At 43.8% G+C, this 102089-nt stretch overlaps 1 protein-coding gene across 1 annotated transcript; it reads right to left on the bottom strand.

Annotated features, from left to right (window-relative positions):
- Positions 1-11840: 11840 nt before the first annotated feature.
- traf3 (TNF receptor-associated factor 3) lies at positions 11841-101865 on the bottom strand. The gene is made up of 11 exons (XM_086003021.1): positions 101191-101865; positions 38878-39159; positions 37137-37191; positions 36925-37029; positions 36343-36507; positions 33472-33549; positions 31971-32045; positions 31525-31617; positions 16225-16365; positions 14291-14483; positions 11841-13858 (listed from the first exon to the last, which is right to left on the bottom strand). The coding sequence occupies exons 2-11, from the start codon at positions 39138-39140 to the stop codon at positions 13287-13289; spliced, it is 1740 nt and encodes a 579-aa protein (XP_085859147.1). The 5' UTR covers positions 39141-39159; positions 101191-101865; the 3' UTR covers positions 11841-13286.
- Between the last annotated feature and the right edge of the window lie 224 nt (positions 101866-102089).

Below are 102089 nucleotides of genomic sequence, written 5' to 3'. Positions count from 1 at the left end.
GAACTGGACTGAGACTGTCCAAACTGATATTACATAGGATCTTTATAGCCAGTAGACAGAGGAGATTTGCATCCCATCAGTCTAGGCTGGATTCAAATCCACACCGGAGAGATGAAAGACCAGTCCCCAAGTGGCTGTTTCTCACACATGGCTCCAAACAATGATTGTTGGCAAGCTATTCAACTGTGGGGCCATAATAGCAAAGCCTGGTCCTGCCCTCACGTAAAAACACAAGCATGGATTTCCAGCAAGGGTCACTGGATAGTGAGCAATGCAACTATTCAGCTACTGAACCAGGAAATCGCAATCCTTTGGGTGAGTTCATGCGCTGCAGCTCCAAAACCTTTAACATTATCTGAAGCATGTAGACATTTGACACACTCTTTACTATTTTGATTCCTTCTATAATTAGGGCCCACTTTGCCTTTCACACGTCCTCCATCGGCCATTAGCAGGGGCCTAGTCCTTCACAATTTCCTCCTCAGTTTCCTTGCTGTGTTTCATCTCTCTATCAATCATCTTTACTCCAGTAAACCAGTTTACTTCTGTGGGTCTCTCATCATAGCTTAAGATAGCCATGACTCAATCATCTTTTCAGCTCTTGAACTTTACCCCATTTGATAAAGGCCTTTGGTAGGCTGCCCAGAAATTGCATAAGGGGTTATAAATGTGACTTTATCAGTGTTAAAATAATGTGCTATGACTTAGTAAATGTCCTCAAACTGTGTCTCTGTACTTGATGAGCCCTGCTATAATACCTTCACACATTGACTGGGTGTTTCCAATGATTGGTCAATGATCACACCAAAATCCCTTTTCCACATTTGCTAATGGACATCCACCATCGTATATCTATGTTCCATGTCTGCTATTCCAACATTCAACACATTACAATTAACCATTTTAAAATCCATCTGCCATTCCTTAACCCGTCCATTTACTTTGATTATCTGGCCACTGATACGCTTATCAATTACTTCATAAAAGGTGATGAGTCGAAGAAGAGATGATGAGTCGAAAGAAGAGATGAATAAGGCTTTTATTAGCTAAGAAGAGACCATGCTTCTTCGTGAGTGACTGAACAAGTCTGAACGAAACCCACAGTGGTGGGTGGAGTCAGCTGAGGCATGCCTCCATACACAGCGCCACCCAGAGGTGGCAATATACAATACAGTGGTTTACCACATTCACCCCTTGTTTAATGTGAAGTCCGGCGGGGTGAAGGGTACTACAAGTTAAGTCTATCAGGAGGCCTTGTCTGACGTCCTGATCATCGTGGTGGCGGCGGTGGTGTTGCAGCATCCGACGTCGGGTCTGGTGTCTGGGTGGTTGGCGAAGATTCCTGGGGCTTTGGCATGCCGTCTGCAGGGGTTGGGTTGGGAGGGGTGGTGGGGGATAACAGTGGTAAGGGGGATAACGGTGGTAAGGGGGATAACGGTGGTAATTCAGGGGTACCCGAGGGTGCGAGATCTCGTATGGAGACCGTGTCCTCCCGCCCGTCTGGGTATGTCACCCAGGCATACTGGGGGTTGGCGTGTAGGAGGTGCACCCGCTCGACCAGGGGGTCCGTTTTATGCGTCCTCACGTGCCTCCGCAGTAGGACGGGCCCAGGAGAAGTCAACCATGCCGGTAGCGAGGTTCCCGATGTAGACTGCCGGGGGAAAACGAACATTTTCTCATGAGGGGTCGCATTAGTGGCAGTACAAAGCAGTGACCGAATGGAGTGAAGCGCTGCAGGGAGGACCTCCTGCCAGCGGGAGGTCGGAAGGCCCTTAGATTTTAGTGCTAAGAGGACTGCCTTCCAAACCGTCGCGTTCTCCCTTTCCACCTGGCCGTTCCCCCGGGGGTTGTAACTGGTGGTCCTGCTCGTGGCGATACCTCTTGTTAGCAGGTACTGCCGAAGTTCGTCGCTCATGAACGATGAGCCCCTGTCGCTATGTATATAGCTGGGGAACCCGAACAGAGCGAAGATGTCATTCAGACACTTGATGACCGTGGTACTGGTCATGTCTGGGCAAGGGATGGCAAAGGGGAAACGGGAGTACTCATCAACTATGTTGAGGAAGTACACATTGCGGTCAGCGGAGGGGAGGGGCCCTTTAAAATCGACGCTCAGGCGTTCGAAGGGGCGGGTGGCCTTGATCAGGCTTGCTCTGTCCGGCCTATAGAAGTGCGGTTTGCACTCGGCGCAGATTTGGCAGCTCTTGGTCATGGTCCTGACCTCCTCGATGGAGTAGGGCAGGTTACGGGATTTGATAAAATGGAAAAACCTGGTGACCCCCGGGTGGCAGAGGTCATTGTGGAGGGACTGCAGCCTATCACTCTGCGCGTTGGCGCATGTACCACGTGATAGGGCATCTGGGGGCTCATTGAGTTTCCCTGGCCGATACAAGATATCATAATTGTAGGTGGAGAGTTCGATTCTCCACCTCAAGATCTTGTCGTTCTTGATTTTACCCCTCTGCTTATTATTAAACATAAAAGCTACTGAACGCTGGTCAGTGAGCAGGGTAAATCGTTTCCCGGCCAGGTAATGCCTCCAGTGACGCACCGCTTCTACAATAGCCTGGGCCTCCTTTTCGACGGAGGAGTGTCTCGTCTCGGGGCCCTGGAGGGTCCTTGAGAAAAAGGCCACGGGTCTGCCCGCCTGGTTAAGGGTCGCGGCTAGGGCGAAGTCGGAGGCATCGCTCTCCACTTGGAAGGGGATGGACTCATCCACCGCGTGCATTGCGGCCTTCGCGATATCGTTCTTGATAAGAGTGAAGGCTGCACACGCCTCTGGTGTCAGGGGGAAGGAGGTGGCTTTGATGAGGGGCCTGGCTTTGTCTGCATAGAGGGGCACCCACTGGGCGTAGTAGGAGAAAAACCCCAGGCATCTCTTCAGTGCTTTTTGGCAGTGGGGAAGGGGTAGCTCCATTAGGGGGCGCATTCTGTCGGGGTCGGGCCCGATGACTCCGTTGTCCACCACGCAGCCGAGGATGGCCAGGCGCTTGGTGTGAAACATACATTTTTCCTTATTGTACGTTAGGTTCAGCCGTTGGGCCGTACGGAGGAAATTTGCTAGATTAACGTCGTGGTCCTGCTGGTCGTGGCCGCAGATGGTGACGTTATCCAAATAGGGGAAGGTTGCCCGCAGCGCGTTCTGGTCAACCATTCGGTCCATCTCCCTTTGGAAGACCGAAACCCCGTTGGTGACGCCGAAGGGGACCCTAAGGAAGTGGTAGAGGCGGCCGTTTGCCTCGAAGGCAGTATACTGGCGGTCCTCATGGCGGATGGGCAGCTGGTGGTACGCTGACTTAAGGTCGATGGTGGAGAATACTTTGTATTGCGCAATCTGATTGACCATATCAGATATGCGAGGGAGGGGGTACGCGTCCAGCTGGGTGTACCGGTTTATGGTTTGGCTGTAGTCGATTACCATGCGGCGTTTTGCAGTGGTTTTAACGACTACAACCTGGGCTCGCCAGGGGCTAGTGCTACCTTCGATAATGCCCTCCTTCAAGAGCCGCTCCACCTCAGAGCTGATAAAAGCTCTGTCCCCGGCACTGTACCGCCTGCTTTTGGTAGCGATGGGTTTACAGTCGCGGGTGAGGTTAGCGAACAGGGGAGGGGGGGGGACTTTTAATGTGGAAAGGCTGCAGGTGGTTTGCAGCGGGCGATTTAAAAGTTGTTGGTTGCAGACTGTGAGTGGGGGGGAGGGGTCCACCGTATGCTAGTGTGACACTCTTAAGGTGGCACTGAAAATCCAACCCTAGCAGGACGGCAGCGCAAAGACGGGGCAGGACTAGCAGTTTAAATTTTTGATATTCAGTGCCCCCTACTGACAGGGTCACCACACAGTAGCCGCTGATGTCCATTGACTGGGACTTGGACGCCATAGAAATGCGATGGTGCGTTGGCAGAATCGTGAGGGAGTGGCTACGTACCGTGTCGGGGTGGACGAAACTCTCTGTGCTCCCGCTGTCGATCAGGCAACTGGTGGCGCGGCCGTTTACCGCGATATCCATCATGGAGCTGGATAGATGGTGAGGGTGGCCTTGATCCAGCGTCACGGAGGCCAGTATGTGGCTTAGTGAGTCACTATAGTCATCCGCCGAGACGGTGGTCGGTTCCGGTGACGAAATGGCGGTTGAGTGCGTTGGATACGATGGCGGCGGATGCCATGCGGCCGGGGGTACACAAAATGGCGGATAAGATGGCTGCTCCCACGGCCCGCACGCTGCGCTGCTGGCTGGCTTCCCCTTGCAGGCGTTAGCGTAATGGCCTTTCTTCCCGCAGCCCGAGCAGGTAGCTGTCTTAGCTGGGCAGTGCGCTCTGGGATGTTTTAACTGGCCACAGAAATAGCATTTTTGGGCCTGGTTACTGGGCATCGAAGCAGTTCTTACCGGAGGCTGCTGTCTCGGTTGGGTCGCTGCAGCGGTTGGTGCCGGGGGCGGCGGTCCCGTGTCCCACGGTTTCGATTGCCATGTCTCGGCGCCGTTACGGGGGTATGCCTCGAGGTTTCGGTGGGCCTCCTCTAACGAGAGCGCAAGGGCAATGGCCGTCTTCAGGTCGGGTTCCTTGCTTTCTAGCAGTCTCTGCCGGGTGTGGTTTGACTGGAGGCCCCTGACGAAGGCATCACAGGCGAGTCCCTGCGCGTGCTCCACAGCCGTTACCGCTTTACAATCGCAGTCTCTGCAGAGTGCCAGTAGCGCCCGTGCAAATGCCCCTACCGATTCTCCCGGTTGCTGCCTGCGGGATCCCAAGAGGTGTCGGGCGTAAATTGTGTTCACTGGGCGCGTATATTGCCCTTTTAGTAGCTCGAGGGCCGCCACGTACGTATTAGAGTCCCGGATTAGCATATATACTTGATGGCTCACCTGGGCGGTCAAAATTTTCAGTTTGTGATCCTCCTCTGTAACCTGTGAGATTGCGAGGAAGGATTCAAAGCAGCTCAGCCAGTGTTCAAACTTGGCTGATGCACCCACATCTTGAGGGTCGAGGTCCAGGCGTGGTGGTCTGAGGGCTCTCAGCAATGTCTGCTGTATCCGTTGCTGTTGTTGCTCCTCAGGTGTCGCCATTTAACTTTTAGCTAATAAAATTGATACGCTTATCAATTACTTCATAAAAGGTGATGAGTCGAAGAAGAGATGATGAGTCGAAAGAAGAGATGAATAAGGCTTTTATTAGCTAAGAAGAGACCATGCTTCTTCGTGAGTGACTGAACAAGTCTGAACGAAACCCACACAGTGGTGGGTGGAGTCAGCTGAGGCATGCCTCCATACACAGCGCCACCCAGAGGTGGCAATATACAATACAGTGGTTTACCACAGCCACATAACTTAGTGTTATCAAATGTAATAATATTATTATGCACTCTATAAAATTTATGAATAGTGTAAACAGAAAATACAGCCTTACCCGTGACTTTATGCCCGACAGACAGTCTGTCAACAGAGGTTGGGGGGGAGGTGGTGGAAGCTGGGTATTTCCAGTCTACATTGGGGAACTGATCACATGCCTATTATGATTCCTACATTTATGGAGCTCCTAAAATATTAATCAGAGCCTCATTTATGTCCTTAAGAATTCTAGAATGTATTATATCTGGTCCATGCCAATGAGAGTTACAAAAGTCAGCCACAGTCTACAAGTAAATTATTTTTAAAAGTTGCATATCGTAACAATATTTAAGTTTTATTAAATTACATTAGAGTTACTAATTCTATAAGGCCCATAGAGAAAATATTTCTATAATATGTAAATATGTTACATATTATCTGGGTCTTTATATGACTTTGAATTTAATTTATTAATGATGTTTGTGTCACTCGCTGAATGTTTCAGTGATTCACTGTACTCTTCAAAGTCACTGTGGAGAATGTAAATCCTCCACACTGTGAGTTGGTCACATTTGCAATAACACTGAGTGGATGGCAGTCAAATCTGCTGAAACATCCAAGAAGATTCCAGTCAAAAATTGCAGGTGAACAGAACTATGGCTGATGAAATTCAAAACAGGTAAGTGCAAGGTGTTACATATTGGAAAAAAAAACATGAGGACATACTTACTGAATAAGGTCAAACTAACTGGGAGAGACTGAAAGAGAACTGGCAAGGACAGTGGACTCAATGCTTACCAGATCCCGCTGTGGAGGCTGGGTCATTGAATATATTTAAGGTGGAGATAGACAGATTTTTGAACTATAGGGGAGTCCAGGGTGATGGGGAGTGGGCAGGAAAGTGGAGTTGAGGCCAAGACCAGATCAGCCATGATCGCACTGAATGGCGGAGCAGGCTCGAGGGGCCAAATGGCCTACTCCTGCTCCTATTTCTTATGTTCTTACATTGGTGTACAGTAGTCAGTTTCTTAGCAAATTATAAAAATATTTAAAAGCTTTTAAAAAGGTGCCTATTGGTGCCCTTGCCGTAAAAAAAAAAGCCTAATTTTAAGAGCCTCTTCGAAGGCCCACAAATGGGCGCAATTAGCAGAAACTCATCATGGTGATTAATTTGATCTGGGGGTGTGGCCAGTTTTGTGGGTTGGGCCGGCTATCAGCGCGATGCTTTTTTTAAACCAGCGCAAAAGATCACAGAAACTCTATTTGCGCTGAACGTTGTTTGTGCTTGAAATTCCTCTGTCTTTTGCACAGGTTTTGGTGAATTGTGCTACCTAGCTGAAACTCCAGGCCAATATGTTTAGGAGGCAATAGCTAGCAGACTTCACATTCAGAATTTTGACAAATGCAGAAAAATCTTTAATGACTCAATTCTGATTCAATTCTGGATGGGTAGCAAGAGGCCGTAGCCTCCACCCAGCATTTCCCAAAAAACAAGGCTTCTAATTCAGAACAAAGTAGAGGATCAAATCTATATCCTCCCACCCTGTGGCACTGTGTGCTAGTGCTCAAAAGCGCAGCACCATCCTGTCTAATATCCTGGAAACCTCAGCCATTTTAACTGTCCCTAAACCTCCTTAAACTGCGAGAATGAAGTGCCTGGGCTGCACACTGGATTACAAGATTGCTCGGTAACACCTAGTAGTTTCAAATTCTATTATTGCTAACCTTATTATTCCTCAGAAATCAGCTTTTTATCGTAATGCCTGGAGTAATTACACATGATTATTAATCCGTCAAATAGGAACATCAGCTACATAGATCACACGGAGTTTACAGCATCCACCAGCAAAACAGAATAAAAGCACTTATGACTCCACTGTACATCTTTTCTAAAAAAAACTGGATCCACAATAGAATTTTTACTATGTCTATCATCTCAGCATTCAGGACAGTTATAAACTCGCAGAACTTGTGATGAACCCCGATTGAGAATACTGCTTGGTTCGCAGTCGATAGTGCCTAATATTTCTTTTGCAATCTCAATTAGTGATATCGGTGAAAATATCAATCATCGTTCAGACAAAGTCTGCTAATCTGATAATGGGGGCATTGCTGTTTGTAAAAAGAAAAGGAATACCAAGAGGACACAGATTCTGACATTTTGATGTAAAGCCACTTTATTCCAAAATAGCTCAACAACATGTAACATTTTAAAATTTGATTAATTATTTTTCTGCTTCTGGATTTGAACATAATAGAACTGTGTACCAGAGTTCTGTTTATCTGCATTTATTTCACTTCTGGCAAACACTTTGAAATTAATTTTACGTGGGTTTTAAAAATGATTACGGTGTACTTATGCCCTCTCTGAGCTCAGCTTGTCCATGAGACCCACCTCCTGCTCCCTCGACCCTATTCCCACTAAACTGCTTATCACTCAACTTCCCTTCCTGGCCCCCATGTAAGCTGATATTGTTAACTGTTCTCTCTCCTCAGGTACTGTCACCCCCTCCTTCAAATCTGCTGTCATCCCCTCTCCCTGAAAAAAGAACAACCCTGGCCCACTCGTCCTTGCAAACTACCACCCCATCTCCAACCTCCCTTTCCTCTCCAAAGTTCTTGAACGTGTTGTCACCTCCCAAATCCGTGCCCATCTTTCCCAGAACTCCATGTTTGAATCCCTCCAATCAGGTTTCCACCCTGCCATAGTACCGAAACAGCTCTTATCAAAGTCACAAATGACAACCTATGTGATTGCGACAATGGTAAATTATCCCTCCTCATCCTTCTCGACCTGAATGCAGCCTTTGAAATGGTTGACCACACCATCCTCCTCCAGTTGTCCAGCTGGGTGGGGCTGCACTCGCCTGCTTCCATTCTGATCTATCCAGTTGTAACCAGAGAATCACCTGCAACGCCTTCTCTTCCCGCTCCCGGAACCGTTACCTCTGGTGTCCCCCAAGGATCAATCCATGGCCCCTTCCTTTTTCTCATCTACATGCTGCCCCTCGGCGACATCATCCGATAACACAGCGTCAGTTTCCACGTATGCTGACGACACCCAGCTCTACCTCACCACCACTTCTCTCAACCCCTCCACCAGACTGCTTGTCTGTCATCCAATTCTGGATGAGCAGAAATTTTCTCCAAATATTGGGAAGGCCAAAGCTATTGTCTTCGGTCCCTGCCACAAATTCCGCTCCCTAGCCAACGACTCCCTGGTAACTGTTTGAGGCTGAATCAGACTGTTCGCAACTTTATCGTATTTGACCCCGAAATGACCCCCCAGCCACACCACCTATTTGCACTTCAATAACATCGGCCGACTCCACCTCTGCCTCAGCTCATCTGCTGCTGAAACCTTCATCCATGCCTTTGTTACCTCTGGAGTTGACTATTCCAATGCTCTCCTGGCCAGCCTCCCATCTTCCACTCTCCATAAAAAAGAAAAACATGCATTTATATAGTGCCTTTCACGACCTCAGGATGTCCCAAAGCCAATTAAGTACTTTTGAAAGTAGTCACTGTTGTAACATAGGAAACACTGCAGCCAATTTGCACACAGCAAGCTCCCACGAACAGCAATATGATAATGACCAGATAATCTGTTTTTAGTGATAATGGTTAAGGGATAAATATTGGCCAGGACACCAGGGATGACTCCCTTGCTCTTCTTCGAAATAGTGCTGTGGGATCTTTTACGTCCACCTGAGGGAGCAGACGGGGCCTCAGTTTAATGCCTCATCTGAAAGACGGCACCTCCAACAGTGCAGCACTCCCTCACTAGTGCACTGGAGTGTCAGCCTAGATTTTGTGCTCAAGTCTCTGGAGTGGGGCTTGAAGCCACAACCTTCTGACTCAGAGGCAAGGATGCTACCCACTGAGCCACGGCTGACATGGAATAAACTTAAGGTCATCCAAAACTCTGCTGCCTGTATCCTAACTCACACCAAGTCCTGCTCACCCATCAGCCCTGTGCTCATTGACCTACATTGGCTCCCGGTTAAGCAACGCCTCGATATTAAAATTTGCATGCTCCTATCTCTGTAACCACCTCCAGCCCTACAACCCTCCAAGATCTCTGCGCTTCTCCAATTCTGACCTCTTCTGCATCCCTGATTTTAAATGCTCCACCATTGCCGCCCGTGCCTTCAGCTGCCTGGGCCCTAAGCTCTGGAATTCCCTCCCTAAACCTCTCTGCCTCTCTTTCCTCCTTGAAGACACTCCTTAAAACCTACCTCTTTTTTGCCCTAATATCTCCTTATGTGGCTCGGTGCCAATTTTGTTTGATAACGCGCCTGGGAAGGGCCTTGGGATGTTTTACTACGTTAAAAGGTGCTAAATATAATTAGTAGTTGTTGTAATGCTTACAAGAGACAATGGATGACATTTATTATTTTTAGATGATTGGTTACTTTTGAGGTATGACTGTATTTATTGAAATGACATTTCTTCAGAAATGATAAAACCTTTCAGTTCTCAAACAGTTGTTGTCTCAAAGCCACCGGTGGTGACAGAGGAGGTCAAAGAAACCAAGATTTCAACAAACAGACAGGGAAAGAAGGTCTTACAAAAATGTAACATCACTGGTGCCTTCCAGTGTGAATAATAATTAAAAAATCAACACACACACACCCAGCCAATAAACTTGCTAGTCATTAAATAATATAATTTTCTATAAAATGAAAACGAAAGTTGAGGTTACATTAGTTATAAGGTAAACATTGCAATGATCTGAACAATCGAACAAAATAATTTATTGAACTGGTTTGAAATGATTGTGGTGTCAACGCAATATCCAGGGGGTACATTGCAGTGACAGTAGTGACACTCTGGGTCATCATGACACTTTCACTGTTTCGCCAGCTCATTCTTTACAAGGTTCTTTTGGTTTCTTGTTTAGCTTGAATTCTAGGATCCCAGCATTCATTTCCAGCTCCCTACACTTCCAGTGCTAAATCCCAGCTCCTTACACTTCCAGTGCTAAATCCCAGCACTAAATCCCAGCTCCCTACACTTCCAGCGCTAAATCCCAGCTCCCTACACTTCCAGCGCTAAATCCCAGCTCCCTACACTTCCAGCACTAGGTCCGCCTTTCTTGCTCTGGCAGCAGATTCGTAAACCCAGTTTTTCATGGCTTGTACACCAGTGACAAAGTCACAGCTCGGTGGTAGATTTGCAATAAACAAGGCAGTAATTTGGTACAGTGGTATTCTGGATCAAACAAGTCCCCATTTTTGGATGCTTATGTAAAGCGAGATTGAAAGCAACACAATTGCAAGTAGGAGTAAATCCAATCTTCCGAAAGACGGCACCTCCGACAGTGCAGCACTCCCTCAGTACTGCACTGGAGTGTCAGCCTAGATTTTCAATCATTGGACTGGAATGATACCTGCAGACTTCATGGCCAACCCTCATTTCAAGAGCCATCCCAATAATTAAATTAATGGATTAAAAAAAAAACTTCTCTCCTCACTTGAAGTTAATGATTCATGCTGACTATGGGTCCACATATGCTCCTAGCCCTTACTCAAGCGGCCATTCTTTATGAAGCCTGTGCAGCGAGACTCAACAAGCTAATTGACCATGGAAGGCTTCAGACCCTGAAGGTAAGCATGCAGGTGCAGCAGGCGGTTAAGAAGGCAAATGGTATGTTGGCCTTCGTAGCGAGAGGGTTTGAGTACAGGAACAAGGATGTCTTGCTGCAGCTGTACAGGGCCTTGGTGAGACCACATCTTGAGTATTGTGTGCAGTTTTGGTCACCTTATCTGAGGAAGGATGTTCTTGCCATGGAGGGACTGCAGCGAAGATTCACCAGGCTGATACCTGGGATGGCAGGAATGACATATGAGGAGAGATTGGGTCGATTGGGCTTATACTCGCTAGAGTTTAGAAGAATGAGAGGGGATCTCATTGAAACTTATAAAATTCTAACAGGACTAGACAGACTAGATGCAGGAAGGATGTTCCCGATGGTCGGGGAGTCCAGAACCAGGGGTCACAGTCTAAGGATAAGGGGTAAGCCATTTAGGACAGAAATTAGGAGGAATTTCTTCACCCAGAGAGTGGTGAACCTGTGGAATTCTCTACCACAGAAGGCAGTAGAGGCCAATTCATTAAATATATTCAAGAAGGAGTTGGATATATTTCTTAAGGCTAAAGGGATCAAGGGATATGGAGAGAAGGCAGGAACGGGGTACTGAATTTGGATGATCAGCCATGATCTCATTGAATGGCGGAGCAGGCTCGAGGGGCCAAATGGCCTACTCCTGCTCCTATCTTCAATGTTTCTATGACCCAAGTGCATTCACATTAGTACTTTCCAGCAGGAATCACTGGATAAATGATCTTGAGTGGAAGCTGTGGCTAATTCCTTTACCTTTCCAGGCTGGAGACACTGAAGCCAACTGTTGTGCACTGCTAATCAGATAGTTCAGCACAGACCAGGGATTGACCCAGGAACCTTCCCCGTTTGAAGGCTTAATACCACATTACGGAGTGCATTTACCAATCCAGCCATCAGGGGAATCAATTGTATTTATTTGAGAATATAGCATGGCCTGAGTCACATGCCACTATGGCAGGACAGAGGAGAATGGACAAAATACATCTTTAGTTATACATTTGGAAACAACTGAATTCAAGTTGAATGTGCACTCCCTACTCAAATGGTTCTACTTCTGTACAAACTAGACAAGGCCACTGTGAAGGGCTGATTACTGACAATTCTCCTTGAAAATGGACTTCATGGTCAGGTGGCCTTGCCATTCCAGTCACACCATAAATGTGATCCTAACTTGTACTACGTGTCATCACACCATTTGGATATGTTTCAATATTTTTCTATATACTGTCACACATGTCTCCTTTTAGGAGGAAGGAGACTACCCTGGCCATGCATCTCCCCACGAGAGTTTTCTGCTGTAAGGGGTGAATGAAGGAATTATCCTGCCTGTGGATTTCTTCATGGAGATCTTTCTGTTCCTGGGACAAGGGAGACTACATTGATAACTGATTGACTTACTAAAAGGGGCAAACCAGATATGATTATTTTCTTCGGGTGAAATTTGCTGATACCAAACTACATGATAAATTATATCATTGTCTTTCACTGCAACATCCAGTTAGTATCACATTCACCCTAGAATTACTGAGAATCTGATCTGGTTATCCTCCAAGGTTCTTTGTTCAGAATAAGCACACCAAGAAATGATGATGTCATCACTCCACGAACTTGAACTAAATATTTTCTTATTTTTCATTCAATCCGAAGCCTTTTTTAAATGACTATCTTACTTCTAGAAAGGAATACATGAAACTGGAGGAACCTGTTTGACTCAATCTCATCTTGCAACCAGGCTTCCCTCGCTGTCACTCCTCCCCCTAAAGCAACAGCAGCTCAACTAATTGGAACTGGAGAAATGACTGGGGAATTTTGCAGACAATGACCTGGAGTCACACTGTTGCAACTCTGGAGATTCCCTATACCATAACTCATATCTGAACCCAACTCACTTGAAGCTAGACAAAAGAAAGAATGTAAAGCACATTTTGGTCACATTGTTGTAGCACAGAGTACCCAGATTGTAATGCTAACAAAAAAACATGCTAGTGTTTTTCATGATTCCAGCTGCAACTCCCCTTATGGGTTTGATTATAGACAGTCAATGCTGTCAGTCGTCATTTCAGAACAGCATGTATTTAAGAACACTCCTGATGTACCCCACAGAATGAGCAATTACCACCAAATATTGGTGTTATAAGGTTATCGGTGTCATTCCAGTACAATCTCTTTCGTTGTGAGAGGCAAAGTCCTTGGCCTTCAGATGGTCAGGTGAACCGCTCAAGCCCTCAGTGACCAGCTGGGAGGAATGTCCTGCTGTTGAAAATCAACGACGCTGTACTCCACTGGTGCAGACCCTGTTCTGCAATTTTTATTCCCCTCATGGTTAACACATTAATGGGTCATGGGTCTGGCAAGTCTGAGGTATCAACAACTACTTTAATGAAGATAGTGTCATCTTTAATATATGTCCCACTTTCCAAGACAGTCTGTGCAACAAAGAGCGGGCAGCCTGAAGCAATATTCATCTCTCCCACTGGCTGCTTAAAACTACTGCTGTTGGGATCTGGTTTAAAGGCATCACCTAAATGGCGATTCGTCGGTCCTTGGTCTAACAGCATCAATGTTACTTTCTGTTTAAAGGGCCACGGCAACAGTGCATCATACTCTCCCCGCATAACAACAAAAAACAGCGATAAGTGAGTTCCTTTGCCCATACCATCTCCATTGAGGTAAACTCGTGCACACATCTTGTAGCCAAAATATCCTGTGTAAAATGGCTGGCTATACAAGGACAATGTTTTTCCGCTAACAGCCTCCTGTTTTCGGCGTGTGTAATCTCGGATCTTCCAAATCAGTCTTCCATTGTAGCTTGCTGTTTCTAGCACTTGAAAACGTAGGTCCATATCTGCTAGCCGCACATCGTGGACACTGAGTAGACCGTCGTGCCTCTTTACTTGGTTATCTATTGCAGCTGCAAGAAGAAAATATTTTAAGATTTAAAGCTTTTATTTGAGCTAAGCAATTTTGCAGCAGTATGATCTATTTACTTCATAACTTGTTTACATTCATGATTCTAATAAAAAGAATAGGCTCCTTACTGTGCTATACAACATGCACAATATTTTGGGACCAGATTATAAAATAATAGCTCGTTCAAGATCAGGGAGACAGATCAAAAAAGTGTTTTTATTTAAAAAGCTACTGTAAGGAAACCATTGCCATGGCAATATCTAGCCTTTAAACAAATAAATTTGTAACAATTTTAATTATAGTGCATAACTCCTCTAAACATTGGCCCTAGGCTGTGAACTCTCCATTATTTGCGCTGCTTCTATATTTCAGCAACAGGTTTAGACAACAGGTGACATTAGCTAATGGAATGGAACAATGGTTCTCCACTCACTCATGCTAGCCGCTCCTGTGCCTGTCCCAGCAGTTCTGCCAGTCAGTTCCAGCTGTCTCATTCGGGTTTGGAGCTGGTCGACAGATTCTTTCACAGTTTTCACTTCTCGAACAGTCTCCTCCTGTTTCTGGTATGCCTGTTGTGATGCTTGATCAATATTCATCAGTTTATCTGTCTGACTAGCTAACATTTTCTACAAAAAGACAAACAAAAAACAAATTAAATGCCATAATTTGACAATATGAAGGATGTGTTTTTTTTTTTTGCGTTGAACAGGAAGACTCGGCATTCCAGTTAACCGAAAATCGACATCATTGAGGATTAGCTCCAAACTTGAAGATAGAGGAGGCAAAGTAATGTTCCCTGGTACATTTCCAATATTTGGGAAAGGAGGGGAGTTCACCAAGAAAATTGAGGAGGCAAAAGTGCCTGGTAGCATGGTGGGAGAACAAAATGCTACCTTCATGAATAACTGGGAGACCATTCATTATAAAACAGGACTGGTGCAGGAGAGAAGGGATACCCTTAAACCAAATAGGGACAAAGAGAAAATACAACAGAAAATGCTGGAAAAACTCAGCAGGCCAGGCAACATCCGTGGAGAGAGAAATAGAGTCAACGTTTCAGGTCGAAACCCTTCATCAGGACGTTTCGACCTGAAACATTGACACTATTTCTCTCTCCATGGATGTTGCCTGGCCTGCTGAGTTTTTCCAGCATTTTCTGTTGTTATTTCGGATTTCCAGCATCCACAGTATTTTGCTATCGTACTAGGGACAAAGAGAATTGTGAAGAACATTTGGGCAGCAACAGAAAATCATTTAAACTAGATAGATGGGGACGAGAGCAGGGAGGAAACTGGATTCCAGACAAGACAGATCATAGGCAGTCAACAGGTGACGACTATGGACACACACACACACTGAAGGCTGTTGCGGCAGTAGGGAACATCCGAAACATGGTTGAATCCAGAGGCTGGAAATTAATAAGGTGTGTAGAATGGTTAGGAAATGTAAAGTGATTAAATGAAGATGGCGTATCCCTGTATGTCAGGGACTCCCGGGAGGTAAATGAAGTTGATCTTGTGGGAGATAGAAAACTACAAACTGAACTACACTGGTTAGTCCCCTCTATTGCAAAAAAGTTGCAAGCTAACACTATGAGTATGCTTTAAACCATAGGTCAATACAAGGAGGAAGACAATTTAATATTTGAAGAGATAGGAAGGGTATGAGAGAACGGGAAAGTTATTTTAATGGAAATTTTCAATCAACCTTGTGTAAACTGGGAAAACCCCAAGTAGTTTAGAGCCAGAGTTGGTAAATGTAAAGTATGACTGCTTTTAAAACCAATATATCAAGGATGCCATGAAAGACGATGCTCATCTTGATCTGGTATTCATAAAAGACCCAGAAATTGTACACAAAACTGAAGTTAAGTCATAATGCCTCGGGGTACAGCAACCACAGGATAAAGTTTAACATGATCTGAAAGTCAGAAATACCCAAGACCAGGAGCCAGGTACATAAAATTTAGAAATTCAGTAAAATTAGGGAGCAGCTAAAGCAAATAGACAGGGGGAAGTTGTTCAACCATTAACAGACAATGGAACACCTTTTGAGGTATAATGCTGAGCATGCAGGATAAATACATTCCCAAAATTAATAAGCTCAGATGAAACAAACGCGACCCTAAATGATTTAACAAACAAATTAAATGTGGAAAAAATTAAAGTGAAACAAATTAAAGAGGAAAAATGGCCTGTAAAAATCCTGCAGGAAGGAAAGAGAAGGGGCTCACCGGAGCAAATACAAGTAAATGTAGAAAGACATAAGAAGGTGATCAAAGGGCAGAGAGAGACCTGGAAGAAGCATAGCAGCTGAGGCCAAGCATAAAAGTTTTTTTTTTTTGTTTTTTTTTTTAATTGTTCTTACCTGCATGTGTCCGAGCCGACTTTCATTCTTACTTGCAAGCTGTGCAAATTTATTTTGTTCTTTCTCCAAGTGGCTTATCTGAGCTGACATAATATCAACAGTTTTACACTTTTCCTGCAATTTGTTCTGAAGCTCGAAAACCTGTAAAAAGACAAAAAAATGCTGTTCCTAAGGAGTCTCTTGTAAATCAGCAAGCAATATTTATCTCTTCATAAGAGAAGATGGATTTATGCCCAATACTGAACATCAAGATTCATACTTTTAACATTTTGCTGAGATTAATAAATCAATCATTTATGTGAAGTCAATATACACTTCAGCTTTATCTATTTCCCCCCTCATCTGGCATTTACTCCACTGGGAGAGTAGGATGACCTGGGCCTTAGGCTTCTCTATAGACACCATGATCATCTGATGGGAGCTGGCACTGTTTCAGACAGGTTTTCCTTTTTGAAAGCATTCTGATGTCACCAAGTTCGCAATTCTCTCTCGGGAGATAAACACTCATAACTTGGTGATGAGGGGAACAGATGCTGGCTGGGATTTAACTGGGAGTCCAATACTCTCCTGGAGCTAATGAGGCACCTGAATTTTCGTACCTTAAGAATAATCTTGATCGAAATGTGTTGATCTACTTGTCTGATACCTGGGACACTGTATCCAATCAACCCATGTCTTTATACAACAAATGAATGTTAAAAAAATGAAATTACACTCCAATCTGCCAAAAACCAAGCAGTGATTCAAATCTTCTCCACAAAACATATTTGAATCCCAGCTAAGTTAGAAGTAGCAATGTGTGACACACACTTTACAGTTTAATTTAGTCCAGCTCAATATTGAGTATAAAACAGAGTTAGAGGCCAATCATTTAGATAAAGTATAATGCTTCACAAAAGGACAATTCAATATCACCAGTGAACATTAATGCTCTCTCACATAATGAAGGAATCCCAGTTTAGATTTAAGATGAATAAGAAAGGGTGGATCATAAGCTTTTTCTTTAGCCCTCAGATGTCTAGACTTAGGAAGAGTGTAGCTCACAGCTGGAACAATGCCCAGAAACATCCTAATGAGAACTGAGAACTTTGAACATCCTTTGGGTTTTTGGTTTGAACATGACAATCAGCACAGTCAAAGCAGATCAAAGACCCAACAGCACAGCAACAGAAACAACTTCTCCTCGTCATAGTTACAGCTACCAAAACAGAGGGTTATTAACTTACCAATAGAATATCATTTGAGGTTGCCCTATCATATCACAAAACCACTGACTGTGTTTCTAATTAAATTAAATTAAAAGGAAAGTAAATTGGATAAAGACTGACAGAGATCAAAAGATTGGAATTTCTGTATATTGGAAGGAATGTGCATGGAAAAAAACAGCAAGATATGCATCAACAGAATTTTTTTTGACACATCTAATGACAGTCAATGACAAAATAGAGAAAAGCCATTTTTGTTCTGAATTTCCAGTCTAAATACTGCAGAATTATCATTAATGGCTTCCACACAAATTTTGACAAGAGAACTGAAAGATTGTCTCCAACTCTTTCCTACTAAATATGTCTGAACACAGGAAGGAGGAATTTATATTTATGATCTCAATACATTTTAACGCGCTTCACAATTAAGTACTTCTTTTGACAGCTAGTCACTGTTGCAATGCAATAAGACGTGGCAGCTAATTATCGCACAACAAGATTCCACAAATGGCAATGAGATTAATGACCAATTAATCTGTTTTTGGTAGTGTTGGTTGAGGGGTGAATCTTGACCAGGAGAATACCACTGCTCTTCTTCGAATAGTGCCGTGGACTCTTTTACGATATATATAACAATTTACACTGTAAACCTTTGAGGCAGAAGGTTGTCTGAAGTCCCACTCCAGAGACTTGAGGATATAATCTAGGCTGACACTTCGGTGCAGAACTGAGAGAGTGCTGAACTGTAAGAGGTGCTGACTTTTGCATGAGGCGTTAAACCAGATGGACGTAAAAGATCCCATGGCACTGTTCGAAAAGTAGGGGAGTTGGTCCCGGTGTCCTGGTCAATGTTTATCCCTCAACCAACATCACTAAAAAACAGATTATCTGGTCATTATCACATTGCTGTTTGTGGAACTGTGCTGTGCACAAATTGGCTGCTGCATTTCCTTACATTACAACAGTAACGACATTACATTCAATGAAGTATTTTTGAAAAAAGAGCTGTGGGACATCCTGAGGTTGTGAAAGGAGCTCTATAAATGCAAGTCTTGCTTTTGTTCTTGCTTTGTATCTGAGCAGGCAGACGGGGCCTCGATTTAATATCTCATCCAAAAGACGGCACCTCTGACACTGCAACCTGCTAGAGGTGCCAGCCTGCTCTCTGCTCAAGTCTGTGGAATGGGGCTTGAACCCACGACCTCCGACTCTGAGGGGAGTGCGCTACCATTCAGCCAATGCCGAGATTTTAAAACAGGAGGAAAATGTGACTAATTTCTGAAAATTCCACGTTTTCCACGGAAACGGAGAATAAAGGATCCTACAAAAAAATGCATCTATGCCACTGCCCTAAAAATAAAAAGAAACAGATTGTGCATCTTTGTGGGCTCAGTCAAAACATTTGGATTGTGAATTCTGAATAGAAGCATTATTAAAATAGATTCACAATCAAACACTGGGCAGCTTCTTGTAGCTTAACCACCACAAAGGTTCCAATCAAAACCCATCACTGATTTGAGATAAGAATCTGAACTTTACATAAAACAATACCCAGGTGATGTTAACACACCTATTGAAATGTGGATTTTTAAAATGTCCAATGCATTTAGGGCTTCTTAGTGCAGATTAGACTTGGAAACATTTCTTTTGCAACCTTGTAAAATCAAAGGAGCCTTCATTCAGAGTCAGGGGTTATCTTTTACCAATGTGATAAAGGTGATAAACTTGCAAATGTTGGTTGGTTTTCCCCCAAAACTTTCTTCCAAACAAAGCAAGAAATAGCTCATTAAAAGCATTTTGCCTTTACTGATTAAAACTCCCAGATCCAGTCATGCTGTGCAAACCTGCTTTCAAATCTCAGACACCGAGGAATGTATCCTAGTTCCAAATTCTCTAGAAAAATCGATACTGAACAACCCACCTAACCACATAAAGCACCGTGTTCATTATATAGCAAAGGAGGCCACATTTTCTCCAAAGATTATCATTGCTTGAATGGTAAAAGCCCTTTTTAGTGAGGTGCACGAAGCATCCAAGATTTAACGGCACAGCCTCTTCAACATGGTGTCAGCATATTTTTAGCATTATTATGGCAAAAATGTGTGCAGTCCCATTTTTGCTACGATATTAGAATTTCTAGCAGGGATAAGTACAGTAGAACCTTGCACGTAAACCATTCCTCCAACCTGACCACTGCGCGATGTCCCATCAATGAGAAACACATTTGGTCACACTGGCTCATCCATCCCAGTATTCAAGAAGTTAACCATTTCTTTTGGGACCCAAACCAAATATACGCATTTTTAATCCTTTAAATCATCAGCTTACCACAACTTGCATTAATTTACATTGGAACAGCCGTCTCCCATTATTCCATTGACTCTTAAAATGCCAGGAGGAGTTGCCCACAATGGCTAAACCCCAGCACTCAAGTGTAGGATAAGAAAAACAAATCACTTTTACACTGGTGCTTGGTTTAGTTTGTGATTCTGCCATCAGTAAGAACAGATATAGCAGTATAAACATGGAGAGTCGGTGCACGGCCCTTGGTCTCCCACAGTCCCAATTAAAACAAACACCAAGTTCTATTGCACAGTGAATTAGTGCTTCTTCGGTGCACACATCATAGTCTGGGGTACACAAAAAATCTCAAATGGTGCCCTAGCAATGCCTTTAAGCTGCTTTTATCAGTAATGCCAACCCCATCATCTCATAAATCAGGAGGCAAACTCTTAAAAATTATTAGATTTGGTAAGAAAACATGAGTTGCTATTATTTGGTTTATAAACCTCATTAGTGGCTTTATTTAATCTCTAACAGGTCACAGCTCTTTACAAAAGCTATATTACTGCATCTGAAAATGCTTTACAAAAAACTTTTAAAAAATCCTACCTGTTATCACTAGCCATCGCGAGTTGGGGTAAATTTTAATTAAAAATCACATGTCTTGCAAATAATGAGAGAGATTTGTCATTACTGGGATTTGTAGAATGCAGTGAGGGGTGTGGGGTATATCAGCATGTGTTACAGTGAGGGGTGTGGAGTATATCAGAGAGTGTTACAGTGAAGGGTGTGGGGATGTGGGGTATATCAGAGTGTGTTACAGTGAGGGGTGTGGGGTATATCAGCATGTGTTACAGTGAGGGGTGCGGGGGTGTGGGGTATATCAGAGTGTGTTACAGTGAGGGGTGTGGGGATGTGGGGTATATCAGAGAGTGTTACAGTGAAGGGTGTGGGGTATATCAGAGTGTTACAGTGAGGGGTATGGGATACATCAGTGTTATACAACGAGTGGTGTGGGGTATATCAGAGAGAGTGTTATACACTCTCTGATACACACTCTCTAATATACCCCACACTGTAACACACGCCGATATACCCCACACCCCTCACTGTAACACACGGATAGAGCCCACAACCCTCACTGTATACCCCCACAGCCTTTCTGTAGTAGTACTGGTCATTACTCAGATGTAGATCTCCAGCCCAGGCAAGGGATACAATGAGGAAAACAGCGCAGAATTCCCTTTAATGGAAACTGAATAAACTCTGAGGCTGGGTGGCTGTGTGTGTGATTCTCTGAAACACAGTGTTAGGGAAAGGGTCTGTTCCCCTTCACTTAGCCAGGGACAATGAGCTGAAGCTGGCTTCTCAGCTTCTATTGATAAGTGAGGTAAATGAAAATTGAAAGCTGTAATTCTGCATCAAACAGAAAGTTGGGTTAATGTTTCAGGTGTGAGCCTTCATCAGAACATAACCAGATCTCTTTCCTCAGACCCTTTCTCTTTTGGGTCCACTTATAATCACCAGTGCTTTTTAAAAAACAACTCTACTTGGACCACTGCTGTCATATGTAATCTACCCTCTCTATCACGTGTAGGGTCATTGATTTACGGGGACCAAATAAAAACTCTTTCTTAAGGGGGATTCCGGAATTATTACTGGAGTTTGGGGATCACCTTTCTGCCAGCGTTTTGGGGATTGTTATCCCATGGTCCCATCCATTTTTTCCATGAAAATCACAAGTTCTTGTAGCCACAGGCTGTCAAATTAGTTCTCTTGATCTCTCTTCAACAGCATCTCCTCAATCTAGGTCATATCTGTACTGGAGGTTAGTTTTACGCCATCCTGGATATAATCTGAACTTCTGACAAAGGGTCACAACTGAAATATTAACCACTCTTCCTGATGCTGATTAACCAATTGGAAATTCCAGCATTTTCTGCTTTTACTTTTAATATGATTTGTCCAGTGTGAGGATTCTCACTGACAGAACCCAACTGAACCTCAAATCTGCTAGAGAGAATATACATGAGTTGCAGATAGTTTTCTACAGTTCTGAACCTGCTCAATGGTTTACAACTACTGGACCAAGTGTTTTATTAAAGAGATGCCAATTCCATCAGCTTTAGTACCCCAGGAAAACCCAAATTAGAGGCTGGGATGCCAGCTTAGTTCCCAGACAGTCTGAAATCCCAGCCTCTGTTGATTTCATTGGTGTTGCTCTGGGAAGAATGGTGGACTTCTCTATCAGTGATGCTACAGTGAAACTTAGCAGTGAGGAACACAGCCGAGGGCAGGAGGCAACTATTCAAAAGGTACAGGTTGCACCACAACAGGACTGGGACCAATGTCCTCGCGGGGAGGTTCACTAGTGTGGTTGGGGAGGGTTTAAACTAAATTGGCAGGGGGGTGGGCACCAGCATATAGAAGTAGAAAAGAGGAATAAGGTGCATAAAGCAGGGAGTGTCTTGGATAGTACAAGAGAATGAAGTAGTACCATATTAGATAGGAGCAGACTAAGAAGGACTGCGAGGAATACAAAGACAGGTTTGGAATGCATGTTTGTAAACGCACAAAGTGTGGTGAATAAGATTGGTGAGCTACAAGCCGTGTGGGAATATGATGTAGTGTCAATAATGGAAACGTGGCTTAAAAATGGTGAGGACTAAGTGCTTAATATTCACGGATACAAGGTGCTCAGAAAAGATAGAGAAGGAAAAAAGGGAAGTGGGGTGGCAGTACTGCTTAGGGAAGACACTGTAGTGTTGGAAAGAGGATGTCCTTGACGGGGCAAGGACAGAATTCATTTGGTTAGAGTTGAGAAGCAAAAAGGGTATGATCATGCTATTGGGGGTCCTCCAAATAGTGAGACAGAGATAGAGGAGCAAATCTGCAGGGAAATCACAGAAATGTGCAAGAACTATAGAGTGGTGATATTGGGGTACTTTAATTACCCAAATATCAATTGGGATAATGTTAGAGTAAAGGGAAAGGAGGGGGAGGAATTTCTGAAATGTGTTCAGGAGAACTTCCTTGACCAGTATGTTCTCGGCCCAACTAGGAAGGATCTGGTGCTGGGGAATGAGGTCAACCAAGTGTCTGTGGGAGAACACCTGGTTAAGAGTGATCATCATATCATAAGGATTATATTAGTAATGGAGAAGAGCAAGGAACAATCTAAAATAGAACTTCTAAATTGGAAGAGGGCTAACTTCAATGGGATGAGAGGGGATCTAGCCAGGGTAAAATGGAACCAAAGATTGACAGGACAAAATGTAATGGAACAATGGGTGATCGTTAAGGAGTAGATGTTTCAGGTACAAGGTAGGTACATTCCAACAAGAGGGAAAGGTAGGGGAACCAAAGGCAGGGCTCCTTGGATGATGAGGGAGATAGAGAATATGATGAAACAAAAAAAAAAAGCAGGTAGGTGATGCATGTCAGGTGAATTCTTCAAGTGAGAATTAGGCCAAATACAATAAGTGAAGAGGAAAATATGAGAATAGAATGGCAGTTAACATAAAAGACAACCCAAAAGTCTTCTACCAGCATGTAAATAGGAAGCGGGTAGTAAGAGGCGGGGTGGGGCCTATTAGGGACAAAGAAGGTGATCTATGCTTAGAGGCGCAGGGCAAGGCTAGAATACTTAATGAGTACTTTATATCACTGTTTATGAAGGAAGAGGACGCTGACAAAATAGAATCGGAGATGGTAGAGGTACTGGATGGGGTGAAAATTGATAGGCAGGATGTGCCGGAAAGGCTGGATATGCTTAGAGTGGATAAGTCACCTGGTCCGGATGGTTTGCATCCCAGGTCGCTAAGGGAAGTGGGGGTGGAGATAGTGGAAGGGCTTGCCATAATCTTCCAATCTTCCCTAGATACAGGGGAGGTGCCAGAGGATTGGAAAGTGGCAAATGTGACACTCTTGTTCAAGAAAGGGTGTAAGGACAATCCTAGTAACTACAGGCCGGTCAGTTTAACATCAGTGGTGGGTAAGGTTTTAGAAAAAATAATAAGGGAAAAAATTAACAGGTACTTGGAGAGGTTTAAGTTAATTAAGGAGAGGCAGCACGGAATTGTAAAAGGCAGATCGTGTTTGGCTAAGCTAATTGAATTTTTTGATGAAGTAACAGAGATGGTTGATGAAGGGAATGCAGTGGATGTTGTCTACATGGATTTTAAGAAAGTGTTTGACAAAGTACCACATAGAAGGCTGGTTAACAAAATTGAGGCTCATAGAATAGAAGGGTCAGTGTCGGCTTGGATAAGAAATTGGCTTCAGGACAGAAAACAGCGAGTCATGGTAAATGGTTGTTTTCAGACTGGAGGATGGTAGACAGTGGTGTTCCCCAAGGGTCAGCGCTAAGACCATTGCTTTTTTTGATATATAAATGATTTGGATATTGGAATACAGAATAGAATTTCAAAATTTGCCAATGATACGAAACTTGGGGGTGTGGCAAACAGTGAGGATGATACCAATCAACTGCAACAGGACATAGATAGGCTAGCAGAATGGGCTGACAAGTGGCAGATGGAATTTAATACAGAGAAGTGTGAGGTGATGCATTTTAACAGAAGGTATAGGGAGAGGCAATATACACTTAATGACACAGTTCTAAAGAGTGTACAGGGACAGAGGGATCTGGAGGTTCATAGATCTTTGAAGGTCACAGGTCATATTGAGAGCATAGTTAGCAAAGCATATGGGATCTTGGGCTTCATAAATAGAGGTATTGAGTACAAAAGCAAGGAAGATATGCTGAACCTTTATAAAGCTCTGGTTATACCACAACTAGAGTACAGTATTATGTCCAGTTCTGGTCACCACACTTTAGGAAGGATGTGAAGGTCCTTGAGAGGGTGCGGAGAAGATTTACCAGAATGGTTCCAAGGATGAGGGATTTTAGCTACAAGGTTAGGTTGGAGAAGCTGGAGTTGTTCTCCTTGGAGCAAAGGAGGTTGAGGGGAGATTTGATAGAGGTGTACAAGATTATGACGGGTTTGGATAAGGCTGTTCCCATTAACTGATGGTACAAAGACTAGGGGACACAGATTTAAGGTTTTGGGCAAGAGATACAAGGGGGATGTGAGGGGAAACTTTTTTATGCAGCAAGTGGTAATGACCTGGAACTCGCTGCCGACGAGGGTGGTGGAAGCGGAGACGATCAATGATTTCAGAAGGAAATTGGATAGGCACTTGAGGGAAATAAACTTGCAGGGCTACAGGGAGAGCGGGGGAATGGGACTGACTGGATTGCTCTACAGAGAGCCGGCACTGACTCGATGGGCCGAATGGCCTCCTTCTGTGCCGTTATGGCTCTATGATTGTAGTATGAGGCAGGTTGGTATAAAATTTAGGCTTTTTGGATCATTATTACAGTCCCCACCACTTATAGTGGGTGCATTCCTTGTGAACGTTATTTGCCCGCTATACACGATGGCCGCTATAAAGGGGTAAGCTTTCTCCAATTTCCCGAGTTCACACTGGCACGGTTCTCCGATTCAAATGACTGATGAAGCCATGTGGCTAGAATCTTCTACTTCTCTTTTGAAAGGTTAGAGACCAGTAGGATAGTAACTAGAAAAACAGGCTTGTAAAACAAAACAGAGTTAAAGAAAGAGGGAAAGGAGAATGGGGATATTAAAAGATTGAATTAAGGTAAGCAAGTAAAATACAATAAAGTTAATGCAGTGAATGACAAATAAAGGCCAAGCCAGAGCTGGGTTGGATTTAAATTCCAGTCTCAGAAGCTGAAGTACCAGATGTGCTCCAAGGTCAAGTATAGCAGATGCTCAGCAGCAGCCTCTGCTGCCGTCTACATTTAAAAGGATTTTGGATTAGTGAATCTACAAATCCTAGAAATTGCCATTAGTATAAAGCACTAGTGGTGGTGGTAATATTATTGTGGAATAGCCTCTTAATTTGAAGATGGTTTGTCTTATCAAGTAAGCGCAGCTGTTTCTGCCTGAAATAAACAGCACGCAAGACGTCATAACCGACAACTTTTAAATTGACGTTGATGCAAATGGATAATTTGCCCGATATAAGCAACTGCCCATTTTAAATGTGGGCATTTTAACTGGTGGAGACTGTATTAACAAGATGTGGAACACCCTGTTCCCAACTAGCTGGTTCAGCAGTTCAGCTCCCAGGTCACTCAAACTCATTTGACTTTACGGACTTTAAATCAGGCCACTAGATGGTGCATCGAGCAGGTGCAACACGTTCTACTGTATTTGTACAATAAAGAGAATTTTAACAACTCCTTGTGTCCAGTGACCGAGTGGCAAGTACAGAGAAAATGCTCCACCCAAAGCAGTGCCTAAAATTTCACAACTCCAAACAATCAGCCAATCTCGGGTAAATTTTAATATGAACTTTTTATTTTATTATGTCACTTCTTAAATTAATTTCATTCGGTACAAGGTTTTCAATATTAAACTGGGTTAACATTAGCATGCAGAGCCTCTGCAGAAGTACTCGATTTATAATCACCCAATGGGGGAAGGGGAGAGAAGCGGGGGCAACAAGGTAACTGAGCAGCTCGTTTTGGTATTTTTTTTTTAATAATGGCTTTTTCCAAGTAATTACAATCTTCCCAGATCTTATGCAACAAGAAGGCAACAGAATGTCCTGGGATTTCCAGTGCATTAAACAGTACCGCAGAATGAGAAATCGGAAGACAATAAACACTGGATATGTGTTTGACAGAGTCAGGGTACCTATGATAGCGGGAAGCTTTTTTTAAAAAAAAGAAATCATTTGCTTTAAATCTTTCAAGCATAGCAGGAAACAAAAGTTTGTTTTTAGAAATGTTGTTTCTAAAGCTGAAAGTGAAACGGAACAGGTTTAACATACCTGTAGTATTGGCTAATTATTGCAAAATATATTGCTTAAACAGACAATGAGCTACCATCAAATATTCCACGGACTATTGAGAGGGTAGCTCATTGATTGTTTAACCTGTCAGAAAGTGCAGAGCAGGCTGGAAATACATATACACGCACACATTTCAAACAAGGGTCACTGGATAGTGACCAGGAATGCAAACGCTGTCCTGGATTTCTCCTCCCTAACCCAATTGTAGTGACACCACCACTATCCTGGAAGAAATCAGCTAACAGGACAGACCAGGGACCAAACTTGGGGTCTTTCTGAGCCACGAGGAAACGGTGTAGTTTTCCCCCCAATGTTCTGGGGGCATAATAATAGCGCGCAGCCTGAGATAATTCCAATATGGATAGAACTTTAATTATACGTTGGATATTTAAATGACACAGACTATTGGAAAAGCGAGAGTCACAATGAGATGTGGGATCAAACAACACCGCCTATCAGTGAAGAGTTCCATTGTAACGGCACCTTTCTTCAGAGATTGATTTTGTTGAAACTACTGCAAGTGGGATCTGAACATTGGTCCAGTTGTTTGTTCCAAGGAAAGCTTTCCCACTGCTCATTATTTGAAACCAGTGTCATAGAGTCATAGAAGTCATAGAGTTTTACAGCACAGAAAGAGGCCCTTCGGCCCATCGTGTCCGCGCCGCCCATCCACCCCTGTCCAGTCTAATCCCATTTTCCAGCATTTGGTCCATAGCCTTGTATGCAATGGCATTTCAAGTGCTCATCCAAATGCTTCTTGAATGTTGTGAGGGTTCCTGCCTCTACCACCCTTTCAGGCAGTGAGTTCCAGATTCCAACCACCCTCTGGGTGAAAAAGTTCCTCCTCAAATCCCCTCTAAATCTCCTGCCCCTTACCCTGAATCTATGCCCCCTTGTTATTGACCCCCCTACTAAGGGGAAAAGTTCCTCTTTATCTACCCTATCTATGCCCCTCATCATTTTGTACACCTCAATCAGGTCCCCCCTCAGCCTTCTTTGCTCTAAGGAAAACAACCCCAGCCTGTTTAGTCTTTCTTCATAGCTGAGGCGCTCCATCCCAGGTAACATCCTGGTGAATCTTCTCTGCACCCTCTCCAAAGCAATCACATCCTTCCTATAGTGAGGCGACCAGAACTGCACACAGTACTCCAGCTGTGGCCTCACCAGCGTTTTGTACAGCTCCATCATAACCTCCCTGCTCTTATATTCTATGCCTCGGCTAATGAAGGCAAGTATCCCATATGCCTTTTTAACCACCTTATCTACCTGTTCCGCTGCCTTCAGAGATCTATGTACATGTACACCAAGGTCCCTCTGACCCTCTGTACTTCCTAGGGTCCTACCACTCATTGTGTATTCCCTTGCCTTATTTGTCCATCCAAAATGCATCACCTCGCACTTTTCAGGGTTAAATTCCATTTGCCACTTTTCCGCCCATCTGACCAACCCGTTTATATCGTCCTGTAGCCTGAGGCTTTCCTCCTCGCAATTTACCACCCCACCAATTTTCGTGTCATCTGCGAACTTACTGATCATACCTTTTACATTCTCATCCAAATCATTTATGTCGTAATGTGTCTTTAGTACAGGTGTCAATCTTTGTTTCTAAGGGATAATCAAGACACGCAACAGGTTCACAAAACTTGTGGCAGCCATTTTGCTAGGCTGGCTAAAAAGAGAGAGTAATCCTGCAGATCTCAGCCTCAGCCCTTCTCTCTCCACCCTCCTCGCATCAGTTAGCTGAAGTCTCGTGTCTGCCATCACACACAACACTTAAGTAAGTGATCAGGTGTGCACAAACACTATTCAGTTTCTGCACCATGACAAGCACACCCTTAAAAAGAAACATTGCCATTGATTTAAAAACAAACACTTTGATGGGTTAAACAAATTCAGAGTTTAAAAAAAAATTGTTCCTGGGATGTGGGTGTCACTGGCAAGGCCAGCATTTATTGCCCATCCCTAGTTGCCCTTAAGAAGGTGGTGGTGAGATGCTTTCTTGAACCGCTGCAGTCCGTATGGTGAAGGTACTCCCACAGTGCTGTTAGGGAGGGAGTTCCAGGATTTTGACCCAGCGACGATGAAGGATCGGCGATATACTTCCAAGTCAGGATGGTGTGTGACTTGGAGGTGGTGGTGTTCCCATGCGCCTGCTGCCCTTGTCCTTCTAGGTGGTAGAGGTCACGGGTTTGGGAGGTGCTCCTGAAGAAGCCTTGGCGAGTTGCTGCAGTGCATCTTGTAGATGGTACACACTGCAGCTACGGTACACTGGTGGTGGAGGGAGTGAATGTTTAAGGTGGTCGATGGGGTGCCAATCAAGTGGGCTGCTTTGTTCTGGATGGTGTCGAGCTTCTTGAGTGCTGGAGCTGCACTCATCCAGGCAAGTGGAGAGTATTCCATCACACTCCTTACTTGCGCCTTGTAGATGGTGGAAAGGCTTTGGGGAGTCAGGAGGTGAGACACTCGCCGCAGAATATCTAGCCTCTGACCTGCTTTTGTTGCCACAGTATTTATATGGCTGGTCAATGGTGATCCCAGGATGTTAATGGTGTGGGATTCGGCGACGGTAATGCCGTTGAATGTCAAGGGGCGGTGGTTAGACTCTCGATTGTTGGAGATAGTTATTGCCTGGCACTTGTGTGGCACGAATGTTACCTGTCACTTATCAGCCCAAGCCAGAATGTCGTCCAGGTCTTGTTGCATGCGGGCATGGACTGCGTCATTATCTGAGGAGTTGCGAATGGCACTGAACACTGTGCAGTCATCAGCGAACATCCCCATTTCTGACCTTATGTTGGAGGGGAGGTCATTGATGAAGCAGCTGAAGATGGTTGGGCCTAGGACACTGCCCTGAGGAACTCCTGCAGCGGTGCCCCGGGGCTGAGATGATTGACCTCCAACCATCTTCCTTTGTGCTAGGTATGACTCCAGCCAGTGGAGTGTTTTCACCGATTCCCATTGACTTCAGTTTTACTAAGGCTCCTTGATGCCACACTTGGTCAAATGCTGTCTTGATGTCAAGGGCAGTCACTCTCACCTCACCTCTGGAATTCAGCTCCTTTGTCCATGTTTGGACCAAGGCTGTAATGAGGTCTGGAGCCAAGTGGCCCTGGCGGAACCCAAACTGGGCATCAGTGAGCAGGTTATTGGTGAGTGAGTGCCACTTGAAAGCACTGTCGACAACACCTTCCATCACTTTGCTGATGATTGAGAGTAGACTGATGGGCCGGTAATTGGCAGGATTGGATTTGTCCTGCTTTTTGTGGACAGGACATACCTGGGCAGTTTTCCACATTGTCGGATAGATGCCAGTGTTGTAGCTGTACTGGAACAGCTTGGCTAGAGGTGCAGCTAGTTCTGGAGCACAAGTCTTTAGCACGATAGCTGGGATGTCATCAGGGCCCATAGCCTTTGCTGTATCCAGTGCGCTCAGCCGTTTCTTGCTATCACGTGGAGTGAATCGAATTGGCTGAAGAATGGCTTTTGTGATGGTGGGGACCTCAGGAGGAGGCCGATATGGATCATCTACTCGGCACAAGATGGTTGCAAGCACTTCAGCCTTGTTTTTTGCACTCACGTGCTGGGCTCCCCCATCATTGAGGATGGGGATATTCATAGAGCCTTCTCCTCCCGTTAGTTGTTTAATGGTCCACCACCATTCATGACTGGATGTGGCAGGACTGCAGAGCTTTGATTTAATCCGTTGATTGTGGGATCGCTTATCCCTGTCTATAGCATGTTGTTTCTGCTTTTTAGTATGCATGTAGTCCTGTGTTGCAACTTCCCCAGGTTGGCACCTCATTCTTAGGTATGCCTGGTGCTGCTCCTTGCATGCTCTTCTACACTCCTTATTGAACCAGGGTTGGTCCCCTGGTGGAGTGAGGGATATGCCGGGCCATGAAGTTACAGATTGTGGTGGAATACAATTCTGCTGCTGATGATGATGGCCCACAGCGCCACATGGATGCCCAATTTTGAGCTGCTAGATCTGTTCTGAATCTATCCCATTTAGCACGGTGGTAGTGCCACACAACACGATAGAGGGTGTCCTCTGTGAAGACGGGACTTCTTCGCCACAAGGACTGTGCAGTGGTCACTGCTACCAAATCAGTCATGGACAGATGCATCTGCGACAGGTAGATTGGCGAGGACGAGATCAAGTAGGTTTTTCCCTCATATTGGTTATTTCACCACCAGCCTCAGGCTCAGTCTGGCAGCTATGTCATTCAGGACATGGCCAGCTCGGTCAGTAGTGTTGCTACACTCTTGGTGATGGACATTGAAGTCGCAGGACAAGAGTACATTCTGTGCCCTTGCTACTCTCAGTGCTTCCAAGTGGTGTTCAACATGGAGGAGTACTGATTCATCAGCTGAGGGAGGGCGGTAGGTGGTAATCAGCAGGAGGTTTCCTTGCCCATGCTTGACCTGAAGCCGTGAAACTTCATGGGGTCCGGAGTCAATGTTGAGGACTCCCAGGGCCACACCCTCCCCACTGTATATCACTCTGCCGCCACCTCTGGTGGGTCTGTCCTGCTGGTGTGACAGGACCTACCCAGGGATGGCGATGGAGGAGTTCGGGACATTGGGTGAAAGGTATGATTCTGTGAGTATGACTATGTCAGGCTGTTGCTTGACTAGTCTGTGGGACAGCTCTCCCAAATTTGGCACAAGTCCCCAGATGTTGGTGAGGAGGACTTTGCAGGGTCGACTGGGCTGGGAGTGCTGTTGTCGTGTCCGTAGCCGGTGCCGAGGTCAATGCAGTTTTATTCTTATTATTTCTTGTAGCGGTTTGTTACAACTGAGTGGCTTGCTAGGCCATTTCAGAGTGCAGTTAAGAGTCAACCACATTGCAGTGAGTCTGGAGTCACATATAGGCCAGACCAGTTTAGGACAGCAGATTTCCTTCCCTTAAGACCACTCTAATTACCGTATTTGCGAGATCTCCATTCTTCATCAGCACACAGTTCAAATGTTGAGCCATAGCATCAACTTCATGCACTTTAAGTTCCTGGTTGGTTCCCTACAACAGCAAAACAAGAAAATTCAGTGGCAGCTTGCAGAGAAAGAATTGGAAAAAGACCAGAAATGTAAACTCACAGCAATGTTCAACTACACGCAGTCAGCAAACAGAATTAGCTCATGGTTAAATGTACTGTGCGAGTTCATAAAAGTGTTCCTTTCATTTTACATGTTACATTGTTAAGACTAGAATACCCACAGTGGAATGAAAAGATAGACATGTTTTATTTCCTCCGTATCTCCATTTGTGCCAAAATCTACCCCCAGAATTTTAGTGCTATTATCAAGATTTTTCTTTTTACTGTTTATCGTAATGCATTAATAGGAATAAAAATAATACGGTTTTGTACTAACTTGGAAGTTACATCCATACTGGGAGAAAGGGCAGGACATGACCACATTGAGACACTGTAACTGATGGCTGCTTAACTAGAGAGAGAGAGAAAACAAAGAGTATTTTTATTATATGCTTTGTAATGGTGAGCAGCTCAATCATGCACTTTTATAGACGGGTAGCCTCCAGGTAAGTGGAAGGCTATTCATAATACCAGGCAGGAAATGAAAATGACAGACACAGAATGCAGCTTACAGTGGAAACCTGTCAAAATATTAAACATGGTGATACTCAGCCTCTGAGGTACGTTTTAACTCACTGAATACATTGTAAAACTTTGTAGAAGATTTTGTTTTATTTAAAGATCTAAATTCTAATGCTAAAGTTGGCAATTTTGATTTTGAGTTCTGATGAAGGGTCATCGACATGAAACGTTAACTCGGTTTCTCTCTCCACAGATGCTGCCTGGCCTGCTGAGGTGTTTTCCACCAGTTTGTTTATATTTGAGATTTCCAGCATCCTAAAGTAAACATGCAACTCAGAGACTGAGTGCCACCATGTTTAATACTTGGACATGAAATCTATTTGTATCTCTGAAGAGAGTGGATTTTCTTCATATGCTGCATTTTGTGTCATCAGTGACACCATCTTAGAGATCTATACTGGAAAACTTAGTTTAAAAGCAAAACAAAAAACTCTCTCTGTAGGCATCAGGTGATGGAATTGTCCTTTCCCAACAAGAATGATTGTAAAATCATAAACCTTAAATAGAAAGCCCTCAAGTCACCCGAGTAAACCCCATAACCATAGTAAACAATAAAAAAGAAAGATGACTTCTGCCTGATCTGGCCACAATTGGAAGATTTCCTCCGTATGTTGTGTGTAATTAAATCATAAACCCATCTTCATAAACAGGTTTGCAATTTTAAAAATTCTTTGCAATATTATTCCATAATGAGGAACACAACATTTTTTAATTCAACGGGTGAAAGGGCACAAGTGTGATATAGACCTTTCAGAAACTCTCACTATCTGAAGTAAGTACTCATTCAAGCACAGTAAAGACATTTTATTGCCTATGATGTCTTTTAGCAATCAAGCTCAGACAGCCTCCTGCTTGAGCACAGACAAATCACCATCTCAATAATTCAGCTTTCATTCAGGAAGGGCAGTAGGGTGATGACAGACCGTGGTCATCTTACAGCTCGGATTAGGATGCGCACAACTCGGCCGATCCTACAAATGAAGGCAGATTCTAGGGCTTAGAACAGACCTCCATTGTATGAGTGGCAATTTACAGTCACAAACTGCTCTTCCCTCTTGTTTTCAATCAAAAGGGGCTTCTCGCTTGCTCTTTCATTCGAAGGGATGAGTTCTACGCGGTGATTTTCTTATGGCAGAACTAAACTTTGTTATATTTTGCAGTCAAAGTTCTTCCATACTAATTGAATCTGTAACCAGAAATGTCCAGCTATCAACTCTTAAAACTGTGCTGTAAGGAATTTAAAAACACCCACTTACCTCTCCCCTCAGAATACAGGTATTGCACTTATTAGGGCATGGGACTGGGAATGATGGACAGTCAAAGTCTTCATGTTTCTAGAAGAAGAAAGAGAAACCTTCAATTTCTTCAAATGCCCCCCTCAAAATAGTTTGCTGAAGTAGTTTAAAGACATTATCTGAATCAAAGATTGTGCGTTTGCCTTTTAATTTGCATCCATATGTTTACTTCCAGTCATGTACAGTTTTTATATGCTTTTTTTTAATGTAGCTATTTTCACTTAATTACAGAAACTACATGTAGAACTGCCCAGAGTGATGGCTGATTGAAGGCATTTGAACAGAAATGTTGAGTCTCAGTCACTTGCGTTATAAAACACAATCTATGCTGGTGCACCAGCCCCCAAGTAACTCACCCAAGTGGTCTCACTCTCTGATAAATTTCATCCCTGGCATTTCCTTGATGCTGACAGCTCTGATTATCACAAAGCGCAGTTAATTGAGGATGTGACTGGTTGAAAGGCATTAAAAAGATACGGTTTGACTCACTTTGTACAAAATCAACAAAAAACACCCTGTGGGCCACCAATTCTCTTTCGAGGCAGTAAAGGCTGCTTATCAAAAACTAACAGCTTCTCTTTGGTTATAGATTCACCCAAGCATTAGTTATTTGTGATTAAACTGTTGCTGTTTTGGATAACACCTCCCCCACCATTGGCTGGTTACAAAGACCTACAGCCAGACATGAAATAAAATGTCAAGTATTATTATGCAAGAGAAAAAAAACCACAGCGTTTGCCTGAAATCAGATGTGTTATTATAAAATTACTCAAACCTTTGCCGGATCTCAGTGGCCATCAATACTTTGCTACATTGTTAGCTCTGGGGTCCCCCAAGGATCTATCCTTGGCCCCCTCCTATTTCTCATCTACATGTTGCCCCTTGGTGACATCATCCGAAAACACAGCATCAGTTTCCACATGTACGCTGGCAACACCCAGCTCTACCTCAACATCACTTCTCTCAACCCCTCCATGGTCTCTAAATTGTCAGACTGCTTGTCCGACATCCAGTACTAGATGAGCAGAAATGTTCTCCAATTAAATAATGGGAAGATCGAAGCCATTGTTTTTGGTCCCCGCCACAAACTCCATTCCCTAGCCACTGACTCCATCCCTCTCCCTAACATCTGTCTGAGGCTGAACCACATTGTTCGCAACCTTGGTGTCATATGTGACCCTGAAATGAGCTTCCGACTGCATATCCGTGGAATAAACAAGACCGCCTATTTCCACCTCTGTAACATCGCCCATCTCCGCCCTGCCTCAGCTCATCTGCTGCTGAAACCCTCATCCATGCCTTTGTTACCTCTAGACTTGACTATTCCAATTTACCTCTGTCTGGCCTCCCACATTCTAACCTACGTAAACTTGAGGTCATCCAAAACTCAGTTGTTCGTGTCCTAACTCGCACCCAGTCCCATTCACCCATCACCCCTGTGCTCGCTGACCTACATTGGCTCCCGGTTAAGCAACGCCTTGATTTCAAAATTCTCACCCTTGTTTTCAAATCCCTCGATGGCCTCGCCCCTCCCCATCTCTGTAATCTCCTTCAGCCCCACAACCCACGGAGATATCTGCACTTCTCAAATTCTGCCCTCTTGAGCATCCCTGATTATAATCGCTCAACCATCGGTGGCCGTGCCTTCAGCTGCCTAGGCCCTAAGCTCTGGAACTCCCTCCCTAAACCTCTCTACCTTGCTTTCCTCCTTTAAGACGCTCCTTAAAACCTACCTCTTTGACCAAGCTTTTGGTCATCTGCCCTAATTACTTATGTGGCTCGGTGTCAATTTTATGTTCTATAACACTCCTGTGAACTGCCTTGGGACATTTTACTATGTTAAAGGCGCTATATAAATACAAGTTGTTGCTGTAGAAGAAAAAATAATTCACAACAGTTGAGGAAATTAAGGTTTTTTCTTCCCTTTCAATGGCTTTGGTCTTACCATATCACACATCATTTCCTGTGAAAGGAGCCAGACCTCCATCAATTCCACTTTTACCAGGTGCTAGGCAGTGTGTAAAAGCTGTGCTCTGATTTAAAAGGAGATGCTGGGCTCTTCTCGCCTTGTCACAACCAGAACTTGTATTTATATAGCGTCTTTATCGTAGTTAAACATCCTAAGCCGCTTCACAAGGTCAAGAAGTGGCCAGGTTGACCACCATCATAGGAGCACTCACCCTTACTGCATAGAGGACTGCTAAAAGGAACAACCAAGAACACAAATCATGGCACCAACTACAAAGGTGGGTAAAGAAAGACTTGCATTTATATAGTGCCTTTCACAACCACCGGATGTCCCAAAGCACTTTACAGTCAATGAAGTACTTTTTGGAATGTAGTCACTGTTGTAAAGTAGGAAACGTGGCAGCCAATTTACACACAGCAAGCTCCCACAAACAGCAATGTGATAATGACCAGATAATCTGTTTTAATGATGTTGATTGAGGGATAAATATTGACCAGGACACCGGGGATAACTCCCTTGCTCTTCTTCAACATAGTGTCATGGAATCTTTTGCGCCCACTTGAGAGCAGACGGAGCTTTGATTTAACATCTCATCTGAAAAACAGCACCTCCGACAGTGCAGCACTCCCTCAGTACTGTAGTGTCAGCCTAGATTTTTGTGCTCAAGTCTTTGGAGTGAAAACAGTGGTATGAATATGGCATGTAGTTTGCCTTAATAACACTGAATTGCTCCAATACTTTCAGCGCAATTCTAATTGTTCTTCAAAAACTTGAAAGATTACACATTATAAACATGACAGTGAACACTGCTAATGATATATGATGAAGAAACAGAAGAGCATGTATTTATTGCAGTGTCTTACCTTTAATTCTGCAATAGTGATTTCTTTCCTGCAGTATTTACAGGTTTGCTCCCGATATTTACAGCTTGAATTTAAATGGTCAGCTAAATCTTTCCTTTGCACCATTTCCGTGCATCCCCTGCGTGCACACCGGACTTCCTGATAAGGACATTCAAGTAAGTGACCCTATATGAGGAGAGAAAACAACTAAATAAATACTGACAGTGAGATTATTCCATCCAGACAATGTTCAAATGTAGCATAATTTTGATCAATAAGCATAGGACCTCACCTAGTCATCCAATCGGCAAGTCATGTGAATATTTTCTTAATTTTTATATACAATTCTCAGAATAAAATCACTAACAACCCAGTTATAAGGTCATAAAGTTCTAATATTGAGACTTTCGCATATATTCAAATGATAATCTTATACAAGTGATTGCAACAATTTATGAAGAGACAGATCCTTTAGAATTTTTCAACTCCCTAAATGAAAGCTTAATCATACCGTAGTCCATTGTTTATCTAAATATGCATCAAAATGGTTTGCAGTAATTGCTGAACATGCTCCAGTTAATGATGTTGGATCATATAATTTACCTCAAGTTTTCCTAGAGGTAGCTGTTTCTTGCAGCCATTTATCTCATTCCTACAGTAGACGTGAAGTGCGAGGACCTCTTTTTTACAGCACATATCCTTAAAAATCTTTGAAAATATAACAAATGACATGTCATGTCACATTATTAGTCCATATTAAGAATTAAAACAAAGCTTAAAAACACTGAATATGTACTATTTACTTTATTGCCTACCGTATTCTCAAATAAAAGCACACCATCATCAAGTGGGCAAACTGGTTTGGGACTCCTAGACACATAAAACATCAAATAAGAATGTAACCATAATAATTTAAATCCTAATGGTAAAGTAATAATGTTTTGGTTACATAACTCATATAAAAAGACACATTTCTCTTTTAGTTCTCTTGGTCTGGGTGCTATTCAAGTTATATTACCAGACACATTCATTTCTGGTTTTTAAATTGCATCTAAAATACATTGTGGGGGATTGCAGGGCAATAATTCCACATCTTCATTCCTAATGTCATCAACTCTAGGTTCCAGAGTTCATCCACCCCTACAGACTCTAAATCAGAGCCTCTTGTTTTCTATCACCATTTGTTTGTACTATATACTTCAAATTAGGTTATCACTCACATAAGCATGACTTCTATATTAACCTCCAAGAAATATGGCTTTGAATTAAATTACATCAGTATAAGACTTTCCAATCTGTATTTATTGATAAAAGTTATTGAAAACACTAGATATATTATTTCCAATAACAGAAGATATGCTTTTGTTCCAAATGGCTTATTTTCCCAACAGCCTTTTACAGCTGTTAGCACAATACAGGGTCGGCTGACCCAAAGGTAAACCTAGTTTTATGATGGCTATTCCAGGTGAAATTAGATTGTTACTATTAGTTCTAAAGCATAAGTCAATTATCAGTATTTCAATACAGGAAACTTTCGATTAACTGGCCCCTAAATAACCAGAACGCTCTATCCACCGGCAAAATTCAGGAGTCGGTTCAGGTAACTTTTTTTACTTTTAGTTACTTTTTTCACTCCATTTGTTGCTGTGCAAGGGTGTAGCTGAAGCTGTTGCTAAGCTACAGAGACGCTTGCAACTTGTGCCGATTGTTTTGAAGCTGTTGCTACAGGGTTTGTTGCTTTATACGGCGCTCTGAGCTCCGTATCTTTTACTATAGCGTTCGGTTATCCGGAATTGTTGATGAACCGGCAACACGTCGGTCCCGTCCATGCCGGATACCAGAAAGTTTCCTGTATTTGAAGACAGGCTGCACAATTGGCGACAAACACTCCTTGTTCAACTCAGGTATTTTGCTGTCACCATATCACACGATACAGGTAGACTATCCTTTATCCGAAAACCTCGGGACCAGCCGAGTTTCGGATAAAGGAGAATTTCGGATTTCGGAAGGTGGGTCGGCGGGGGTCCGCGGGGGGTCGTGCGCACGACTTACGCTGACGCTCAGCGTAAGTCAGTCGGGGTCGGCGGGGGTCGGGGCCGGCGGGGTCCGCGGGGGGGTCGGCGGTTGTCGGGGCTGGCGGGGTCGGCGGTTGTCGGAGCCGGCGGGGTCCGCGGGGGGGTCGGCGGTTGTCGGGGCCGGCGGGGTCCGCGGGGGGTCGTGCGCACGACTTACCCTTTAACCGAACTTCCGAAACCGGAACCCTCTAAAAACCGAAGGTTTTTTCGTTCGTACGCATGACTTACGCTGAACGAAAAAACCTTCGGTTTTTAGAGGGTTTCGGTTTTCGGAAGTCCGGATAAAGGGTAGTCTACCTGTAGTTTGTAAAATATTTGTAAATGATCTATTCAGATAAAACAAGCTGAAGAATGAATTTTTAAAAATCAAGATAGTCACTGCATCATCAGCAAACAAACCACCGTCGCAATACTCGAAGAAGAATCAGTTCAGTTTCACCAAAATTATACATCAGAATTTCTAATTAATAAATGATCTTACCCAAGAATTTTCCTTATACAGCTTTCACAGAATCTGTGGCCACACTCGGTCTGTTTGGGATTGCAGAGTGCAAGACGACAATGTTCACATTTGTACTTGTTTTCCAGTTTCAGCACAAACCTCTCCTTGAAGCCCCCATCCTCTGGTTCAATGCTGAGAGACGACAGCCTGCTGTCTGGAAGGCGGACCACATTTGCCTGCTGCACCAGGGACTCCAGGGAAAGTGGTGGTGCCGATGACTCTATGTTTCTTGCTGACGCCATGGCCGATGGCCGTCCAAATCTGTAAAGAAGCAGCTTTTAGTATGGAGTAATAATAGGCCAGCTCTCTAAGTGTATTGCATAAACTAACTCTGCACATTACCTAGTTCCTTACACCTTTGGGTAGCTCTTAGTTCAGGTAGTTAAGTAGTCGATATGTAAGCAAAAGGATTGAGTTTGAGTTAAGACTGTATCATTCAGATTCATTTGAGACAGTTGAGGGAAGCTTCTCTGTTCCCATCAGGAGAGGAGCAGAGCAGGAAAGAGTAATTTTTTTTTCTGGGGACATGGAATAAAAGGAAAAACATATGCTGTGCCTAGCTAACTCTTCTTGATTTAGGACTCCTTTCAAGCCGGTTAAAGAGTAGCAGTGATGCTGGTTATGAAGAATCACCCATCCCACCCTCTATGATAGAGGAGGTAGCGTAGCAGTGAGCAAAATGAAAGGAGTAAAAAAATCATCAAATTCTCAGGTTCAGTGAACTGATCTTAGCAAGGGTGGTAGTAGAAAACGATAATTGCCCTCATTACCCCTGGGTTAGGAAGGGGAAAATTAACCAGGGTTCCCTATCTTGCTCACGACACAGTAGCCCCAGATGGAAATTATATGAACGTGGACATCGAATTGGGTTGGGGTCAGATGTGGCTAACATTAAGTAGGTTGATGCACAAGCAACAACTCCCTAGGGGAGGCACTGGAGCATGACCAGCCCCTGTGGAATCACATCCCAGCATGAATTCAACCCAGAATAATGAGATTTTAAAAATATATAAGTTTACGTAACCTTACCCCAGGTGCTAATGGTGCAGGCGCACAGAACACAACAAATTTGCAACTCGCAGTCCGCCTGGGAGGAGGGGAGCCGGGAATGATGGCCAGAGGGTGAGCGGGAGAAGCAGGCCACCACACGTGGAGCCGAGCCGGCAACAGTGAGGAGGAGGCCGCGGTGACGAGGAGGACGGAGCGGCTGAGGGACATCGTGCTCCCACTGCCACTGGATGCCAAAGAATTGACTTTCTGAACATGGCGCTGTAAGAATAGCTGATGTGTCCCTACGGGGAGTAAGCATTCCATTGTACTAGTTACATATGGCAAATAAAATTGAATTGAATTGAAATGGTCACTGGATTCACAATCTTACTCCAACAAAATGTCTACTGTGAGAAGTGAAAATGTACAGTGTACAGACAGATTTCTTTTGCCCGAACCATCAATTCTTGTAGCCTCCTCTGAACTAAATTGTCAATTGAGTGCCAAATTATGGGTTATTTTGTGCTGTGGGTCCACGTCTACTGGGAATTGGGTTAACTCTGGTCAAACTCAATTCATATGAGATCTTTGCAGCCAGTAGAGAATGAAGATTTTTATTCCATTGGTCTGGATTTCAACTCAGGTCCAATCCAATCCCATTGCACCATGTTTGGGTGACTTAAACACCCCAAAGTGTATTATTTCTTATCTTGACCTATCAAAAGAAGTGTATGCAAAAAATAAAACATGTACCTAAGTCTCTTGTCCCAACAGCAGGGGGCGGGAAGCAGGAAGTTGTAAAATAAAGTTTGCAGAATAAATTAATCCTAAAGTCTAGAGGTCTTGCATAATAAAGGAAAGTGCAGATCCCTCTTTTGAATAAGAAGTCAAGCCAATTAAAGGAAAATGGTGATAAATCAACTTTCTATAGCTTTTCTATATACAGTGCTATAGGTATATTGCCGAAGGCAGAAAATTTGTTGTAGGTAAAACACTAAATACATCAACTCAGTCAGACATGAAGCATGCTGGCCCTGCATTACCAAGGCTTCTGCCACTAAAACACAGTCACTGAGCAATATAAATAAAACTGCTCATTGGAAGGTCATTATTGTAACAACAAAAGGCAAGAGTGAATATGAGAGCGAAAGCAGCTGTGTAAGAAACTGGAAAATCAAGGCCTAGTTCAAATGACAGTCTTGACCAGCTTTCAAGTATCTGCTGGAACTGGCTTTTCCTAGTTTTAGCCATATTACTGGGGGAAGCAAAACTCAAGCCTGAAAACAAGGTCCATTACTGCATTACTTAAGTGCCCTTTTTACTCCCACTATTGTTATTGACAATAGTCATGGGAATGTTGATGTTCTGGGAAGTTCTCTCAACCAAGGGGGCATGGGGGGGCGGTGGGGGGGGCAGAAAGAGAGGGGAGAGAACGAGGTGTTATTATTCTAAACAATTTGAACCTGCAGCAAAATGCAACAGAAGATGCTCAAGACTATTGTACTCAACTCTAAAATCTATATCAGCAATTAATAATAATTCTATTTTAATTTTAAAAAATAAGCATAAAAGAAAAAATATAGCATTGATGATCTTATATTTCGCTGCATATTTGTGACAAACACTGAACTGCGCTGCAAACTCATTTCATATTAAAAAGGAAACTTGCCCTTGTGCACGGAATATTGTAAGGGTTGGGGTAACTGAAACAAAGATGGACAATTTTAGGTGTTTCTCAAACTACAGATTTTCATCCAAATTTAGAGAAAGGACACTGATTTACAGTCAAATTACCAGCAGAAAGTTGGTCTCTTCAAAACGAAACACTGAAAATAGGTGCTAGGTATGATTTCCATGTCTCAATAGACAACACTGCAAATAAGATTCCAAGTACATTTTACTAAAGGTACCTGGCAAATGTGAAAATGTTTATTTTCAAGCCCTTTTTTAAAGCTTTTGGGCGCAGTGTTCCAGATATACCGATGGTGTTAGTTTATCACTGGAGGAGCGCTAAGGCCATTTTTTCTTTTTACTTAGATTTCCACTGATTCAGACTGAATTTGAATTCAAGTGCCAGAGGTGAAAAGACAGTCCACTAGCTTATTTCATCACCCATCCAACTCAAGTGAACTTCTACAGAATACCCTCCAACACAAAGGCTTATTTTCAGCTTCCAAATGATATGTGATATCTAAGCACCTTTAAGGGATCTCATATCAGTGAACATGCCAGCCCACAGATCATTTGCTTTATTCGTAATATTTTTTCAATAAATCAACTAGAATTATACAAGTTTATCATTTTCCAAAGAGCCCAAAACTTCAGTTTGTTGGTGTCTTCTGTTTATACAGTACAGTACACATCTCTACCAGCCATGTATTCCTTTTGCTCTCAGCTCGTTAGGTTTCTCTAATGAAAGAGAACTGCCTGACCCAAGAACTTGTACCACATCCAAAACCTACTAAACACTCTGTCTCACTGGCATGATGCCTTCTGGATTTTCACAAAGTTAAATACCAGGACACGATAAGGGATGCAAGAGGAAAGTCCCAAATCTCAAAATAAAAATCACACAACTGCAGAACAAATTTACCTTCCAACAGCACAGCCTCTAATCTTTTACACTATTTGTACATATCATACTCGTGTTTAACATAATTGATATGTATATCAAGGCTACAAAATGGAGAGCAGTAGCATATGATCAATAACGTGCAAGTTTCCTATTTCTCAATTCTTCAGTGCTTTGGAATGAATGAACTTTATTTACATCTCTTGCTTTTCTTGGTTTGTTGTTAATCTGGTTGGAATGATCAGCCATGGCTTGGCTGTACATGCCACACAAGTGGTACCAAGCAACTGAGCAAGTCTTCACTCTTTCACTTTCCCCTCAAATATGGTTTGCATATTCATTAGTTTTGTACCCTTTTCCATACATCATTTCTGCAAAGGGTACAGTCCTGCTAAGGCGATGGGAAATTCAACTCGCTTATTAACAGGAACTCTGCACATGGTGATCAGTAATGTTCTGCTTGGTTTAGATGCTTACTTTGAAACACTGTGGTCATGGATTCAATTCTCATTACCTCTTATTCCCATCATCTCCCCAGCAATGAGTTTTGCTTCTTCTCTATCCTCTGGTGCAGGGTAGATAGAACATGGCACATCCTACCCCGCAGCAAGACACAAAGTCTGTCACAAAGAAAGGACTCATATTTTCTTTCTTTACTTGTCCCATTACCATCTCTTTTTGTTTTGCATAATCATCCCTTTAACATTTAAGCAATCCTGCCTTCCACCCTATCAATCACAGACCTTTCCTTTTGTTCTTTCTTCCCCTCCACCCTTTCCCTGCCCCCATTCTTGCTTAAAACCTGTTACATCGCTATCTTTTTCCAGTTCTGAGAAAAGGTCATCGACCTGGAATGTTAACTCGGTTTCTCTCTCCACAGATGTTGCCTGATCTGTTGAGTATTTCCAGCATTTTCTGTTTTTATTACAAAGTAGTCTGTGGTTTGGCTTCACCAATGATTCATTTAGTTCGTGACCACTGGTGTGATACTGAGCCACGAGACAAGGAAGATTCCAGGATCAATCACCAGTCTGTTCGGAGTTAGCCAATTTAGTCAACACAACAGTGGGAAGCTACGACAGCAAAATACTGCAGATGCTGGAAATCCGAAATAACAACAGAAAATGCTGGAAAAACTCAGCAGGCCAGGCAACATCCGTGGAGAGAAAATATTCTCTCCACAGATGTTGCCTGGCCTGCTGAGTTTTTCCAGCATTTTCTGTTGTTATGTGGGAAGCTGCAACTGACCTCCACACTCCCAGGTTAGGAAGGTGGGCGGGGGGTGGGGGGCGGAGGGGAGAAAGAGAAAGTAGTCAGGGTTTCTACTTTGGATTGTTATCCAGTGATCCTTGTCACAATCTGTGTAGGCGTATGCTGGTTGAGGGCAGGAACGGGCTCAGCTGTGATGGAAACCATGCCAAGCCGCACTGTCCTGGCTCACACATGAACAAGAGTCACCTGGATCACAGGGTTTGCATGGAATTGCACTAGCATGAGTCACACAGTCCTTTCAGGAGGAGGATGGACAAACAGGAAAAGAAAAATGAAAAAGAAACTCAAATGGGAGGAGAACAAAAGCTTTCCTTATTATTGTAAGCTGCATTGATGTGGACTGTGATGTGCCTCAATGAATCCGAGACTCAATGTTAACGGAGCAAAGCAAGGCTTTTATTAACTCAGAAAGTAATACACAGTGGAGAAGTGTCTCTCATCCAGGGATCTGCTGTACTGCCTGTGAGACACGCTGGGGCCTGCTTAAGTAGGGGCCAGGTATGGGCGGAGCCCTACACACAATACAATACAGGTAAGGAAATGAAACTGAAACTAAACTCCCCTGCTTGTCACAGTCACAGGCACAATCAAACACAGAGAATACAGAGTGCCTGATGAATGGCATATTTCATCACATTCACCCCTTCTACAGATTTAGTCTGTTCGGGGGTTTGATAGTCCTCTGTGACCGACGTAGCTGTTGTGGTGCCGCGGGTGTCGGCTGGGTGTCCCCGGTGGCCTCCTGGGTCTCTGCCGGTGGCGCCGCCAGGGTTGTTGAAGGGGTAGTTGGTGGGGGCACCGTTGGTCGATGTTCTTCCGGGGGTGATGAAAGGATAGTGGGTGGGTAAGAGTTGCTGTGATCGTTGTTGCTGTTGTTGTCGTGGTTGTTGTCGTTACCGGCTGGGGCGACGTCTTTTATGGACACGGTGTCCTCCCTTCCGTCGGCGTGCCGGACATACGCATATTGGGGGTTGGCGTGGAGTAGGTGCACTGACTCCACGAGAGGGTCCGTCTTGTGGCCCCTCACATGCCTTCGTACAAATACCGGACCTGGGGTGGAGAGCCATGACGGCATGGATACGCCCGAGGTGGATTTCCGGGGAAAGACAAACATTCGTTCATGCGGCGTGGCATTAGTGGCAGTACACAATAGCGACCGTATCGAATGGAGCACATCTGGGAGGACTTCCTGCCAGCGGGAGATAGGGAGGCCCTTGGTCCTTAGAGCTAGAGTGACTGCTTTCCATACTGTCCCGTTCTCTCGCTCCACCTGGCCGTTACCCTGGGGGTTGTAGCTGGTGGTACGGCTCGTGGCGATCCCCCTGGACAGCATGTAGTGGCGTAGCTCTTCACTCATGAAGGACACCCCCCCTATCCGTATGGATGTAGCTCGGCATACCGAACAGGCAGAACAGGCTGTTGAGGCATTTAATGACCGTGGCGCTGGTCATGTCTGGGCAGGGGAAGGCGAATGGGAAACGGGAGTATTCGTCCACAATGTTCAGGAAGTAAACATTGCGGTCGACTGACGGGAGGGGGCCCTTGAAATCTAAGCTGAGCCGCTCAAAGGGCCGTGTAGCTTTGATTAAGTGGGCTCTATCTGGGCGGTAGAACCGAGGCTTGCACTCAGCGCAAGTGCGGCAGTTCCTGGTCAGAGACCAAACTTCCTCAATCGAGTAGGGTAAGTTGCGGGACTTTATGAAGTGGAACAGCCGTGTGACCCCTGGGTGGCAGAGGTCGTTGTGGAGGGTCTGTAGCCGATCCCCGGTGGCGCTGGCACACATCCCTCGTGAGAGGGCGTCGGGGGATTCGTTAAGGGCCCCTGGCCGGTAAATGATGTCATACTCGAAGGTGGAGAGCTCGATCCGCCACCTGAGAATCTTATCATTTTTAATCTTCCCCTTCTGTTTATTATTAAACATAAACGCTACCGACCGCAGGTCGGTAAGTAGGGTGAAGCATTTGCCGGCTAGGTAGTGGCACACTGCCTCCACGATGGCTTGGGCCTCCTTTTCCACGGAGGAGTGTCTGATCTCGGGCCCTTGGAGGGTCCTCGAGAAGAAAGCTACGGGCCGCCCCGCCTGGTTGAGGGTGGCCGCCAAGGCAAAGTCAGACGCATCACTTTCCACCTGAAAGGGAGTGTTCTCGTCCACTGCCTGTAGCGTGGCCCGCTCAATATCCCGCTTAATGCTTTTGAAGGCGGCATGGGCCTCAGCAGAGAGCGGAAAAGAGGATGCTTTCAAGAGGGGGCGGGCTTTGTCGGAGTAGTTGGGGACCCATTGGGCATAATAAGAAAATAACCCCAGGCACCTTTTTAGGGCTTTGGGAGTGTTGGGCAGGGGCAGCTCCCGTAGGGGGCGCAGTCGGTCGGGGTCTGGTCCGATTTCCCCATTCTCCACCACGCTGCCTAGTATGCAGAGGCGCGTGGTGTTGAAAACGCACTTGTCCTCGTTGTAAGTGAGGTTGAGTTTTTGTGCGGTTTTCAGGAACCTCTCGAGGTTCGAGTCGTGATCCTGCTGGTTGTGACCGCAGATGGTGACGTTGTCGAGGTAGGGGAAGGTTGCCTGCAAGTGGTGGTCATCGACCATGCGGTCCATCTCCCTCTGGAAGACCGAGACCCCATTCGCCACCCCAAAGGGGACTCTGAGGAATTGGTAGAGGCGTCTGTTCACCTCGAAGGCGGTGTACGGGCGGTCCTCTGGTCTGATAGGGAGCTGGTGGTACGCTGACTTGAGGTCGATGGTGGAGAACACCCGGTATTGGGCAATTTGGTTCACCATTTCTGATATGCGGGGTAGCAGGTAGGCATCTAGTTGGGTGTATATGTTGATCGTTTGGCTATAGTCGATCACCATCCATTTCTTCTCGCTACCCCTCACCACCACCACTTGGGCGCGCCACGGGCTGTTGCTGCGTTCAATAATGCGCTCTTTCAGGAGCCTGTCTACCTCGGTCGCGATAAACCGCCTGTCCTCCCAGCTGTACCTCCTGCTTTTGGTCGCTATTGGCCGGCATTTGGGAGTAAGGTTTGCGAATAGCGAAGGCGGCTTTACCTTCAGGGTAGCCAGACCGCACACTGTGAGGGGCGGCTGGGACCCACCGTAATTGAGCGTGATGCTTTGGTGGTGGCACTGGAAATCCAGGCCCAAGATCACGCTCGCACATAGACTCTTCATGATTAGTAATTTAAAATTATCGTATACAGTTCCGTTAACGGACAATTGTACCGCGCAGTAACCCATAATGGTCGATGTCTGGGTTTTATCAGCCATAGAGATGGTGCCCCGAGCAGGGACCACCGTTAGAGAGAGTTGTTGTGCTAGTTCAGGGTGGATAAAACTCTCCGTGCTTCCACTGTCAATTAAACATTTAACCCCGCACCCGTTTACCTCGATGTCCACCATTGATTTGGATAGCGGGTGCGGTCTGGTCTGGTCCACTGTGACCGATGCCACTGTAGGGCCCTGATCGAGACAAGATGGCGTCCACGCTGTCTGCTCACAAGATGGCGGACCCCACGAGGTCGGGCAAGATGGCGTCCAAGATGGCCGCTCCCACGGCACACACGCGGCGGTGGCGGGTTTTCCAGCGGGGTTCCCTCTGCACACCTTCCCGAAGTGCCCCTTCTTACTGCACTTAAAGCAGGTGGTGCCTTTCGCCGGGCACAGGTTTCTGGTGTGCTTCAGCTGCCCGCAGAAGTAGCAGTTGGGGCCCCGACGCGTCGCGGCTGTCGTAGGGCTTCTGGGGGGAGAGCGGGGCCCCGACGGTGTCGGGCTGCCGGGCGGGGAAGATGCCTTCCAAGATGGCGGCGCCCTTGGTGCACACGTGACGGCGTGGGCTGAAGAGTAGGCGTCCGAGTTTCTCTGGGCCACATCCAGGGATCGCGCTGTGTCCACAGCCTGTTTCAGGTCCAATCCCGTTTTTTCCAGTAGTCTCTGCCGGATGTAAGTGGAGCTGAGGCCTGTGATAAAGGCATCACGAACAAGCTCGTCAGTGTACACTGCGGCTTTTACATCTTGGCACTTGCAGTCTTTGCCAAGCGTTTTCAGGGTGACTAGGAACTCATCCAGCGATTCCCCAGGTCGCTGTGTGCGAGTAGCGAGCAGATGCCTAGCGTACACCTCGTTCGTAGGCTGCTGGTAATGCGCCTTTAGGATGTCGCAGGCGGCTGGGTACGTGTCGGTGTCTTGGATGAGGGGGTAAACCCGGTGGCTTACCCAATTCCGCAGGATTCCGAGTTTCATACTTTCAGCGTCCGTAGCGTCTGTGATGGCTGCGGAATTGTCCAGGAAGAATTCCATACACTTAAACCTGTGTCCGAATCGTGCCGATGCGTCCGAAGCATGCGGGTCCAAATCCAAACGTTCGGGTTTCAAGAGTTGATCCATTGCGTTGAAAATTGAGTTAATAAAATTGATGTGCCTCAATGAATCCGAGACTCAACGTTAACGGAGCAAAGCAAGGCTTTTATTAACTCGGAAAGTAATACACAGTGGAGAAGTGTCTCTCATCCAGAGATCTGCTGTACTGCCTGTGAGACACGCTGGGGCCTGCTTAAGTAGGGGCCAGGTATGGGCGGAGCCCTACACACAATACAATACAGGTAAGGAAATGAAACTGAAACTAAACTCCCCTGCTTGTCACAGTCACAGGCACAATCAAACACAGAGAATACAGAGTGCCTGATGAATGGCATATTTCATCACAGACTGCATCAATGTGAAGGCCTCGTGAGGAAAGTGTGGGGGTTGGGGGCAGGGGGGGGGGGACACATGGAAGAAATGGGAAATCCCCTTAGGGTGCTCTTACTGCACTAGCTGAGGTAGTTCAGAACTTTCTGTCCCAGGAGACTCTGACAAGTCATCATTTTGGTAACCTTTCCAGTAAATGCAGAAGTTATTTTGAAAAGATTTTTGCCCTCTTCACAAATGTGCAGCAACTACAGAACTGACAAGTTATGAACTGGATAATAATGACAAATAGTTCTGGCTTTTAAACATATTCTGAACAGAATATTAGCTCAAAGATAATGTTAAAAGAAATCTCTTGTGGTTCAAGGCACACTGCAGAGACTGGAGCACATAATCTAAACTGACGCTCCAGTGCAGTGCTGAGGGAGTGCTGTACTGTCAGAGGTGCCGTCTTGTGGATAAAATGTTAAACTGTCCTCTCAGATGGACATAAAAGATCCCGTGGCACTATTTGAAGAAGAGCAGGGGAGTTATCCCAGGTGTCCTGGCCAACATTTAGTCCTCAACCAACATCACTAAAACAGAATGTTTGATCATTTATTTCATTGCTGTTTATGAGACCTTGCCTCGCAAATTGACTTTTGTGTTTTTCTACATTACAACAGTGACTACACTTCAAAAGTACTTCACTGGCTACAAAGTGCTTTGGGAAGTCATGAAAGGTGCTATATAAATGCAAATATTTTCTTTGCTTTATAAAACAAGAAAATCTCCCATTCGCCTTTCTCTTCACTTGTTCACCTGGCTGTAATTCCATTTTGTGAAGGGACAATTTGTCTGGTTCATTTGATCAAAACCCACTCACAGAATCTTCCGCTCACTCAGCTTAACAACTAAACTGTCAGATTCATCAATAAAGCTTTTAAACAAAAATAATTATCTGTTACACATATCCTTTAGGATTTTCTGATAAAACCTTTAGAACAGGATTAAAAACAAATAGGCATCGGTGAATTCATCAAACACTAAAAACTAACACCATAGAGCTGCTGCTACAGGAAGCTTCTTGAGGATAAACATACAGAGATATTTTTCCTTGGGCTGCTAGGATGTCTTTACTGCCCCATGTTTGTATAAAATGGCATTACGAAGTACTAGACTTTCTTGTGCAACTTCTGTCTCACTGTAATTAAGTTTTTTTCCCCAAAACATCGGCATATTGGTTGAAAGTCCTGACTGGTCACGGCATCATTCTCATCAGTGTAATGTAGGGCTGTCAACACTGGTTGGACATATTTCGGAAACTGTCTTCACATGGCCTGGCCTCCCACCTTCAACCGCTTCGCCCCCCACACTCCTGCCATTGGCTACCCGACATGTCCATCCCTGCAGCACACCACTTTCCCACACCAATTGGAAAGCGAGCAGACTCTCTGCTGCCCGACTGATTCTATACGGTCAGTCAAAAAGCCTGATTTTCCATCTCTGATTGTTTTTATGCCCCACAGTCCTTGCTCGCAACAGTGATCAGAAGAGTAATTCTTTCATTCCTGGAGACGCCAAAACAATTCAGCAGGGTCGACAAGCCTAGTGTAATGAGAAGGATTTCAATAGGAAATGGGTTTTACATAGGAAGCAACATTGTTCCAGTGGCATTACTTTCCCCAAAATGTCCAGAATAGTGCTTTCATGACAAAGCACTGCAGGTTGTTATTCCAGTGATTACAAAGTTCAGCAAAGAAGGCATAACACAACAATGGAGAAAAGGGCATAAGCAAACATTGACTACACCAATTGTGTTTAGCTCCCTTTTAAAAATTTAAAAATGCATTTATGACCCTTATTTTCAAAGGCTCTCTAATGGCATTGCTAATTATAGCTGTTCATTTTAAGAGAGTCCTAGCATAGGACTGTGTTTTTGTAAAAACTGCTGCTACAAGTCCTTGAACTAGAGATGAGACACCAGCAAATATCTTGGCTATCTCTTCTGCTCCCTGGAACCAAGCATTCAAAATTTACACCTCCAATTTATAACTCCTGGAATAAAGAGCACCCTTCTGGATTGAAAGAATAGAAAAATCAACCAATCCATTACATGGACTGGTTGCATGCTAAAAGTATTGCAGACAAGCTGGCTCCTGTTCTATTTAAAATGTATTTGTCTACTGCAGTACTTATGCCTATCAGACTCGGGGAATCCCAGCTGGGAACCAGATCAAGTTACACTTGCTTTCCTGTAACCAATCCAGGTACTTTCACTACTGGAACTGCAGCTTCATACACCTAGGACAGTAAATACGTACACCCACCACTGAACCATCCCAGGAACAGCCTAGTGACTTCTATGTGCTTCACTGCGCAAGGGGGAAAATGTTAAATGCAGAGTCCAGGGATATCACTATTATTTGATGGGACTTGCTGTAAATAAAAACTACAAAATGCATTTATCAGCAACATTTATTTCCAGAAGCAACATTAGTAAAACAGCACAACACATGGAAAATAAAATTAAAAATACAGCAGATAAAACTAATGTCAACAACTTGCATTTATACAGCACCTTTAATGAAAAAAAAACCCATCCCAAGGTGCTTCACAGAGGCGTAAATCAGACAAAATGGATGCCAAGCCAAAAGCGATAGAGATATTAGGAGGAGCGTCCAAAAGCTTGGTCAAAGAGGTGGGTTCAAGGAGGGTCTTGAAGGAAGAAAGGCAGTTCGAGAGGTGGAGCAGCTCAGTGAGGGAATTCCACAGCATGGGGCCTAGAAAGCTGTAAATACGGCCACCCATGATAAGCAATAGGATGGGGAGATGCACAGGAGGCCCGAGTCAGGTAAACAAAGAGCTCTGGGGGAGTTGAAGGGCTGGAGAATGTTACAGAAATTGGGAGGGGCAAGGCCATGAAGGAATTTAAACACAAAGATGACAATTTTAAATTTGAGGCACTGGGGGACTGGGAGCCAAATGAAGATCAGCAAGAACAGGAGTGGTCAGTGAGCAAGACTTGATGTGGAATAGATACGGGCAGCAGAGCATGGATAATGGGAGGCTGGCCAGGAGAACATTGGAATAGTCGAGTCTGGAGGTGACAAAGGTATGGATGAGTGTTTCAGCAGCAGATGGGCTGAGGCAGGAGTGGAGCTGGGCGATGTTACAGAAGATTATATGGGGTTGGAAGCTAAGTTTGGGGTTGAATAGTACGCCAAGATTGTGAATAGTCCGGTTCAGCCTGAGTGAGTGGTCAAGGAGGGAGATGGAATTGGTGACAAGGGTATGGAGTTTCTCTCTCCTCCCTACCTCTTCAACCTCCTCCTGCCCCATGTCCCTGTTCGCATTCTCCACTTCCAACACTGCTTTACTGTGTTTCCATCCCTATGAGCAGCAGAGCCTTCAGACATCTCAGCCCCACCCTCTAGGGCCCTCTCCAAATCCCTCCTCACGTCATCATTTGCCATCTTTTAAAAGCCTCCTTATAACCTCTCTCTTCGACTATGCTTTTGGCCACCACCCCTAATTTCCTTCCGAATCCTGCTTGGGTCTGGCTTTGAACCTTGGGACATTTTGCTATGTTAAAGGTGCTATACAAGTACAACTGTCTAATTGATAAGTTTCCTGCATAAATCATAGCATTTTACAATGGGACAGGCAAAATTATTGTATCGCTAGTCAATGGTCTCTGAAAATTGAGTATTACGTGATGGAGCATAAAACCTCATAATTTGAACACATTTTTATGAAACAGATACTTCTCTAGTGCTAGACATTACAGTAAGTATAGATGAAGGCGACCACTTGACCCATCCACCTTATCCTTCTGCAAGAACCGGTGGTCTCTCCATTACTACATCTAACTGGCTCTTGAATGATTCCAAAGCTTTTGGCTCTACCTTTCCAAATATTGAATTGCTTAATAATGATGGAATACATTCATCCAAATCGGCGATATTCCTATTACAGCCCAGGTTGCTTATGGTCTGCCTTCCATTCACCTGTGGCCCTCACCAAGCTTGTATGCATATCTGAATTTCCATTTATGGTCTGCCCAGCTGTGGCATGCTGACTGAGCTGAGATTCTTTGCTGTTCACTCTCCTTGCTCTCCAGAAAAGGCATAATCCTGGAAGATGGGGCTATCTCCGTTTGCATGGAGCACCATAAAGCATGCTTGAGTGTGTATGGAATCAACAAGTAGTATCATTTGTAGATGTGGGGATTAATCATTTGTCTCCTCTGTGGTGCTGAATGTGTTGGGTCCTCTGACTCTTTGTAGAGAGTAAATATTGTGTTCTTGAATTGGATGACAACTTGCAATTTAAACTGTCTGTCAGGCAATTAGGTGACCCACATGAATAAGGTCAATTTAGTTTAAGAGAAATTCAAGTGGATCAATGTGCAATTGTAACACGAATACCAGCCAACAGTGGTGAACTTTGATGCATTATGTGGAACATAAACCTTTCAGCAACCCGCTTTATTTCAGTATACCCGAAATGATTGGAAATCTGGACCTTATTACTGTAACTCTGTAGTCTGGCTCTGAGGGGATTCCCCTCCCCCTTGTAATCTGGTAATTGTGAGAATAACCATGGCTGGCTGGTGCAGTGGAGGGTGAAGGGGCTATTTGTAGAGTACTTTGAGCAGGATTGAAAGTTACTTTTTTGCCAAATGAGCCAATTACTCCTGACTTGGAATTTTGTGGTTGGAGTTTCTGTTTTATTTGCCTTCCCCCTTAATATTTTCTGTCAGTCCCTAGTGCATTCTGATCTGTATTTACTAGGTTTACAATCAGTTTTAAATCAAACATGCCCCATCGATTTTTATGCCCACTATAGCTTTGTTCATTCTGATTTATTAGCATTTTATGTTTCTATGTCATGTCTTGCCTTTTTTCCCCAATTAGCCATTTAACCTAAAATCTATTTGCCTTTAATTTTTCAACAGGGGTTACTGGATAGTGATCAAGAACCTAAAACTAATTCAGCACAGACCAGGGATCCTGTGAGCTTTCTAGTCTATGCAGCTCAATTTGGAAAGTTGGACTGACAAGTGGAAAATGCCTTTTAATATGGACATACGAGGTTGGAGAAGAAACAGAGGCATCTAAACAGCTGGACTCAATCTTAACATAGAAACACAGAAGATAGGAGCAGAAGTAGGCCATTCGGCCCCTCGAGCCTGCTCCGCCATTCAATGCGATTATGGCTGATCATCCAAATTCAGTACCCGGTCCCTGCTTTCTCCCCATACCCCTTGATCCCTTTAGCCTTAAGAAATATATCCAACTCCTTCTTGAATATATTTAATGTATTGGCCTCCACCGCCCTCTGTGGTAGAGAATGCCACAGGTTCACCACTCTCTGGGTGAAGAAATTCCTCCTCATTTCTGTCCTAAATGGCCTATCCCTTATCCTTAGACTGTGACCCCTGGTTCTGGACTCCCTGACCATCGGGAACATCCTTCCTGCATCTAGTCTGTCCAGTCCTGTCAGAATTTTATAAGTTTCAATGCGATCCCCTCTCATTCTTCTAAACTCCAGCGAGTACAAGCCCAATCGACCCAATCTCTCCTCATATGTCATTCCTGCCATCCCAGGTATCAGCCTGGTGAATCTTCGCTGCACTCCTTCCATGGCAAGAACACCCTTCCTCAGATAAGGTGACCAAAACTGCATACAATACTCAAGATGTGGCCTCACCAAGGCCCTGTACAACTGCAGCAAGACATCCTTGCTCCTGTACTTGAATCCTCTCGCTATAAAGGCCAGCAAACCATTTGCCTTCTTAACCGCCTGCTGCACCTGCATGCTTACCTTCAGCGACTGGTGCACAAGGACACCCAGGTCTCGTTGCACTTCCCCTTCTCCCAATCTATTGCCATTCAGATAATAATCTGCCTTCCTGTTTTTGCCACCAAAGTGGATAACCTCACATTTATCCACGTTATATTGCATCTGCCATGCTTTTCCCAATCATCCAACCTGTCCAAATCATCCTGGAGTTTCTCGGCATCCTCCTCACAGCACACACGTCCACCCAGCTTTGTGTCGTCTGCAAATTTGGAGATATTACATCTAGTTCCCTCGTCTAGATCATTAATATATATTGTGAATAGCTGGGGTCCACGGACCGATATCTGCGGTACCCCACTAGTCACTGCCTGCCACTCAGAAAAAGACCCGTTTATTCCAACTCTTTGCTTTCTGTCTGCCAACCAGTTCTCTATCCAAGTCAATACCTTGCCCCCAATCCCATGTGCCTTAACTTTACACGCTAATCTCTTATGCGGGACCTTATCGAAAGCCTTCTGAAAGTCCAAATACACCACATCCACTGGTTCTCCCTCATCTATTTTACCAGTTACATCCTCAAAAAATTCTAGTAGTTTAGTCAAGCACGATTTACCTTTTGTAAATCCATGTTGACTTTGTCCGATCCTGTCACTGTTTTCCAAGTGCTCTGCTATTACATCTTTTATAATGGACTCTAGCATTTTCCCCACTACCGATGTCAGGCTTACCGGTCTGTAATTCCCCGTTTTCTCTCTACCACCTTTTTTGAATAGTGGGGTAACATTAGCTACCTTCCAATCCATGGGTACTGTTCCAGATTCCATCGAATAATGGAAGATGATCAGCAATGCATCTACTATTTCTAGGGCCACTTCCTTAAGTACCCTAGGATGTAGATTATCAGGCCCTGGGGATTTATCGGCCTTCAATCCCATCAATTTCCCTAACACCATTTCCCTACAAATACCGATTTCTTTCAGTTCCTCCCTTTCATCAGACCCTATGTTCCCCGACATCTCTGTGAGGTTATTTGTGTCCTCCTTTGTGAAGACAGAACCAAAATATGTATTTAATTGGTCTGCCATTTCTTTGTTCCCCATTATAAATTCCCCTGATTCTGACTGCAAGGGACCTACGCTTGACTTCACCAATCTTTTTCGCTTCACATATCTATAAAAGCTTTTACAGTCAGTTTTTATGTTCCCTGCAAGCTTACTCTCATTCTATTTTCCCTTTCTTAATTAATCCCTTTGTCCTCCTTTGTTGAATCCTAAACTGCTCCCAATCCTCAGGTTTACTGCTTTTTCTGGCCAATTTTTATGTCCTCTCCTTGGATCTTATGCCATCCCTAATTTCCCTCGTTAGCCACGTGACAAAGTGACAAAGAAGTCCATGAGATCCTTGCACTTGCTGTTAGAAGTGAGGGTCGAGGCGGCAGGGGAGATGGTTTTAAGGAGACAGTTGAAAGGTGGAGAAAAGAAGCTGAGGTTATCTTTGCTCTCCAGAATGGTCCTGCAGTAGTGATAGGTATTGGTCTGGGACAGCTGCAGATAGCGATTGGGGCCATATGAGGGGGGTCAACCGGGATGGGAGAGATTATGTTTTGGATGTAGAGGTAGGTGTTTTTGAGAATGGACTGGATGTGGGATTTGAAACATAGCTCAGAAGATCGAGGTTGAACACCGTCTGATTGAACTGAGCAGGCATTCAGGAAGGCTGGTGGGATCAGGGGCTAGGATGAGGAGCTTCTTGGAGTGGCCCGATTGTCACGCTCTGGTCTTTTATTACATAACTAGGGCCAATTTGCCTGGCTTTCTTATTGGATGTCAGTAGTTTAATGAAAATGGCTAAAAGTGATTGGAGAAGCCACAACCAACAGACTAAAGTACGTTGGAGACATTACTGACTTTTTGGATTAGATTCTCCTAAAGCTTCTGCCATGTGGAGCAGAATACTACAGCAGATGAGAGATTTGAGAAATTGAGGCTAGTATTTCAGACTCATTGCTTCACTCGAGAAATTAATATTAAACTTATGCACTGGGGAATTTATTTTGAAAGTCAACTTCATCCAACTCTATCAGCATATTTTTCTATTCCTGTCTCCCTCATGTACTTATCTAGCTTCCCCTTAAATGCATCACATCATACCACAGACTTATAGTCACTTGTGAATTTCTCACTTTCTGATCATCACCGTGTTTGGCTTCCTCAGCAACAGGAAATTTTAAAACAGAATTTTTATTCTTCTTTCAAGTAGCATTTCAACAACAGTTTCAAAATTCTTAGCAAGCTGAAGACAGTAACACTCAAGCAGATGTAGTGAATCTAAATGAATTCCAGTCAACAGTATGCCTGACTTGTACACCAGAGCACATTTTCCATTACAAATGGTAGCAAGATGCGTGCTTCCCTCTCCCTTCCCCTCATATGGTGCACATGCTAAGGATATTGTTGGTCACAAGGAAAAACTGGACATTTTCTATTTCAGTTAGATAATTTTTGTTGTTGCAATTTCACAGAAGAACAAAACCAGCAGTGCCACACCAGCTGGTGTTCACCTGGCCACTAACAGCAACTCAAGATATAATGGCATTATAACTGTAGTCTATATAATAATACACATGCACCGTCAAGGCACCCACATCTACAGTCACTGGGTGAAAATGCTACAATAACTCAAAATGCATGTAACAAGAGACAATGGGGCAGAAATTCCGTTCCCCATGGGTGTGTACGCGCTGTGTACTCACCCGTCGGGCCAACGGAAATGCCGGTTTTAGGCATGCACTGCGCATGCGCTGGAAACCGGCATTTCCGATCGGTCAAGAAAGCTCGACAGATCCTCTGGCTGCCCGGGAGAAGGACCTCTGCGGGTGGAGAGTTCCGTTTTTTGGAGACCCTCCGCCCGCAGAAAACAATTCCAATTCTTGCGCCTGGTAAAAGCAGGCGTAAGGCCTGCTTTTACCAGGACAAGAGTTGAAAAAAGTAAAAGAAAAATTTTCCACTGATTTATATTTTAAAAATACTTTAAAGAAAGTTAAGTTTATTTTTAGCCCCTTTAAAAACTTTAATAATTTTTTTCAAAAAATAAAATTTTGGTTTAAAATAATTTATTTTAATTTAAAGTCATTTAAAAAATGTGATTTAAAAATTATTTAATGTTTTCCTATGTTTTGGGGGTGATCTCTATTCATATATTTGACAGGTCTTCCTGTCAAATGTATGAAGGGAGATTCCCTTCTCTGATTGGCCCCCCATGGCTCACGTGATCCCAGGGACAGTGTGATCCGCCTGCGCCTCTGGGATACGTGGGCCTTGTGCACCAGCAGTTTGGAGAGGCCCAGCAATGAAACTCTGCACCTCCCGGGAGCCCTCCGGTCCAGGCGCAGATCTTTTCGGATCACAGCCCTCCGCCTGCGGGAGGCTTGCGATCGGAATTTCTGGGCCAATGGTACTTGTAGGTAGACACATTATAGTGCAAAAATAAAAAGCAGACAATGTGCACAGCCAGCACTCATCTGATTAGATACAGTAAAGCCCACTCCAGAGACAATTCGCTTAAGATCACGACAGCTTCCAAACAAAATCACTTCTACTCAGAGCAATGTAAAACACCCAAAAGGAGATGAACTCAAACAACAAATCATGTTTTGGATTACATTCGGCTATTTTGTGGTGCATTTATACTACATTTGTAGCACGTGCTTTGCCTTGACGCTGCAGTGATGGCATAAATGTAGTTTAAAATCAGTCAGTGGCTGAATTGACCCTGGAGGAGGGAGTCTCTCACAGTTCATGCCTTAACACCCGATTTATACTACAACAAAGGTTTAGCATTGGTGTGAAGCTGAAACCACTTCACACCAATGCTAAACTTGCAATGGAAACATACCCTCACATTGAATTCCAGGCCCTTTTTCCAATCTCATAGAAAGCTTGCTAAAAATAGCTAAGAGTTTAAATTTGCTTAGGAGTTGCAATTGACATTACTTTAACACTAGCACCAACATTTGCCAGCATAAGATTCATCCGGATAGGAAAATCCAAGCTAGTGATTTAATAAAACTAACATTGTAATGTCACTACAAATCTAATGAAAATGCTGCAATTTTCCCTGCATGAGTTAATGATATCTATTGGCAAAAAGGTGCTTTAATTATTAAGAATCAACTTTTGTGAAGGAAAAGAACATCACAGATCTACATGACTGTGGGCTGTTTCAACATCACTCCACCCTAGCACCATTGGAGTTGGTATAAACTCTTAAATGTACACAGCGAACAGTAGCTTTCTCATAGGAGACCCACTCAGTAAAAATTCCAAGACTGTGGCAGTCTTTCCAAGTAGAAATGTTACAGAAAATCCTCCCTTCCCTCAGTTACACTTTCCCTTCTACATTTGCACTTACATCGCTGATAAAAAAAAAACTGCTCACAAGAGCTCCACTGGGTGTGTACACTGTATACAGAGAAACAGTAGAACTGCACACTAAAACTAACTAGCAGATATTTAACCTACCCAGTATTCTTTTTACAATCAACGTACTGCTAATTGTCAAGCAGAGTTTTATTTTTATTTTTTTTAAAAGCTTGTCCTCACCTGAAAACACTGCCATGAAGATACTGCCTTTCCACAATTGAAACCAAGCGAAATAAAGCAATAAACAGAACTTAAGAGGAGAAATGTCATTTGGTTAGGGAGTTTCCTAGGTAGGATCAGTTCCTGGTAGAGCTGGGGACGGCCTGTGGTAAAACTCCCAGAAAAACTATTTGGGGAAAGTTCCCAGAGCAACAGAAGCTCTGTCTGCTGCAGTTTGAACTTTTACCCAAGAAGTGTTGTTCGGCATTTTATTAATTTACTTAAAGCTACAGTGCATTAACAAAAGCTCCATATGTTTAAAACAAATGGGGTGGCTAGTGTAGGGAGCTATTTGTTTTCAAAGCAATCCAAGACCTTTTCAACTGACGGACTGATTGGAATATTTTCCCCATAACATTTTCCAGCAGCATGATCCATTATTTCAGCAACTTCATAACTTATGATTTAAAAAAAGGTAAAAATACAGGCTAGAATTGCTTGCAATCCTAATCCTGATACTAACAAGGCAGTCGGTACAAATTTCGGAAGATCAATAAAAATGTTATAACGCAAGAACAAATGTTCAGCAAATGATCTGGGTATCAAATCGCTCAAGAGATTGGTTTAAATGATGGCATACAAGAGACGATTCTCCGACGGGGGTGTTCCTGGCGAGGAGTGGCGCTCGCAGGGAACACTGGTCGGGAAATCAAGGGTTATAGTGTCGCATATTCTGACTGTTAATTTAAATGGATTATTCCACATTAACAAAGTGATAGGATAATGTATTCACACACTTAATATGACCACATACTGTGCGCATGTTGACAAACCTAGAACAATACAGTACTGTAAAAAGCTATTGCAATGTACGAGAAATCTCTAGCTGCAAGTAACTTTCTCTTCAGTGGTATATAATTACACATGCTAGGTACCAAATCAATTCACTGACAAAAACCACCACTTCCCATACATGTCAGACGAACCAGTCAACTATTAGCACTTAAAAGTTTGCAAGAAAAACTCTGCTTTCCATTTACCTTGTAAAGGATGTACATTATTCGGCCTCCTGAGAATTATTGAAGTATTATTACTGTTTTGGTTTTTCCATGTACGTTAGTCCTTCATTAACCATTTTAGCTAACCTACTGAATGACAACTGCTCGTTTTGTGATTACTTACATTCATATTTTTTTTTGGAAATAATCCAAATGAGTGACGGTCCTAAAGAAGTTCCCATTTTGTCAAAGTGTACTACTGGAACTATTTCACTCATGATAACAAAAGAAAAACAACTATTTCACTCATGATGTTCTATGAATGCCCACCTCATTAAATTCATCACTGCTCAAATATGAACTTACGCAAACCATTACTGTTACAATATGGGCAATCTGCAGATATTTTTCTTCTGCTCACTTCAATAACCAAGTGCTCAATCTCTGTCATCCAAAATGCAACCTTGTGTGTAAATTAATCTAGGAATAGCAATACCAGTGAGGCATGCACTGGAAATCAACAGGGTACCACTTGCTCCCAATCTCTCTGGGCACATAACACTTTGATAGACCATACAACTCAACCCAAGATCTTGTGTTTATTACATAGTATTAAACAAATTTAGATGTGAGCCTTGGCTCAGTGATATCATTCTTGCCTCTTACTCAGAAGTTCATGGTTTTAAACCGAATTTCAGAGACTTCAGCACATAATCTCGGCCGACACTTTGAGTGCAGTACTGAGGGAGTGCTGCACTGTTGGAGGTGCCGTCTGTTAGATGAGATGCTAAACCAGGGTCCCATCTGCCCTCTCAGGTGAACGTAAAAGATCCCATTGCACTATTCGAAGAAGAGCAGGGTAATTCTCCTGGTGTTCTGGCCAACATTCATTCATCAACTAATATCACTAAAACAGATTATTTGGTCATTTAACTCATTGCTGTTTGTGGGACCTTGATGTGGGAAAATTAACTGCTGTGTTTCCCTACATTACAACAATGATGACACTTCAAAAAGTACTTAATTGTCTGTGAAGCACTTTGGGATGTTCTGAGGTCATGAAAGGTGCTATATAAATGCAAGTTCCTCTTTCTTCTTTAAAAGCAAGATTAACTCAGCAGATTCAGTACAGTAAAATACTTGATGTCACCAGTACCGTAAACTATTCAAAAGTCCCAATTCGCTGGTAGTTCTCTGTATTTTGGATCATGTAAGAGAAATGCTCTAAAAATTACCTGAAATGTGTCCTCAAAATTGAGTCAGTAGCCAGACTGAATGCTAGGAAATGAAAGGGCTAATGCTAATTTAAGGCTTTTACGAGTAAAACATTCCTTACCAGAGAAAGAAAACAAGCCTTCAAAACCACAGGTCTACAGACAGCTGGTTAAGGACATACAGATGTCCTTCCTTATCAGGACCGGTGTGCGAACCCTTTGTTACTTGAAAAGCTAGGGAATAAACCAGCGACCTGGCATGCCCAGGTGCCCATGTTTCATTGACTTGGACATCATCAAGGGTACCAACAGGGTAAGGAGAATATATAAGATACTGTTTTTGACACTAAAGCTCAGTCTTCAGTTCCTTGTTTAGTTCTAGTTCTTTTAGTAGTCTTTGTAATTGAGGGTGTAGGAGTTTTCGTCCAGTATATGTAGAAAGGTCTCACTGTAAACAAAACCAGAAAGTGCATCTGACAGAGAATGAGAAAGGTTACAGATGGCTGTATTAGCCAGATATACAACCTGATATTCCAGTCACTTAGATATAAAAGTTTCTCCGAGATCAAGGGAGGTGAGATTTAAGTCAGCTAGTCCAGATATAACTGCCAGTGTGGAAGATGAATTTAACCCCGGTGCAGAGGATCCAGGAGGAATGGATAGCATCTCTACAGACAGAGGTTATTCACTGTGACTTATTAGGAGGCTAACCCCATCCTCCTAGAGGAAGGAGAGGCAACCAGTTCATCCACGTCAGCTCATAAGGACAAGTTTGTATAAGTTCTGGGATCATTGTGAACTACAATAATATAGACTTTATTCAAGTCAAGTCAAAATACAAAAAGACATTAATAAACTGCAGAATAGGTTTGTAATTGGCAAATTAATTTAAATATAGATAAGTGTATAGAACATTGGTTAGACCACACTTGGAGTACTGTGCACAGTTCTGATCTCCATATTATAAAAAGGATACAGAGGCACTGCAGAGCATGCACAAAAGATTTACAAGGATGATACCAGAACTGAAAGGTTATACCCATCAGGAAAGATTGAACAGGCTGGAGCTCTTTTCTGTAAGAAAAAATACTGAGGGGTGACCTGATAGAGGTGTTCAAGATTATGAAAATGTTTGATAGGGTAGATGTAGAGAAGATGTTTCCACTTGTGGTAGAATCCAAAACTAGGGCAATAAATATAAGATAGAAACATAGAAAAATAGGAGCAGTAGGCCATTCGGCCCTTCGAGCCTGCTCCGCCATTCAATATGATCATGGCTGATCCTCTATCTCAATACCATATTCCCGCTCTCTCCTCATACCCCTTGATGCCTTTTGTGTCTAGAAATCTATCTATCTCCTTCTTAAGTATATTCAGTGACTTGGCCTCCACAGCCTTCTGTGGTAGAGAATTCCATAGTCACTAATAAATCCCATAGGGAATTCAAGAGAAACCTCTTTACCCAGAGAGTGGTTAGAATGTGGAACTCACTACCACAAGGAGCAGTTGAGGCAAATAGCATAGATGCATTTAAGGGGAGCTAGAAAAACATGAGGGAGAAGGGAATAGAAGGTTATGCTGATAGGGTTAGATGAAAAAGGGTGGGAGGAGGCTTGTGTGGAGCATAAACACCGCCATGGACCAGTTGGGCCAAATGGCCTGTTTCTGTGTTGTACATTCTAGGTAAATTTACGTAATAGACTGTCTTTCTAATGCCGTTAACGTGTTAGCTATCAAGGGAATCTAATTCTATATTAAACTAGTCAATTTATATCAAACTCAGACACTAATCTCAATTGTAAATTTATAATATGGAAGCAGTTAATGCTGAATTACTTTGACATACCTGAACTGTTTTTGTAATCTGTTTTTCTGTCAATTAACTCCATAGTCTCATAACGGCACAGAAGGAGGCCATTCGGCCCATCGAGTCCTTGCCGGCTCTCTGCAGAGCAATCCAGTCAGTCCCCCGCTCTATCCCCGTAGCCCTGCAAGTTTATTTCCCTCAAGTGCCTATCCAGTCTCCCCTTGAAAACATTGTGTGTGTCTGCTTCCACCACTTCCATCGGCAGCGAATTCCATGTCTTCACCACTTGCAGCGTAAAAAAGTTTTACCTCACATCCCTCCTGAATCTCTTGCCCAAAACCTTAAATCTGTGTCCCCCTAGTCCTTGTACCATCAACTAGTGGGAACAGCCTTTCCCCGTCTAGCCTATCCAAACCCATCATAATCTTGTACACCTCTATCATATCACCCCTCAACCTCCTTTGCTCTGATGAAAACAAATCCAGCTTCTCCAACCTGTCCTTGTAGCTAAGATCCACCAGTCCCTGGAACCATTCTGGTAAATCTCCTCTGCACTCTCTCAAGGGTCTTCACATCCTTCCTAAAGTTTGGTGACCAGAACTGGATGCAATACTCCAGTTGTGGCCTAACCAGCGCTTTATAAAGATTCAGCATAACATCTCTACTTTTGTATGCAATACCTCTATTTATGAAGCCCAAGATCCCATATGCTTTGCTAACCACTTTCTCAATATGTCCTGCCATCTTCAGGGACCTATGCACATTAACTCCCAGGTCCCTCTGTCCCTGATGATTTGCCAGGAGCTTACGTGTATTCTAATTGGAGGTTGGTAGAATACATTCTAATATAATCCGAACTGGTTGATGTAAGCCAGTTCGGTCAGCCAAATTTGGGCTTCATTCACTTTGAAGGATAAACTGGGTGGTAAATCCCAGATGGGTGAGAGCCCATAAAGATTTCCAAAGAAAGTGGAAAATTCTAAAGTTAAATCTCTCCCTCTTTCACACACACACACAAACACACATTTTTCCTCTTCTTTTCTTCCTTCCTCTTAGGAAGTCAGTGATACAAACTGAGCTACTGTAGCAAGGGCAATGGAAGCCCTCCTATATCTCGCCCATGTGCAACCTGGAAGGTGGGTGTTGCAAGCTACTCACTATAGCACAACCAAGCTCAATGCCGTCTTCATCCATCATCCATACCCTAAGCAGGGGCCACTAAGTATTGATTAGGAGTAGGAACCTTGCTGATTTTTCCTCTTCACGAAGCCAGGTCAGTTATGGAGCATCAATTTTTCCCCCAGCTGAAATCAGCTATCACAGTACAGACAAGATATCAAGCCTGGAGCCCCCACAGTTAAATGGCTCAGTACCTCCCTATGTGGTGCATTTATCCATCAAGCCACTGAGAGCCCAAGCAGATGTCCAACTGAAAGTAAATCTATAGAAACATAGAAGATAGGAGCAGGAGTAGGCCATTCAGCCCCTCAAGCCTGCTCCACCATTCAATGAGATCATGGCTGATCATCCAAATTCAGTACCCTGTTCCTGCCTTCTCTCCATATCCCTTGATCCCTTTAGCCTTAAGAAATATATCCAACTCCTTCTTGAATATATTTAATGAATTGGCCTCCACTGCCTTCTTTGGTAGAGAATTCCACAGGTTCACCACTCTCTGGGTGAAGAAATTCCTCCTCATCTCTGTCTTAAATGGCTTACCCCTTATCCTTAGACTGTGGCCCCTGGTTCTGGACTCCCCGACCATCAGGAACATCCTTCCAGCATCTAGTCTGTCTAGTCCTGTTAGAATTTTATAAGTTTCAATGAGATCCCCTCTCACATTCTTCTAAACTCCAGCGAGTACAAGCCCAATCGACCCAATCTCTCCTCATATGTCATTCCTGCCATCCCAGGTATCACTCCTTCCATGGTAAGAACATCCTTCCTCAGATAAGGTGACCAAAACTGCACACAATACTCAAGATGTGGTCTCACCAAGGCCCTGTACAACTGCAGCAAGACATCCTTGTTCCTGTACTCAAACCCTCTCGCTACGAAGGCCAACATACCATTTGCCTTCTTAACCGCCTGCTGCACCTGCATGCTTACTTTCAGCGACTGGTGCACAAGGACGCCCAGGTCTCGTTGCACTTCCCCTTCTCCCAATCTATTGCCATTCAGATAATAATCTGCCTTCCTGTTTTTGCCACCAAAGTGGATAACCTCGCATTTATCCACGTTATATTGCATCTGCCATGCTTTTGCCCAATCACCCAACCTGTCCAAATCATACTGGAGTTTCTCGGCATCCTCCTCACAGCACACACGCCCACCCAGCTTTGTGTTATCTGCAAACTTGGAGATATTACATCTAGTTCCCTCGTCCAGATCATTAATATATATTGTGAATAGCTGGGGTCCAAGGACCGATCCCTGCGGTACCCCACTAGTCACTGCCTGCCACTTGGAAAAAGAGCCGTTTATTCCAACTCTTTGCTTTCTGTCTGCCAACCAGTTCTCTATCCAAGTCAATACCTTGCCCCCAATCCCATGTGCCTTAATTTTACACGCTAATCTCTTATGCGGGTCCTTATCGAAAGCCTTTTGAAAGTCCAAATACACCACATCCACTGGTTCTCCCTTATCTATTTTACCAGTTACATCCTCAAAAAATTCCAGTAGATTAGTCAAGCACGATTTACCTTTTGTAAATCCATGTCGACTTTGTCCGATCCGGTCACTTTTTTCCAAGTGCTCTGCTATTACATCCTTTATAATGGACTCTAGCATTTTCCCAACTACCGATGTTAGGCTTACCGGTCTGTAATTCCCCGTTTTCTCTCTACCACCCTTTTTGAACAGTGGGGTAACATTATCTACCCGCCAATCCATGGGTACTGTTCCAGAGTCTATCGAATTTTGGAAGATGACCAGCAATGCATCTACTATTTCTAGGGCCACTTCCTTAAGTACCCTAGGATGTAGATTATCAGGCCCTGGGGATTTATCGGCCTTCAATCCCATCAATTTCCCTAACACCATTTCCCTACAAATACTGATTTCTATCAGTTCCTCCCTTTCATTAGACCCTATGTTCACCGACATCTTTGCGAGGTTATTTGTGTCCTCCTTTGTGGAGACAGAACCAAAGTATGTATTTAATTGGTCTGCCATTTCTTTGTTCCCCATTATAAATTCCCCTGGTTCTGACTGCAAGGGACCTACGCTTGACTTCACCAATCTTTTTCTCTTCACATATCTAGAAAAGCTTTAACAGTCAGTTTCTATGTTCCCTGAAAGCTTACTCTCATACTCTATTTTCCCCCTCTTAATTAATCCCTTTGTCCTCCTTTGTTGAATCCTAAACTGCTCCCAATCCTCAGGTTTGCTGCTTTTTCTGGCCAATTTATATGTCCTCTCCTTGGATCTTATGCTATCCCTAATTTCCCTTGTTAGCCACGGTTGAGTCACCTTTTTTGTTTTATTTTTATGCCAAACCGGGATGAACAAATTCTGTAGTTCATCCATGCGATCTTTGAATGTTTCCCATTGCCCATCCACCGTCAACCCTTTGAGTGACATTCCCCAATCAATCCTACCCAACTCGCACCTCATACCATCGTAGTCTCCTTTATTTAAATTCAGGACCCTAGTCTCCGAGTCAACTATTTCACTCTCCATCTTAATGAAGAATTCTATCATATTATGATCGCTCCGACCCAAGGGGCCTCGCACAACAAGATTGCTAATTAATCCTTTCTCATCACATAATATCCTGAAGATTCACTTGAAGGGCAATCTAAACAAAATGTTAAATTAGATCCATGAAACAAGATAGTAAATGTACTGCATTACATTCTGTACTATTTCTAATATTCCAGCATTGGTAGTGCTGCCAGTGCCTGTGGGGCGATACCTCAGTATAAATTACTGCCTTCAGGAGGAGTGGGTGGGGAAAAAAGTTGCATTTATACAGCATCTTATCAAGTCTCTCAAATATCCCAAAGTAGTTCAAATAGAATTGATTACTTTGGAGTGTCATGGCTATTGTCAATTGGGCTAAAAGGAGCAGTCACGTTCCACACAGCAAGATCCCACTAACAGCAATGAGATGGATGGACAGGTAATCTGTTTTAGTGGCTGAAGGAGGAATATTAGTTAGGGCACCAGGTGAAGTCTCTCTTCTTCTTTGAAAGTGCCATGAGACCACACGATAATTACAGATGAGGAAAGCCATTCGGCCCATCTTGGTTCATCCATCCAGAGAGAAACTAACACCATCGCCACCCCACCCCACTGTAGCATCCAATTGTTTCTTAAAGGATTCCAGGGTTTTTTGCTTTCATATAAAAAATTATTCACTCTGCGTGTGAAGAATAATCTCTAGACATCAGTCCTAAAAAAAACGTTCACTACTTTGAACCTATGTCCCCTACTTCTACAGTTTAATTTAAAGTAATATTCTGGGTTAACTCTAAAATCCCCTCTCCGACATCTCCTAACTAGGCTGAAAAGCTCAAGTTTCTCTAAAGAAAGAAAGACTTGCATTTATATAGCGCCATTCACAACCACCGGACGTCTCAAAGCGCTTTACAGCCAATTAAGTACTTTTTGAAGTGGAGTCACTGTTGTAATCTGGGAAACGCAGCAGCCAATTTGCGCACAGCAAGCTCCCACAAACAGTAATGTGATAATGACCAGATAATCTGTTTCTGTTATGTTGGTTGAGGGATAAATATTGGCCAGGACACCGGGGATAACACCCCTGCTCTTCTTCGAAATAGTGCCATGGGATCTTTTACGTCCACCTGAGAGAGCAGATGGGGCCTCGGTTTAACGTCTCATCCAAAAGACGGCACCTCCGACAGTGCAGCACTCCCTCAGTACTACACTGGAGTGACAGCCTAGCTTTATGTACTGCAAGTCCCTGGAGTGGGACTTGAACCCACAACCTTCTGACTCAGGCGAGTGCGACCAACTGAGCCACAGCTGACACTACGACACTAGTCTTTTCTTAGAACTCAGATCCGACCCTGAGCATCAGTCTAGTAGTTCTTCTTAGCACTGCCTCCAGCACTTGAGCATCTCTCTTGTTTTTTGGTGACCAGAACTGGACACAGTATTCAAGGTACAGTCTAACCACAGCTCTATAACATTGGATCATTACTTTTCTTACTTATATTCTACAGTTTTTGGCTACATCATTCAACATTCTATTGCTTTGTTGATTGGTGCTCTGCATCGGTTGGACTTGTTTATTGGTAAATCTATCTTGACTCTTGGGTCGCATTCAACTTCATTTTTAGCTATTTCAACGCCATTCATGGACCATGTGTGTCATCTATTTTTTCTTGCTACATATAGCACTACACACTTCCCTGCATTGAAAATCATCTTCCACCTGGGGTCCTGGCCAGTATTTATCCCTCAATCAACATAACAAAAAACAGATTATCTGGTCATTATCACATTGCTGCTTGCGGGAGCTTGCTGTGCGCAAATTAACTGCCGCATTTCCTACATTACAACAATGACTACGTTCCAAAATACGTCATTGGCTGTAAAGCGCTTTGAGATGTCCGGTGGTCGTGAAAGGCGCTATATAAATACAAGTCTTTCTTTCTTTCTATTCTACCTACTTGCAGATTTTCTGCAAATCAATCTGTAATTTCGGAGCTGCCTTTGCCAATTTCACTGCCCCTCCTAGTTTGGGGATCATCTGCAAATTGAACCACTTTGCACTGAATTTCTGAATCCAAGACATTTATGTAAGTTGGAAACAGGGAAGAAAAAATAACTTGCATTTATATAGCGTCATTCACATCCTCAGTATGTCCCAAAATGCTTCACAGCCACTGAAGTACTTTTGAAGTGTAGTTACTGTTATACTGTAGGCAAACACAGCAGCCAATTTGCTCACAGCAAAGTCCCACAGACAGCAATGAGATAAAATGACTAAATAATCTGTTTTAGTGATGTTAGTTGAGGGACAAATGTTGGCCAGGACACTGGGAGAAATCCCCTGTTCTTCTTCAAATAGTGCCATGGGATCTTTTACATCCACCTGAGAGGGCAGATGGGGCCTCGGTTTAATGGTTCATCCATCAGTACTGCATTGAGATATCAGCCTAGATTATGTGTTCAAGTGTGTCTTGAATCCACAACCTTCTGACTCCAAGGCAAGAGTGCTACCACAGAGCGAAACTGAAAGGGAATGGATAACTGAATTGCATGTGTAATTGATGTTTTTCTGTTTAAAGCTACTCAATATAAAAAGTCTGCTGCCTGGAAATGCAAGTACCCCCTCTTTTGTCTGTCATGTGCAATTAATATCTTCTTTATTCTGGGGCTCACCATTAAGGTTTACTCTGACTGCCACAAAAGCCTGCCCTCCCCATTACAAAAATCCTGACTCTAGCAGATAGAAAATCGGATTTAGAAAACTCCACCTTCAACAACACACTCACACAGCACCTACCTAAACATTCCTAACAGAAGTGGGCTTGTGTCTTGATCGTTTGTCAGCATGACACCTTTGAAACATAAAAATTAACCATTTGTATAAGTCTCAATTATTGTTCCAACCTCTTCAAAGTACGAACAGAAATACCTCAAGGGAAGAACACCAGGCAGTTCTTCTGTTAGGTGATGGAAAACATATTTGTTTGCTTTTGTAAAGGAAATTTTGTGCTCAAAAGGTTAAGGGGATGTGGCTGTTTTCAATGCAAAATGAATGACAATGTAGGTTTTACTAAAAACAAGATGAAGATTGTAAGGCTCTTAACTATTCTCCATCTATGGGAGACCACAACCTAATTGCTCTTTTGCCCTTAATGCAAATAGTAATTACTGCAACTGCAGAGTCTTTTAAACTCATAGAAAATGTAGTAACAGTTTTGTCTCATTATAAAATGCTTCAGTATAATTGCCAGTCAACAACAAAACTTTGTTGAAAGCAAGAAGTTAACTCATCCTATTCCTGCACCACAAAGCCCTTTACTGAAGCCTGTATCTATAATTAATAATTACATATTCCATTAGGTAAGAAAACTACTCTTGTGAAAAGATTATGTGCAAGAAATAAGTCCATTACTTCAGTTGTCACGGTATGCTTCTCAGCTCTAAACTGAAAAACACACAAATGCCAGTTTTAAAAATTTGTTCAGCAAAAAGTCAACCCACGTCTGTCGTGCATTTGAACAACATGCATAAAAGACCACAAATGCACACTTAAGCACACTATCAGGACTATCAGTTGGCAGCACAAAGCTAAGATGACAGTCATTTCAATGTACAGGAGCAGCCTTTATTTTTTGTCATACATAACCTGTAAGGTGAAATATTTCTTTACAGGTCTGCAGTTTTTAATCCCTCCATCTCCAAGTATCTGATTTCATTTGAGGGGAAGGCACTAGTCTACAAATAAAAGGTCACAGTGCCTTTTCACAATCAGTCACTCAAATGCTACCCTTAGACAGGACTTGCATAGTTGTTGCTTTCTGCCAAATTAAGACAGTTTGCGTCAATGAATGGTGTGGCTCAACAAGTTTGAGGGTCTCCAAACCCACTACATACATCAGCAGATCAGAGTTTCAGACAATGTTCAGATTACAGCTTTGTGACACAAGTGTCTTATGAAAGCACTTAAGTCTGACTTCTTAATACACAAAAATACTCTAGTTATACAATACCTGTACTAACATTAAACATATCCCATCTTAGTCCTTTCAGTATCAGAAACATGGATGCTACATGGGTTTGATAGGACTGCTGGAGTTGGGAGGAAGGGGGGTCGGGGGGGAGATGCACTGGCTGCCATATCTTGCAAAGTTGTAAACACATTTTATGTGAATGCATTTACAATGTCGCTATGTCCAATGACTAGAGCAATTCTTCCCCACCCCCCACAAAAATATATTTTTTATTTCCTATTGTTTGGACATCTTTTCCCGCATAGTTAAGAGAACTGCAACACCTAATAAAAAGAGTGACCCATAGTGTTGTGTATGTAATATGTGTGCTACTTTGAACCTATGGACAGGACTGCACTACTTGTTGGGCGTAGTGATACGCAGTACCACTCCTGGCCATAGGGGTATAAATAGTACTGTGGGTACTGATTCCCCTCAGTTCCCGCCTGTGGGCATGAAGTAAAGACCTATGTGCAGTCCCTACCTCCAACCAGTAAAGACCTGTTTGAGTTATACGTTTAAGTCTTTGTGTTAATTGTTCAATACAATACACATACTTAACACTGGCGACGAGTCAGGCTCTTACCCTGCGGCAGTTATTCCAGGCGGCTTCGTCCAAAGACAGGACGTTGAAGAGAGGTTTCAATCCTCAACACCCCACTCAAAACTGAAGGGCAGCAGAAATCCTGACAGCTTCCAGCGACTGGAAGTGACAGGCATTAGGACCCTGAAGCCTCCATCAGCTTGTGAACCGGAGTAAAGACAGGACTGGGGAAGAGAGAGAGGTAGGGCGATAGCGATCGGCAGATAAGGGCCGGGCCGCTTTGAAGTGAGGGGCGCAGCCGGGCCAGCGATCGGGACCAAAGATAAGAGCCGCACTCGGACTGAAAGGCGCGGCGGCTGCAGAAGCTCAAGGTGCGAGAGTCGCGGTGCACAGCGCGGGCTATCGATCGCGGCGAAGATAAGGGCCGCACTCGAGGGCTGAAGGGAGACGGCGTCGGGGGACGGGTGAAGACCGCCAAGCGCGGGAAAACCGCCATTTTGTGGGCGGAGGACGACGGCAAGAGCGGGAAGCCGCCATCTTTGATAACAAGTAAAGAAAATAAAATCTGAGAAATTGCAAATCTACAATGCCTAAACACGGGAATATTAGCACCTTTGATAGTGACCTCGAAGATTGGGCCATATATGTTGAAAGAGTAAAAAATTATTGTAAGGCCAATAAAATTCGTGACCAAGATAAAGCTCTAACATTATTAAATTTAATGGGTGCGAAGACGTACGGGCAATTGAAACACCTGTTATCACCAGATGAACCGGCGGATAAGACGTTCGATGAGATTGTTACTGTCCTGAAAGATCATCTAAACCCCACGCCGCTGATGCTAGCGGAACGATTTAAATTTTACGACAGAAGGCAGCTACAGCATGAAAGCAATGCTGAATATTTGCTGGAATTGCGTAAATTAGCGAAATATTGCCAGTTTGGAACGGGATTGACAGATGCACTACGAGACAAATTTGTGTGTGGTTTATTTAAACAGGATACACAAAAGCGACTGCTCGAGGAGAATGAGCTGACGCTTGAGAAGGCGGTCACTATGGCAGCAGCACACGAAGCCGCAGCGAGAGGCACGGCAGTAATGCAGCTACGGTCACCGGAGCTCAGTGCACACAAATTGGGTGTGAGTTCTGGCAAATGTTATCGTTGTGGAAAGACAACGCATGATCAGAACCAGTGTTGGTTTAAAAACCAAGAATGTAGAGCTTGTGGTAGGCTTGGACATATAGCTAGAGTATGCAGGTCAGCAAAGAAGACCAGCAACAAGAAGTCACCGCAAGGAAAATACGCAAAGGTACACAAGGTGACCGAACAGGAGTCCGATTCAGACGCTAGCTGTAATGAACTGGCTAGCTTAAGAGTACTCAACGCTGGTAAGGGTGCAGACCTCCAGACAATTTGGGTCACTCTTCAGATAGAAGGAGTCCAAGTAAAACTGGAATTGGACACTGGATCGGCATTGACGGTCATAAATAAGAAAGATTACGGAAAGTTATTCCAACATATTCCCCTACAGGATACGGGGATTATATTGAAAACATACACGGGGCAAAGAGTGTACCCCATCGGGAAAATAGAGGTTGCAGTGGCCCACAAGGGCGAAGACAGTCAAATAATGGACTTATATGTGATATCTGAAGGAGGTCCTCCACTACTAGGACGGGAGTGGATTAGGAAAATGAATATGGACTGGCATTTCCTACAAACAATAACGAGTGAGAACTCGGTGAAGATAGTCGGCCCAGACTCTGGAACGGATGATGGTAAGCCCAACTCAGGTGCAAAAGACAAAGTTTCAGCACAGAATTCCACTGAGCAACAACAACATAGTTTAACTGTGGATTCTGAGTCTGGCAAGTCTACTGATGTGCCCATTTCTGAGGGACACCGGGCTCGAACTCAACTCCATTTCAAACTACAACAGCAATTAGAACAAATGCTTCGCCGTTTTGAGCAAGAGTTGAATGCAACGAAAGAGTTCTTTGATATAGAGTTGGAGAATCTGGAAAGACAACAGAAGCAGCTGATGGAGAAAATGGAGCAGGAGCACACAAAACGTCTGATGTCAGAGGAGTTAACGGTCAGCCAACTCCTGCATATGCTGAAGGACAGGACTCTGAAATGGGAAAAACTAGAACATGAACTTCAATATTCAAACGAAAGGGGTTCGGAGCTCTCAAAGGTTATTGGAAGAGCTGAAGTGGCAACACAGACTGAGATGACTGCAACAGAGCAGCCCTTGGATGCCAAAAGTACGCTGACTCACGTCAACGTAGAACAACAGACCGCTGAAACAGCTGCTCCGGTAGAGGGATTGCATAGTCCGATCAATCAATCTCCAAAGGAAGTTGAAGTATTAAAATCACAAATGAGGTCACTAGTAAACGACTTGCTGAAAGCCCAGAAAAAGCTGGATGCAGAGGTACACATGAAGAAGTCTCTTCAGGAAAGATGTCTGGATTTGGAACAAGAGCTGGCTAACGTCCAGCTAGGTATGGAGGAAATAGACGACCCTCTCACTGGTCTAGCTCAGGACGACACCGAATATTACGATGTCCTGTCCTGCCCAGCTTGTAACTTCGACTCCCAAAGTGCAGAAATCATGGAGGAGCACCAAAAGTCTACGGAACATCGGGAGAAGCTGGCTCTACGACGGAAACAGGAGGAAGAGAAGGAGGAACTGCGCATGCAGCTGGCAGCTGTGGCAGCTGACAATGGAGCCCAGAGAGTCTCCAAGAAGCAGAAAAGGAAAAGTAAAAACAGAAGATATGACCCATCTGAACCATTATCACCTCTACCAGATCACACACGTGGTCCCTCCGAACGGAGCCAATTCAGTTCGGAAGTTCAAACTGTTAAATCCATGGAAGGACTATTGAATGAGTCACTCTAGCAACGTGAACCGACTACACCACAGAGATTGAATCTGTGAACTGTTTTCCGCAGAGACTGAATCTGTGATCTGTTTTTGACATGAAGTTATCTATGTATCTATGTTATTCTGTTATGTAAACCTGAAGTTATATATGTATATATGTTATTACGTTATGTTAAATGGGGAGATGACTGTAAAGCTAGGAAGGGAGGAATGTTGTGTATGTAATATGTGTGCTACTTTGAACCTATGGACAGGACTGCACTACTTGTTGGGCGTAGTGATACGCAGTACCACTCCTGGCCATAGGGGTATAAATAGTACTGTGGGTACTGATTCCCCTCAGTTCCCGCCTGTGGGCATGAAGTAAAGACCTATGTGCAGTCCCTACCTCCAACCAGTAAAGACCTGTTTGAGTTATACGTTTAAGTCTTTGTGTTAATTGTTCAATACAATACACATACTTAACACATAGTAGTTCCTGGATGATCACATAAATCTATGGTTGTGGCGGACTTGACAGAAATATTCGATGTGAATTGGCTCCTCCTGCCTAGTCTGCATACTGGAATTGATTAGCAAAGACAACCATTGGTTACAATGTGCTTTGCAGACACAAGAACAGAGTTTCTGCCAAATGGAATACACTTGATAATATCAGTCATGTGTGAAAATGCAAATTTGGAGAGCTTGTCTTTATAAATCATCATGCTGACCACAATAATTTCAGAAGTGTCTTACACTTCCAGGTGCAAGAACCAGTAACCCTAGCCAGCTCTAACTTAATTTGGAGAATACTGTGTAATGGGTGTGGACATGATTGAATCCTATTTCAAAATATTACACACTGAAACATTTTTTCAGCCATTTCATGACAGAATTCCTAAGCCTTTCAAAACTGAACAGACTATTTTGGTGCACAGAGATGTAGAAAATTAAAAATTTAGGTCACTTTGCAAACAAAGTGGAATTAAATGGAGATAAACAACTGAGCAGACAGCATTCAAAACTTAATGTTCAATCTGATCAATTTTGACTTCTATTAAGCTGCCTTAATTTCTTTGACACCAACTTCCATTACATGAATCATAGTCATTGTGTCTTTCAATTGTTGTATAATATTGTTGGCTTGCTGCATGTTAAAAGACTGCTATATTAAGTCCTCCCTCAGTTGTTCATACGCTCTGCTTTGCTTTGATTCTCACATAGCTGCTTAAGTGTCTTCCTGGCAGGAACATGGTTCATTGTAATGTTGGAGTGTAACTGTAGGTCAGCTAAACTCTACTGGAGTATCATCCCTGCTGCAGTCAAACTTGGGAATGATCCAAACCATTTGCCTAATGCAGATGATCAAGCCACCACAATGAGAGCCTTAAAAAAAGGGCTAACCTTTAAACTAGACCTTTTCTGACTAGCCTCCCATCCTCCATCTTCGAGAACATTCAACTCATCCAAAACTCTGTTGTCAGTATCGTTTTCCACGCCAAGTCCCACTCACCCATCAACCCAGGCCTCGCTGACCTCCTGGTCCCATTATGCCCAAAATGTAAAATTCCAATCCCTCCATGGCCTCATCCATCCAGCACTACAAACCTTTCCCCCCAACTCTCCATTATTCTGACTTCAGCCTCCTGTGTATTCCCTTTACTTTTGCTGCACCATTTGCACCCATGCTTTCAACCACCTAGACCTGATGCTCTGAAATTCTATCCCGAAAACCCTTTATCTCTCCAGCTCAGACTCCTTTTTTTAAGATCTCCCTTAAAACCTACCTTATTGACCAAGCTTTTGGTTACCGCCCCTAATATCTCGGAATCAATTCCACATCCCCCCTCCTCCCCCACCCCCACAACCCCTGTGAAGCACCTGGAGACATTTTGCTACATTAAAAAGGCACTAAATAAATGCACGTGTTTGATATGGACCAAAAGCTGGCTCTAGATTCTCATCGAAAAGATTAAAGCTGGGTACTGAAGATGGTTTCTTTATGAGGGCAGTTAAGGAGTTGGTAACAAATGAGAAAATCTCAAGAGTTTTATTGACATTGTTGGAGATGGCAACATTCTGCAAATCCTTCACCCTGCTTTCAATAAGCTGATCTTTGAAAAGTTCCCATAGATTCATCTTCCTACAGATAAGAACGATTGTAGATAAAAATCACTCCAGGCATGCAATCAATTAGCAAGTTGCACACCATTTTGGTGACAGTGACCATAATTCGGTGAGATTTAAGGTAGTCATGGAAAAGGACAAAGATGGACCGGAAATAAAGGTTCAAAATTTGGGGAAGGCCGATTTTAATATGATAAGGTAGGATCTGGCCAAAGTGGATTGGGATAAGCTACCTTTAGGAAAATCCACATCAGAGCAGTGGGAGTCTTTCAGAAAGGAAATAGAGAGTACAACGCCAACATGTTCCCATAAAGGTCAAAGGTGGGACCAACAAGCCCAAGGACCCTTGGATGTCAAGGGATATACAAGAATGGATTAGGAAAAAAAGGGAGGCTTTTTGGCAGATACAAAGGACTAAAACAGTGGAAGCCTTAGAGGAGTATAGAAAGTGCAGAGGGGTACTTAAAAAAGAAATTAGGAGGGCGAAGAGGGGGCATGAAAAAACACTGGCGGGCAAAATAAAGGAAAATCCCAAGGTGTTTTATAAGTATATTAAGGGCAAGAGGATAACCAGGGAAAGAGTAGGGCCCATTAGGGACCAAAGTGGCAATCTGTGTGTAGAGCCGGAAGATGTGGGTGAGGTTTTAAATGAATATTTTGCATCTGTGTTCACTATGGAGAAGGACGATGTAGGCATAGAAATCAGGCATGGGGATTGTGATATACTTGAACAAATTAGTATTGAGAGGGAGAAGGTATTAGCAGTTTTAGCGGGCTTAAAAGTGGAGAAATCCCCAGGCCCAGACGAGATGTATCCCAGGCTGCTGTGTGAGGCAAGGGAGGAGATTGCATGGGCTCTGACACAAATTTTCAGAACCCCTCTGGCCACAGGGGAGGTGCCAGAGGACTGGAGGACAGCTAACGTAGTACCATTATTGAAGAAGGGTAGTAGGGATAAACCAGGGAATTTCAGGCCAGTGAACCTAACATCTGTGGTAGGGAAATTATTGGAAAAAATTCTGAGGGACAGATTAGTCTCCACTTGGAGAGGCAAGAATTAATAAAGGATAGTCAGCATGGCTTTGTCAGGGGGAGATCATGTCTAACCAATTTGATTGAATTTTTTGAGGTGGTGACTAGGTGTGTGGATGAGGGTAGTGCAGTTGATGTAGTCTACATGGACTTCAGTAAGGCTTTTGACAATGTCCCGCATGGGAGACTGGTCAAGAAGGTAAGAGCCCATGGGATCCAGGGCAATTTGGCACATTGGATCCAAAATTGGCTTAGTGGCAGGAGGCAGAGCGTGATGGTCGAAGGTTGTTTTTGTGACTGGAATCCTGTGTCCAGTGGTGTACCACAGGGATCGGTGCTGGGTCCTTTGCTGTTTGTAGTGTACATTAATGATTTAGATATGAATGTAGGAGGTATGATCAGTAAGTCCGCAGATGACACGAAAATTGGTGGAGTGGTCAATAGCGAGGAGGGAAGCCACAGGCTACAGGACGATATAGACGGGTTGGTTAGATGGGCAGAACAGTGGCAAATGGAATTTAACCTGAAAAGTGTGAGGTGATGCATTTTGGGAGGACTAACAAGGCAAGGGAACAAACAATGAATGATAGGATGCTAGGGAGGACAGAGGATCAAAGGGACCTTAGTGTGCATGTACATAGATCCCTGAAGGCAGCAGGACAGGTAGATAAGGTGGTTAAAAAGGCATATGGGATACTTATATTCTATGCCTCGGCTAATGAAGGCAAGAGCAGGGAGGTTATGATGGAGATGTATAAAACGCTAGTTAGGCCACAGCTGGAATACTGTGAGCAGTTCTGGTCGCCACACTATAGGAAGGATGTGATTGCATTGGAGAGGGTGCAAAGGATGTTACCTGGGCCAGAGCGCTTCAGCTATGAAGAGAGACTGGACAGGCTGGGGTTGTTTTCCTTAGAGCAGAGAAGGCTGAGGGGGGACCTGATTGAGGTGTACAAAATTATGAGGGGCATAGATAGGGTAGATAGAAAGGAACTTTTCCCCTTAGTAGAGGGGTCAATAACCAGTGGGCATAGTTTCAAGGTAAGGGGCAGGAGGTTTAAGAGGGGATTTGAGGAAAAACTTTTTCACTCAGAGGGCAGTTGGAATCTGGAATTCACTGCCTGAAAGGGTGGTAGAGGCAGGAACCCTCACAAATTTCAAGAAGCATTTAGAGGAGTACTTGAAATGCCATAGCATACAAGGCTATGGACCAAGTGCTGGAAAATGGGATTAGAATAGATTGGGCTTGATGGCCGGCGCGGACACGATGGGCCGAAGGGCCTCTTTCTGTGCTGTATAAATCTATGACTCTATGACCATCAAAAAAGTAATCGGTTCTGGATTGCAAGTTACAAATTCTTGATCATAATTGTCCATTTGATCCAATATCCACTTACAGGCTGCTGCTCACCTGCTATTTCCTCGCTAGGGTCACTTCTATTGGAGCAGACCCAATCAAACCTCAGCTTCTATCCAATTACATTAGACATCCGCTCATTCTCGTAAAAAAATATTTACTTAATACAAGCGGAGACAACATGGTGTTATCCATTAGAAAACTAAGATCGCAACTGCTAATATCATAAGTTCTGTAACAAAATATTAAAATTTCAGTTAAAAAAAATTCTTCCTGCAGTGAAAATGATGAAAAACGAATTCTCAAAGTGAAGAATTTATGCTGTGCCTTCCAATTGGCAGTCCTATGATTTTACAGATGGAGTAACTTTCAAATTACACTGGAGATTGCCGAGTGACTAGCAGACAAGAATATTGTCTCAAGAGTTAAATTTGTTTTGCGTCATACCTACAAGTATTTGGAATACAGTGTTCTGACACAGTGTAATGGCTAGGGACTAATCCTATATAGTATAGGCAAAAGGCCAAACTGATATAATTACTTCTATGTATAGTGAACCCAGCATCGAGTAAAACAACATTACCCATGCCATTATTTAATGTCAGTTGATCAGTCTGATTAATAGACGGGCATGAATAAGCACCTTATTTCAACCTGGATCATACATTACTTCGCAGTTGCACAACTGGGTAGATTACTGATTTGAGTAGTTACGTCATCAAAATACTATCGTCTAAAGAATTCATTTTGTTTTGCTTCATACTTACAGGATAAGTATGTAGAAAGGGCATTGTCATAACATAATGGTTATGAACTAACCCTATATTGGTAAAAGGCCTGGCTTGCAGGTCTGGCTACATAACCAATGGCCGCCTTCCCACGTTCTACCCTACGTAAACTTGGAGGTCATCCAAAACTCTGCTGCCCGTGTCCTAACTCGCACCAAGTCCCATTCACCCATCACCCCTGTGCTCACTGACCTACACTGGCTCCCGATTAAGCAACGCCTTGATTTTTAAATTCTCATCCTTGTTTTCAAATCCCTCCATGGTCTCATCCCTCCGTATCTTTGTAATCTCTTCCAGCCCCACAACCCTCTGAGATATCAGTGCTCCTCTAATTCTGGCACCTTGTGCATCCCCGATTTCAATCGCTCCACCATTGAACATAAGAAATAGGAGCAGGAGTAGGCCATTCGGCCCCTCGAGTCTGCTCCACCATTGAATAAGATCATGGCTGATCTGTTCTTCGCCTCAACTCCACTTTCCTGCCTGTTCCCCATAACCCTCGACTCCCCTGTAGCTCAAATATCTGTCTATCTCCGCCTTGAATATATTCACTGTCTCAGCCTCCACAGCTCTCTGGGGTAGAGAATTCCAAAGATTCACGATGCTCTAAGAGAAGAAATTCCTCCTCATCTGTCTTAAATGGGCTATCCCTTATCCTGAAACTATGCCCCCTAGTTCTAAATAACCCCACTAGGGGAAACACCCTCTCAGCATCTTCCCTGTCAAGCCCCCTCAGAATCTTCTATGTTTCAATAAGATTACCTCTTATTCTTCTAAACTTCAATGAGTATAGGCCCAACCTGCTCAATCTTTCCTCATAAGACAACCCCTTCATCTCAGGAATCAACCTAGTGAACCTTCGCTGAACACCCTCCAATGCAAGTATATCCCTCCTTAAATAAGGTGACCAAAACTGTACGCAGTACTCCAGATGTGGTCTCACCAATGCCCTGTACAGTTGTAGCAAGACTTCCCTACTTTTATACTCCATCCCCCTAGCAATAAAGGCCAACATTCCATTTGCCTTCCTAATTACTTGCTGTACCTGCATGCTAACTTTTTGTGTTTCATGTATGAGGATATGCAGATCCTTCTGTACCGCAGCATTCTGTAGTCTCTATCCATTTAAATAATATTTTACTTTTCTATTTGTTACGTCCGTGTATAATCAGACACAGACTGCGGAGAACGGTACAAACGGTGTTTACTCAACGTGGCTCAGACTGCAACTGATCTGTACAGATTACTACTCAACGTTATATACAGGTGTGGTCACTGCCGGTACTACAGTATACATGAGCTGTAAAAAGTAGTTCACCCCCTTAAAAAGGTACATACATTACAATTCCTCCCCTTTTAGATTAACAGTACCATAACACTCATTTAACAATTAAATATCAAACTAATTACAATTAACACTTTTAACATGCAACATTAGCTGAAAATAGTCTATTTATAAATTCAGTCTTTGGGGAGGCTTCCTGATCCTTTCTGGATAGCGCCTTTCCCGAGTGTCTTGCTCTTGGTGCAGAGGCGATTCTGGCCCCCTGTCGTCAGTTGGTTCATCAGCTTCCGATGCTACTGTTTCTGGGGTAGATGCTACCTGTACGTCGGGTTCATCACCAGGTACGTATGGGCGAGGCATGGGGTTGACTTGTTCCTGTGACTCTAGGATCTGGTCAGCATGGCGTCTCACGATGCTCTCCCCAACGTCCACTGTGTACATTAGTGGGCCCTGCCGTGTGCATAGCGTTCCTGGCTGCCATTTTTCTGTTCGGTAGTCGCGGGCCAAGACTGGTTGCCCTACATTGAAGCTCCTTGTTGGCTTCTCATGGATGTGCTGGAATTGCTTACTCTCAACATTTGGTCTGAGCAAATCCAGGCGAGATCTTAACCTTCGGTTAAAGAACATCATGGCTGGGGCCTGGTTGGTGACTGCATGTGTCGCATTCCAGTAGGCGAACAGGAAATTGTCCACCTTGTGCTGCAGCGGAATGTTGTCATTGTACATAGCCTTTATTGCCTTCTTAAAGGTTTGTACGAACCTCTCAGCCAATCCATTTGTGGCTGGATGATACGGGGCGGATGTGTAATGCCTTACCCCATTCTTTTTCCAAGAACCTCCGGAACTCTTCGGACACAAACTGTGGTCCGTTGTCGGAGCAAATCTGTTCTGGCAAGCCATTCCTGGCAAAAATGGTCCGTAGGACTGCAATAGTTTTCTCTGTGGTGGTGGAGGACATTTTGATGACCTCAGGCCATTTCGAGTGCGCATCCACGGCTATTAAAAACATTGAGTCCATGAATGGACCAGCAAAATCAATATGCACCCGTTGCCATGGAGATGAGGGCCACTCCCATGGGTGTAGAGGGGCCTGTGGTGGTGCATTTTGGACTTTCTGGCATCCTGAGCAACTCTTAGTCAGGTCCTCGATTTGTTTATCGATTCCCGGCCACCACACATAAGCCCTGGCTAGGCTTTTCATTTTTACCCCTCCCAGATGACCCTCATGAAGCTCATTGAGCACTCTATCCCTTAACTTGGGTGGAATTACCACTCGGAATCCACACATCAAGGTCCCCCGGCACACTGACAGCTGTTCTCTCCTTGTCGAGAATGCTGGCAACAGTGAGTCGCCATGTGCTGGCCATCCCTTCACCGTCAAATCATATACCCGAGACAGTGTCGGGTCATTTCGGGTTTCCTTTTCGATACAAGCGTTAGTTACTGGTAGGTATTCAACTATAGTCGAATGGAATATTTCGACAGGATCCACTGCTGGTGCTTCCTCCGCAGTAGGCAGTGGCAGGCGTGATAGTCCATCAGCATTTCCATGCTGTTTCGTGCCCTTATATTCAATCTCCTAGTGGTGCGCCCCTAGAAAAAGTGACCATCTTTGTAGTCGTTGCGCAGTCATCACCGGAACGCCCTTCTTTGGATTAAAAATGGAGACAAGAGGCTGGTGATCAGTCAGCAAGGTGAATTTCTGCTCGTGCAGATAGTGATTGAACTTTTTCACTCCCCACACTAGGCTGAGGGCCTCCCTGTCAATCTGGGCGTAGTTACGCTCAGCTGAGGTTAGTGATCGTGACGCAAAGGCTATTGGCCTCTCTGAGCCGTCCGAGAATTTGTGCGACAGCACCGCTCCAATGCCGTAGGGTGATGCATCACATTACAACCCAGCATTACCAATTCGGTTGGCATGGGCCAATACCTCTTTCGATGTGATTAGTGTTTTGCTCTTCTGGAAAGTTCGTCTACATTCGTCACTCCACTTCCATGGCACCCCAGTTTGCAGTATGGTGTTCAGTGGGTGTAGTATTGTAGACAAATTTGGCAAGAACTTATGGTAGTAGTTTACCAGCCCGAGAACGACCTCAGTTGTGACACATTTTCCGGTGCTGGAGCCTTGACTACTGCCTCAATCTTCTCTGGGGACTTATGTAACCCCTCTTTATCGATAACGTGGCCACAATACGAGATCTGTTTTCTAAAAAACTCGCATTTGGGGCCTTTAGCTCGGAGCCCATATTCCTGCAATCTAGTGAGCACCTGCTCCAGGTTGGCAAGGTGATCACTGTCATTTTCGCCCGTGACCAGGATGTCGTCCAAATAACACTGGGTCCCTGGGGTCCCTTGCAGGACTTGTTCCATTGCCCTCTGCCAAATAGCCGGAGCTGATGCTACCCCGAATACCAGCCAGTTGTATTGGTAGAGACCTTCATGGGTGTTGATTGTGAGGTATTTTTTTAATGCTTCTTCTACCTCCATTTGCAGATATGCCTGGGCCAGATCAATCTTAGTGAAGCGTTTCCCTCCAGTTGCGAGGTGAAAATATCTTCAATCCGCGGAAGTGGATATTGTACGGTGTGAAGAACCGGGTTCACTGTTACCTTAAAGTCCCCACAGATGCGAACCTTCCTTGGTTCCCCAGGCGTGCTGCTCAACGACTTTTTCATCACAGGGACGATGGGTGTAGCCCACTCGCTCCAGTCTACCTTGGACAGTACACCTGAACGTTCCAGACTCTCCAGCTCTGCTTCGACAGCTGGGCGGATCGCATAAGGTACCGGTCTGGCCTTAAAACATTTTGGACTTGCGTTTTCTTCAATTTTAATCGTCGCTGTCATGCCTTTTAGTGTTCCCGAGTCCTTGCTGGAACACTTCTTTCGCATCAGTTAGGATCTTTGACAGTCGCCCAGGTGTGACGTCGTCATCCTTTTTGTCAGCCACAGTCAGTGCCTGTATGGAATGCCAATCCAGTTGTATTTTCCGGATCCATTCACGTCCCAGTAAAGGTGGTCCTCCATCTTGCAATACATACAGGTCTAGTTTTGGTGTTTCCTTACCGTTATATATAACGGTCACCCTTATTTTTCCTTTGGGGTAGACTTTTTGCCCCGTGTACGTCTTCAAAATAATTTTTGTGTCTCTCAAGGGTATGTGTGAGAATAGCCGCTCGTAGTCCCGTCAGTTTATGACTGTTAGGGCTGATCCTGTGTCCAATTCCATCTTTACCTGGATTCCTGCTATCTTGAGAGTGACCCAAATGGTTCGGGGATCCTCCGTTGTGATCACATTATGTAGTTTCAGACAACTCAGTTCCCTGCTTTCGGAGTCGTTATCACTCTTTTGTTTGTCTGAACTATTCTCCGTCATCTTATGTACCTTCTTGTACTTTTCTTTGGTAGGTTTCTTATTGCTGGTTTTCTTTCCCGACCTGCAGACTCGTGCTATGTGTCCTACTTTTCCACACTGTCTGCACACTTTGTCTTTGAACCAGCAATCATTCTGGTCGTGTGTTGTTCTGCCGCAGCGATAGCACTTCTCTGTTCCATAAGACATTTCGTTTGTGCCATATTCTTGCGGTCTCTGTTGTATCTCTGCAGCGCCCCGTGCTGCTGCTTCATATGATACCGCAATGCTGAAAGCCTTTTCCAGCGTAAGGTCCTTTTCAGATAAAAGCCGTTTCTGGGTTCCTTCACTTTGAAGCCCACACACAAACTTGTCCCTTAAGGTATCTGCCAGTCCCGCTCCAAACTGGCAGTGTTTCGATAGTTTGCGCAGTTCTGTCAAATAATCAGCATTGCTTTCATCCTTATGCTGGTTCCGTTTGTGAAACTTGAATCTTTCTGCTATCAGCAGCGGTGTGGGGTTTAAATGTTCCTTTAGTATCGTTACTATGTCTTCAAAACTCTTTTCCATTGGCTTCGTTGGGGTTACTAGATTTCGCAATAACCCATACGTCTTTGCACCCATTAAATTCAACAATACCGACGCTTTCTTGTCATCTGACACCCCATTTGCCTTGCAGTACACCTCTATTCGTTCGACATATGTAGTCCAATCTTCGACTTCATTGTCAAATGCGGTGATACTGCCACTCTTCGGCATTTTGGGTGTGGTTTACAATGGCGTCTCCCGCGCTTTCCTTCCTCCCCCGCTGCTGCCGGTTCTCGTGGCAATGGCGGCGCCCTGTAGGTTTCGCGCGCTTCTCCTGTGCTGCTGCCAACGCCGCTCTCGGCGGTCCTCGTGGCAATGGCGGCAGCCTGTAGGTTTCGCGCGCTTCTCTCTCCCTCTCTCCGACGCTGCTCGGCCCCTGAACATCGGCTGCGCCCTGTGCACTCTGCCCTCTCTCTCTCTCCCCCGTCGACGCTGCTCGGCCCTTTGCTGTGCCACTTGGTCGGGCTCTAGCCCGCCGCTGTCCGGGAAGGGTCTGCGCACTACCTGTTGCCAGCCCGTTTCGCTGGACCACCTCGACTGGAAAGCCAAGCCTGGCTCTCGATAGCCTCCCCCGCAATTCTCGAGTCTCTGCTGGATGACTGGGCCGTTGCCCGTGGTCGACGCTCGAGTCTCTGGCCTTGACCTCCAATCCACTGATCTCCAGGAACGAATCCCCGGGAGGTGATGCAGAGTTGCAGGTTGGTTCGAACCTGCCTCGTCGCCAATGTTACGTCCGTGTATAATCAGACACAGACTGCGGAGAATGGTACAAACGATGTTTACTCAACGTGGCTCAGACTGCAACTGATCTGTACAGATTACTACTCAACGTTATATACAGGTGTGGTCACTGCTGGTACTACAGTATACATGAGCTGTAAAAAGTAGTTCCCCCCCCTTAAAAAGGTACATACATTACACTATTCTTCCTACCAAAGTGGATAACCTCACATTTTCCCTCATTATATTCCATCTGGCAAATTTTTGCCCACTCACTTAACCTATCTATATCCCTTTGCAGACACTTTGGGGGGAATTTTATCAATGGGGGCGCGTTGGGGGTGGGACTGCTGCTTGTCGGGTTTCAGTCCCGCCCCCAACGACGTCCGGCCAACCCACACTATTTTCCCTAGAATGACCTTGTTAAGCCAGCCCTGCGGGCTTAGTAGGCCAATTAAGGGAAAGCTGGTGACAGAGAACGTCAGCATCAACGTTTCATCGGTCATACATTTTTGACAGATGAATTGTCATTGTTTGACAACTTTGAGAAGCTGTCAAACACTAACCATCTTTGTTCTTTGGCAAGTCATTGTACTCAGGACTCACCAAGCTTCTTTCCTGAGCAGAAATCAGATGGATGTTGCATCGGAGAATGCAGCAGCCATTCTGTCATCTCTGCCGTGGAGATGAGGAACCTTCAGATCCCCAACGGTTGAAGCCTGCAGGAAGAAATTAAGGTAAGGAAACTTTTTCTAACACTTTTCACTCACCTTCCATACTTACCTCTCCACACTTGCACCCATCACTCACCTGCACCCATCACTCACCTCCACAGTGCACTTTTCAAACCCTCTGACCCCCGCAGACCCACTGCTTGCCTCGTTGACCTTGGCGGGGTTTCCCCGACGTCGGGAAGCCCGCACTTGTGTTGGCAAAATGGGGATAAGCCTCTTAACTGCCTGTTAACAGGCAGTTAAGTGGCTGTAATCCTCTTCCCACCTTGAGGAGACGGGTCCCAGCACGAGTCGGGGACCCGCCTCCTGGGAAGATGGCACTGAGGTGGGTTGGGGCGGGTTCAGTACCTGCTCCCAGTTTCTGCCATTTTCCCTGCAGTCCCCCCTCCAAACCCGCCTCCCCAGGGCTGGCAAAATCACCCTCTTTGTGTCCTCCTCACAACTTGCTTTCCCACCTATCAGCAGCAAATCTGGCTACAGTACTCTCAGTCCCTTCATCCAAGTCATTAATATAGATTGTAAATAGTTGAGGCCTCAGCACTGATCCCTGTGGCACCCCGCTAGTTACAGTTTGCCAACCTGAAAATGACCCATTTATCCAGACTCTCTGTTTTCTGTTAGTTAGCCAATCCTCTGTCCATGCTCATATATTAACCCCAACACCATGAGCTCGTATCTTGTGCAGTAACCTTTTATGTGGCACCTTAGTAAATGCCTTTTGGAAATCCAAATACGCTTCATCTACTGGTTCCCCTTGATCCACCCTGCTAGTTACATCCTCAAAGAACTCTAATAAATTTATCAAACACGATTTCCCTTTCATAAAACCATGTTGACTCTGCTTGATTGTATTATGATTTTCTAAATGTCCTGTTACTACTCCCTTAATAATGGATTCCAGCATTTCCCAATGACAGATGTTAGGCTAACTGGCCTATAGTTTCCTGCTTTCTGTCTCCCTCCTTTCTTGAATAGAGGTGTTACATTTGCGGTTTTCCAATCCGCTGGGACCTTTCCAGAATCTAGGGAATTTTGGTAGATCACAACCAATGTATCCACTATCTCTGCAGCCAGGTCCAGGGGACTTGTCAGCCTTTAGTCCCATTAATCTGCCTAGTACATTTTCTGCAGTGATAGTGATTGTTTTAAGTTCCTTGACTTGCCTGGTCTTTGAGGGACTGACTGCCACTGCTTGGGGGCTACATGTGGCCTTAGGACTACAGGTTAGACACCTCTTCTCCCACTCCAGACTAATATTCCTAGGTAAGAAATGTTGAATTTCTAACATACAACCTGGATACTGGACTGAACGTTATGCTGTGTGCAGGTTCTAAACAAAGCTATTGGCAGAACTATTAACATTAGTGTTACAAGACACCCTGTACAAATATAACCACCAACAACCTCATTATGTTTGGTCATCAACATTAGTTCAGAGATCTTGTACAAAAAGAAACATCAAGTTGATTTAGGACCTTAAACCTACAATAGATCTATTATGAAATCAGAAATGAATAACTCAATCAGGATTGCTAATGGTTACCAGGAGGATACTAAACAATCAACTGCATCAGGCACTAATATGGAAAGCCAGCAGGGAGCTAAAGACCAAGGCAGTGTTTTCCAATAAAAGATCTCAACCAGAAGCATTAAATTGTTCAGATGAACTCAACATATAAATCTGGACCAGCAGAGTAATGCAGAACCTGAAGAACCAACTACATTTTCTCGCATTAGAACCACATATTGTCCTTAGCTGATAGATCATGAAAACATGCAAATTGCCTCAGGTAGCTGCCATACAAATAGTACCAAGCAAAACCCTCCAAATACTGGCTCCTGAGGTCACAAGATCACAGGTAGAACGCGCATTCATTTTTCTTGGTAGTTCGTGAGCAGCCAGGAGGCAACACAAAGACAAACATTTCTTCGCCCAATTTGCTAACCTCTGTTTAGTGATGAATTTAACAGGAAGTAAACAACTGTCTAAATCAGTTAACATTATTTGTTCTATTTAAAGCGAAAAGATTAAGCACCATGCACAACAATTAAATTTGTTTTCAAAAAAAGATTTCAGATGGATAAAACCTCAGCATTGTGACTTCCTGGAGATAAGTGACCCTCAAATACAATTTTTGGCATAAACAATGGATGGTGAGACCTTATCCATATGCCAAACAAGGCAACATGGACTGATCAGCCAAGCCCAACTAACTTAAGCTCATAGGACAACACTGGTTCGAATGATTATAACAATAATTTAGACAGAACAAGATTCAAATCCTAGGTAGGAGTTAGCTGGTGATCAAATACTTTGAACTTTCCATTCTCTTTCATGAACGTACAAATCATAGTGTCCTCTAACTGAATCATCTGTTGGAGGTAAGTTATAGATGAAGTTGAAGTGAAGCACTCAATTATGCAAGATCTGCAAATAAGACAAGATGACTGAGTATTATACCTTAAGCTGTTATTGTGATGGCTTTGATATCAACAGATGTTGCCCATTTCACACCATAAGCTTTCAGTTGAAATATTATAAAATGTTACTAGAGCTTCCACCAGAGGATGCAAACCTTATTTGTTTACGATGATTCAAAAGGCCACGCTGTTAAATAACAGCCTTGTGAGTAAAGTCATAACCTCATTGAGCCAATCTGCCGAGGATTTCACAAAACTAGTTGCCATAGTTTTCCCCTATTTTGACCAGTCATTTACAAGATCCAGACAGAGGAAAACCATAATCAAAGAGTTTCTTGCACTCTCTCGCCCTTCAAGTATCAAACATGTACCTCTCACATGATAGTGTGAGATAGCCATCATGTTATTTAGCTCACTTCCAAGAGCAATTTTTACCCATCTTCTTATGGAGATTAAATTAGTTTGGACGTTCTTGCCATGAGGATATTATTCCAGAGGAAGCGTCAACTCTAGTGTGTCCTTCTGATAAACATTGCACAAGCTCTGCAATCGCGGGATGCCAGTAGACAGTGCAGACATGTGTTGTGGCTGCCATGAAGTAGGAAGGACATGTGGCATTCAACATAGATCTTGAAGCCAGATTCCAACATTGATTGATGTTGTGATTGAGCTAAAAAGATCCATCTGAGATATGGTTTTAGGATGCTGCTCCTAGAAATGTCAGTATAGCAAGATGTCTTTCACTCCATTGTGGCTGTACTGCTGCCAGCTCCTCCACGGCTTCTATCTATGGCACCTAGATAAATACACACCACTAAAGATATTGAAAACTAAACAAAATCTTCACTTCTAAAAAAATGAACCAATACAGAAGATCATACAAGTCTTGCCTCTATGATCATAATTATAAGGCTGCACTAGTTACCAGAAGAACAGCAACTTTGCTGCTCTAGACTTACAAGTTGTTGGGTATTAATTACAGGCTTGTGGGGCATGAAGTAACCAGGAAGTTGTGTGGTTCTATAAAACTACATAACACTCAATTCAAATCACAAATCAAGACGTATTGGCTTAATAGTTAGTTAACAGAATTTTAAAAGAATCATTTGCAGTCATGAATGTTTTGATGTAAAGAATTTATCGATCATTCCAAACACTGAAATAGTGACCTTTTGAAGACTTCAACTACTAATGAGTTAAAGAAAGCTACTTGCGAAGTATTACTACAAAACTTTGTATAAATAAAATCAGAAATAAAATAAAAAGGACATTTAAATTATTTTCTTCTTCGTGTGGTCCAACTTATAAAGTTGTGGAACAACATGTCCTGACTTTTCCTATTCTAAGAACACCACAAAGTCAGAGCAGGAAGAGTCCATGGTCTGGAAATGCCCCAGAGTCTTGCCAGTTCTGCACTTACTTCAATACTGGAATAGCAAAGGTGAATGCCACACCATAAAAAGCTGCTTTCAGTTAGCTAATGAGTGGTTCCCCTAAACCAGAGTCATGTGAACTAATGTGCATACTTCTAGTATGCAGAAGTGAAGTAATCTCTATAAACAGGATACTGTACATTATGTCCTTTATCCCATCTTATTCCTGTCTTCAATTGAAATTGAGCAATTCCCATACTATTCCATTGGTTTGACCCTCTGTCCTCACATGCTAAACCACATTTTTTTTAATGGTTAGTACTCAGCATCACTTGCCAGGTTCACTGCTTAGCTCCACAAGCAGAAATACCTCTGGGCTATGGTACAGTATGCTCATCAACAGCTTTACTTGGTATCAGCTCAATTCCCTGCAGTTTGTGGTCAATATTAATTTCATCTATTCTTGGTGACAGGTAAGGAACTGTGGGCCCTTCAGCAAGTGTTCTGCAATATTAAACACACACAGTGACACCACTCTTACTCTTTTTGGAAGTTATTCCCCAGTTCTCAAATCCTCTGTGCCGCGACAAGCTTCCTCAACGGAAATTACAGACACGCAACCTGTTCACCGACTTCAGCGAATGTGACTTCTTCATCTAGCTACCAGGTGTTCAGAGTGTAATGCTGGTTAATATCCCCTTCTTCAATTTCCCTCCCTCTCACCAGTATAGTACCTCACCGCCACAGAGATCAGAAACTCATTGTGTGAAATAACACAAGGGAAATTCCTCAACCCATTCCCCAATGGTTTGATACTGCAACAACGCATTGCCACGCCAATCCCTGCTCACCTGAGCATACATGCTTACTTTTTGAGAGAAATCTTTTATGTAGTAGAATTGAGAAAAAAAAAGGGTAGAAAGTTATTCAAAATGGAGGTCGCTGTATTCCCAAACCGAAAAAAAGCAGAGATTGCGTCAGTTTAATCAAGGCTCGACAGAGATTGCAAGGCCAATGATATAAAGGGTAGCCAAGAAAACAGATTTGACACTTTACATAGAATTAAATATTTAATAAAAAATCCGCCTTTATAAATCTAACAAGCTGGTCTCTACCAGTCTCTTCTGCATATTCTCTCTCCGTCTTGCTGTAAAGCCATCCTGTTCTGCCCCTCCAAGATAACCTTTTGCTTTGCTCCTGATCCCATCTCCCTTCTTTGATGCCTGCACAAACTTGATGCCGATAGACTCTGAGCAGAGTTTCAAACCCCACACGCAGTTTATCACTAAGCCTGCCTACTTCCAAAATATCAATTACCCCCCTACCTCACCCTATTGCTGCTATTCGTCTGTATGCCACCTCCAGATTCAACATTTCCTACGCTTTCCTTGCCTGCCTCTCAAACTCCGCATTACATGAACTCCAACACATCCAGAACTCTGTCACTCACATCCTATCCCTCAAAGTTCCACTCACCTATCATTCCCATTAGTGGCAAAACCTTCCATCTTGCCCCCACAATCTAGAACTCTCCCTAAATCCATCCTTGCTTTCTCCTTCCCACCTCCAAAAGCATCCTTAATACCTACCTATTCGACCAAATGTTCAGTCCTCTTCCCATAATTCTCTTTCTACTTCTGCAAGGGACTGACTCCAAACGGTGGACATTTTGACATGTTACCAGCACTATATAAATTGTATGTTGCTGTAATTCCGTGGGCTTTCTTGTACCACAACCAGTTGTGCTCTTCACCACTGTCTTGCTACTTGATAAACACAAATGGTTCCTTAGACAAAGTGAGCACCTACAGAGTTGCGAGTATTATCTCAATCACTACCACTGTAATGAAATTACACCGATTGCTGCTGTCAGAGTTATGAAAGTGGCATTTAATAAAAACTACTCTCTATTTCAAAATGTTAGAAGTGACTGAAATACTGCAAAAATATTTCAAGCCAGTTTTAATTATGCAAATTATTTGAGATGGAACCAAACACAGTGCTAGAGTAATAAGCAGTTACATAGAAACATAGAAGATAGGAGGAGTAGGCCATTCGGCCCCTCGAGCCTGCTCTGCCATTCAATGCGATCATGGCTGATCATCCAAATTCAGTACCCGGTCGCTGCTTTCTCCCCATACCCCTTGATCCCTTTAGCCTTAAGAAATATATCCAACTCCTTCTTGAATATATTTAATGTATTGGCCTCTACTGCCTTCTGTGGTAGAGAATTCCACAGGTTCACCACTCTCTGGGTGAAGAAATTCCTCCTCATTTCTGTCCTAAATGGCCTACCACTTATCCTTAGACTGTGACCCCTGGTTCTGGACTCCCCGACCATCGGGAACATCCTTCCTGCATCTAGTCTGTCCAGTCCTGTCAGAATTTTATAAGTTTCAATGAGATCCCCTCTATTCTTCTAAACCCCAGCGAGTACAAGCCCAATCGACCCAATCTCTCCTCATACATCATTCCTGCCATCCCAGGTATCAGCCTGGTGAATCTTCGCTGAACTCCCTCCATGGCAAGAACATCCTTCCTCAGATAAGGCGACCAAAACTGCACACAATACTCAAGATGTGGTCTCACCAAGGCCCTGTACAACTGCAGCAAGACATCCTTGTCCCTGTACTCAAACCCTCTCGCTACGAAGGCCAACATGCCATTTGCCTTCTTAACCACCTGCTGCACCTGCATGCTTACCTTCAGTGACTGGTGCACAAGGACACCCAGGTCTCGTTGCACTTCCCCTTCTCCCAATCTATTGCCATTCAGATAATAATCTGCCTTCCTGTTTTTGCCACCAAAGTGGATAACCTCGCATTTATCCACGTTATATTGCATCTGCCATGCTTTTGCCCAATCACCCAACCTGTCCAAATCATCCTGGAGTTTCTCAGAATCCTCCTCACAGCACACACGCCCACCCAGCTTTGTGTCATCTGCAAATTTGGAGATATTACATTTGGTTCCCTTGTCTAGATCATTAATATATATTGTGAATAGCTGGGGCCCAAGGACCGATCCCTGCGGTACCCCACTAGTCATTGCTTGCCACTCGGAAAAAGACCCGTTTATTCCAACTCTTTGCTTTCTGTCTGCCAACCAGTTCTCTATCCAAGTCAATACCTTGCCCCCAATCCCATGTGCCTTAACTTTACACGCTAATCTCTTATGCGGGACCTTATCAAAAGCCTTCTGAAAGTCCAAATACACCACATCCACTGGTTCTCCCTTATCTATTTTACCAGTTACATCCTCAAAAAATTCCAGTAGATTAGTCAAGCACGATTTACCTTTTGTAAATCCATGTTGACTTTGTCTGATCCTGTCACTGTTTTCCAAGTGCTCTGCTATTACATCTTTTATAATGGACTCTAGCATTTTCCCCACTACCGATGTCAGGCTTACTGGTCTGTAATTCCCTGTTTTCTCTCTACCACCTTTTTTGAATAGTGGGGTAACATTAGCTACCCTCCAATCCATGGGTACTGTTCCAGATTCCATTGAATGCTGGAAGATGATCAGCAAAGCATCAACTATTTCTAGGGCCACTTCCTTAAGTACCCTAGGATGTAGATTATCAGGCCCTGGGGATTTATCGGCCTTCAATCCCATCAATTTCCCTAACACCATTTCCCTACAAATACTGATTTCTTTCAGTTCCTCCCTTTCATCAGACCCTATGTTCCCCAACATCTCTGGGAGGTTATGTGTCCTCCGTTGTGAAGACAGAACCAAAATATGTATTTAATTGGTCTGCCATTTTTGTTCCCCATTATAAATTCCCCTGATTCTGACTGCAAGGGACCTACGCTTGACTTCACCAATCTTTTTCTCTTCACACATATCTATAAAAGCTTTTACAGTCAGTATTTATGTTTCCAGCAAGCTTACTCTCATATTCTATTTTCCCTTTCTTAATTAATCCCTTTGTCCTCCTTTGTTAAATCCTAAACTGCTCCCAATCCTCAGGTTTACTGCTTTTTCTAGCCAATTTATATGTCCTCTCCTTGGATCTTATGTAATATATCATAGCCGCCGGTGCTATGGAAACCATCCCATTTACACTGTGGAGATATTCCATAGACCTGGCACATCCACAATTGTTTGAAAGTTGCAAATCTCAACTTGAAATTTCTGATGGCTGGAGAAAAAAAATTGTATTGCTGGCTTGCAGCCAGAAAACCTGGGATGGCTGTCGGTGTAGGGATCGGGTGCTAGGGTTTGGATGATCAGCCATGATCTCGTTGAATGGCGGAGCAGGCTCGAAGGGCCGAATGGCCTACTCCTGCTCCTATCTTCTATTTATGTTTCTATGAATGCAGGATTACTGGCCTGATACCATTCCATTGTATTGTTGTAACAAGCCTTAAAGCAATAATGTTCCAGAGTAGTATGACATAATTTTCATTTTTTTTCTTTCAAAAATGTCTTCTCTCTCCTCCTGAAGGCAATGACTCACAGATGTAGGCAGCCTCCTGTTACCTTACCCAATAATTATTATTCATCCGTGAGCCCAACTGGCGAGCATCATCAGGCTATTTTACCTTGCCGAGCATCACAGCTGTGCCTCATGGTGTTCTCACACACTTCCCAACAAGGATTACTGGATAATGAAGACGACTGGGAACCCCGTATGATTTTCTCCCATCCCCTTCCCAGTTGCTGAGGCCAACTGTGGCATCCCCATTGACACCACAGCCGAGACCAACTAATTCTGCACCGATTGGTTGTGCAACCTAGGACCTTCCTGACCTGTATGACTCGGTATCTACACACTGAGCCATTATCAGTTATCACCACTGTGCTGGGATCTTTCAATTTATGAGTGAATTGGAATGATGGAAAAAATAAAGCTCGAATTTCCAGTCACTATGTCACAATACCTCCTCCTTTCCCAATCCTGCTTAGAGGCCTTGAATCTAAGAACATGATCACTCTGCAAATATATATGGCACTGCACAAAAACATCAACATTTTGTTCTCCATTCTTCTTTAGTGTGCATTTCATATATTAATATCAATTAGGGTGCATTTTCTTTAAAAATAAAAGGTCAGTCATTTGGACTGTGACTTCCTGGGTAATACCCTCCTGCTAAAAATTACCGCAGTGCAGTCTAGCCAGAGTTCTGGTCGCCTGCACAAAACTCTTCAGAGCAGCATAATTATACATTTTAAATTCAATAACAGTCTGATAAAGTCTGATATCAATCTAGAAAAAAAAATTTCCTCCTGTTAAATTGCAGAGATAAACTACAATTTATAGTTTCCCAATCCAAAGTGTCTTCTACAAAGTGCTAACCAGCAGTGAAAAACAATTAGCAGCAATTTATCATAAGTTGCTCATATACTTCCCATGAAATTTGGTTGCTCTCATTTTTTCCCCGTTTTAATAAATACCTTGTAACAATTTACCTCTATGAGTTCAACCAATTTAAAAAGTCTCCCATTTCTTATCCTACCTGCACTTCAGTAAGGATTTAAAATAAGAATCTTCTCCACACTACTTTTGAAAAAATACCCTAGCCATTTCAGAAGGTTCCATGACCCTAGTTTCTTACAGAAATCAGTCTTAATAGTGCAGTGAGGGGTGGAGTGACCTTTTTAAACGGCTCGTCAAAGGGTTTGAAGGTCTGTCACAATATGACAATACTGTACGTCACAACAGAAACTATTTGTGCTCTTCAAATGTTTTCCAATGAATATTACACATTACTGAAAGAACAACAGAAAACCAAAGACCGTGGAAAGAGAGAGGAATGGAAAGCAGTGATAGAATGGCAAATTACACATCTGAAGACTCAGCTTTTTACAGTTAAATCTGAATATCTGTAGAAGTGTTTCTAAAATGATATATTACTGAGTGCATTTGTTTCCTTCCAATGTTCTCTCCTGAAGGTGGTGACTCATTTAAGATTATGGCTCCATAAGCATTGGCTACTGTTCAGCATCTCAGCTGAATGCAGTAGTTATGTTTGATCGGTGAGCCTAGAGAAGACTTTGCTAATATGGAAGGTATCACAGCCTGACCTTGCCCAACATCCACATACACATTCCACCAGGGGTCACTGGATAATGATCAAGAGCAAAATCCTTGGATGATTTTTTTTCTCCCCTCCCAAACTCTGTACCTCGGAGGCAAATTGTAATGCTTCTGCCATCACTGAAACTGTGATCAGATAATTCAGCACAGATGCAGTAATGAACCTGGGCACTTCTGGCATGCACAGCTCCAAACTGCTCCACATATAAATGTGTAGATTTGTGTACACGCAAAGTGTATATGTTCATACAATAAATATGAAACAGAGAGACCACATATGACACTGACCACAGGAAAGGTCCTATTATGTGCACACCTCAGGTTTGCAACCCAAGTCTTTTTATTTCATTCTGGCACAAAAGTGCTGCAACAATTGTATTGAAGCTGCATGGCCTAAAGCTGCCTTGAATATTGGTTACTGAAGTTTTGGCAATGATGAAACATATAAACATAGAAAAATAGGAGCAGGAGTAGGCCATTCAGCCCTTCAAGCCTGCTCCGCCATTCAATATGATCATGGCTGATCCTCTATCTCAATACCATATTCCTGCTCTCTCCCCATACCCCTTGATGCCTTTTGTGTCTAGAAATCTATCTATCTCCTTCTTAAATATATTCAGTGACTTGGCCTCCACAGCCTTCTGTGGTAGAGAATTCCACAGGTTCACCATCCTCTGAGTGAAGAAATTTCTCATCTCAGTCCTAAATGTTCTACCCCGTAACCTGAGACTGTTCTAAACCCCCCCACCCCCCAGCCAGGGGAAGCATCCTCCCTGCATCCAGTCTGTCAAGCCGTGTCAGAATTTTATACGTTTCAATGAGATCCCCTCCCATTCTTCTAAACTCTAGTGAATACAGGCCTAGCCGACCCAATCTCTCCTCATATGACAGTCCTGCCATTCCAGGAATCAATCTAGTGAATCTTCGCTGCACTCCCTCTATGGCAAGTATATCCTTTCTTAGGTAAGGAGACCAAAACTGCACACAGTACTCCAGGTGTGGTCTCACCAAGGCCCTGTATAACTGTAGTAAGACATCCTACTTATCCTCCTCCTTTCTTGCCAATTACACCCTTGACTCAGTGGTAACACTCTCACCTCCGAGTCAGAAGGTCGTGGATTCAAGTCCCACTCCAGAGATTTGAGCCCATAACCTAGGTTGACACTTCAGTGCAATACTGAGGGAGCGCTGCTCTGTTGGAGGCGCTGTCTTTCGGATGAGAGGTTAAACCTCTCAGATGTACCTAAAAGGTCCCATGCCACTGTTCAACAAAAGGCTGGGGAATTCTCCCTGGTGTCTTGGCCAATATTTATCCTTCAACCAACATCACTAAACAGATTATCTGGACATGATTTCATTTCAGTTTGTGGGACCTTGCTCTGCTCAAATTGGCTCCTGCATTTTCCTACATTACAACAGTGACTACACTTCAAAAAAGTACTTTATTAGCTGTAAAGCACTTTGGGACATCCTGAGGTTGTAAAAGATGCTATATAAATGTTCTTTCTTCTTTCTTTACGGGTAGCAAGAATAGGAGGGGAGTGTCTTCTTCAATTAGTAAAGAAACCATATGGGATTTTTGCTACAACCAGTGTTACAAATATCTAAAAAATGACATGTGAAGCAGAATAGTTGGGAACTGTGATCAATGAATATTCTTCTTGCTGAACTGTGCACTATTACTGTCAACTCCATTGGGTGCCTTTTTTGACAATATAACATCTTGAATTTACAATGAAAGATGTTTATGTAAAATGAACAAATTAAGTAGAATTTTAAACTTACTGATGCACTTGGATATAAATAAAAATCTTAGTCAATATTAGTGGGTAAACGCAGTTTTATTTATATTTCTCAAAGTAAATTGAAGTGTAAACTGTATTGTTTTTCCATCTGGATACATTCAGGTTTGGACAGCCGCCCAAAAAAAACCAAAACTACATCTTTAAGAGATGACCACACTTTTGCTTGTCTGTGCAGAATTAACCCAAGTTATGAAATTGCACAGTGCGTGCTCCTTCCAGACAATTCAACAATTTGAACTAACTGGGGACTTCCCAATAGATTAAAAGGCACAGTGTAGTGAAGATACTGAGCCGTACAATCCAGGAAGGTCCCAAGTTCAATATTAGTTTGTGTTGAGTTAGCTGATCTCAGCAAGGCAGTGGTGGGGTGTTATAATTCAGCATCAGCATCCCCAAGCTTGGAAAGGCAGAAAAAAAAGCTAAAGTTTCCAATCATTACCAGTGACCCACTGCTCCAAGTTTGTGTGTGTGAACACTTGGTGTACACTGGATGAAGCTCTGAAGATTCAGAGAGTCACATAACCTGCTGACACTCACTATCTAGGCTCAAACATAATGAATGGCAATTGACCTCTACTTATCCTCTCCCTCCCTTTCCTGCCAATCACAGAACCAAGAATAGGGGCCAAAGAATAGGAGAGCAGCGCCATCTTCCATTACTAAAAACACTATGTGGGAATCAGATCTTTGCTACAACTAGTGTTACGATTCTCTTTAAAGGCATTTTAAACAAAATATTTGGGAACAGTGACCAAGGAATATTCTTGCTGAATTATTGCAGAGGACTGTTGGTACCTGTGGAACTGTACCTCCAGACAAGTCACCACCTTCAGGAATGGAGGGAAGGGGGAGAAAACAAAAAAAGGAAAAATAACTTTTAAGAGAATCCTGGGGGGGGCGCATGTGGCAGAGCCACTGAGGGACTTTGAGCAACTGTACATAATTCCCTTGAACGAGGTTTTACTCCAACCTAAGCCTGTACCAGTCTGTTAGTGATTTCTGTGTTTGTACATACTGTTTGCATGCACGGGGCGCAGTCCCTTTAAGACTGCGGCAAAGCGCGGGTAAACGCGATGACGTCATGCTGCTAATCACGTGACCACCCAAGCGCGGGAGAAACGTGATGACGTCATGACGCCATCCACGGGACCGCCCAGTTAGTCCTCGTGGAGCCTCCGACCAGCAAATACCTGTTTTCGTGGTTCTCCTGTATCGATCTCGACAAACTGTTTAAACTCGTTAGTTCTGCATTAAAACTTGTTTATTTGATCGCCTGAGTCGACCTCAGTTCTTAGATTGGAATTTGGCAATTCCTACATATTCACTTTTATTACCTCCTCCCCAAAAATTGGCGATTTAAAACATTGGCCAGTGATTGACTTTTGAGTCTCGAGTCCGTTTGGCCCTTCATTTCTTCCATCTTTACTCCCCAACTACAGGAACAGGCATATGGGCCCTGCATACGTGCCCCGGTGCCAGTATTAACCTCTGGATCTGCCAACTATGGCCAAGACCATCGAGTTCAGCTTTTCGCTGACTGGAGATTGAGCTCATCAACAGCCAACTATTAACTGGAAAATTGAATGCAATCCCCTACTAAGAGCTGAACTTACAACAAGCACCAAGAGATCAGCAGCTCCATCATTCCTCAATGTGGCTCAGGCACTTTGCTGGCACCTTTTGGCACACATCCTCAACACACACACACACAAATGGAGTGCACAGTGTGTGATGTGACACTGCGGCCCTCGAACAGGGCAAGTGACTCGGGAGGATTTTTTCATCTGGATTCACAGACACTTTTGCAACCCATGATCCCTGGCCCCGCCACGTTTTATTTAACACAAGTAAAGGCAATGAAGGAAATTCGGCCTCATTATGAAGAAAAACAAACAGCTCAACATCCAATAGGAATTATTAAAGTTTGAACTCAGCAATACTCAAGCATTTGCACCATGATCTGCACGTCAGGTATTGTCTGCAGGCCAGGATTGATTGATAACATTAGGGCCGTAAGTATTGGTCCCACTGTAAAGCTGTTATAACCCTCAGCTACAATAGATCATTGAATTCCCAACAGCATTTCCTAGTTTCTCCACATATTTCAAATGCTTTTGCACCCAGCCTGTATATAAAAAAACTGAAACAAAACAGAAAATGCTGGAAACCCACAGCACATCAGGCAGCATCTGCGAAGAGAACAAAGGGATTAATGTTTGGGGTGCAGACCCTTTGTCAAAACTGTAATTCCTCTATTCTCTCCACAGAAGCTGACTAGCCTGCTGAGGGCTTCCAGACTTTTCATTCTTTGATTCCACAGATTTCCAGCAGCTGCAGTATTTTGTTCATTCAAAAATACAACACTGCAGTGGGCAAAGTTGGCAGTAGTCCCCCCATCCAAAACATATTTAGCAAACAAAAGTAGAGCAACAGTAAAAATGTAACTTTATTTGGAGGGGGAAAGGAAGAAAGGTATATCACGTATGAATGTTCTCTTTGCCTCGTCTGAGTATAGGTTACTTTTACTGTAAGCGTTTGTATACAACTTATAGGATTATTGTCATTTTATTTTTCATCCAAGGCCTTACTGCACCTGTATACAAACATTAAGTGTCCACTTCACACAGGTTTTAAACTTGCAAGTAAAAAGCAGTAAATTGTATTGTGTATACAGCCCTAGCTTCCACGTCACAAAGTCTAAGTGTTAGCAGATTCCACCTGTTCTGCTTTAAGAATAAACTGGATTCTGGGCAAACTTGATAGCAGACTCCTCAATGTATTCACCATTAAGATCCAGCTACTGACTCTGCTAAAAACTGAAGCTTATTTAAATCTCACGGGCTTAATAATGAGCAAACTCACCCCAACATAAGCAAGGGCCTTGTGCAGAGTCTCATTCACTAGCAGGAGTTTCAAAGATGCTTAAGACAGAAGAAAAGGCCCCTCGACATGGATGCATCTCCCAGTGAGCAATGAGAACTATTCGCAACAGCCTGCTCACACTCACCCTGCAGTGACAATCGAACCAGACATAGCAACAAGAAATATACCCTGAACATACTCCATCTACAGCACTTAATGTTCCACTCATCTCCCTGTAGAACCACTACTCCTACTAAAGTTGGGCAACTTAAGTCTCGCCATAAAGTCACATGGAGCATTTACAGCATTTACACATATGTTTAAAATCCATACAGTTGCGTCACCACCATCACCATGTAATGTATGCAGTAGAGCAGCTCCTGTGTAACTTGTATGCCTGCCCTTTAAAAAGGCCATTATGCATTCAGTCGGTACTAGCAAAATTCAGTTCACAGTCGAGGCTTCAAATATCAGAGGTAGTGATGGACCTATTGATGAAAGGTGCGTGTAAAGCCTGACTATAGGGTTTAAACCAAACTCTATGAAGGACACAGCGCCTTCGCTTTCAGCAAATGTATTTTTTTTTGAATTTCACGTAAGGAGCCACTGAGTCCGCCTCCACAGACAGCAGGACCCAAGAGTCTTCCAGCACGAATGCCTATCTGAACTGAGCGACAAAGGGTCCACCTCTCACAGTCGGCACCTCCTATGTGGATCCTATAATGTTAAAACTCTTCTCTCTCCCCCCCCCCTCTCCTTCACCAGGAGCCGGTACTAACCCCAAATGCTGCTCTTCATCCGAACGCGAAGTCCCGATCGGCCCCTTGTGTTTCCCAGTTCTTCCCCTCGGTCTCTCTCTCTCCTTCACTCCCGGACCCAAACGTGTCAGTTTCGCGGGGCAGCCAACCGGAAAACGGCTTCTTCTGGTAAAAATATAGTAGAAAAGCACCTCTGATTCATTGCTGCCATTTTGAACGCCTTGTACAGAAAAAGGCCGATTGCACAATGTTAAAATTCCCCATTTTTCTGCCGCTGGTGGTGGCGCGGATCCACTCGCTGCAATGAGTGACTGTTCTGGCTGGAAAGCCCCTTAAGTCAATATCACTTCCTCTGGCTCTGGAAATCCCCTTCTCTATAAACAATATAACACCCAGTGTACACTCAGCAGCAGCAGCACTTTGATCGGCGAGTAAGCAAGCAAGCAGCTATGTGCCTTAAAGAGATACAAATGCTTCAAAATGTGGCGTTTAGGTGGACGGTTTCACCCGCTTATGATTGTTTGGAATTTATACCATCATTTGGTGAGACGCGTGTCAAAGCGAAGGGTTGCCAAATATGGCTATCGAAGCATTTCGCATTCGGTGAAGGTTAACTCCAATTAAATTGAGAAATCGTGGGCTGTTAGAAAGAGGACTGGTGCTGACATCAGTGGTGTTAACAAATATCCAAAAAAGCAACTACATTTATACTGGTGGGTGACTTCACTGGAATTAAGTAGGTTTGCTTTATGTGATGTCATCAGGCAATGACATCGTGCCGATCCCCTCATTGGACGGTATTTACGCCAACTCCTCGAAATAAGCCTCTCTCAAATTAGAATACTAGTGCCCACTTTTTTTGGTTAAATATCAAAATAGCTAATAGCCAGTCCCCTTTATTTTCCATGGAACTGTGCAAG

Source organism: Somniosus microcephalus, chromosome 12, assembly GCF_052327205.1.
Source record: "Somniosus microcephalus isolate GS21.2 chromosome 12, FLI_Smic_1.0, whole genome shotgun sequence".
Classification (NCBI taxonomy): domain Eukaryota; kingdom Metazoa; phylum Chordata; class Chondrichthyes; order Squaliformes; family Somniosidae; genus Somniosus; species Somniosus microcephalus.
This window is presented reverse-complemented; position numbering and strand designations above follow the sequence as displayed.

Coding starts and splice junctions, on each gene's coding strand:
- traf3 (XM_086003021.1), bottom strand. CDS start 39,140: ATGGCGTCAGCAAGAAACATAGAGTCATCGGCACCACCACTTTCCCTG. Junction 32,046..33,471: donor CCTGTATTCTGAGGGGAGAG/GTAAGTGGGTGT, acceptor CTCTCTCTCTAG/TTAAGCAGCCATCAGTTACA. Junction 16,366..31,524: donor ATGGAGATCTCGCAAATACG/GTAATTAGAGTG, acceptor GTCTTTTTACAG/GTTTTCGAGCTTCAGAACAA.